The 144179-nt window shown below is 38.6% G+C and overlaps 1 protein-coding gene across 5 annotated transcripts; it reads left to right on the top strand.

The window, feature by feature from the left end:
- Window positions 1-840: 840 nt before the first annotated feature.
- Etv1 (ETS variant transcription factor 1) lies at window positions 841-86959 on the top strand. 5 transcript variants are annotated; one of them, XM_036206366.1, is made up of 13 exons: window positions 844-1548; window positions 1973-2104; window positions 2910-2997; window positions 4331-4378; window positions 14342-14395; window positions 48190-48319; window positions 51115-51303; window positions 55111-55358; window positions 71934-72002; window positions 74008-74076; window positions 77779-77948; window positions 82348-82449; window positions 86194-86959. In XM_036206366.1, exons 2-13 carry the CDS (start codon window positions 2060-2062, stop codon window positions 86413-86415), a joined length of 1434 nt encoding a protein of 477 aa, XP_036062259.1. In that variant the 5' UTR covers window positions 844-1548; window positions 1973-2059; the 3' UTR covers window positions 86416-86959. The 5 variants fall into 5 exon arrangements, with proteins under 5 accessions (XP_036062264.1, XP_036062262.1, XP_036062259.1 ...); XM_036206368.1 differs by lacking the exon at window positions 844-1548 and adding an exon at window positions 1788-1843; XM_036206369.1 differs by lacking the exon at window positions 14342-14395 and having other exon boundaries at window positions 843-1548.
- The last annotated feature ends 57220 nt before the right edge of the window (window positions 86960-144179 follow it).

The following is a 144179-nucleotide window of genomic DNA, read 5'->3' on the forward strand; positions in this document are numbered from 1 at the left end:
TTGCACCCCCACAAAGCACTCCAGAGCTTCCCGACTCCAGCTTCGCGGCGCCCCTAACGCAGTGGTCGCCCAGGCTCTGATGCAGCTCTCCAAGAGGACGCGCGCGGTGCTCGGACTGGTCTCAGGACAAGTATTGTGTGTGCCCTCAAAAACGACACTTTCCCCCAAGATGAAACGCAGAGTATTTTGTCATAGACCTCGCTCTTCCTCGGCGAGTCTGGAGTGCCAGGCGCGCACGCTCCCGTTTGAATGTCTCCATCATGTTCCATTTAAGGAAAGAAACTTTCAGATAGAAATAGAGAACTGCAGCACGTTGTCAGCGGGCGAAACAGCTGCTGGAAAAGTCCTCTAGTCACCAGCCTAGGTCGCCGCTGGGGTCTCAAGTGACTTTCAGCACCCCGAGGCTCCGGGTCCCCTCCTCCCTTTCTCCTATCCCGGGTGGGACAGCAGCTGGGGGGGGGGGGGGCGGCATCTGAGCTAAGCCCCGTGGGCAGGCAGCTTCAGAGGTGTCCTTGCTTCCAAACGTCCCATCATTGTCCTTGTAACCCGAGCTCTCCCCGCTCTGCCCTCCCCTCCTTGGTGGAGGAAGTGAAATCCTCAAGTACAGTAAGTGACACTCTCCGCCTCTCTGTATACATAACAAAAGCTCCGGAAACGGCGGGTCGGGGGTGGGTGGGGGACACATCTGAACTACCCAGTCCTCCCCCACCTCTCTGTGGCCTGCAGGAGCTTTCTTTTTTCCTCAGCACCCGCCAGAGTGAATCTGATTTTTATACTTTCCTCGCCTTCGCTGCTCCGTATTCCTCCGGATCCTCCCTCCCGATACCACTTCTCCTAAGAAGCAGCTTCTCTCGCTTGCTTTCCTTACAGTATTTTTAAATCCTACGGACAAAAGGAGGTCTTTTTAGTTGAGAATGTATTTCTTTTAAAGGTCCAACAATCCCTATAGTGTTGGTTAGTGTTGAAAATGAGAAAATAGCTTGGGCCGAAAGGTGGTAGAGAGCGCGACTGGAGCGTGCGGTGGGCTCCGGGTCAGAGGTAGAGAAGAAGGATTAGGGACACATGCTTTGTAGATCTGTACCTGAACCTCACGACAGGGCTTTAAGGACCTCTGCCTAATCATGGATCAAACATGCTAGGAAAGAGAACTGGTGGGCTCGGTACACTAGGTTTCAGTATCCCCCGGGTCTTGAGCAAACAGCGAGTTAGAAAGGTTTCCTTGGTGGCTTTTCTGGGTGCGGACCCTGCGCCTCCCCGCAGAGCAGTCGCGTAGGCAAGAGGGGCGCAGGAGACCCAAGGGAAGGGGCCGAAAGCCGCCTGATTGACAGCCCGAAATCTGATCTTGTGAAAGAGACGTGGAGCCAATGGGAGGCAGCGATCCATCAGTTTGGATTGGAGGCCCCTGGAGGAGAAGTAGAGGAAAAACCACCGAATTGAGATCGGTCAGAGGCGCTTTCGGCTTCCAAGGGGAAGTGCTGGGCAATAATTAATGTTTTTATTAAATTTGGAGGGAATTTTTTGCAGCCGTTCGCCTAGCGTGGCCTTCAGGTGGGTCTTTCCAACAACTTTTTATGTCTCTCCACATAATTGCATGGTTGTGGGTTGCAAAAACTATCCTTATGAAAGAGGTGTCTCCTTCTCTTTAGTCCCGTTAGGTGAAAAGCAAGTCTCGTTGATCGCCATTGCTAGTTTTGCACACGTTTGCGAATCAGAGCTGCCTGGGATACACTGACTGAGCAGGGAACGTCCAGAGTGTAAATAAATACACTGCCTCTTGTTAGGATTTTTTGATACGACTGAAAATATGTAAATTGTGAACTCTCTTAGCTCTCTTTGGATCCAGGTGAAAAAGGCGGCGTAGGGGAGGGTTATTTTTGTGAATGAGACTGTCGAGGGCAATTAGCTATGCAAATGCAAGAGCTTCATTCATGATTTTTTTTTTAAGCCTAAAAGCCATCTTGTTCCCCTCTAGGTTGATAGAAGTCCAGATCCCGACGAAATCTCCAGCTAAATGCTCAGAATATAAAACACTGAGCTAATATTTGCGAAGAGCGGCAAAATGGATGGATTTTATGACCAGCAAGTGCCTTACGTGGTCACCAACGTGAGTGATCAGTTCGAAAGTTGCTGTTTATAAACTTGACTCGGACGGGGGTGGGGAGAGCGAGAGATGCGAAGGGAGGGGGCAGGGGGTTGGGACTGCAGACACTTTATCTGCTTTGTTGCCACTGTTGGGCGACTCTGCTTCTTGAAGATCCATCTACAAAATGAGCTCACCTTTGAGTGATTTGGATAAGGCATAGTTTTGTTTTAAGACCCCTTCTGGTCAAAGTGCCACTATGAGTGGGAGAGGAGACGGAGGGCAGATGCAGCTATACTCAAAGTTTGTGGCTGGGTTTGTCTGCCACATTGAAAAGGATGAAGTTGAGACAAACGCGGACACTTTGTGTTTACATGGGGTGTCGGGGGTGGGGGGTTGCTTTTTTCCCCTCTCCTTTTCTCGATTTTTCAGTTTTCCACTCTTTGGGCTTCTCTTACTGCGGGTGGGGTTGTTGTCTAAGAGAAAATGGAATCACTGTTTTAATCTAGAGTTGATTTACCAAAAAACATTGAGTGTTCTAGCTTAATGTTTCGATAGTGAGATTACATGTAACTATGACGAGAATGTGCAGGAGTGTTAGAGCTGATCTGGGAGGCCATTCTCCTTTGCTGATGAACTCTCAGCCTGAGCTCTCACTGGCAGAGTCAGACAATACTTACTGGCCTTCTCCTTGAACGCCAATATTTTTTTTTCTACTCAGAGAGAGGATCCAGTAGGCTTATGTTATGTATGCATGTTTTTTTTTTTTTTTTCTCATGTGTGACATCTGAGGTTTATATTTTAAAGGATTTTATCTTTCCCTTTGTAGAGTCAGCGTGGGAGAAATTGTAACGAGAAACCAACAAATGTCAGGAAAAGAAAATTCATTAACAGAGATCTGGCTCATGATTCAGAAGGTGAGGTTTGACTCTGAGCTGAACCCCTCTCTTACTGACACCCTCCAAAGAAGAGGCCCATTTCAGTCTCATCTAAAAAATAATAAACATTGAAACTCCTGAATTTAACATGGACTTTACACAAAATCATTCCCACACTGAGTTTGCCTTGGAGACTATTTTATGGTCTGGTCACAAACTAATGAAAGAAGGAAATTAACACCTAACAGTGACCTTTTTTTAAACATTATTTTGTGTTTGTTCTTGTCCATATGGCATATAACTGTTAATCCCCTACACTGAGGTAACAATTGAAAACTATCTAACAGCCTGGGACAAAATAAGCAGCTATGCACACTGCTTACATTTTTCTTTCAACTTTATTACAAGTTAAACAATATAAATTTAAAGCCATATACTACTGTTGAAATTTTATGAGTGGTTTGATGACTATATTGTAAAGTCATAACATCTTGTTAATAGGCCTTGAAGTGTTCATTAGATCAAACTTCAGGCTTAATGAGTAGTTATTATATTATTTGGTAAATGAGGCTTCAGATTCTTCTATAAACTGTTAGTAAAAGGTCAATATATTAGGAATTATTTCAACTCTGTGGGACATTCATACGGGGACTGAAGAAACTTAGACTCAGTTACCAAAGTTCAGTTTGAATTTAAATTAAGTGTACTGAATTCTAAAACTTCATCAAATTTTCATTCTTATTAGATACCTCTCTCCCTCCAAGCCCACCCCATGCCTCAAATGCCAGAATAGAGTTTGGAATTGATAATAAAGCAAAGCCAGGGCACTGTCTGTCTTCGACTGGTGTAAGTCTGCTAATGCAGAAGTTTTTCTTTAAGTGCCTGGATGTGAAGTTGCCCCGTAAGTGTCCAGGCATTGGGCTGGAAACTATAACTTGGGAGGTGACTCAATCTCTGCTGGGACTTTGTTTATAAACTTAGAAGATGTTTTGTCTTTCTAATCTTTACCCTGGTCTTATTTTAGCAAGAGTTAAGTGTACTTGGAAAAGGTTTCTGTATGCAGATAATCTTTAGTTCAACACCTGGGTGAATTTTAATGCATGTGTGCTTTTCATTCTCTCTGAGCTTACTTCTTAATTACTTGCTAAGAGAAAAAGAAGATAATTGATATTATTTAGTTGTCTAAAGAGATCTCCTAACATGTCACCTAATCGATGTCATAAGTAAGCAGTATTATTCAGATACCGCAGCAGCGATGAATCCTGTGTTCATTTGATGGTGTACTGAATGCCAGCATCATGACAAACATTTTCAGTTCATGAAGACTGCAGACTGTTGAGTCTTATGTTTGTGTCTTTTCCTTGCTTTTTAGAACTCTTTCAGGATCTGAGTCAGTTACAAGAAACATGGCTTGCTGAAGGTAAGACAAAAAAAATGGTTTTAGGGGGAAAAGCAGCTCCAGAAGGGGATGGAGGGAGTCCTGAACTTGCTGTCTTAATGTTCAACCCAATTAATTGAGCTCTAAAAGAGCCACCTCATGTGTCATGCATACATTAGAGCCTCTGATGAGCTTGTCTTTGGGGACTCTGGGGCTGCACTACCCAGTGTCATCACAAATTACCAGGAGAAATTGCTTCCAGCTCACAATCACATCTGCTTTTGGCAAGAACTAATGCACCAAGACTTCAGGTTCTAAGTCTCTGTTCAGATTTTAATTGCAATTGATCAGGTTTGTATTATTGTACCTCGAGAGACCTCGAGCCAGAACTGGCTGGCTTGCTGTTTCCTTTAGAGCAGCGCATATGATTATTTGGTGTTCTGGTGGAGGACTTCTCTGATGGCAGAAATTAGTTTCTCTCGGCTCATCAGGACGGGATGCTTCAAGATTTAAGTGCAGGTGTCTTCTTTCCTCCGTGTTCACAGCACAGAACATTAGGTGTGTATCTCACAGTTAGGAAATCTGTGTGTTTAAAGCCAATCTTTTAGTGGGAGTTGAAGATTTTAAAATTGTTTTGTGTGTTACGATGCATGTAATATTTGTCAAAGTTTGACTTTTGATATCTTGTCTCTTTAAAATATTAGGATTTAATTTGGAGACTTTTAATGGCATTTTGGATTTTTTAAAAAATTCCATGCTACAACCTATTATATCTTTTATTGTGTGCAACTTTGTTTATAGGGACAACGAGATGGGACTTAGTTAAGCTTGACATATGTTCAGATATGCTAAAGGTAGAAGGATTTTGTTGGTATCTACAATTTTAATTTTTTCTTTTAGAATTGCCATGTTTGTGAGATGTTATTTTACAATTTTGTGTGTATGTGTGTGTGTGTGTGTGTGTGTGTGTAATGAGAAAGTTGCTGATATTTAAATATTTAGTATATTTTGTTAAATATTTAGTATATTATGATACATATATATGTATAAATACTTTCTGTGGGGAATCTGATTCTGGCAACCAGTTTTCAAGATGGTTTAAAGTGAAAGGAGAGTCTCCACTTGGAACCCAGGATTGCTGTAGCTGCTTGAGGTAGACAGATGAGCTTTTAGCTATGGTCTTGTATGCTGTTGATCAAGTTGCTCTTAGCATGTAAACAAGTTTCTTTGTCTTGCTGATAATTCTAGTTCTTCAAAAGGCTTTTACAATCTTAAATGATTAAAAATCATTTGAGTTAAATAGCTCTTAATTATCCTTTGAAAGGGGGATTGTATTTATATGTTAATGAATGGTAAGTATTAGTGAAAGTTTTCTTTTTTAAATTTAAGGTCATCTTTGCCTGTCTCTAAATGAAACTTACTGCAATAGATTACTCATTATTGCAACATAAACCATATATTCAAACAGCTAATTCATGAAAAATTGCAGAGGCTCTTGCATTCACTTTTATATGTCGGGTTTCCCAAGTTGAAAGTTATGTAGAATTTTGTTTATTTAAGAATTTACTTGCTTATCCAAAATAAGTTATCATACTTACCTTAATTGTTGTGCAAGGTTTATTGGTTCTTAAGATATTTAGATTTGAAAACTGAATCCAAGTCAGTGCACTGGCTGGCAGATTTTGAATGTGCATAGCAGCTGTTTCTGGAAGTTTAAAATGTGGATCTGTGGCAGACGTTTTCATTTTCAGTACATTTTCTTTCTTTCATTCTTTACTTATCCCTTGTTTTATTTGTGTCTTAAGGCTTCAGATAAGAGAGTTGAATAATTTATCCGAGTTTGTCTTTTAAAACTGTATGGAATATTCTTATCTCTTCATTACCTGCAAATCAGCTCTGAAGACTTATCTTTACATAAAGTAAACCTAGATAAGGACTAATGTATTTGGAGAAACCCATGCTTTTACTTAGCAAAGAATTCATAAGCTTAATTAAATTCAGAAATTAAGTTGGAGTTTTTTATTGGCTACCCAGGTGTGCTACTATTTACAATCTGCATTTTAGAATAATATAAACATTTTCAAAGCAGTTACATTAATTTATCCAGTTATGATGTAAGCAAAATTTATTAAGATAATTTTTAAAAATCTAATAATAAGGAGGTTTCTTCAGTGTTAATAGAATACACATTTAGTTTTTGTTCCTAGCAGTTAAATGTAATTATTGTGCACATATATTTTAATTTGGCTTATCTTATGACTTCAACAACAAGAGACTTCCAAAATTAGACCATTTAATTTGTTACTTGTTTTGTTTATTTCTGCTCTGCTGGACAGGCAGAAATTAATAAATTACCTAACTGGCAAACTATAAACTTATTTCTTTTCTTAACATTCCATAGCTAAGGAAATGATCATAGAATTTTAAGGCATTTTGATCTCTTAAAAAGACATCATTGACAATTTACCAAGTTTCTCCCAGCAGTTGGAATCCCTCTGAGAAGTCTAACAGGACTCTAAAAAAATCTTTTTAGACATGAGAATCCAGTTTGTACAAAGTGTCATATGATAATCACATTAAAAAAAAAAAAAACAACCCTCAAAGTCCCTAGATAGAAATAATACATCTTGGAATTTTGAATTTTTTCCTGTAAGAATTTTATAAATTATACACAGTACAACATATTGATTAGTCATGAGTAAATTATTGTGGATTATAAAATATGTTTGATCTCTGAAGAGCAGTGTAGGTAGATAAGATAGGACTCTTGGAGGATAAGGACAGTTTGTGTATTCAAGCTACTAAGGTCCTCTCTAAAACTATAATTGCACTCTTCCCTGTAGCTTCATCCACATACAGAGATCTAAAACATGTTTATAGGATGCAGCTTCACATTAGAAGCACTTTCCAAGCACTAATGATGCAAGTGAAGGGTTTATAACAAACATACCACCACAACGTAAAATAATGTTTTCAATGACCGCAGTACCAGATAAAGGAACAGAGACTACACTTATTTTAAATGTTACCGTAGCTGCTTTATATTGGACTTCACTATGGACAATTCTTTATTGATTCTCAGTCCTTTAAATTAGATTGCTACTGATAGGGAATTGGAATTATTTGATCCCTTGAAATAACTAGTTCAAATATCACTTCTATTAGCATTGTAGCAACTTTTTGTTCTGAGCTTGTTTTGAGAGCTATATATAATTATGTGCTGTCCAAAACTTTCTATTGGGAACAGAAGTAGAAGGGAGTAAGAGGCAAGTCAAGGAAGCATTGCATATTTCTAAAAGTATTCTGTCAGCATTTACCTACTAATACAACTTATAGGAAAATAATGTATTTCAGCATACATCACAAGTGAAACATGACTGCTTTTGTTCTATTTTGTTGTGTGGTCTTTGTGTTTTGAGATTCTCTGTGATGAAGGAGCTTGAGGATAAAGTCAGCAGTGGTGATTCATCACCACCAGGGTGAAAGGCTTTCAGAGACACAGTGAAGCCAAGATTCAGGGTGCAGTTACAGCTACACCTTAGAGTTTTATCACCAAAAACAATGGTCCACACCAAACTTCATTGTTATCTCATACAAATAAGGAGATCGCCTTTTGGTTTATGAAATTATCAAATAATGGTCATGTTGGCCTGGAAATAGAAATGGAACTACATTTTCCTCAGTTTGCTTCTTATACAAAATTTATGTCTAAACTATGTCTTTATGATACTTACTGGGCAGATGAGTTGCTGTTATTCTCTACATGTGACCTCACTATACACAACACTCTTGAGGCACTCATTTCAATTGTTCAAACACTCTACTTTAAAAAGAAAGTAGAACACAACATTGGCATTAGATATGCTCGTATTTCTTTTTCTTATTTGGTGCAGTTTTTATAGCTTTAGTATTTTATATGGTTATCTAAAATAGAATCTGATAGTTCAGCATTAAGGATCCATACAGGTTCCTAGAATTGGATGGGAGATGATTCTTGTGTGTGTGTGTGTGTGTGTGTGTGTGTGTGTGTGTGTGTGTGTATTGTGTTGTATATTAGAGTAGTGGCTGCTACCATGACCTTTTTTTGTTGTACCAGTACGCTCTATAAGATGTGAAAGAACTCTCAGTGGGAGTAAAGGGAGCAGGTAGAACAGATGCATTGTACTTTGAAATATCCACTGGAAGAATGGAAATGTGGCTCCTCTATGATCTACTTCAAAAGAAGAGAACTTGGTTTTAAATAGAAAAATTTGATTTGGTGGAGCACAGCATAGGTTTTTTAGAAAGTGCTGACATGTGAAATGGTGCTGACCTTTTCCGGTTGAGTTTCAGAGAATGTGTAATACCTTGCATGTTGCAGAGCAACTTTATTTCTTTGATTTATGTACACTTTTGTAATTAAAATAATAAGAATAATGATAGGGCCAGGCCTGTGTAGAAGTAGAGGGAGAAAGTCTGGCTGCAGCATGCTGCTGCCTGGCTCTGAGCTTCCCTTTTAAGTTTTTAAGCCATTGCAGGTCAGTTTAGTTAGAAACTGAAGCCGACTTGAGACCTTCCTGTTTTCTTGCATATATAAAGAGTGTGTCCAGCATTAAAGGCCTTTCTGTCTAGGGAAGTCCCCTCCCCTTTCTACTTAAAGATGTTTATATTTCTGCACTAATTAATGCTTTTACTTTGCAATCATTTTAATGTTAAAACCGGATGTGGTATAAGACTAGGCTTAGTGGATGCATGATTATTTTCTTCCATGTACTGAAGCCTCATTTTAGGATTAGAAGGAGTAGTACCACAGTGCAAATGCTGATTTTCTTGTTTTACTGAAAATAAAATTTAAATTTCTTCAGATAAATTTGCTCCTAAACTCTTGATCCCAATGCTACAAACCTCATCAATAATATGTTACATTCTTATGACTCCAAGCTTGAATGACAGACAAGTCAAAAAAACAGTCCATGTGTTTATTTTATCACTGGTATTATTTTGCTACTGAGAATCAAACTTAGGGCTTCCCACATGCTCAGCAAGTGTCTTATCACTTCTGGTACACCGACCCTTTGAGTGCCCCTTCCTTCTCCCCCCTCCTCCCCTCCTCCTTTCTCTTTCCTCCTTCCTTTGTCACCTTTCCTTATTGTCCACTTTCTTTCCTAAGTTTTGTACATGCATGGTTTAGGACCAAGGTATCCCATAAAATACGATGGATGAAATATGTGTGTGTATGTCTAGTGTTCTCCTTCGCCTTGTCTCCCTCCCATTCTCTCTCTCTCTCTCTCTCTCTCTCTCTCTCTCTCTCTCTCTCTCTCTCTCTCTCTCTCTCCCCGTCACTTATTTTAATGTGTTTCTTAATGGATCTGTTTGAGACAGAGCAATAAAATTGGTGTGTTTACTTAGCAGCAAGTTCAGCTTAGTTGCTTTAGTTCTCTGGAAGGGTGTGACATGAAAAGATTGCGGTTGGGCCACATGGTTCATGCTGGACTATGTTTTTGTGAATGGAGGCAGAAATCCAGTTCTGCCTGCTTGTCTTGAGGAAATGCTGAGGAGATCAGCTGTCTCATTCACGGGTAGAAAGAATGAGTCATACATCTTCCGCCTTGTTTGGCTCCAGGTCATTGTTACAGTGGATAGAACTGGTTTTAATTAAATATTAACCCCTTTAATACTTGACATTTGTTTCATTTGTAATTTTCCCAACTCCCTCCGCCCCCGTTGGCTTTAAAAGAAAACTCATCAGACAGCTGTTTGTAGGAAAAAGAGAGTTTTTACTTGCCTGAAGCTAAATCTGAAAAAATTTTAACGTTCACCATTTCTTAAGTAATGAACATTGTTTTATTTAAAAGTTGGAAGTCGGCATAAAGTAACAGCAAGCTGTATTTAAAACTGCTCTTCCCCAGGGCACTGATGCTTAAGAGCCGATAGTCAAGTCTGGAAGTAGGGCATTGATTCTGTGACATTTGGGTTGCGATTAATACTTTTATGAATTTCTTTCCTACAGTGCTGCTGTGTCCTAGCAGGAAAGAGTATTAAAGAGCAGCATTGGATAGGAAGCTAGATAAAGGCAAAAGCTCAGAGTGCGGCTACTATCCCTTTAAAGCAAAGATTCAAAGACTCAGTTGCAACTGGTCCATTAATGTGCAATGAACTGATAGAGTTGCTTCAGCTATTACCAACGAAATCTACGTGCTCAGTGCTCATGAAAGCCTTTTACTGCTCTTTGCGATACATTCTCTCCCTTCTCCACTCTTCTTCTTCTCCTTCCTCTTTTATTATGTTGTGTACCGAAACATTTTCATTCCCCAAAGACAATCACTTCGAGCATAGCTTAGACTAGACAGTAATGTAATAAAAAACATTTAAAAATAATTAGATTGGCTTATATTGTTAATTTTCAACTTTGGGTTTGGTATGGCCTGCAACACTATTTCAGGCAGCTCTATTCTGCTCCTTCATAGACTTTTTGTGAATTAAAGAAGAAAATGCATGATACAAGTGTGATGATACTGTGTCATGGTTTCCTTGCCCAAATCCAAGTTGTGTTTTTAGTTAAATGCTTTCCTTCTACTCCAGCTTGAAGTTGGAGGTAGACTGAAGCCTTTGTCTGTTTAAGTAGCATGCTGCTTCGTTCAGTCTATTCAGTTCCTTAAGATTAGCTTCTGTGAAAATGTGAGTCATATGTTTTTTGTTAAAATTCTGTAATATGTTCAAGCATAAGTGTGAAGTACTTATTCAGTATGCTAAGGAGTTAGAACAGAAATAGCATCCTTCATCCTTACTCTTTTTACAAATTGTTAGTATGGAGCTATTTTCTCTGTGTTGTGAGGTACACCTTCTAGATTCTTCTGTCCCTTGAGTGTTTCCCCCAGCCCCATACATAGGCCAACACCCAGCACATATCACACACCCACTGGGGCCTTTCATGCTGCTCCTCATATGATCTGTTCTATGGAGCTGCAGCTCTGTCCTGCAAAACTAAGGAAAAGGTCTGGCTGAGCATATCTGTGCAAGCATATTAAATTGCAAATAACTCACTACCTGTTTTCAACCATTCTTATAAACAAGCATTAGATTTTCATTGGATTATTCTAAATGATACTTTATTCTATTTTATTTTATTTGTCTGCTTTATGCCACTACACTGGAATGAGGGTTGACTTTAAATAAAAAATTATGTCATTATTTTATGTTTATGAATACTGTGGCTGCAAGTATGTCTGTGCATCATGTGTGTGCCTGGTTCCCATGGAGATCAGATCCCCTGGAACTGAAATTGCAGATGGTGTGAGCCACCATGTGGGGTGCTAGGTGCTGGGAATCAAACATGGGTCCTCTGAAAAGGCAGCAAGAGGTCTTAACCACTGAGCCATCTCTCTGGCCCCAAATGTTAGCTTTTTAAAAGCATATTTTGTACCTCAACTGTTATATCTGTTTAGCTTTTTGTTTTTTGGTTTTGGTTACTCTGGGTAGCCCTGGGTGTCCTGGAACTCACTCTGTAGACCAAGATGGCCTCAAACTCAGAAATCCACCTGCCTTTGCTTCTCATGTGCTGGGACTGAAGGTGTGTGTTACCACACCTTAGCTATTAATTTAGAGGAAAAATTAAAATATGGATATATTTTCTAAAAGGTCATGATTTGATTATTTATTTGCTATTACTAAATATATTAAAACATTTGTCATTATTTTATATGTAAAAGCACATTATAAAGTACATTTCTTTCAATCTGAGGAGAAAGTAAAAAACCATGTTGTCAGTAACAAAAATACTTTGTCCACAGCTAAAAGGATGCTAATTCAACCCCTTTTTTTCTCCTCTTGCCAGTTTTTTTTTTTTTTTTTTAATTTTTAATTGTTTTGAGACAGGGTTTCTCTGTGTTGCCCTGGGTGTCCTGAAACTTGCTGTGTAGACCAGGCTGGCCTTGAACTCACAAAGCTCTTTCTGCCTCTGTCTCTTGAGTGCTGGGATTAAAGGCGTGTGCCACCACCACCCATCTTGTCCAGTCACGTTTGTTAGACATAAAAACACTAAACCGGCCATGGTAATGCTTGTGAGTGCATTTGTGAGTGTAACTTTTTGTGGGGTGGTGGTAGAGATTGTAAAGGAGAATATATCTAATATCCAATCATCTGGGGTCATGCTTAACTACTCCATTTATTGGTTTCAAAAATCCCCTTATTGTTACATCAGGTTGCAGTGTTGGGGTGGCAAGTCATCAGTCTGTGAGGTGAAATTTGTCTGACTTGAAAGTTGTTAAACATAGCATTAATTACTGGAGAAATAAGAAGCAATACTTGCTTCTAGCGTGGGCTGATCAAGTTGATACCAGTTGTGACTTGAAATTACTGTTGGTTATTATTATTATTATTATTATTATTATAATATTTTTATTATTGGCAGTAGGTATTGTGTGTCTTCCATAAAGAACAGGTATGAGGGAAAAATGGTGTGTCTTCCATAAAATATTGGTATTAGAGAACAACTCTGTGGTATATACATTTTAATATTAGGCAAAACTATCCTGGGATATTATACTCTTGACTAAGGTAACATATGCTTTATTCATCAAAATGTTTCCATTTACAAAGATAAACATATAAAAGAAAAACCTATTGAGACTGTCTTCTGTTTTTACATGGAATTATATCATGAAATTCCTTTTTTTAAATATGGATTTTTTTCTTAAGTAACTTATCAGCCTGAAACATTTCAAAAGAGAGTGATTATTACTATTGTTGTTGTTTTTGATATTTGATTTTTTAAGACAGAGTCCCAACTTGCAGCCTAGGCTAGCCTGGAGCTCACTATGTGCCTCATGCTAGCCTCAGACTATATTGATGAGCCTCAGGCTTCCAAATGCTGGAATTACATGCCTGGCTAAGACTGATTATTTTAATTAACATTCCCCACAAAGAATAAGTTCATTAAAAAAAATTGATTGACATCTGTTTTAATATGACTTGATCGGATAAAAATTTACAGTATTATACAATATTAGTAAAGTAATACTAGCTAATGAGGTCACATTGAGAGCTAATAAGGATGACAGTTCATTACATGTTCACCAAGTTATAAGTAACCTGGTTTCTGTTCTGTGTAGTTTGTTTCTGTAAAAGTATGCATATTTGTGTGTGTTTGAAAACTCAGTAATATCCTCCAAGATTGAATAGGTTATTTCACTGTCCACATCTAAGGCAATAAACATTTCACGGTGAAAGACTGGACTGGCACTTTCATTGCAGCCAAACATGTGACATTTGCCCAATTAGTGCTTTTCCTTTAATAACACCAAAGTCAACTGACCGTAGGGGCTGACAAATGGTGAGATTCCTCAGTGCTGACTAGCATAGCCAGGAAAATAGTTTGCATGAAAAGATGACATTTGTTTTATTGTTTGTTATTTTTATTGTGAATACAATTGTTAAAATATATTGCTTTGTTATATGTGGCCCAAGTCAATGACGGTTCTTCCATTTTTAAAGCTTTATAGCTTGCTTTGAACAAATTTAGGGCAAATGTGTTTAATTATGGTAGTTATTTGCAGGAAACAGAACTTACCCAAGAAGTCATTTCAAAGCGTGGGGGATTTGTATGATTGCTGCACATCACTTAAAAGAAAGTCCTCAAAGTTCACTGCCATGGTCTGCTTAAGCACCAGCAGTGGCTGAATGCACATGCCTTTAGTACAACTTCTGTAAGATGCATCCGTGCAGGATACAGGAATCCTGCACCTTTTATTTGCCATCTCTTTAATTCCATCTGGAAGGTGAACTTCAGAGGGAATCACACCTGCCAGCACGCTATTTCTGACACACACATGTTTTCTGTTGCATCCATGGTCCTTTGAGTTTCCTTTCCCTATGCTGTCAAGACTGCTTTAAAGAGGAGATTATCGGCAAATAATCACAGGCCTGAGCTCCATCAAAACAGGCCTTGCTTGACACATCTGACTTGACATTCCTTATGTCTTGGCAGTTCCTCTCTTAATTTTTAAACACTTTTTTTGTCTTCTTCAGCTCAGGTACCTGACAATGATGAGCAGTTTGTGCCAGACTATCAGGCTGAAAGTTGTAAGTACAGCATGACTCATCTCTTGTGTTTCCATTTGTCTGTCTTGTTTCTTTCGTTCATTCTCTGTGGTCGGGTTCCACTTCTCGTGTCTGTCTTTGCACTGTGCCAGAGTTGTGTCTGGCTTCCAGTGGTGAGGTGTTTTTATTTGTCAGGTTGTGACATCAGCAGACTCTGCACGATCTGAGCAAAGCTTCCAGGGGTGGGCACGGAAGGCAGAACTGTTGGGATGCTGGCCTCATGCTCCATACTGAGTACATTTCTTTGGAGAGGAAACAGGGTGTGTTATGCGAACGTGAAAGTGCTTACTTCAGTTTAGCCAATGTGTTCACAAGGAAAAGTCTGGATGCTGATGGGAGGCAGAGTAAAAACCCACGTGAAATTAGTTATCCTATAAATTGTAAAAAGACCTTGGCTTGACATCCTTGGTTAATTGTAGTACTCTATATCCACAAACTTTCACCTGCTTTGATGTACTTTTTAGCCTGAAGTTTTCAGCTTCCAGGTTGCAGCAGCACAAACAGAAGTATCCATTGGCTTCTTACAGAATCTCTTGGTGTTCCTATCCCTGAGCCTTACTCCAGGGCCTGTCAGAATGCAGGAAGAGTGATTCCTGGATACTTGCCCTCCCTTAATTGCAGAGTGAGCATTTTGCCTCACAAACATAGTTGCCCCAGGGTTTACTGCTGATATTTATACTTTGCAATTCTAGCACTAACTGAAGCTACTGACCCGTGAAGTAAATCCAAAGGAGAAGCATAGTTACTCCTCATCCCCCAGGGACATGTTCCAATAGTGCTGCTGAATTCATGTCTCCATGGATAGGTAGCTTTGGACCTTGTATTCTAGAGACTGTTTTCTCACTGTGTATACACCTCTATGAGAAAGCTTAATTTATAAATTAGTTACAGCCAGAAAATAACACTGGTAATAATAAACTAGAACAATCATAACAAAGCTCTGTCATTAAATCTATTTAAAATTGTAAATTATTTCTAGAACTTTCCTTTTAATATCTGGCCTGTGGCAGGCCACAGAAAACTAAGCTTGTAGAAAGTGAAACTGACTGTGAGTGAGAACATTATGCCATAGTATGAAACTTGTCTGATGTATTCTTTTTCTTTTCAGTGCTGTTTAAAGCTCTAACACATTTTGTGTGTTCAGACTGTTGACAGTATCAGATGAGTAGATGTCAATGGGTACAAGAGATTATTACTAGCTTACACCTCCTGAAACCTATATTGTAGACCTTGATCTCCTAAGCACCTATATTTCTTTAAGGAACAGATGTTTGCTGGGAATGTTTGTTTTCCATGTCTGTTATCTGTTTGGCATAGAGCGTAGTGAGAGGTTTCTCAAAAATACAAGCCACTTAAGAGGTCAAAAGAAGAAAAAGTCTAAAAACATGACCCCTAGGTGGTCTGTTTGCTCTCACAGCTGCCAGTGTACTAGGAGCTTCATTTATGAAGTGACTGATTTTGCTTGTAGGAAAAAAATAATTCAGATTCCTCATATTATAGCCTGGGTTTTAAAAGCATTGTAGTAAAATGTACATAAAACAAATTCTATCATTTTAAATGATCTTAAATGTAGAGTTCAATGGCATTAAGTACATTCTGATTGCCAGACTATCATCAAGACAGTTCAGAATTTTCAATTAGCCCTGAAACCCTATACTCACAAGGCAAGAGCTCTGTCTCCCCAGCCCCTGCAAACGTTCTTCTGTCTCCTTTATTTTGATCAAAGAAGAGAATTTGTTGTGCTGTTTGGTATCTGGGTACAAGTATTTCCCATATCTCTGAAACATATCCCTGAGACTTCAGCCTTAAAAACTAGAGACCTTCCAAACTCTCAGGAGGTTAATGGCCAAGGACAGCAGTGATGCGAGGCCACACTTCCTGGGGGAAAGCATGGGAAGGGGATGGACATGTTTCCACTCCCTTTCCTGTGAAGGTTCTTTAATTTTTTTTTCTACAAGCTCAACCTGTCCTCTGAGTGAATGAATGAAGTCTCATTGGATCATTTTGTATCCTAACAAGTTGGTGAGGCTTTCAGTACTGCATCAGCTGTCAGAATAGAACACAATACCCAGAGGTGATTCTTATTCCCGTTCTTATTCTCTGTCTCCTTTCTTGCTCCCTGTTGGTCCCCTCCTTCCTCCATCCACTGTCCATCTTTTAAGCTGATGATGGGGGCTAGTGGGACCACAGAAATGAATTTTTACTTTCCGTTAAATTACTTACTTTCATTTGAGACTCATATGAGTGTTGGTTAGTGTTCTGATCAGCAAGGCTCTGAGCAGCCACACCCACCATGCTGTGATTTCCATCGTCTGTCTCTTCTCTGCTGTCTCCTCCATCTTCTCCCCTAATGCCCCACAAGGATCCTCCGGAGGATACCTCTGGAATCTCCCCTCGCCTTCTACTGTGTATTGGTGAAAAACACTGTTTAAGTCAACATGAAACTCTATAGAGAGTTCACATTGGAAAGACCAATGTTTTACAGATTCGCACTTTTATTTTTATTTATATTTTTGAGATGAGTCTTACAAGTTTCCAAGCTGAGCTCAAACTCAATATTATGGATGATCATGGAGGATCTCAAACTTCTGATTTTTTTCCTCCATCTCACAAATGCTGGAATTACAGGCATGTGCCAGGCTGAAACAAATGTGTTTCTGTAGTTCTGCTGTCTTTCTAAATGAAGAGACATTGCTGTCCAAGCTGGAAATTCTTGGTTTGCACTGTCCTTTCAGTTTTTTGCAAAGCCCTGCAGTTACTGAGTTGTTCATTCTCTCTCTCAGAAACATCTCAAATCTCTGACCTGTGTCGCCCCTGTCCCCCTGTGCTCCTGGCCCCTCAGGCGGCTGCCACAGAAGTTGAGAACAGGTTTGGAGGTTGGTTTTCTTGCCCGTGCTCCTTCCTTCCTTTCTTCCAGCCTGCCCTTTGCATCCACACACACTTGTCTGGCCTTGTTAATTTTCTCCTTGCCCCTCTTGCTGGACAAAGTCCTGAGGCTTGAGCTCTGCAGAAAATTGTTCTATAACCCAGGCCTCGACCTTCTTTTCAATGAGACTTTCAGACTTACAAGTCAAACACTCTTGACTCTTGTGCCTTCGCTCCTCTGTCCCTCCAGCTGTCTCTGCACCTTAGTCGTTTTCACTTTTCAAGTCTTCAAGCGTGACACAGTTTTTATGTATCATAGTGCTTGAAAAGATTTCCCTGTGAGCTTTCAGTGGTCTTAGTTCCCACTGAATTCAGGCTACAGCTTCTCCATCTTGCTTGGCTTTTTCTTGCTGCTCTGTCTCACGGCGTTACCCTCCAACATCGTGTGTCTCATATCTACTGGATTAGAGAATTACAGGTTTCTTTCTTTCTTTCTTTCTTTCTTTGTTTCTTTCTTTCTTTGTTTCTTTCTTTCTTTGTTTGTTTGTTTCTTTCTTTCTTTCTTCCTTTCTTTCTTCCTTTCTTTCTTTCTTCCTCCCTTCCTTCCTTCCTTCCTTCCTTTCTTCTTCCTTCCTTCCTTCCTTCCTTCCTTCCTTCCTTCCTTTCTTTCTTTCTTTCTTTCTTTCTTTCTTTTTTCTTTTTTCTTTTTTTAGGAGACATGGTTTCACTACTTACTATTCAGCCTGTGCTTGCCGGGAACTCAGTATGTAGACCAGACTATTTTCAAACTCAGACTCAGTATGTAGACCAAACTATTTTTAAATTCATAGAGTTTGCCTCTGTCTGATTCTGCCTTCCTTGTGCTGGAATTAAAGGGGTGAATCCTCATACCTGGCCCAGGGATTGTGAGTTTCTTAAGAGTGAGGGTCACGTCATATTCAATATGACTGGCATGTTACAGATGCACTAGAAGTAAAGAAAGTTATCCTAATCTTCTTAATGTTTCTTTAACCACTGAATATTGGCAGGTTAATGAGACTTTCAGACTTACAAGTCAAACACCTTTCTTTATAAAAGAAATGTAAACAAAGGGTAAACATGAGTTTAATAAAAATCAAGGCATAGTTTATTTCAAGTTTTAACTGATGTAACAAACTATTTGTTTAGCTAATTCTGTCCAGCTAATTTCACTTGCTGCTGAGAAGAGAACAAGACAATGAATTGCAGAGAGGAGTAGGGTATTTGGGCTTGGAGTGAAGGAAGGATTTCTTCATAAAGAAGCTCTCAGGAACTAGACTGGAGAGCTCATATGGTCTCTGAAGAGCGTTCTGTCTGGGGATGCTTAGTGGGCCAGGCTTTTACTTCTAGGAACAGGAAGAAACTGTTCACCCCAAATGTGACCAGGCATTTCTACATTTGCCGAAGATGAACATAGATAGTTGTGTTTCCTTACAGACCTCCATGAAATAAGACATTTCTGCTTTTGTCTTTATTGCTACAGTCCTTTGGTAAAGCAAGGCTAGCCAAGTTAACAGCAAAATTTTACTCTTTAGTCACACCTCAGGGCATCCATAGGACTATGCCCTACTTAAGTACAGACAGAAGGTAAGAGGAGAGAAATTTCAAAATTGTGAACACATATAAAACTATAACCCTTGGGACTTTCTAAAAATATTTTCTGAACATTCCTTATTTTTATTGACAAAATATTTGAATTAGAAATCTGGAACCCAATGTTATGCTGTTGCTTGCTAAGTTTTGAGAATTTCCAAATTTTGAAGCAAGGATAGGCATTAAAACAAATAAAAGCAAATAACTTTTAATTAATTCATTTCAAGAAAAAAATGGTTTGAATACATTATTTGTTTTGCACCAATATAATTCCATAATTTAGACAAGTGTAGAAACACATGCTCACTTTATGATAAACATTAACTTTAGCTACTATTTATTTATTATTACTGTTTAGGAACTATTAGTGTACCTCTGTAGAAAACAGACTTCGACAGGCATTTTAAAATGTAATGAATGTACAGTTAGCAACATGTCTCAGTGGGTGAAGACACTTGCTTCCCAGTCTGATGACCTGAGTTCTATTCCTGGGATACACATAGCGGAAGGACAGAACTGACTCCCAAAAGGATGAAAAGGATGTCCACCTGTGCGCATGCACACATGCACACACACACACACACACACACACACACACACACACACACACAGAGAATATCATTTGAAAAATAAAAACTTCATAGTTGATTCTTTCTGTAGTACATACAGGTGTGCATATGAACTGAATTTTAAATTATATCAGTCACATATCAACTCGCATTTTAAATGCTGTCATATCACAGTAGTCTTTTAAAATCTACCTTTCATTTTGTTCATCATACAGCTATGCATTATCTTTGTAGCTTGTTTTTTCTTTATGTTACATTAGTCAGTTCAGTATTTCTCAGTAGGGATTTGCAGGATGGTCAATGCTCAGGGTTAGGTTTCACGTTCTCCCAGGATGTTCTCAGGAGTTCTGCAGTGTTCCTGGCAGGGCACACCTTGTAGCTCTGCCCTGTCATCTTACTCTCAAAGGGACAGTGGAATGCAAAGCCATTAGAATGATGACATTGGAGGAACAACCTAATATGTTTATGAAGCTAATTCTTTTCAGCCACTGCACTTTATCTGATATGTGTAATAGAGTACTTACTAGTGGAGCTTCTACAGTTAGTCAAGGCAGACCAGTGTGTAGGCAATCGGTGATTTCAAAGCATTTTCTACATGGTGACAACTTCGAGTAAATAACAACCATAAGGAAATTTTTCCCAAGTTTTTTATTTTATTTTTTAATTTTATTTATTGATTTATTTATTTTAACAACACCCACCTTGAGTTTTGGGGCAGTAGAGGAGGTGCACTTATAAGTTCCTGTTAGCAATCTGCTTCTTTTCCAGTCTTTTCTTGAAGGACAGATACTGGGGACTACTTTGCATTAGCTGAACACACACTTCCTAACAGAGCTGTGTTGTGTGCCTGTAGATCTATTTTCTAATAGTCTAATAGACTCTCTCACTGACTAATTTGCTTGGGAAAATTCCGCTTATGATTTGTGTTTCTGAACTTTTTGCCTTTCTAGTAATCTACAACTCTCTGTACCTGTTTCTTTCTATGCACACAGTGAGACCTTTGTAAAAGCTTGCTTCTTAGCGCTAGTCTCCACAACTTTCTCCTTTGACTAAATGTGGGGGTTTGACTGGCCAAGAGGATTTTGTGGTCTCCTTTCACTGCCTTTGGCCAAAGAGAGAGGGTGTTCTCAGAGGAGTTCCATTGCTACAATTGTAGACCGGGAGTTTGTTAGTGTACTGTTGGCTCTTTCTCTTCTTTCTTTCTCCCTCTCCTCCTTCTCTCCCTCCTTCCTTTCTCTAAACGTTTTTGTTGGGGAGGGATCGGATCTCACAGTGTAGCTCTGGCTGGACTAGAACTTTCTGTGTTAGCAGCACGGTTTTGAACTCCAAGAGACCTTCCCACCTCTGCATTTCTCTGATTTTTGAGGCAGCATTAAGCATATTGCCTCCGTCAGACTCATTCCACAGTCCTGTCTTTCTTCAGCTGAGGTTCCCTGTCTAAGGTCTGACATGGGCTTTCTGGAGGCGTCTGTCTCTCCGTCATCAAAGGTCTGTTGCTGTTGTTTCTCCTTTTTCACAATTCAAGTGTTACACTAAGGCAACAGGCAACAAATACACAGTGCTGGGGTACATAAAGTCATTCCCTGTCCCTGTAGTTCCTTATCTCAGAGTCCTTCTTAGAGATAAACATGTATTTCTCCCCTCTCTGGTTGTCTTGAGTGTCAGATACTGAGCAGATATTGCAGTCTCCATTTAACCGTATGAGACTGGAGTTCTCACTTTCTTTTCTTCCTTTTAAAATGTTATGTGTCTAGGTGGTCCACCGGCATGTCTGTCTATGCACCCATGTGGGTGCAGTGCCTGCCCTGGTCAGAAGAGGGCAGTGGATCCCCTGGGATTGGAGTTACAGATGGTTGTGAGGAGCCACGTGGGTGCTGGGAATTGAATCTGGGTCCTTTGGAAAACCAGTGAGTGCTGGCAACTGTCTAGCCATGGCTTTGGCTCCCCTTTCAATTTTCTTTTTTGACGGGAAGGGTGTTTTGTGCTGGTTTATGTTTTTGACATGGCGTAGTTGGTTATGATAGAGAAGGTATGAAGGAAGGAGCATGGAGCTGCTTGTCAGCTCAGGGCATATTGAGAGCCAGAGGTGAATGCTCACTCTCATCTAGCTCTTTCCTCTTTCCCTTTTTCTTTTTTCCTCTTTTAAGAGTTTGAGATAGGATCTTATGTAGCCCATGCTGGACTTAAACTTGGTATATAGTCAAAGATGACCTTAAAATCATAAACCCATGCTGCGATTAGAGACATTAACTGCCATGCCCAATTCTAGATTTCATCTCTTACCTGTTAAGATAGATACAGACAAAGAAAGTTTTGGCTAAATTTTAATTACTTTATCTTATAAAAGATAAGGAATTCTAGAACATGGCCTCCAAATCCCTGAGGGGTTGGTAGGTGATTCCCTTGTAGAGTATAAGCATGGAGTATAAGGTTGGACATTTTGCCTACCCTGTCATGTGCTCACCCAGAGCAAAGACAGCAGCGTTGGTCTTCAGCAATGAGCTGATGGTCCCTGATTCGAGATTACATGTGTGTCTAGATGTTATTATGAAGCCAACATGGCCAGTTTCTAACAATACCATCTAAATAATGTATCATCCTTTTATTCCTTAATCTTACTCGGGAATTACAAAATGTAGTTTGTATAAAGTATTTTAAAAAGTTTCTCTTTTGAAAGCTTTGCTATAGTAATTGAAAGATTTGCTGTAGTAGATGTATACTTTGCAATCCCAAAGCCTATTTCTATTTATTTTTTCTTTCCGTTTTGAGTCATTGCTGACTCCAGTAGAGAACCATGAGTGGTTGAACAGTGAATGTTCTGTGTTACTTAGAGAGAAGCTGCTGGCCTCATCCGACTGTGAGTTTTTCTAGCCAGGATTCTAATCCATGACAGTTCTGTCTGCTGTCGGTGCAGGTGTGACCCATGTCTATCTCCACAGGCAGCCCACCTGACACTCTTGGAAGAAGGCAGAAATCTTTGTTTGGTTTACAGTGATTTCACAAGAAATGCATTTTCTAATCAAGGTAGAAAGCTAATGACAAGTCTCCAGATACAGCATCATGGTTGTATCGTGTCTCCTCCTCTCTCAGAAGCTAAGCTAGGCTGGGTCTAATATTAGATGGGGGAGATCCACACAAACTCTGCCTTGCAAGCATTTTTGTTTTAAGTAATATCAGAATCCACTAAGTCAAAGAGAAGAAATAAGACTAAACTCCCCACCTTGGGCATGTCACTCAAACTTGGCTTAACCGTGGGATGGGAAAGAGTAGACTGATTTCTTAGGCACAGGCCAAATTTTGGTCCTATGATAGTTTTTCCACACAAGAGAAAGGGTAACATCTAAATGTGGAAAAATGCATGCCTGAATTTAAAGATGGATTTCAGAAAAAAAAAAGACATGAGATTAATGTAGAAGTAGAAATTACTATATTTATAATTGGAAATTTTCTTTAGTCTTGATTTTAATGCACTCTCTAGAATTAAACAAAAACATTTCATTTTTCCTAGTTTCTTCTTACTAAGGTAGATAAGTCAGATATGATCCCAAGAGAAAAGCCAAAAAGCAAGACTATGAGGCTACCAGCCCTGAGGTTTGCTGTTCCGTTGTAGCGAAGATTGAAGGTACTGGCTTCAGTCCAAGTCATTAGCTTTGCCTTTCCTCGTCTCCCTTTCCTTTCCTTTCCCCTGGATGCAGCAGCATGCTCTGGAAACTTCCCTCTTCAATGTGGTCAAAGGAAGTATGGTAACCAGTACTTTCCACTCTTCCTGCCTATAATTAGTAACAAGTTCTTTTAAGACGAGTGATCGGTGACATCCATCTTTGCTTGAAGTTCACTCGATATTAAATAGACATGTTGTTATGCCAGGACTGGATTACTAGGGATGAAACAATCTGAGTAGAGGTGGAAGGTAGAAACTGATTGGTGTCCTGGTTCCAGAGTTTTGTCATATGTTCACAGTATCTGCTCCTGTCTTGAATACTGTTTGATCTAGTATATGACATTTATTTGTTCTTGAAAATATCTTTCACAAAATACATAAATATCAACAAATCTGATGTAATCTGGGAGCAATCTGTGCTAAATGAGTGAGTGCAGGGTACATTTATGTAGTTTTGTGTATTGGTTGTTTCTTAAGGATTTTTATTTCTGTATTTCTCCCCCTTATTTCTATTTACCACAAGCAATACCATTTAGACTAATGGCGCATGTTTGTATTAGTCTATTATTGGTTTCTCTTTCTCTCTTTCCCTTCCTTCCTTCCTTCCTTCCTTCCTTCCTTCCTTTCTTCCTTCCTTTCTTCCTCCCTCCCTCTCCCCTCTCTTTCTCTTTCTTTCTTTCTCTCTTTCTTTCTATTTCTCTCTCTCTCTCTCTCTCTCTCTCTCTCTCTCTCTCTCTCTCTTTCTTTCTTTTTTCTTTCTTACCTGAGGCTTTGTGCTGTGTCTCAAAGTAAGAATGTGGGTTTGATATTGTTGCTTTTTTAAAATCTAATGAGTTATAGTCTTAAAATACTATTTGCATTTGACAATAGCTTAGGGGTATTATTAGTTATTGATTTGATTACTCATAAAATATTGTAAATGACTAGAGGAAAAATTCTGTTTATAGAATGCCTAGTGACACTTTAAACAGAAATAAATGTTTAGGTGAAATGGTTTTTGTAGTTAGAGTTTTTCTGCCTGGCCCACAGTCAGGACAAATCTCTCTTACCCGCCAGTCCCACAGTCGCTCAGACCCAACCAAGAAAGCACACAGAAACTTACATTGTTTACAAACTGTATGGCCATGGCAGGCTGCTTGTTATCTACCTTTTCTATCTTAAATTAACCCATTTCTGTTAATCTATACTTTGCCACATGGCGTGTGGCTTACCAGTGTCTTTACATGTTGCTTCTCATGGCGGCTGCTGGCGGTGTCTCTCCCCAGCCTTCTACATCCCAGAATTCTCTTCTCTCTTGTCCCGCCTATACTTCCTGCCTGACCACTGGCCAATCAGAACTTTATTTACACAGAGCGATATCCACAGCAGGTTTTGTATGCAAGCTTTCAAATATTGTTTTATTTTATTGATACCAAGTCTCACTCAGTAGTCCTGGCTATCCTAGAACTCAATCTATAGACAAGGCTGGCCTGACACTCACAGAAATTCTCCTGCCTCTGCCTCCCAAGTGCTGGCATTAAAAGCATTAATAAAGGATGAGATAAGTGGATTGATGCCACAAAAAATGATTCCTTTTTCCTTATCTCCTGCTTTTCAGGGGAATTTTGTATTTATATTTTCCTGTTTTCTTATTGAGGATTGAACTTGGGGTCTTGTGCATGCTAGGCAAATGGGACCAGAATCTGTACCTATATTTCTGCTGGTAATATTGAGATAATTGTGTTCTTACAAGTGCAGCCTGTATTCATAGTATGTCAACCTGTGACTTTAAAATATGAATAATATGTTTTAACAGTGAAACAATTCTTAAATTCCTTGTTAGACAGGGTGTTGTGCAGCCAGTCTGGCTGTGAATTTGTTATGAGCTGAGGATGACCTTGATCATCTGGTCTTGTTACCTTCATCTGTCAAATGTTAGTTCTGGCATTAAAGGCACACACCAGTATGTCCAGTTTACTTCTTTTGGCAAGATTTGGGGATGCTTTAAAATGTGCGATAAGTACTCTACCAACTGAGCTCAGCCTTTAGTCTTACTTGTATTGAGGACATGATATACAATAGGTTTATAAGATTGCAAGCTTATTTATTCAGCAAATGTGATTTGCAGCCCTGTTTTGTGCCTGGCACGTGGTGAACAACCAGACAAAACATTTCTGCAATGGTAACACATCTGATCTTATTGCATCTTGTACATAAATATGTATCCACCCCATTCCCATTTATGTTAAATTGTATGAGGGCAACTGTCTATGCACAGTAATTATTATGTATTTGAATTTGGATCTATTACTGTATGCAGAAAAAAGTGGCCAAGTCATGTCTCTTTAATTTTCTACTTATTTCCACAAAGTATATCTTGCACACAGGAGTAATCCCTGGGTCTCCCAGCCAACAGCTCAGTGTTTGTAATCCAACCTCTTTGTGATACACCAATAACTATCCTGTGTAAGATTATATACTATAACTTGTAGTTTCTGGCTTTTTATTTTGGGTTTGTTTTGTTTTTGTGCTTCAGAGCTGGAGATCAGACTGGGAGCTTGTGCATGCTGTGTGCTTGGCAAATATATTTATTACCACTGAGCTACATCTGAGCTAATGTTAATTAAAATTCACAATTTCAGTGTTCATTATTGCTGAGTACAGAATTCTGTTCTCTATGCTTCAAGGCTATAGTTGTTCTTTTTGATCCATTTCAGATAGCACTTATTCTTCAATGTCTTAGTAGCTTCTCTATGTCAGTATGTGTTCATCTACATCTTTATTTGACTCCTCTTTGGATTGGCTTCTAGTGGATGGGTTATGCCCCATCCATCTTTGTCTGAATCACACACTGTAGGTCTTCACTGGGTATTGATTGATTGAATGACTAAAGTCTTGGGTAGTTAGAATTTTTCATTTTTAAACATTCAAGTATAGGTGGCTTTGTCAGAAATCTAATGTAAATATCTGCTTTATTTTTCTGTTTCATTTTCTTATGAGGAATTATGGAGACTGAATGTATGCAATAGTAGAACTAGACACTAGTTAACAGATTAGAGCCCTCTAATAAATATTAATTTATACTTCTATCTTGAAATACATTTCCAAGTAATCTCTATTTAGTACCAATTACTGAGAATTTATTTGGTATTGTTCTTGTTTTATTTAAAGAGAAATTCAGAGAGCATAACATCATCAAATGTGTAAAGCATGTGATGAATGATGTCATGCATCTTGGCTCTCAGCTCCCAGTTTCTTAGTTTGTGTTAATCTTCCTTCTTGGACAACCAACCCTTAGACCACCTACAAATATCAAAACTATTACTACCTTGAGAACCAAACAAAACAAAATATACATGTCGAAGGCTATGAAAATTGCTCAATGTGAGAGTAACATGTGTGAGTCCTTGAGTTGGAGTCCTGGCAACACACACACATACACACACACACACACACACACACACACACACACACACACACAAAACACACACACCAAGACATTTATCGTTAACAATGATTGCTTGTACAGGGCATTGATTATTTTGAAAATTTTTCTCATTAAGATCTGAAGAATTAGAAGAGACATACATAAGACAGAAGAAATCTTCTAACAGGTGATAGGCCCTGGGAAGATACCCTGGGAACTCATTTGATTTCGTTGTGCAAACAAGATGGTAAGCTTGGTGTTTGCAAACTTCAGCTGTTATCTGGGAAGTTGTGCTTAGCTTTCACTGTCTTGAAGATTGTTTTTCTTGTTTATTCAAAATGTGAAGGATGTTTTTGAAGGTACTGTGTATTTGCATGCTACTAATGCAGAGGGGTTGGTTTCTGAAATTAAGGAGATAGGTGTGGGCCTTGGAAGTGGCAGCCACAGCAGCAGAGGCATTGAAGGGAATGCTAGAGGGCACTGGCATGTGAGCCTAGTACTGTGGAAGCTGAGGCAGGAGGACCACAAGTTCAAGACTAGTCTGGGTTTCATGGCAAGAACCTGAATCAGAAGCAAGATGCAACAGAATCCAAAACAGGAACTGAGGGAAAGAGAAGGGGAGAGAGGAGGAAGGGAGAGAAAAATCAGCAAGCCTGTTGGGAGGACTGGAACACTCATGAGTTCCCAGTATCTAGTAAATCAGTTTTCACTGGAGCTCAGAGCTTTGGTTTCAGATGATACTACAAGTTAATGATGTCAACATTTGAAGTTTAAAGATGAAATACTGAAGTCCAAAAGAGTTATTGGGGGTCTCTCTGGTTTTAAAAGTTTGCATGCCTTTAGTTATATTCTAGGGAAATAGAAAATAAAAAAACATACAACTTTTTTATCAAAATTGTCTGTTTGTAATATTGGAATATGATAGTGCACATTTTCTTGTTTAAAAATTATTTTTATATTCTACTGCCTTATAAGTTCAAAAGTAAAATATATGAAAAGATGAATCAATGCAGTTTATTTCTATGCCCAGCTTTTTTGTCTACTTCAAATATTCAATTATATATATTATATATATATATATATATATATATATATATATATTCTTAGTTAACTGTTATTTAGATTGTTTACATTAGCTATGATCAAAATCTATAAGCCCATGTTAGGTTTGGATAAATTCAGATTAGAAGCATGCATCCACTTTTTTTTTTAGCTGAGGATCGAACCCAGGGCCTTGTGCTTGCTAGGCAAGCACTCTACCATTGAGCTAAATCCCCAACCCGCATGCATCCACTTTTTGCACCAAACTTTTCAACACTGACATTTAGTGCTGAAGCTTAAGAGAATGTTTTGTGAGTTTCCTCTAGCTGCAGCATTGCCAGCCAAAGTTCTGTCAAACACTGTCAAGACCACAGGCCTCACTCTAGTGACCCCTTCCTAGAAGATGTATGGATAGCATTGACTGCGACTCTGCATGGTGTTCGCTTTCCCTTTGAAAGGGTGGTCATGCTGTGGAGTGAACTTTCATCCCTGGTTGAGGTTGTGTCCTCTTGGACACAAGAGCCTTACTCTGTTGATTGGATTTGACTTTCTGTTCCTTGGCACCGGGCCAGACTGTCAGGTGATGCAGTTGTCACAGGCCTGTCGAGACAGCCACGTAACTGGAGGACATTGCTCTGTTTTTTTCTGGATGTTTCTGCCAGTCTTAGATTTCTCCTGTTGTATTTTCTTCCAGGATAATCAGTGTTTTCCTTTCTGAAAGCCCTACTTTCATTCACTGTTTTATTACAGATTAAAGGCTGGTACATTAGAAGGTTATCAGTTAATCAATAAGCTTCAGTCATGCCATTTTGTGATGAAGATGTCCATTGATCAAAGTGCAGATTTAGGTCCTGGGCTTTTAGATGCAATTTCAGAAGGTTAAGAGAGAGTTCTTATGGAATGTATAGGCCTATCCCAGGATTTATATTTAGAAGGTGGGCATGAATTTATGCATATATGTAACATATAGAAACCCATATATAAATGCTTCTTCTTATGTGTAACATAAAATTACACTCACATCTCTTAGGTTTTTGTTAAATCTTAATCATCAGCAACTCTTTCTACATATAAGTGTGTCTGTCTGTCTGTCTGTCTGTCTAGAGCAAGAGGAGAAGGAAAAGGAGAAGGAGGGGGAGAGGGAAAGGGAGAGTGAGGCGGGGGGAGAAGAAAAAACCCTTCACATTTCACATACCTATGGACAGATAGTAACTTTTTTTGTATTTAAGTACAGTATTGTATTATCTTCTAAACCTCTTGTGATTACAGATCTTGTAAATATGCTTTTATTTATATGAATTATATAGTTAAATGAACGTGAACATAGATTTTAATAAGGTTTATCATCTTTATTTTGACCAAATTCAGTTTGTCCTTTAAATTATATCTGTACTGTGGCTTTTGTGGAAAGAGAAACAACTTAAGCAAATGTCCCTTCACAGTGCCAGGCATTGAGCTAGGTGCTGGGAACTAAATACTGTCCACGTAATTAACACTGATCCTTGGCATGTGCTTGACATTTTAGAGTTCGAGGACCATTTTACATTTCACACCTGATTTACTTAGCAACGTGACTCTGGTAGGCAGGCATACTTGTCAAGACTCACACTAGTTCACTTGCTCTCTGCATCTCATGTAGGACAGCATCAAGACTCATAACCTTTTCTTTACTGTAAATTGCTAGCTTGGCATTCACTGAGTTGTTGTTACTGTTTAAGTGAGTGGGATATATGTAAGTAAGTGTTTCTGATACATCCATGTATGCATGCGTACATTTACATGCTCATAAAATGCAGTAAAGGCAACAGAAAATAAGAAATGCATTTTCTTATTTATAGGATCCTTCTAATTCATCCTGAATGGACAAAATAATGCATTCACAGGAAGCAAGGGTGGAGTAGACAGCATCCTGAGTTCCTTATTAACCTATGAAAATCTCTGTTCTTTGGCTTTGAATTGGAGAAATGTGGTTAAGTCCTGTGTATACACAGATTCAGCTTCAGGAAGCCTGAGTGTTTGCTTAATAAAATAATGATGCTCCCCAAAGAGAATTGGAAGTTTTAGTTTGGACACTGTTTATCTTTGGGCAATGTATAATTAGGACAAAACATTTGCTAATATTTGCTAAAATTAATTGAATGCCACATTTGTTATCATATTTTTTGTGATACTGCTTTTAATTTTTTTCTGCTACATGTAGTGTTGATGCTGTAGACACTGCATCGTGTACTATAATCATCATGGTTTTCACCTAGGAATCAGAATGCAGTGTCATGTCCCTGTACATTAAATCTCCATTGTTGACTGATAATGTGACCTGGTACAAGCAACTTAAGATAATTGTGACTTAATTATCTCATGCATGATGGGTGGCCCAGATATAACATGGGAGTATATTTGTGTGCTTTTGTAACATTGCATGTGTTTATATGAAATCTATACATGTTTGGGATATAGAAAACAAACCATCTAATCTTTTATCTTGTATAAAAATATAGTGCGTGAACTATCTCAAGCCTACTATTCATATTATTAAGTGAGTTCATTGTGATCAGCTGATCACTTGGCACTATATATTTTGTTTGTCCATGTGCTCAGGACTTGCATGTACAACTCGTAGCCTTTAGGCCGCACCTGCAAATACTGTAAAATGGCTGCCAGAACAGTGAGTGACCCCTTTGATTGATCACACTAAATAGCTCAGGTCTTGCTAAGTTACTACTAAATGACCCTGAGAAGAAACTCAGAAATATTGTTTCAGACCTGCTGACACACTGATCATGGGAATGCATAAATAGAAAGTTCAGCTAGACCATTCTGATTCTTGTGATACAGACAGTTATAGGATCTGCTAGCATCTTATGTTTCAGGTTATGAATTCTGATAGATCAAGTACATACTGATTTATGGGTCTACTAAAACTGCCCACATCTTCAGTGTTTTTGTTGATTTTGAAGTTGACATATTCGTTGAGGGAAAGAAGTGTTAATTTTTCAATTAAGATGCAACCTTTTCAATGCAATGAATAATAATTATAGCTTTCACTCAACCTGAAGAAAAACATTTTTACCAGTTAAATAGTAATAATCAAGATGAGAACTATATCAGAAGGGTGTTAATTTTATGATCATCTCTACTTAAATAATAAAACCTCCACAAGACCTTTTCTGGGGTACTGTTCCTTTAGGTGGTACTGCACTTTACATGCAGTCTCCATGAAATCCACTTAAAAGCAATTAGCTGCTGACATTGTGGGTGGCCAAAGATCACCCTTGTAAAATAGATACTTTCCAGCTGCTGAAGAGTCACTTGCTTCAACAGGACTAGATGATGAGTATCAGTGATGGCTCTTAACAGCCTTAGGGAAGATCACCAATCACAGGAAAGCAACTTAGATTTGAAGTTCCAACAGCTGGCGTCTGCATGCTGAATATGTTTAAGAGTGCATGCTAGTTTTCCTGCCCGCCAAATGGAAAAGCTAGCATTCGAGGACTATTGAGCATTGAAGGATGATCTCAAAACAGCTACAAGCTTAGAAAGAGCAACACACCTGTCAGTGTAGCATGCACAGATACAAAATTAGCTCTGGACTTACCACTTCTTTCCATTTTTCTAAATAAAAGGTGAAAGTAACTGGGTGTATAGGAGGAGTGAAGGTGCTACATTTTGTCAAGATTTTAGCACCTAGTCTGGAAAACCTCACCAGCTCTGTGGAGGTTTGACAATACCAGTATCTATATAGATATTCAACATAAATTATTTTGAAGGTCAGAGAATTTTATAAGATACATTAATAGCAATGAAGAATTAGGTAGTGATGCCAATAGTACAGCTGAAAAAAAAATGTGAGGCGATTGTGTTTGATTGATGTAGCAATCAAAGGCTATTTTCCAATGTCATTCCTGATATACATGTGAGTAGCATACTTTCCTAGGTTGGTGTAATCCTTATTAGAGATCAGCTCCACTACCCGTGGAAAGGAGCAAGTACTACAGCTCTAATAGCAAGTAAATTCCAAATTTATGGAAGACCCTGTTCTCTGTTTGTGCTGCAGAGTTGTCTGAGCACAGTGTTCTAAGTGTTTTCTTTATTATATTCATGGTAGCCAATGGAATAATAGCAACAGTAACACAAACAAAATGGTTTCCTCAAGAACTCACCATTTTTAAGTCAGTTTGAAGTAATTTGGTTTTACTTGCATGATTAGAATGCCAAGATAATGGTTATTCATTCACATGAGAAATAGTTTTTACGTAAAAAAAAAAATCTTGATGAATGCCTTCAGAAAGCATTCTGCGAAGCTTGAAGAAAGAAGAGAGGCTTGTCCAAAATATTTAAATAACAGTAGGGTAGGATAAGTTCAGAGAATGATGAAGTCCTGCAAGTCAGACTCAATTCCCCCTTTTACTACTCTCTTTTTATTTTGTCTATTTGCATGTATGGGTAGATGTACGGGTGTGCCATGACTCACAAATGGAGTTCAGAGGGAGTTGTGAGAGTCAGTTCTCTCTCTCTATTATGCTAGTTATAGAAACTGAACTTGGTTTTTCAGATTTGGGAGCAAGCTAAGCCATCATGCCACTTCTACTACTATGATCTTGGTGAGTCACTAAACATTCCATTGCTCCCATCTCTGCATCTTCCAAAGGGTGAGAACAGGAAGGGTGGAATGAGGATAACTTTGTCCAGAAGCATTTATTATTACCACGATTACTATGATATTCACAATAAAACCCAAGGACAGGTTGGTGGTATAGACCCTAAGTTCTCTACTTTGTTGTTTTTTGTTTCTCCCTACTCAAGACATCAGTATAAATTGGAATAATTGAGAAAAGCCTCATGAAGAAATTAAAGCATGCTCTTCTACTATAAAGTAGGTTTATAGGCAATTAGAAATGACATGAACCTAGGGATTACATACCCATTATCTTCATACTTGCTGGACATTAATAGCTCTTGCCTAAGGCTCACTGGGTATTATGTCTTCTTCTAAGCACTGTATATATCTTAAGGCATCTGATTTTTCACAACCTAATTTAGTTAAACTATCATGTCCTGTTTTATGTTGATTTTTTTGAGGGAAAAATTATGTTAGAGAGAAGTTAAGTTTGGCTCACCATGACTAGCTATAGATAGATCTTCCTGGAGAATTACTCCATCAGATGGAATTGTGACTGAACTCAGATTTCTAAAGCAAAGCAGTTTGGTCAAGGTAATAAGTAGTACTAAATACTGACAGAAGTAGACTAAGATAGCTAAATAGTGACAGACCTCTTGGCAGATAATTTTCAATATATTTGTGCTTGCCACTCATTTTGTAATAAAGGGGAGGTCTTTGGAGTAGATGAAGACCAGATGTTACCATGCTGATAGGCAAGTATGTTTCCTGCATTTCAGAGAGGGTAGACGCAGGGTCTGAGTAGAGGGAAAGGATTTAGATGATGGGAAAAGGCAGATACAAGATTCATAGGTAGGAATAAGTCAAATCCTGTGGACTAGCAAAAGTATATCAGATGCATTTGGAATTTATTTGATGGACAAATGAACCTGGAAATTTCTCAGGATGGAGTGAGCTAATCACAGTATTGAAAAAAAGAGGAATGCTGAGACCAAAGTGTCTTTCAAGTGCATCTTAGCATGCCAGCACATTTGTACTCAATTAACCGTATTTTCCAAAATACGTATTAAATAATGAATAGACTTTGGGAATTTTATAATCTCTTTTGGAATATGATGTGATAATTCAAGTATGCACTGGCTGAAATTCATGCTTGTCTAGTAAGGGGAGAGGAGAAGCAGGCCCTTCCTCTGTACACCTTCAATTTACAAAGCTCCATTTACTTCAAAAGGGCCAGGAGGAGAATGCAAAACAGCCTGTTTTGTTTGGAATCTTATGATTGTTTTGCAGCTGGTATCCATGTGCTTTTTCAAAGCTTATCTTTTTTCTATCCTTTTTTTTTATTTGCACACTTGGAAGCAGAATAGAGTGCTCTCTCCTCTTCATATTTTTTAGTTTCTTAGAACTATCCATTATAAAAAAGACTGCCTCTCTCTCTCTCTCTCTCTCTCTCTCTCTCTCTCTCACTCACACACACACACACACACACACACACACACACACACACACACCTTTAAGTGCTAGTATAAACTTCTGAATCTGTCAACTGGCTCTAGCATTTCATGCCCCTCATGGCCCCTTACATCTGGGGACAGCAAATGATTCTCTAAAGAATGGGGTTATGATTTGGGGGGGGGAACCAAAAGGGAAATGTAGGAGGAAAAGCCATTCTGTCCACAATCTTCTTCACATATTGTGTTGGAAAAGCAGAAGGCTAGTTGTCATCTGTTTGATCACTAAGTCATAGGAAAATGATATGCCTGAGGTCATGGCCTATACTAGTCATTATACTATCTCATCTAGTATGTAAGAGTCTCAAAGGGCTAAATTTAAGTTAAGTAGGTTGACATAGCAATGAATATAATTTTGACAGTTTTAAAGAAGGCAGCTAAACATTAGAATACTTTAATGCTTAGACATGTCACTTAGGCCTTATCTAGTAACAAACACATCTTTGCATTTTGGAAATTCAGAAGCTGCTAGTAAGAAATATTTATCTGAGTGAACTTTTTGGGAAAATAAAAAGTTTTTTGCAGAAGTTATTTTCCAGTTAGTGCCCCTGTAGACACTGAAGAACAGAAAATCTGGCTTTGTGAAAGGATTACTACTGTGTATTTTGATATTTTCACAAAATGCGCCACTCAAGACAGAAGCAAACAGATCTGAAATATTCAAATATCATTGTGTCTGTGGTATGACTTTCCATTTCAGATAGTTCATGGACACTGTGGCTACATTGCTATGCTCTGTGCTCTACACTTTGTGTCTAATGCTGTGATTTAATTTATTCTGCTTTGTAGTTAGCAAGTCAAAGTAAAAACAAACAAACAAACAAAAAAACATACATTGGAGTGTTGCCATGACACTTTTGCTGGGGAGTTAACTGAGTGACAAGTGACATGCCTCTGTTCTCCTTAGATCTGGCTCTGTTCCTAATGGCGTTTACTATGTGGAGTAGCCCTGGACTGTAGCCTCGGGAGACTTGTGGGTATTGTGTCAGGAAGGCCCTAGAGCAGGACAGAAAGGGATAGGAGTCCTTTGAACTGGCCTCTGAGAAGTGACATCAGTCAAATACAATACAATTCTAAAAGTAATTTTCTATATATTTTGTAGAAGACTCTGATTCTATGAGCAGAGCAAGAATTAAGAACATCTCATATGTCAGAAGCATAGGCAATAGTTAGTATATAGGTAACTATTGGTTATACACTCCAGGTACTCCAATTGTTACACAAGATCATCTAAGTCAAGTATGATCATAATTTTGTGTAAATGTCTTGTTACATTGCTGTAAGATACTAAAATCTGATTTAATAAGCTAAATATCCATGACTAGAGTTCATTCTCAAGATTGTGAAGGTGGATGAGAGTTCTTCTTAATCCCTCTTAAAATACTATAATATGACCTGGTTACCTTTGTGATTTTAACTCTCAGCTGGATTTCACTGTAAATCGAGAGATTTGCTCTTGCAGGGAAAAAAAAAAGTAAAAAGAGTAGAATATGTCTAAGCAATTGCAAAACCTGTTTACAAAAATGTAGTAGAGTTCTGGAATTATTTATTCTAGTATCAGTGTTCTTGGAGTCTAATATGTCCTTGAGCTATGGAAATGTGAGACCTGTGTTTGCTGATTGTTTAGTTTGTTCTTACAATGCTTGCGAAGTCAGATTCTTATGTAAGCGTCTTACCATGGTGTCTGTCTGCTGTTGATGTAGTGGTTACGGCAAAGCCTGCTGAAGTTTTTCTCGTTTGTTTTCCTTTATCATTGTGTTTGATTTGTGTGCTTCTGGTTTCATTTGTAGAGGCTGGACCTGTCAGTAGAGACTTAAACTTATATCTTAGTGTCACTCTTGTGCAGTAGACGTTACTGTTTATAATTAAAAATGATAAAATGGGAGAACAGACTGACTACGGAATGTGGTATTCCCAGCTCTACTCTTTCTTACCTATCTCACATTTTGCCTATTTTGTGAGGCTATTCTCTAGTTGATTCTGAGGCCTGCTCTTCCTATGTCGCCATGTTGACCTTATGTTGACCTCAGACACTAAGTCCTGCTTCTTCAGCTTCCAGCAGGGCCGGCGAGAGCATGGCGGGGGGAGAACCTCCTGCCCAGATTGTTCAGTTTTGTTTCTTAAAGATTTATTATATTTAATGTGTATGAATGTTTTGCCTACATGCATGTTTGTGTCCACATGTTTGGTGTCTGTAGAGACCAAAAGTGGGGCATCAGAACCCCTGGAATTGAGGTTACGGACAGTTGTGAGCACCATCTGGGTGCTGGAAACCAAACCCAGGTCTCTCCTAGGGAAGCCAGTGCTTTGAAATGCTAAGCCATCTCTCCAGCCCTGTGGGGCAGCTCTCAGTCTGACAGAGTTCCAGGAAAATGTTTTGAGGTGGTAAATGCTTCATGTAAAAGCATTTCTATAAGAGTGGTGACACACAGACCCTCATGCAACAGTGACTTCAACAGTACATAGCCTTTTATTTTATTCATTCTAATTATGTATCTATTATTGAATGTGTGTGCATGTGCATGCGTCACATGTGTGGAGGTCAGAAGACAGCTTGTGGGAGACAGTTCTCTCCTTCCACTCCATGAGTCCTCTACAGAACTGAGACCATCAGCCTTAGTGGAAGGCACCCTTACCTGCCCAGCCATCTCACCCACCTGTTGTGAGACATTCTGAAGGACCTTTCTCAAATTTATTTTAGTATGTAAGTTACACTTATGTTGTATTAAGTTAATAGTTGTTTTAAATAAAATTCACTCAGAGTATTTACCTCAGTCAGAATTAACAGCTGTAATGTGGCCGGGTGACTGGTCATTTCTGAAGAAGCTGTTTCTTGTCAGGGAGATTGCCAGGTTTCCTTTGTGATCACTGTATCTTGTTATTTTGGCAGCCAGTAAAGTTTTATTGGTATTTACTGAAAAGTTTTTTTTTTTTTTTCTCTAACCAGCTGGCTTTCTTTTTTCCAGGCAGACTTTCTTAGCTCTGGTACTGAGAACATGTTTTCCGCTTTGATTGTCTACTGTTGGGGTCTTTTTGAACAAAGAGCCGAGTGACTAATAATGTTTGAATTGATGTCAATCATGTCCTTTGTAGGGTCATACAGAAATGCTGCAGGTGTGCTGTGCCCTCTGAGCTCTGCTCCGTACTTATTCTACATATTATTTTGGTGCTAAAATGGTCAATTTAAGACTATGAAAATTGCAGGCTTTATTTTCCCCCACACAGATGAAAAGAAAAGCATGTAAAATTATTAATCAAAGACAAGGATTCAGTAGCTTACAAAGAGGTGGAATTATACAAGTAGGAATGAGTTACCAAGTAACTAAAAGATGGTTTTGAAGAGGTACATAGGAAAACAGCCAGTGCAAAAAACATCTAAAGTAACAGAATAATAAAAAGTTTGTTAGACTCGAGTGTGTTATACATTATAGAAAGGAATGGCAGGTTCTCCCCCACCCGAGTCACCTTCCCCCTCCCTGAGCCATATACCCTGTCTCTTATTTCTGGGTTTATTTGAAGCCTTGTCCAAATCATGCTATATGTAAGATGGCTTCTAAAATTATAGTCATACGGCTCTACTTCTGAAGACTTCAGTGAGTGAATTCATTTAAACATGCATTTGTTTCCTACTAACATCATTGCATTTAAAATTGAAAAATAGCTTACATTTTCCTTCATAAAAATACTGGCTGCTTGTTAAACATTTTTGACACATGTTTATTCATTTGTGTTTGTGTGTGTGTGTGTGTGTGTGTGTGTGTGTGTGTGTGTGTGTGTGTTTATACACCCATGCCACTGCATGCATATCAGAGGACAACCTATGGGAGTTCTGTTCTCTGTGTGAGTCTTGAGGATTGAACTCAGGTCCTCAGGCTTTATAGTAAGTGCCTTTATGAGCTGAGCCATTTTGCTCTCCTGACTACTTGTTTTTTGTGAGTAAAACTTACAAGCCCTAAACTGTTGTTTGCTATGTATTCCACAGGGACAGGCATGTTAGGATTTGGCAGGCTTTTGGAGTAATGTAATATTATCTTAATTTTGTTTTGCATATTACTATGGTCCATAGTTAAAGTAATTACTGTGAAATTTTAGGTTAGATTTTCTGTGTTCATGAGTTAATTAAAAGGGAAAATTGAAGGTCACATTTATCACTTGTCACTTTTAAGCAATACAATGTTGATGCTATTGTTCGAATTTAGTGTTTTCTTTTGTGTATTATCTGCTTTCTTTTCTCTTTTCCTTCCTTCCTTCCTTCCTTCCTTCCTTCCTTCCTTCCTTCCTTCCTCCCTTTTTTTAATAGCAGTGTATTTTGAAGAACAGATTTATACACTTTTATCAAACTATTTGTTAAAAAACTGTCCTCATTACCTACGGAGGGCAGCACCCTAAGATTTTCTGTAGAAGATGGAGGAGGTTGGAGTGCCAGGTTCCTTCTGAAAGGAGGTGGTCTTCATGACTGCATAGTGGCAGGGGCAGAGCATCCCTCATGTCTAGTTTCACAGGTCCATGTGCTGTAACAATCCTCAGAGATTCTTTATACAGGATGGAGAGATACCAGGAGGTATTTGAATCTTCCAGGCTATGCTCAGCTAAGAATAATACCTTACTTCCCAGATACCTGCTACCTATCATTTGAAAGGAACCACAGATGAGGATGCAGAGAAGTCATCTTTCTTTAGGGGATTTTGAAGGTCTTCCACAGTATCTGTATTAAAGCCCAGTGGGGCAGATTCAATAGAAGAATACTTTCCAGGTTTAGAAAGGTTGGGAGTTAGGACTTCATTCAGCAGGAAGCTCTAAGGAGGTGGATTTGGATGGATTTTCTCACTTGGGAACTTCATCTCAATTGACTAGATCTGTTTCTCAAATAGCTCCATCTTGTTGGGTTAGTTCTGCCAATTGGATGTAGAGTATGTGTGTTTGGGCTCATGGCACAGAACTGCTTTCCAAAAAACAGTGTCATGCTGCTTTCCATCTACTGGACCAGTACGGGTGGGAAGATATGATCTGAAGCCAGTACAAAATGCAAAAATGTTTTGATGTGGATCATTCCTCCATTAGGACTTCCTTTCCCTGTTCCTACCCTTTTCCAGATAGAAGAACCCGTTCCTCCAGGGTACTCTTGCTAACAATTAGCCTGGGAAGGTGAGGATCATTTAGTACTATTGAGCTGAACAGCCATTATATGAAGTCTGGATTATAAACTTAGAGGAGTGAATCAACACATTGTGTATTCAGTCTCTTTATTTTTCAATTAATGATGCTTTTAAAATTAGGAAAACACCTTTCTGTTTTTGATATGGCTTTTTGTTTTATTAGTATAATAACATCTTACTTTCCCATATCAACCAGAAAGTAGGTGGTCCATGTAATCTAATTTAAAAGAGATTTAAAACACCTTTGAAAACAGTGAGTGCTTTAAAATGTCAACCATATTGCCTGCACAGCTTTCTTGTGTGCATTATGTACCTTCCTTGCTTAAATACAGTATTAACACCTGATTTGACTTTTCTATAGTTATTAAGGTTCATTGCAAATATGAGTTACTATTATTTCCACAGTGCAAAACACCTGGGGCAGAGTTCATTGCCCATTTTCATAATATGGCCCCAGAGAAACATATGCCCCAAAGTCTTGTATCAAATCTTTGCCATTTCTCTCAGCAGTAAGTCTGTTAATTTTCATTGCTGCCCGAGGAAGGCCTGACAGGTATAAGCCATTAATACAGCATTTATTATTAGGGCTGATATGTGTGCATGTGTATGACAGGTAGAAAGAGAGAAAGAAAGAAAGAAAGAAAGAAAGAAAGAAAGAAAGAAAGAAAGAAAGAAAGAAAGAAAGAAAGAAAGAAAAAAAGAAAGAGAAAGAAAGAAAGAAAGGTAGATAGATAGATAGATAGATAGATAGATAGATAGACAGAAAGTGAGCATGAACGTACATGCCAGCATGTGGACACATGATGACTTATGTGTTATATAAGGGACAAGGTGTTCACATGCCTAGCAGATGAGTAGGTGAAGTGAGCTCAATGCAGATGTTGCTGGAGATTGGGATGGGAGCAGAAGAGAGTGTGTCAAATATAATAACCCAGGTCTTGGCAGAAAGGGTCAGCTGATATGGCTCAGTCAACTATGATGGAATGTTGACCACTACCAGAGACATAGTTCTGTTGTTACTATTCCTTTCTGGAGAATTCTTAAGTTTGAATTTTTAAAGCACAAAAATAATTTGAGTCTGATATGTTCAAATTATCACAAGTAATAAAACAAGATGTAGCTGAAACCAATGAAATGTTGGGAACTGATTGAGATCATCAGAGCTGGTCGGAAAAGTCATTTTATTCAAGTGAGAGAAGTCCACTTTGCATCCCCACCATTCTCTGAGGAGAGGGGTGACACCTCTAAACCCAGAATACATTTCCATTTTATTCTTTAATGATATTTTAATGGTGCTTCGAAGTGCATAGAAAGTTGCATTAGTGAGTCTACTATGAGGAAGAGCTGCACCTGAAGGCTGAGCTCCACCAAGAGGTCCATTCTACAGACTGTGAGGATCCTGGGTTTCCAGTTGAACTTTGCTTTCAGGTCTTCAGTCTGTGGACATGTGATGCTGGATGGGGGTGTGAGTTCCAGGGTCACTGTTACTTCCACGACCTTTACATGTATGATCTCCTCTTTGTTCCAGTGTGCCTCCAACAGAATTATTCAGAGACCTGTGCAGCAGAGAGCACACTCACTGCTGCTGCTAGGAGTCACTGAAGGCGTAGGTCCCTCTCCTAAGAAATTCATGATTCCACTAAGATTTCCTGCTGACAGCAGGTGTCGGCTGTGCCCCAAGCTGACCTGCTTCCCTCTGGGGATCTTCTTCTTAGTGTCCTTGTATTCAGAGGGTTCTGAAGATTAAACCAACACTGTCTCAGCCTCGAAACTTTGACCATATGTAACATCATCTTGAATTTAAAAATTCTGAGGTTCAGAAAACAATGTTTCTCATGATTACTAAACAACTTTTAAGTTGTTAAAACGTCAAGGGGCCCACTACACAGTGGATTTCTATTGTGTCATCTTATAACTGTTTAAAGAATCTTATTTAAGAAAGAAATGGATATCATGTTGCCATGCAATGGCCCGAATTTCTGCCTCAGAGATATTATAGGTGAATATATTTCCAGATGCTGCAAGCAATGGAAAATCATGAAAGCTCAAATCAGGGTTCCTGCCCTTAAATGTGTTTCAGTTTGCATTTTGATAGCAGTTTAGAAATGTTATCGCTTGTTTTGTCACAGACATAATTCATATCTTTCTTCAGGCACTGTAAACAAGAGAGATGGTTTAATGGCCCCATAAAGGCACTCTGCTGATAGCTCAGATTAGGCTCTTTAGTAATGGATGTCAGAGGGTGTGTGTGTGTGTGTGTGTGTGTGTGTGTGTGTATGTGTGTGTGCTGTGAGGGTAGGGAGAGCCTGAAGAGGTAAATGTACTGAGAAAGAATCTTTTGAGAGGCTCAGATGGAGCTCGAGAACACAATGAGCGTCTCTACTTTGCAAGGTGTATTTACAGAACATGTGACATTATTGTCCTTACTTGTATAAGCCTTCTCCTTTGCTTCTGAAATTTAACGGAACACTAATTGAGGTCATTGCCATCCATTTATCACCTGAACTTGAAGTGATACCAACTTAAAGTGAATATTTCATCTACTGAGTGTACTCCTAACTACATATATTTGTGTAAAAGGCTGCATGCATTTTTCATGGTGTACTTGTATCTGGTCTTAAATAATCTAATTTATGTATACCATTTTTTCACCTTTTGCAGAGATTTTTCCTCTTCCAAACCACTTCCATAGCCAAGTAATTTTTTTCCATAAGCACTTTGATGTCTACACCATGATTTGTTTTTATTTTGACTTTTTCAGTTATATTTTCTAGGCAGGTATACAAAATTCTACATGTTATATGTCCCCCTGGTCTAAGTAAGTGCTCTGAAATTCCTGATGCCTCATAAATTTGTAGTGTTTTAGTCTCAATTGGGTGCCATTTTTCACAGTCTTGTTTGTACAGCACCTAGAATTGATTGTGAGAGGCCACACAAAGTGTTAACAGATTCCAGAGACCTTTGAGGACTAGGGTAGCAGTGGATATGAGCATACATCACTCTGCCAGCTTCCCCCATGTTTGCTTTCTCCCTTATCACTATAGACCATGCTCTGAAACAAGGGTCAGCAAGCTGTTCTCTGGAAAGAGTCAAAGGGTCAACGTTTAGGCTTCTAGATCCTTTGGTCCTGACTACTCAAGTTAGCCACATGGCTCAAACTAGACATAGACTGTTCACCAATGAATGGGATGGGAAAGAGTTGTTTTAGAAATGCATTTATAAAATCAGGTTGTAAGTTGTAGGTGACCTCAGCCTTTCATTTAAGAAGCCCTCAAGTATCATATAGTAAACTATCCCAAACATCAAGCTTTGGTTTTGGTTTTATTTTCTTAATAGGCCAGAAGTCTAAGTACCGGGGTGAGGAGACTCTTGTGGGGAAGCTGCAGTCCTGGCTTATAGCCCTTAAAAATTGTAGATTTGTTTCAAAGACCTGCTTCTCTTTTGAGAAGAACTAAAAAGAAATGTTTCTTCTCTTAGGATAATTGTTTTATATTCATAGAAATTATTATTCTGTTTCACTCTTAAAAGAATTAAGGGATTAAAAAAGGGAAAGGTCTGAGCCAAGCCCACTTACTGCTTATTTACATTTTCTGTCCATGTCTAGAAAGAGACTTGTATGTCATTTGTGACATTTGGTTATTCTGGGGTTGGGAAAGTTTTCAGTGTGAGAGAACACCATCTTTGCTTTAGTGTAATATGAGTAGTGTGATATTTTAAATGTCTTTGGTCTCAGGACTAAATTGAAAGAAGGCAGAATGCCTAAAACAAACACAAATGCTCTGAGAAGTTTTTGCATTTAGATTCAAGTGCCAAGAATATATTCGGAAGGTCATGAATACAGCTGTGTGTATCACACACACACATGAATTAATCAAACAGAAGGAATATAGAACAGCCTAAGATCTTTACTAGAGGAAATATTTTTTAGAAATCTAAATAAAACTCTGGTTGGACCCATATGTGCACTTGATGGTATGAAGTCATCTTGTTCAGCACCTGCACTCCATAGTTCTCTATTGCTTTCTCACTCTCAGCACCTACTATTGGAACTGGGACCCAGTAGATACAGTAATTACCTAAGGAAGGAAAGGCTCAGAGATACCTCATGTGATTTTACATAATGGTGGAGTGTGTTCACAAACAAAAAACATTATAAGTGCAAGTACAAACAAATTTGATTTTTTAAATTTATTATATTTGTGTTTTAATTTTACACAAATTTGAATTTTATTACAACCCAAATCCCAAGGTGCTTTCAAACAATTGTTTATTTGTTATTATTTTTAAAGCACGGTCTCTTGTAGCCCAGGCTGGCCATTAGACCTTAAACATCTGACCCTTTTGCTTCCACTCCCCAGTGCTGGGATTACAGACATGTAATAATACTTCAAGTTTTAAACTATGTGTGCTTTATGTGTGGAAGTTTTGCCTCCATGAATATCTTTGAACATATATGCTTGGTGCCTGGGAGCATCAGAAGAGGGCATCAAATCCACTGGAACTGGAGCAACAAATGGTCAGGAACCACCTTGTGTGTGATAGGAATCAAACCCAGGTCCTCTGCAGGAGCAATAGGTCCTCTCTCCAGCCCAAAACTAAGTCTTAACCTGCTGTAATATACTCTTAGATCTTTACCAAGACAGCATACTTACGCTTCTTTATGACTATGTTAGCATGCCATTTCTGTAACTAAATACCCAATAAAATAAAAAGTAGAAAGATTTATTTTGGCTAATGGCTTTGGAGATTTTAGGTGGCTGGCTATGCTTCTTTTATCTGCAGTACACAATGTATCATGTCACAGAGACTTCTTACATCTAGGAAGAAAAAGAGGCACCAGTGTTGCGAAGTCCACTCCAACAACCTTCCTCTATGTCTTACCTTCTGAAGGGTCCCTCTGTTCACCACAATGCCTCAAACTGGGGACCAAGACTTCAACATTTGAGCATTTGATTGACAGTCAAGTCCAACCTTAAAACCACAGCAGCAACAAAAGCTGCCAAACTGGAATGGTCCAAGAAGAATCTGCGGTGGTTCTTTGAAGATCATAAAATATCATGTAAATTTGAGTTTCTTTCTAATATGGTTGCTGTTTCCCATTAGGATTCTAAACAGAGCCATACACAGAAACTCCGTCTATTTGTGGATGAGGGTTTAGTGGGTAGCTATAACAAACATGGTCTGTTCTCAGCAGAAGGTTACAGAGAATGCCTTATTGTCATGATTATGAAAGTATTCTCCTGAGAGAATTTAATCCATTCTCTCTACTTACATGTTTCTTTATATTGTGTTTTTGCACAATCAGAAATGCACTTTTAAAGTAGCATCCTCACTCTTGGAATGCAAAGGGTGTCTCGGTACCTCTGTAGTGTTCTGACAGAACTATTTCCTTTTTTAAGATGTAGGTAGAAATAAAAAAAAGTATGCATGTCTCACAGATCACAGTTCTAAAATGAAAACAATCAAATTGCCAGTCACTTAACAATGAATACTTAGAGTAAACTCTCGGATTAAGAAGTGGTTAAATTTGTGGGGGGAAGTGTGTATTTTTAAATCCTGGCATTTTGGAACTCTTAAATTTAACCACTAGACAAACTTAAGTCATTAGTCAGACTTAAGACGTGGTTTCAAAGGTCAAGCTTCCATCAAAGCAAAGAATGCAAGGCACATCTTGAGTGTTCTAGCTGCCTCTCCCTAGAAATGTTGATTGCTAGAACTGTGGGTCTTCAAAGTTTGCACAGGAACTTTCTTTGAGGAATGCCTAGGGTGAACTGTGAATTTCATACATAGATCAATGATTCGAACTCTATGAAGTCAGGATTAAAGAATCATTTCAAAACATCATTTCTTGGTCAATGAAATGAAGAGGCTAACTCACTTGATTTAATTCACTTGAAAAAAGAAAGATTCACTTTAATTAAACTACAAACAATGCTGATGACTGCAAGTCTGTGTTCCAGACCCAGGGACGACCGCACTGCAAGCGGAATGTAAGCAGCCTCGGCAGCAGGCTGGAGCCATGTTCAGTGAAAGTAATTTAATTAGTGTTGATCATGACTCCAGATGATGGTGATTTGATAAGGAATAATTTAGTACTTAACAGCCTTTTACATGCACCAACTCCATGTGGGAAGGTACAGCAAATTGCACGAAATGAATGTGCTGCTTTCTCTTGCGCTGGTGCCAATGATCTGGAAAAACCTCCTATTAGCAGACGCTAAGCCTCGAGTCCTGTGATGAAATATACCTAGCCAGCTTCCAGCTCAGCCCTCTCTACTGGGAGTCTCTACATCCCCCATGCAAAGGTTAAAAAAAAAAAGTTGTTTACATGAAGTCATAGATAGGGTCCCCATTAGGCAAACAAGCTAAAATGAGTAACATAAGAGAAACCTCATGTTCTTGTGCTGATAATTGAATGCTTCAGTTTGGCTTTAAGTTTTACTCCTCACCTGCAGTAATTAAACAACAACAACAAACCTTAAAAAAACAAACAAACAAACAAAAATTCCTGGGCATCTTAGATCTATCCCAATAGTCATTTGGTTTCTGACTAGTAAAGACAAAATTAATCCCTGGCCCGTGATGATTAACATGCATAGACAGAAGCTGTAAGGATAGCTAACGCCCTCCACTGTTAGAGCTGGAGATCCTACAAGATGAAGAGCCTACAAGGGTTGGCACCTGGATGGAGTTTTCCAGTGCTGGATCTATATGAATGCAATGTACATTGGTGTTGCCAAGCCTCACATTGGAGTCAGCATTTGTCCAGTTATGATAATCCTCTAGAAATTTTTGCAACATAAAATCATTACACAGCCAGCTTGGTGACAAAAATTACTGAGAATGAGGCATTAATTTGATCAGGCTGCAATAATGAAGTGCCATGTACTGGGTGGCTCAAAAACAGGTATGGCTTGTTTTAATTTTCAGAGGTTACAGAGTCATGTGAAGATGGGAACAGGGGTCTGCAGAATAGGAGAGAGGATCTGCTCCACAATTCTTCCCTCAATCTCTGTCACTTTCTTGTCAATCTTTAGCATTTCTTGGTTTGCAGACTCCTCAAACTTGATATCTTCCTTCAGCTTCATGGGATGTTCTCTCAAGTCCATATCTCGTCCACGTCTCCCCTTTATGTGAAGATGCTAGCCATGAAGTTACAGCTTAACTTAGAGACTTAATTTAACTGAGCCTCTGAACAAAACCACATACTTACCACAGAAGGAAAGCTTTACACTCCCAGTTATCTTTGTTTTGGAAATTGCAGGGCTTAATCAACTCCATAGCTGTGAGAGCATCTGTGTTTGTGGACCCGTTGGAAGGTACTTTATTCCCTGCTATTTCTGAATGTTCTTTGCCTGCAGATGCCATACTTTACTGATTTACCTCCACCAATGAATACTTAAAACATTTTTAGTTTTCTTTTCATGAATAAACTCTCACAAACATTTCTACATATGTCTTTTGGAGGAAAATATGCACTCCTTTCTCATATATGCATACACATATACATGAGAATACATATTAGAGTAATTACTAGATCATAAGGCACATTCATGTTGAACCTTAGCAGGTAGCCACACCCTTTTTAGAGTTGCTTATACCAACCCATCCTCTTAGCAGTGTAAATGAGAGTTCCAATTATTTTTTCTTCAGTATCAGTATTGTCAGATCTTACACTTTATTTTTCTAATGAGTATTTGGTGATAATTCATGCTTTTATTGGCAATTTCCTGATGAGCAAAATTTGATTACATTTTTACTTGTTTTGTTATCACTCTATTTTGCTATTTGGGTCTTTTCTTTTATGAGCCACTTGCCCAAGTCTTTTGTCCATTCCAGTTGGTCATTTGTATTGCTATACAACAATTCCTTCTGTGTTAAGTAAGAATTATTTAGCAGATCTTTCCGTTGTAAACATCGTGGAACTTATGGCTTCTCCTTCATTCTTCTAATGGTACAATTAAAGAGACAATTTTAATTTTAAGTAAAGCTTAATTTGCTAATTTTTTTCTTTTGGTTTAAGTGTAGTTTGCAAGCTGTATTTTATTAATCTTTTCATACCCTTTGTACAGAACATATCTTAGGTCTTCACAAATTTTTATTCATGGAAATTAAATCTGAGTTCCCAGATCTTTAAGTTTCTTCTCTGAGGACAAATTGATTTAATAAAATGTAAACCTAGATTTTAATTCAAGATGCTAGAAATTGAGTACATGTATTTTGTTGTCTGTGTTCACAGAGCTAGTAAATAATTAAGAAGTTTGGCCAAAGATACCAATAAATATGTTGCAACATACATGTTTGTTATTCTAAGAATTACTGAAAGAGTGCACACACATGTATTACATGTATACAGGAGGAGAAAGTTTTCTTAGTGGATACTGTGAATGCTTTTGTGGTTTTCTTTTCCATGGATAAGATTTTTTATCATGGACATTTAATAGTGAAATAAATCTAAAGAGAATATAGTGAGCTCTTGAGTGATCATCAGACCTTTAAAAAATACAGTGGAATTTATTAGTTGGTTTTATTGTCATAAAATATGCACATTTATGTGAATATATGTATATAGATTTCCTGAAATGTATATTTTATGACATAATCTATATTAAATTAAGCACAAATGAATGTACACAAACTATAACTGTGCTTGAAACACAGCTACACACTAAATTATATGGAAAAGGAGAACACCATTTGATACAGAATAATTTTATTACAGATTTCATATGATGAAAAACTTTCATGTATCATTTTATCTTCATAATTTTGGTAAATAGATAGGCAGGTAGTTTAGTTTCTGTTTGAAAAATAACTATTGGCCTTAAAGATGTCGATACTTCTCCTTACTGCAGGCTTTCCTTTGGACTTACACCTAGAAGTTCTTTGTCGTGAGCCGTGAAATCGTTGCTACTGAAGCATTACTACTGAATAACACCTAAAGCTGTACTCCAGCCTTGACTCACAGTGGCATCTTTTTTCTCTGTTTTAGTCACTGGAAATCTTTATGACATGTTTTCAAAACTTCTTTTCTGAAAACGGAGCTTCTAGAATTGTTAATATCAGCAAAGCAAATTACTACTGATTTGATTTACTTTAGCAGAGAAACATTTCAGGCTTGCATTTTGTTACACACTATAAGCAGAAAAGAGGGGTGCAGAGCACAGAACATTTCCAGAATCCTTTCAGCCTCATGGATTACCAAATTCTATTGTTCTTACAAGCATAAGTTACTATGAAATGTTAATGATACTTTAAATAAAAGAATAAAACAAACTAATACACTTAATTCCTAATTGAATTGAATCTTTATATGGATTTTTTTGTTCTGTTTTTAGTGGCTTTTCATGGCCTACCACTGAAAATCAAGAAAGAACCCCACAGCCCATGTTCAGAACTCGGGTCTGCCTGCAGTCAAGAGCAGCCCTTTAAATTCAGCTATGGAGAAAAGTGCCTGTACAGTGTCAGGTAAGCAGCTCAGTGATTGTACAGAGAGCAGCATTGCTTTCTGAAACAGAAAGCACAGAATGATATAACAATCTCAAGTCAATTTTATGGGTTACATCTTCATTCTATAATACGCTAATTAGGTAATGTATTCAGCAGAGCTCTAAAGACCCATTTGCCATACAATCACACACTTTAGCGTCATTTTAAAGTAATAATTCTCATCTCAATCATCCGTTGTTTTTCTGCCGTACTGAAGCATCAGGGGTTTGAAAAGAGGGTCTTTTTTGGCACAAGCACCCTTTGAAGGTTCCCATTGGAATGAATGCATTATTTACTTTAGGTAAAGAGTGTGTCGGGGAAAAAAAATAGAACATTTGGCTCGCAAAAGCAGTACATTAGTTATCCAATAGACTTTACAGATGATCTATAAGATGCATTCATGGACAATTGCAATAAAACTAGAATTTTATAAGGCCTCGCCAAGGCTATTATCTATTAAAAAGCTGGTTGTTCTTGAGAGATAATAAAGGGTGGTGCATTGGAAGAACATTGTTCATTTGCTAGAAAATTTGATAACACCTATGTTCATTAAAAACCCTTTGTGGTGAATTGCATGCTTTTACTTTTCATCTTGGCCTCTAATTGCATTTAAAAAAAGTTGGCTCTACCCATTGACTATTACTCTTGATTCCAATAGAAACTTCGTTCTTAAAGGGAGGTGGTTTGAGAACTTCTAAAAATGATTTCAAATATTTGCACTGCTTTATAAGATGTATCAGTTCAAGCTCATAATGCATTAGGATGCCGAGGAATCTTGTGTTGTTGCCAATACATCTCCTGTATGCATTTTTTCACATCTGTGAGATGTAAGACTCAGGAAAATTAAATTGTACCATCTCATTGCAACTGACCAATGTTGAGATCTTTTGTTCCTCTTTGTTCTTGGAATTTATTGTTTGATATTTGACTTCCAAAGAGGCTCACTAAACTTATGGGGCAGCTTAGGTGAACTACAAAGTATTATAAAACATATCTATCGTAAAAGTGAACTATGGAAGCATATTGAGTTAACGTAAGATATTAATACATGTTTGAAGATTCAGTTTTGTTGTTCGCATTTTCCCCTTAAGGCATGTATTCACATCATAGTTATTTGAACATTGGAGAATTTCCAGTGGTTGAACAGGTTAGATATAGGATTCTCTTTCCAATTCAGCACTTATCATTATGGTGGCAATAAAAACACTATTTGATCCAATAATATATCTCTGATCCGTAAATTAACAGTTGAGGAATTCACTGACAATTTGGAGGGTGTTTGTGGAAACCAACATCTCTCTCAGCATATATGGTAGATACAACATATTCTGGTATTTCCATCTCTCTCTAAATAATAAGATTTAATATAACACCTTCTTGGGTAAGAGAGTAATATCTTAGGATAATTAGTCATTTGTTTCTTCTTTATGGGAAAGACTCAACCAAGCCACTTTATGAAAAGTACATGTTTTTGTTTAGATTTATCAGTAAATAACATATGTAGAACTAAACAAAAGAGAATTTCACACTGCATATAATGTGTTTTGATTAAATCTATTCCTCTATTCCCTCCCTTCCAGTTCCTCTTTCTCCTCCATGAATTTCCCTTCCCAGTATTCTGTATATGGGTACAGATTACTTTAAATCTGGAGTGGATGTATGTAGCACATGCCCCTGCACTTCTGGAAAGCATACATAAAGTTGGATATAATTCTGTTGTAGTAATAGAGAACCTGTAAGTTATTACACATTAACCTGACAGAAACCGCTATTTTAAAATGTCTATCACTGTATGTATATGAGATGGGATCTCACTGGGTAGCATTGGCTGGGGTGTAGAGCTCAGTCTATAAACACAATCGACTCACAGAGAACTGCCTGTCTCTACTATGTTTAAAGGCACGCACCACCTTACCCAGTTCACATTAATATTTTTATTAAAAGAGTTCATCTAAATATTTTGCACAGAAATATTTCTTGTTGTTGTTCATAAAGTAAAATCTGATTTTAGTAAGATATTTTTCTAGATTGGAGACTTCAGTTCAATCATATTCCAGAGAGCCACACATTGGGAAGCAATTTAAATTCATAATATAAAACGAACAGCTTACTTTTTTTTTTTATTTTGTAATTGAGAGTGGAAGTTAGTCTAAGCTAATAGGATTTTGTTCTTAATGATATTATTGTACTCATAATCAAAGAAAGTTTAAATATATCTGAGACATTTTAATTTGCCTCATTAATCTTTATTATGCCATGTGAGGAATTCAAGGCCAAACATCATTTATTTAATATAAAACATCCACAAAGGCAACGGCATTGCCTTACAGTTCTACCACAAATAAAGGCAAATCAAATATGGTCTCTCTTATTAAGCTAATATTAGGTCTTGTTTTAAAATGTAATATAGAGGGAGAATTATGATCAGGTACTTAATGGTTTAGGAAGGATCTGTCCAGCTTACTGAAAGGTGTATGTGGAGAATAGACAGAGCTGATGGAGACCCCTCAGCTGCAGGGGTCTTCCTTCACTAAGTTGTGTATACACTAAAAATTTGTGTTACAAATAAATATTCATGTTGTTATATGATTTTATATTCTATTTTCCATCTTAGGGACTTTGAAGTTTTTAAGTTCTAGAATTAAAAAACAAAAACAAAATCCAAAGGTTTTAGCTTCCTTATCACTTATGCCTAAGATATATTTTCTTTCCGAGGATGGGAATCTTTAAAAATTACTCCAGTGCAACCTGTTCTCTCTTTTTTCTCTGGGTAGTGCCTATGATCAGAAGCCACACGTGGGAATGAGGCCCTCCAACCCCCCGACGCCATCCAGTACTCCAGTGTCCCCACTACATCATGCATCTCCAAACACAGCTCATACTCCAAAACCTGACCGGGCCTTCCCAGCTCACCTCTCTTCTTCTCAGTCCATACCAGACAGCACCTACCCCATGGACCACAGGTAAGTGGCAGATGCCAGTTCAGCCAAATCAACCCCAAACTCCCACCGGTGTCAGCTTTCACGGAGGACATTACACTTAGCTGTTGGAAAGGTCTATAGTGTTTTAAGGTAAACACATTTATTTGACACATCTGTACAAAATAGTTCTAGTAGAGCGTGCCCTGTCTATCTAGAAGAGATTTTGTGGAGAAGATTTCTTTTATAAACAATTAAATTGGCTGCTAACATGGAAAATCAATCTGTAGACTAACAGTTGAACATTTCTCCTTCATTTCTTAAATGACTTCACTAAATCTTTCCATCAGATCATGATTCTCCATGAACATATGCACTTGCTCTTCAAAATCAGTAGACTGATTTTAGTAAGTGGCTTATGAAATTAGATTCATTACCTTTCGTTGAATTATGTGGATCTACATAGTCCTAGAGAGTATAACTCACTGGATCAATCTGTTTGTTTTCCTTTTCAATGGCTGTTTAATGTCAGTAGACCCATGACTGTGGACCCCAAGAATGTGCTTCAGAGACCAACTGCCAAACGCACGTTACTTTGAAATGAAGACAGAAAGGAGTGTGGAACTAGTGAGAGGGTGGTGGGAGGAAACTGTTGACCTGTAGAGATGAAGAGATCCAAGTATAATACAATACTGGAGGAAGTACTGCCTCAGTGTGTGTGTTAGAACACAGGGTCCCTCTACCCAGCTAAGTTCCTCCTACATTTTCCCCTATAACCAGTTCTGTCCTGGAAAATCTTTAACAGTAGTCTCCATGGGAGAAAAAGACCTTATCTAAAGTGTGTACTGAGTTGATGACAAAATACGACGTCATGTGTGACTACCTTTTTGAGAGCCCTGAATACTAACTGAAAAGAAAAGTGTGTCACACTCCACTAGGTAGTATCAGTAGCCTGCACTCAATTCTAAGAGCACAATTAGGAGTGAAATCATTAGGAAATTCAGACCTTAGAGTTTCTATTGCCTTTCTGTTTTCAATCTGCCTTTTAATTGAAAAGTTGTATAATTAGATTCTTAATATAGGATTACATTAGCAATTGGTCCTCCCAAATCCCAAACATTTATCCATGAGCTGCAACCATAACTAACTGAGATACATTACTGTAAAAATAGATGATTGAAAGGACTCCTCCTAGTCCACAGAGGAAGCAGGTGTACCACAGGCTAATCTGGATATATAAAAGGACACTTTATATCTCAGTCTCAAATACAGCCCCTCCTTGCTATAAAGGAACAGGATGAAATCGAACTTTCCCAAGCCGAGGCATGCCTTCTACCTTTGCCCTGGGACCCAGGGCCCCATGCTGCACTTACTAAATGCCTCCTGTTGTCTTTCCCTTTGTACCCGGTAGACTTGAGATGTATTTAGAGTGAAGTGCTGGGTGCATCTGTGTAAACAGCTTTGTAAATACAGATGAAAGAATGCCTATTGCAGGATGGGCCATTAAATAGAAGCACATTGTGCAGGACCAGAAAGAAATAGCAGGAGACATAAAACACTATCAAAGTTGCTTTTGTCCGCTTCTGAAGACATCCCCGAATTTGTCAGCACCAAGCCCCCACAGTTCAAATGGGTACTGGATTATAGGTTATATCGTCTGCCCTCTGCGCAGGCTGGTGATTTCTAAGGCAAGGTGACTGCTGAGTAAGTAGTGCGCTTGTTTTTAGACGACCTAACTGGAAATGCTTCAGCCAAATCCATTTTGGTATCTCAACTTGAAGTCAAGTACTTGAGACTGAGAACAGCTGGCCCGGAACTACCCGAGGGAAGCTCGGGGTCTTTTCCCAGTGCCCCCCCACTGAGTTTTGAAGACCGCACCACCTGGCCAGTCCCAGGAAAATCTCGGAAACCTTATGTTTCTGATGAGGATTTCTTAGAGGGCTCTGGCCAACAAATGGCAGTCTCTTGGTTATAAATGGCAAATTTGCTCTGGGAACAGATCCCTTCCCCAGATAGCCACCTCCAGCCCCGGCACCCCACCTTACTCTGGGAACGGTTTATAGCCAGCTGGCCTGCAATCCGCTTCCTCCCCTCAGCCTCCCTGCACACCTTAGGCCAGCCCTTTGGCACTTTTTCTTGTACCTACTGTGCAAGAGTCCTGCCCGTGTTCCTCAGTGGTGCCCCCAGTGCATTAGCTTATTGTCCTCGACCACCAAACTTTTCTCTCGATCTCTTTCTCTTTCCCGTTCGTTGGTCAATGGCTCGTCAGAATGGCACACAGACCATACATCTTGCTGAAAAGTGTGTCACTGACACAAATGTGGCCTCTAGCTAAGAACAAGTACAAATCAGGTTGCCTCGTAAAAGCAAGTGGCTGGCTTCCTTACAAAGCGTTCAGTGCAGGCATTATTAGCTTCCTTTTAAGGCTTCCCAAGTGAGCCGGCTTCTTATTTTATCTTCAAGTTACAATTTTCTGATTCACTCCTTGACAGTTCTTAATGATAATTTCTGTTTCTTTTTTTGGCTAATGAAATAAGCAAGAGAAGGAAAATGAATGCAGTGCCAGCCAGCCTTGCTGCTTCACAATATCTGAGTTTCTAAGTTTATTTTGTGCAGGTGTAAGTGGAATTTCCACACTTTCCATGGCAGCCGGTATACCTAGAGTTAAGCCCTGGCATGGATCATGCTTTGAAATGCTAAAGCAATTGCTTTGCCATTCTTTGGCTTTTACCTTATTTTCATTTAACATTACTGAAATTAAATGCTAACTTTCAAAATTAAAGTCTCAGGAATGCTTTTAGTGTGTGTGTGTGTGGGGGGGGGTTAATAGGCTGATATTTGCTTATGGATATGTTTTAGAGGTTATTTTTTAAGCACTCTGAGGCATTTTTAGAGTACTTTTAAATCTTTAATTAGTCCACATCTTTGTGGTGGGTCAATGATATGGCTGAGATACACAGCACAGAACAATTGTGTGATGAGCCAATCGTTACCAAGAACGAAGGAGTTTGGGCCTCACTTCTAACTGTCAGCCTAGGCCTCAGAGCTCCCTCATGCCCTCAGAGCCCGGCTAACCCCAGACCTGCACAGCCTCTGTGTATTATTATCTTCATCTTTGGTGGTCGGCGCTGTACATATGCTTAGTTGTTAACCAACTCAATAGTTTGGAACTTGTGGAAGCCAGTATGTCCTGCGCTTTGGTTTGACAGGGCAGAGATAGTCTTTAAAAAAAAGAAACATAAGCCCTATAATCCCAAAATGTATTTGTTACAAGAATACATTGTTAATTTGGATGCTGTTGAAGAATTTAAGGGCCTGCTGATTTGAGAAGAGATTCGGTTCTCTCATGCTCCCGCATTAGTGACGGTTATGGAAGAAAGCCAGGAAGTAGGTTTTTGTCTGGCTGCTGATTAGTTTGGTGGCAAAATCTAAAGAGAGGGAATGCGTTGGAGATCAGCCCCTGTTGCTCCTGCTTTTCCTTATGTGTAATTATTTGAGAACCCTTTCTTCCAGAAGTTATGTAAATGATCCAATTAGTTTAAAATTGGCCATTTTAGCTGTTAGGGTTCATATTTCTTCAAAACAGTTCATTGTTCTACAGTTACTGGCAGTACACCTTTAAGTGTATGATCTGCTGAAGTGTTTGCAATGGAAGGATTAAAAGGGGAGCACATGTCATCGTGTAATTTAAAAAATCATAGCACTACTGTTCTAAAAAACAACTCTAAGGTTTATTAAATCGGTTCCTGTTGGACCGTTTGGTATTAAACTGCTCCCTAGTAGTTAGGCATTCTATCAGTCCATTCAAGACAGTTTTGTGTTATCTCATCTGAAACACTCTCTCTTCTCCAGATTTCGTCGCCAGCTTTCTGAACCCTGTAATTCTTTCCCTCCTTTGCCGACATTGCCAAGGGAAGGGCGTCCTATGTACCAACGCCAGATGTCTGAGCCAAACATCCCCTTCCCACCTCAAGGCTTTAAGCAGGAGTATCACGACCCAGTCTATGAACATAACACTATGGTTGGAGGTGCAGCCAGCCAAAGCTTCCCCACTCCTCTGATGATCAAACAGGAACCCAGAGACTTTGCATATGATTCAGGTAGGCTTGACTCTTGATGGAGTTCTATGTAAATCATCCTTTCTCCTCCTCTGTCCATTCGATTACTGTTGTCAGACTGGGTGGCCTCTGACCACTGCTTTGTAAATGGCATCTTCTGGTTTTATCCCATATGGTTATCAAATTACTTGGCCATGTGATAGGTGATCAAAATAGTGTCTGAAAATGAAACCTGTTCAAAGAAAGTGCGAAGTATAATTTTACACACACTCAACCTAGAGCAGCAAATTGTAATTCCTTTCTTGATCCTGTGTTTTCTTTGTTTTTATTTTGCTATGGTGATGTTATTTAGAACTAATGCTTGCAAAATGATAGTCTTTTATGTTAGATATTTACACTTGATGACTTAAAATTATTATTGTGGTCAAATATTCCAACGGCCCTAAAGTAGGAATTCTTAAACATCAGAAAGGGAACAGAAACAGAAAAAAAAAATACAGGTTTCAGCTTCTTTCATAGGGTTCATCTTTGTCTCAGAGAGCTAGAAAATTCTACTACATATTTTCCATTAGAGGAAGGAGGTCTTCCTGAAGGTAAAAGGATGCTTAAAATTAACTTCAAGTGTTACTGCCAAATTTGACCACCATTTAATTTTGAAACTCAAAAACTTACTAACTCATATCTATTGAGTTTTTCCTGCTATAAATCTGTGGTGTTAGGACACACGCTTTTTACACTTGTAGGTATTTTGAGAAGATGTGTGAAATAAAGGGTAATTTTTATAAGGAGGGCACCGTACACCTGTACACTTTTATTACTAACATTATTGTAGCTATTAGATGTGGAGATATGTGAGTCCGTCACAGTTCCTTCCATCTGGATTCAAGTGTATGGACATCCTTCATGGAAGACCTTTGTGCCCACGCTAGTACCTGCCAAGTGCTGCTTGAGGGGCAGAAAGCTGCTTCCAGGTTCTAAGTTGAGTAAAACAACCTGTTTTATTATGAATGTCCCTTAGAGTTCAACACAAGATGGCCCTGTGACTCAGAGGCTCTCCCTCAGCCTCCGTAAAGGACTGAGGACATTGACCACTCCAAAGCGTGCCTCAACATCCTGAAAACACAGTAATTTCCCAACAATACTGGGTTTCCTATCCAGCTGATACTCCTAGGGCCTGAGTACATTTCACCTCAGGTTTGGTTTCTTGAGGGCAGAGCCTCTGTTTGTAACCCTACCTAGGTCCAGAGGCCTACCAGGATCAACCGTTTAAGAGAGCATAGGGGCAGAACTGGAACTGCCCTTTAAGTTTTTGTCAGATCTTGCTAGGTCTGGAGAAGCATTAGGTTGAGGGATAGGAAGATTGGTGGCCTAGTCTCTACAGAAACATTGGTTCTATCCTGTTCCAGGGCTAACTTTAAGAGTTTTTGTTTGTTTGTTTGTTTTTTTTTTTTAAGCTATATTTATTTGGACTTTGGGTTGTTTTTAAGGAAGAAGAAAAAAAAGAATAAATTTTGTAGATGGTTTACAATTAGAAAAATAAGCCCATTGAATGAGGGCAGGCATCTTGGAATCCTGAAATTCTTCCTAGGGATTTGAGTTTAGAGACTTTTCCTATCTGCCATTGGATCTCTAATTAAATACCTTGTAAGCCAATGGACTTTACTGTAGGTAGGAAACATTTCTCTCTTTGAATTTCAAATTCTGTTAGCTGCTATTATGCTTATCTCTAACTGTATTTTCATTTGCAGCAGTACAGTTCATTGATGATTTTTAAAAAGTATAGAAATTATATAAATTAATACAAATAATCAAAGGGACTTGTATAATATATTGAAAATTTTGTGGTTTTGCTATGTATAGTGCCAAAAAAGTAATATCAAACCTTTTTGTGATTCTGTGATTTGCTCCACATGTGTCTCCTCATGTTTATATTGCAAACACAGATGTGCATAGTGTGGAATAGAGCATTTATACTGTGTGATCCAAGCAGGGAGGGATTTAAGGAGTCTAATGAGGCAAAACTTTAAGGGGTGGGTCTGTAAGAGAGAATTGCATTTCCTGTGGCTCAAATACAGTGTGGATGTTAGAGTCGGCCACTCTATGTGCCTCAGGAGCACAGTGCTGCCCCCCCCCCCCAAGTTCCAAGTAATGCTCCAGCATCCTGCCTGAAGTGTGGATATCTCTCCTAAGTGTACCATGTATCTTGGAGCTGGCCTGTAAAATCCTACTTAACTTCTGAGAAGCAATTAATTTTATGCTACCACCCAATTATATTTTAAATTGACACAGTTATAAATTTCTTAATTCTAATTTCAGTTTTGCCTGTAGGTTTCAGCTTTATTTGAATAGTTAACTAGTAAAGATTGATTTTTTTGGGTATGATTTAAAAGGAAGCACTTTGGGATATGCTGTAGAAGAAAATCATTCATCTGTCGGAATCAAAATGTATTTTGCTGCTCTGAAGTTGATCCTTTGTATGGGTCCCTATTGCACCCAGCAAGGATGATCTCTGGGTATTTTATTTGTTGTCATTAGCTCATTTGTCGTTCCCAAGAGCACATTAAACGACCTTCAAGGAACTCTAATGTATTTATCACTGAGTCACCACTCTCTTTCCTATTGGTTTTGAAACAGTAGAACATTAGGAAATGCTTTATATGTGATTTTAAAACAACACAAAAATGTGTTTTTCTAAGCAAATAATCTAGAATCTGTGACATAAATTATCACTTCAGAAGGATTCTAGGATACTTTATTGGTTTATTCAATGTACTATAAATGTTGTGACAATAAAAGATGTCTTAAAAGAGAAAAGACAGCATGATTGTGCTCTAATAAAACCTGACGTTAATTATGACATGGGAAATGGAAGGTCTATTAGATATAATTATAATTACAGGAATGCAATTCCAACTGCCGAATATTTAAGATAAAAAATTTAAAATATTATGTTATTAAAGTAGAAATCTTTATTCAAGAGATGAGGTGCGGGGAACTTGGATCAGAAGACAGAGAAGAGCAACAACTAGATATTCAGGGAGCCAATGTGTTAGCTATACAGTGTAGCAGTTATATCATGGTACTACGCTGGAAAGTTTTTCCTTTTCATTAGCCAGGTAGTGCCATGTAAAGCACCACATAGGTTTTTGTTTACTAGTTAGTTGCCTTCTAGAATTCAATGTATGTACAACACTCATTGCCCAAGTGGCCACATATAGTTAAGATGTGTCAAGTGCCTCATTTGGAGTGTATAAAACAGTTACTTTAGGCAGCATCCCATTTATAATTGCTCTTTTGCCCACGTCTTTAACTATCTATATCACTTTAGAATGCCAATAATAGAGATGTTTCATTATTCACCTTATATGTATATTTTTGTGACATATATGTATATTTTGCTATGTAACCCTACTTGAGCTAGTTCTCTCCATGTTGACCAAGTTAGCCTTAAATTTGTCACAATCCTTCCTTCAGCCTTTGGACTGCAGCTAGCCTTGGTACATGACCACCATCCCTACATATGTAGCAGATATAAATAGTCTCTGGAGAAATATTGGTTCCATCCTATTCCAGGGCATATGTATGAATTTTATTTATAGTTCTTAGCTTATTGCTCAGTTCATTGTCTTTCGTTGCATTTGTTCACAATAAAGGGGAGTGTGCCACAGATTTTTGCATGTGCTATTGTTGTTTACCTTAATCTGGATTAACAACATCTGTATGGGCAGAAGGCTCTCTATGATATCTGGCGCTAGAATAGCATCAACTGCTTTCAGATCTGGTGATAAGCTTACCTAATTTAGGAAAGAACTATTTCACATGGGCCAGTGGTCAAATTTTCCTCTAATTTTAGGTGCTCACTGCTTTGATATAACAAATTATCAGACCTCAAACTCTAAAAGACTAGGTTGTACTGTCTTCTTTCCTTGCTTTCATACTTTTTTTTCCTAACAAGTTTATCTTGAACTTTCTTTTTCCTTTTGATACAGGGCCTCACTGTGTGTAGCTCTGCCTGGTTTGGAATTCACTGTGTGGACCTGGCAGGCAGATAGCTGTCCCCCAATTGCTGGGATTAAAATCATATCCCACCTTGTCTAGCTCCTCCAACATTTTTAAGAATCAAGATTATCAGCGGCTAGAGAGATGGCTCAGCTTGTCACAGTTCTCACTGCTCTTGGAGAGGACCTGGATTTGGTTCCCAGCACCTTCATGGCAGTTCACAATTGCCTATAGCTCCAGTTCTAGGGGATCCAAAGTTGTATTCTGACCTCTGTTAACACTAGGAACACATGTGATGAAGGTACATACACATAAAATAAAAACAATCATGAAGAAATACAGTTGAGTTTATCAAAGAGGTGGCTCTCTCTAAAGTTATTCTGACAAAAGCTCAATAATAATTAGAAGGAAAGCCAATTAATGGCTCACTAGCTTCAAGTCCTTTGTATGAAATTTGATTTTGTCTCAGTTCTTTACCAGACTTCACACTTTTATTTGAATATCCTGATATGTGAGGCATACAGTTAAACCAGAACAGAAGACTTGAGACTTACTGTCAGCTGTGTTCACTTTAGTGAGCAAGCATCGAGGTACTGCAGAATCTAAACAGATATAAGGAAACTCCTAGAAGGAAAGCATGTTCCTCTTCTCATTCTTCATTGCAATCCATTCTTTCCATCCATTTTTACCTGGGCAACCTCTCTCATATTCCACATATATTTATCACCTTAGAAAAATGCAAAGACTTATTTTCTGTCATTAGATAGTGAAAATATGATATGCAGGCAGAGGAATGGGAAAATAAATACTTCCAAAATATTTACCTCATGTTAAATATGTTAAAACTAAAATATGTTTTAAGTTTCTACTGTCAGACCTGATGTATATGTCTAATATTCCCATAGGCCTTGGTTGACACTTTCACAAAGAGTTCTGAGTCCTCTTCAGTTTCAGAAATGGGGCTAGTGGAGGATTCTTGTGTAGTGAATTCTGTTCTGTGTTTTTCTGTGTTGGTGGATCATCATCCCAAGCTTCTAAATCAGTGATTCTTAACCTTTCCAATGCTTCAACCCTTTAATACAGTTCCTCATGTTGCAGTGACCCCCAACCATTGTGTTATTTTTGTTGCTACTTCAAAGCATGATAGTTTGTTACTGTTATGAATTGGAATGTAGCTATCTGTGTTGCCTGATGGTCTTGGGTTGTTCAACTCCCAAGAGGGTTGAGTCCCACAGGTTGAGAACCACAGATTTTGATGGACAGTGGTGAAGTAAATCCTAACTGCATTGAGTGAGTGTAGCTTGGACTTCCAGTGGAAGGGTTTAGAAGATGGTTTTAAGTTAAGGTGAAGTTACTGAGAAAGGCAGTAAGAACAATGCCATTATTTTTTTCATTTGTCTAATGTACAGAAGCCTTTATGTGTTTGGAAGTGATTTGTCAGAAACTTAATTCACTGGCTAACCTTCTAAAACATTTTTAAAAAATAATAAAATTAAGAAGGCTGAAACTACTCACAGTGCATCTGCAGATTATGACTTCTACTGTTGTTACTTCCCCCTTTAACAATATCCCAGAGCTCTTTTCTCAGCAACAGCAAGCCTAACACAAACAGCTGAAGAGGTGGGAGCATTTATTTTGGATCAAGCTTTTGATATATCAATCCATAGTCTGTGGCAGCATTGGTTCTTGGTGTATGGCAAAACAAAGCATCCTCAAAGTGGGGACATATAGGAGAGGAGGAAGAGGAGGCTGTCCTGGTGTGCACAACCAGAGATGGGGAGGGGAGGGAGACTAAGTAGAACCTTCAAAGTTTCCTGTCTGGAGACTGGTTTCTTCCAACTCCTAATTTCCATCCCTTCCAAATAGCACTAAAAGTGGGAGTCCAAGTCTTCTGTACTGGAGCCCACAGGCGATGTGCATACTTCAACCATAAGGTGAAGATATGCTTGCTTTAAAGAACAACTTACTATTAGCTCACAGAAATAGACATACATCCTAGCAAATCAACTTCAAACATACCTTCTAACAATTCTCTAACATATCTCAATAATTAGGTATTTTCAGGAAGAAAAAAATGTTGTCCAGTAAATGCAAGGAATGTAATGATCACAAAAGAAAGTTGTAGAAAAGTTCTAATAAAGTCAAGTATAATACAGGATATAGCAAGCAAAGGTTCTTGGTATTTGTTGGAATATTCCAAGACATCATAAAATATCTGCCTTTATTATTTTTAAAATGCAAGAAATGTGTAGTTTCTATCTGGTGAACATTTTTATACCATTGGTAATTCAGTGATTTCATACTGGAGAAACCATTTTTCCATTTTTAGTTATTTTAAATATCTAATCAGAATTGGGTTCTACTTAGATAGTTAAGTGGGCAAAGAAGTGGAATATGTTTTTCTGCTTGAAATCCCCATCTATGAGAGTCACTACATCCTTCCTAATGTACACCTTCTCTGATAAGCCACATGTCATCTCAGTTCACCTCATTGTAGGTAGAATGGAACACCTAAAATAGGAAAAACACAGAATCTAGACCTGTTTAACTCTTCAAAGAATTACAGAGGTCCTTTGTGTATGATGAAATTATATATTTGAACAGATTTAGAAAGAAAAAATAAGTAAAATCTGTTTAATATGTTTAACTTACATAGCAGTGTACGTAAGAATACTGTGTTATAGTTTTTAGTTACAGTGTTATAGTTTGCCTATCTTTGTGGTCATGTGACTGATAAGGAACTGCAGTTCACTGCCACCGCCCAGCATCACCAGAAAGAATTCAACTATTTATCTCTAACTCTGGAAATGACCAGAATTCAAAATTTGAATTAGAGCTCCTACTGAGTGCATATTGTTCTTGCACCATCACAAAGTTAAAGTTAAGTAGGAGGTTGTCTGCATTTCTGAGTCTAAATCACCAATCAACAAGTAAATAATTTAATATCCATCCCCAAGTAGTTGTTAGGCTATAATCCATAGACTGTTGCAATGAGGTTTTAAAGGAATTGAGTCTTAGAGGTTATGCAACACATTCAATTTTCAAAAATATGAAATAATGTTGGGTCTGGTGGCACATGCCTTTAGTCCCAGCACTGTGGAGGCAAAGGCAAGCAGAACTTCATATGTTTGAGTTCAACCTGGTCTATGAAGGAAGCCTCAGGCCATCCAGTGATACATAATGAGACCCTGCCTTTCAAAACAAACAAACAAAAAACAAACACCACATAAAATGATGTATATTTATTCATCAGTATGGTGGGTTACCACTCATCTTTCCATGTGAGTTCTTCAATTATTTAAATTTGGAGCCTGCAAGATATAGCTGTAATGTTTTCTAGCATTGATGTGCTGATGTTGAAGGTTGTTAGTTAAATGCTGAACTGAATGCTGAACTGCCATAACTCCCTAGTATAAACCAATTTCAAACAGGCTGCACTTTTCTGCTTCTGACTTTCTCCTTTGCCCTCTCAGGCATGACATGCTTCCCTAGCAAACTGCTCAGATGTAAACATGGGGCCTGTTGATTGCAACTATGTTCCCACATGGCTTCAAGTCACCAGGAGACAGATGTGCTTTCTTCCCTCAACAGGCAAAGGCCAAGTTACAGACTGCATGTCAAACCCATGTAACACTGCTTGGGTTAGCATCAGCCCCACCAATTCATCCCTGTGACTGCTTAGATTAGATAAGTTTGAACATTGCCATTTTTGGTCATTTCCAATGCAATGATGATTATGGTTCTATGAACTCTGGCTTTTTGTACCTGAGATGTGACACTCCTACAGGCTGAGCTCTGGCCCTGTTCCATATGAAACATGCTTACTTAAGGCCACATTTTATTTCATGGAATGATGCAGCTTGTTTTCCCCTAACTTTTAATACTGTTGCCTGAAGAAATTCAAGTTGGCAATCACTTGGGAATTTTAAAGAATGACCTATTGATTCCGGGCAAGATGTTAACCTCCTATCTGTCATTCTAGCATCCAAAGATAATTTTCTTTTACCCAACTAGGGATTTGTGGACAAGTAAGATGATGTTTTAGGTGCTCCAACTGTGAGAAGTGACAGTGGTATTTACCTTATTGATCTCATGATTATAATAGTTGTCATGGGTCAACCTCACAATTTGACTACTTTTAATTGCCTTCCATGCTTTATGTGGGTTTCTGGTTAAAATAGCAACTCTTCTAAACCAGGATACTGGTCTATGCTCTCAGTTTTTCTAAGAAATGCTTCAATATACTCTAAATCTACAGTTACTGTAAGTGGCCCTGGCGAGTGATTTGATTTGAGAATTGAGACTACAGTCTGGATTTACTCTTTATACATTAACACAGGTCAAATGGACAGGGACTGCATTTTAAGTCAGTAATGGAAGGCTGAAGGCTGTCTTAAACCAATCATATCAGTTTTGCCCATGACTGATTGATCCCTGGGGGCAGAGCCTTGTAAGCATTTCTCTTCCATGAATGGACTCCATAAAGCCTGGAGTTTCATTCATAAAATGGAGCCTGAAAGGAAACGCACGCACATGCACAGGCACACACACAGCCTGGCTCTCTGGAATGTCATTTATACAGAGCTGGAGGGTGTAGTGTTCCATCAGCGGCTGCTTCAGCCAGTTGACTGGAAGTAATGATTAATGCTCATTGGCCCTGCTTGCTTGTAACCTGACACCGTTCATGGCCTTCCAGATTCCTAATGTATGGTGAATGAGAAGACAACATTCTCAAATCAGAAACATAAACAGGAACTGGTGGGTCTGAATTTTATTCAAATATGTCATCTCAGCTCCACTGTGTTTGTCTAACTTGGATTTTACAGGCAGGAAGGGGGAGGGAGGGATACTGCGCTTGTTAGTTGTACTAGCTTGGAAAAGGGAGTTTGAAGTGGGTGGAGTACACTTTTATAGTGTGTAATTTATGGTTTCTTTTCTAACAAAACAACCAGACACAGGCTTCAAGTTGCTTACCCCCAGTGGGTGAAATGAGCGTATAACTGTTTTTATAAGTGGAGCTGAGATTTGAAATTAAGGGAAACAGTTTAAAGACTGTTGGCTATCTCTCTGTGTCTAGTGAATATGAACAAAAGAGGCAAAAAATGATTACCTTCTTTTCAAAACTCTCTCTGTCCCTCTCTTTCTCTGTGTGCATGCTTATTGGAGTGTATGTTTTTAGATTTTAAATATTCTTATAAAACATTTTGGTACTCAAGGACTTCCATACTCAAATGCTAGTATAGAAAATAAGAGGTAAGAGCTAGGTAAGAGGAAGAATTGGTTTCATAAATACTTTCATCTAGGTAGTATGCAAATAACTTGAAATAATTGTCAAACAATTTGTGTTGGGTTGAATAGATGCATATCATTTTTTTGTGTGTATGTTTTTATTTAATTGATTTTAATAGTTCCTTGTACATTCTATAAGGACAAGTATTTCAAATAAATAGAAAAATAATCACAAAGCAAAACAAACTGAAAAACTAGCAGTCCTATGGCTGTGATTATTTAACAGGCCTTTGTAACTCTGGTTTAGAACTCTGCCTCCTCTTTGTGTGTGAGTTTTGAAAATTTATTGCCTTATCTACATGATCTGATTTTTGTTTATGCTCAGCATTAAAAAATAAAACCACCTAGTTGCTGTGACATTCAAAAAATACCAACTTTTGTGTCTGATATGGCTTACCATTTGTATGATATGGAGCAAGCTTTGTAATTTTTTTTTGGCCCGCAATTTACTTATTCCCAAAGTTCTTGTAACGATTAAATATGGTTATAGTTGTGAGTGCCAAACTCAGTGTCTGCCACATAGGAAGGGCCCCGACAATAATGCAGGGCATTCATTGGCATGGTTTTTAATCATGATTTCTGTAGGTTGCCTCAATGTTAAATACGTCCTCTAACAAGGTGCCAAACTAACACTTGGGCTAGAGGACAAGATGAACTCTCAGAGATGGACCACTGAAATCAACATTTATAAACCAAGCCTTCTGTGTCTGACACAGTTCTTGCTAAACTTCGTTAGTAGTTTCATTTTTGTTGGAAGTGAACAGAACAAATTATAAGCATATTATATTATAGCCAAATAAGGTAGGAGTCCCAGGAGATGAACAAACCCAGGAGGAACCCTCTGCCTCAGATACTTTTCTTTCAAATCATACAGATTCCAACAGAAAACCAATTAGGGCATACTGGGTACTCAGCATCAAATCCTCCACTGCAGGATGCTGTTGTGAATCATTTGGTCAGCGAGTGACACTGGTTCTCATATTTACTTTTAAAGCCCATCTTAACTGCTAGAGTGTGGCAATATCTAATAAATACCCCAAGTCACAATAATGCTTGTGCCTTTTGCCACCTGAGCTCTATTTGTATTCTAGTTTAATAACAGTTACCAGCCTGTAAAACTTACAATATCCTGAGTTCATAATGTCCATATCCTGTTTGGGCCTGCTCAGGTTTGGTGCGTGATACTGTCCAAAAAGTATCTTGGAAGCTTATGAGAGATTTTGATTTCACAGGGAAAGTTTTGTGCTACTGTTTGTCACTATGCTGCCTTTCTCTCCAAAATCCTGAATTCTCTCATTGCCTCACTTCCTCCTTCCTTCCTTGGTTCAGGGTTCTCTTGATTTAGTGTTTTTGTTTTCTGGGTTTTGTTTGTTTGTTTGTTTTGCCTTTAGTTTGTTGAGAAATATCCCAAGTGAGGATGAAGCAATATTAAACTCATCCCTCCTTTCTTAAAACTTGAGCCATGTCCATATCCATCCCTTTCTTTTTTTATTATATGTCTGTGAGTGTTTTGCTTTCATGTATGTGAATGCATCCTGTGTGTGCCTGGTTCCCAGGGAGATCAAAAGACAGTGTTGGATCCCCTGACATTAGAATTATCGATGCTTGTGAGCCGCCACGTGCATGCTGGAATCGAACCTAGATCCTCCAAAAGAATGAAAAAATAGTCTTACCCATGGAGCCATCTCCCCAGCCCTTCCACCTCATCTTCAGACTATTAGTTCAGAACTTCATGACAGAGAACTAGCTGGTCCATAAAGCTTCTCTGTTTCAACTTCTTTGTCATTTTTCTCATGTGAATCTAACATACTACTGCTGGAACTTATTTTGAACTTAATAACTTGCAGATTTCACCAATATAGAGCACATTATGGGTGCAAAACCATCTTTTACATGACTGTGTCTTTCAGGAAACTATAAAATATAGTTTTCTTGATTAACTATACCAAGTTCATTCATGCTTCAATTGTAAAAGCAGAGTTAAAGTAACATGGTGTTTCTGCATTTGCATTTATACGTATCTCCTTGAAGCTTGTGTTATTTATGCCCTAGGGGTTTTGACACCCTGGGGGTTTTGAACATAATATGTGATGTTAATAGGAGTGAGAAGAGTAAATAAACCTAAACTAGTGAAGGAAGGACTTGAAAAGCTGAAGGGAATGAAAACAATAATGTCCTAATGTTCATCTTGAGACAAGTTGGTGTCATCAGCTGTTGCTACAGCTTATGTCAGGATTTTTTTCTTTAGTGCTTGGACTTGAACCGAGTACTTCCTGCATGCTAGGCAAGCACTCTTCCACTGTGGCTATCCCCACCAACATCAGGGTTTATTACATTGATTTTCAGAAATTTGTTGACTAGTGATACTAACAAATTGGGTAAATCTTCAGGGTTTGTATTGAAGTGCACACACACACACACACACACACACACACACACACACCTACACCTTTTACAGATTTGCATTGTTTTACAGGATATATCATTTTGACTATATATAATTAACATTTTAAATTTTCTTCCATTATCCGAATGTGTTGAATGGAGCTTAGCATAGTGGTTCATGCTTGTGATCCCAGTACTGGGTAGATTCATTCAGGAAGAGAGAATGAGACCCCATCTTAAAAGTGAATGAATGAATGAATAGTTCCATATGGACTCTACACAGACACATCACTCCCACAAGGAGTTAAAGTGTACAGTCAGTCAACTTCTGCGTTCTAATTTAAAGGAAAGCCAAGACAGAGTTGTAGGCTACTTTTACTTTCCTGGGATTTCTCATTTACCTTAAGACATTTGGAAGCTGGATTAAGGTGTACATTGATTATAGGGATCCAGCCAGAAGCATCAAATGAAGGAGACTCCCTTCCCAGCCTCCTTGTTCAGTTTGTTATATGAGATAATCCCAAGTTTATACACTGCTTGGTAACAAAGCAGATTCAGCAACCACTGAAACTGCCCTAGCCAATCATGACTAATCTTTCCTCTCTGGGTCTGGCAAGGCTTTTGGAAGCTTACACAAATGATTCCCTAAAGGGGAATTTTCATTTTGTACAACTGAGCAGCAAATATGTAAATCAAAGGAGTGCCTGGCATATTACATGTGCAAAATTCAAAACTGCATTTTGTGGTAAAACTTTTGGTAAAGCTTCCCACATCAGTATTGTGTTTTCCAGTACAACTTTACTTTGTAAGGCAAAGAGGGAGAAAGCAGCTTTTTTTTTTTTTTAAAGTTTCTTACACATGTATCTTGATATGAAGTGATATTTTCTATATCATTTCAAATCTGATGCCTTTCATAGTGATACTACATGAAGCCTAACAAGCGGGCAGTTTGGAGACTTCCAGTGCTTTTTCCTGATTCCACCTTCATGCACCGAAGCCTGGGGATGCCAGCAGCACTTCACTGCTTTGAATTTTTACAGCATATTAGATCAGCTTTCATCATGACAAGAGCTCATCTGAAACAAATTACAGGCGCTGTGATTTGTAAGAGCTGATTTGGACAGCACTAATATCGAGTTTTAGAATGCTTTGATCCACAAGTTTCTACATCAATGAAAATCCTTTGTCCTAAATTCAATTTACATAATCCAATTTATAGACTGACTTTTAAACTTCTTAAGCCAGTGTTGTTTAAGAACAAACAACAAGGGTTAATACTGCAAAAATATGAAGTTCAAAGATGGATTCTTGAGTATTTAAAATCTCTGGTGGAAATTCTGACTTAATCATAAAGTTATGACTGTTCAATCAATATATTTTTAGATATCATAGATTAAGAGATAGATTTACAGAGTCTATTCAAGAATAACTACACTAGTTACCAACAAATCAACCAGCGCATGGAATTTAAGAACATGAAATTAAGATATCCAAGTATATTATTGAAATATGGAATTCTATACTAAATCCTTTGCTAGTGGAAATATTGCAACCCTTTAGTATCACTAGCACTCTCACTTTACAGATGGGAAGGTTGAGGAAAGATCTGTTAACTAACCTGCCAAGAGCTATACTCCCTTGAAACAAGGCACCTTAGACTTGAATTTGTGCCTAATAGGTGACAAAGTGGTTGCTGGCCATCACTGTGCTGTGCTGGTCATCCTAAAATTATAACCCGAGGATGACAGATAGAACAGTGTAAATGTCCTGCCATCCTAGCTGTTCGTGTAGGTCAGGCCTCACTAGTTTGTAGCTCTTGCATTGTCTTTGCTTTCACAGGAAAGTAGACGGCCCTGCCCAGCGACACCTCCATTCTCTGTCACCAAACATTGGCCTTTGAAGTCACCACTTAGCCCAGCTTGGATCTTCATTGAACATTTAACAAAAGTTCAGATGGAATGCCAAATCTCACCAGTTGGACTTTTTTTATTAGATAAGGTAGAAATGAAAGCAGCAGGCAATTTAATTAGCAGTAATTTTTCTGGGCAAGTCATTACTTTGATGAACTTCAGAGCAATGTTTACGGCCCCTAATTAACCATGTTAGTCATTTGATTGAATAATCACTTTGGAAATGTTTCTACAATTTGATTAGAGTCTGACCCACTCTGATAGTCATAAATTAACTGATATCACTTTAGAATAACATGACTTTAGTTATTCTAGTGGATAAACCTCCTAGCCCTTTCTTTTATTTAATTTTTTTCCTGGATTTTCTGGACTATATAAATGGCATCCACTTTAAGGGCAGGCTGGATTTAAAAATGATAGCCAAGGCCTTGCCTTTAAAAACTAGTTACTAATTTCATGTAATAAATGGCAGGAATTGGAAAAGCACAATTCTCTCCATAAATTGTTACCCATTGTCTTCTTAAGAATGAAAATCACACACTGGTCTTTTGTAAACTGTAATGAAAGTTCTACCTGAACCTTATTATGTGTCACTGATTTTTTTAAAAATAAACTTTAGGACAATCTATTTTAAATATCTAGATAGACCTAGAATTTTTGAAGAACAGTACAGTATAAGAGCAGCTGTTTTTCTAGCTGCAGGAGAACTAGACAAATTGTGCATAAAATATCTCTGATGCTGTGTCTAGATTTCCAGGATTACGCTAATTTTACACCATGTTAGAACACTCTCCATAAGTGTCCTTCAGCCTTGAATACTAGGTTCTTCAGAAATAGTGGTGTTTCCTCTTTCTCCTGCTCTGGGAAGGAAAGCACATTTAGTCACACTTACATGTAATAAGACTTCAGCCTCTGTCTTTTCCTCTAGCTGCCTCAGAACTCGCCAGCTGTTCTTACAGCCGTACTCCAGGTGTGTAGCAGTCAGTAAGAGTATTTTTGTGGCATGGTGTCAACATCAGTACAGCAAAAAGCTTGCCTTTGAGCAGCTGCTGCACCGACTGTAGTCATTAACACTGTCCCTTCCAGGCCCAGCTGTTTTGAGGGACCTTATGCCTGGCAATAAATCAGAATAATGTTAAAAATTAATTTCAAGGTTCCTCATTAGTTTAAAGTTGGAACAAAGTGGATTGCTATTTGGCCTATTATCAGTGCTGTCAGGAAAAGAGTCACTTTTCCTTCATAGACTCAGAATTATGCATGATAAAATAAATTGTATAAACTGTGTTATAGAAAAATGTGTGTTTGCAAGTTTACCACTGTCCGCACTAGGCTTTCTCATGTACTTTTATTTCATGTAAGTATCAGATTTTGTTTTTCTGGTGCTGCGGACTGTGCTTAGGGCCAGTGCATGTTGTGCGAGAGTTCTACTGCTGAACTCTGTGCCCAGCCTCTTTCCTCCTTGGCTTGTTTTGGTTTTGTTGTTTTTGTTTTGAGAGAATCCCTCTGTGTAACTCAGAATGGTCTCAAATTCACAGTCTTTATTCCTCAGCCTCTTGAATATTGGGATTATGGCGTGTACCACCAAAACCATATTTTTAAAATGTCGTTAGAATTATGGCTTACTGGTGAAATGTTTTAGATTAAAACCGTGTGGGCTAAAATATTTTTATGTTAAAAATTTCTCATATTTTTGTTGACATTAAACCAAAAAAATGATCACTTGTCATCAGACCGAACAAACAAAAATACTGACTTTGAAAATGGGAAATTCTAGACCAAGGGAAAAACCAAGCCAAATAAAGGGTATTGATTATATATTGTTACAACAAGTGTATAGATGGATAGATCTGAAGAGACTGGGCTTTGAGATTCATTCTTTAAGTATGGTATATTTGAATTATAGGCAGTGGAAAGGAGGGAATTTTCTTTTTGTATTGAGTATTGCATTTGTGGTACACATTTAGATTTCCATTTTTATGTTGCTAAAAATAACCTAGTAAACCATACATATGTTCAATTTGACTTGATTAAGTGTTTACACATTCAAGGGTAGGACTCAGTCTGGGAGATCTGAAACTTGTGTTTTGAGGAACTAGATTTAAGAAAAATAAATAAAAATGAAGTACAAAAATAGTATTAGGTAGAGCTCAGAAGAAACTCCTAAAATACGGGAAGACCCATAATTTGGGGGGCTGCCATGCATCTGTCTACCGTCAGCACCATGGAATTGGAGAACTGTAATAGGTGTTAGGGAATATGTCTCAACCCTTTATTTTATAGAAATACAGTTAAAGAAAAGTTCATGATAATAAGGACTTGAGTTTAAATCATATATCTCCGGAGTCATATTTATTTCTTTTTCCATGTCTAAATCAGTGAACGTGTTCAGTTCTGAGTTAGCACTGTGAATCAGGCTTCACGGTTAGCCATGCTTGTTTTTCCTTCCAGACCCCTTAGCCCTGTAAGGCGGGGGCGGGGCTTTTTCTTACCGCAGGCATTGTGAAACTGTTTATTGTGTGCTGTTTCTTTATTAGCTTTGAACATGATCTATATTCTTAATAAAAATGAAAAGCCAGATAGGCTGTTATCTAGTAAAAACAATTAAAAACCTTAAAAGTCTCGAGATTACTCGTGAGATTTAGTTACCCTGTCTTTTCTTAGTCATTTCTGTCTAGTATTTGTGAAGTCATCCATAACTGAGCCTTGGAGTTTTGCAGTGTGCATAGATAGAATAATGTAGGGTATATAAATGAATTCCACTTGCCCTTAAACAGAGTAGTGTGACGTAGTGTGGTGTTGCTGAGCTTCCATAGAGTTGAGTTGGTAAAAGTGTGTTCACCTGCTTATTGAAGAGGGTCAAGCTTCACTGTGATACCTTAAGCTGTAAGTTCTTGGAGGCCCCCTGAAAATGTTCCCCGGGTGCTGACAGGCTCACTCTTCTGGACTCTTGATGTGTCTATTCATTTCTCTCTACCTTTCACTGTCCTGCCCTTCTAACCTACCTCTCTCTGACAAATTTCGTTTCTTCTTTCAGAAGTGCCTAGCTGCCACTCCATTTATATGAGGCAAGAAGGCTTCCTGGCTCATTCAAGCAGAACAGAAGTTAAGTTCTCCATGTTTTAAATTTTCTTATTAGTGACATTAAAAATTATCACCCGTTCCAAATTTGGATCGACTTACTCATTCGTTGTGTGCTTTGGGAAAATGTATTTATGATCCTAAAACATTATTTTAAAAATTATCCTTTGGGGTCTGGGGATGATCAGTGGCAGAGTACTTGGCCGATAGACCCCAGGCCTTGGTTTCAGTCCCTAGTAAGGCAAAAACAAACAAACAAAAAAAACAAAAACAAAACAAACAAACAGGAATAAAACAACAACAAAATCCCACACTCTGTCTTTGGAAAATGAAAGGATAGTCTTTGATATCTTGTAGCTGGTACTTGGTTATTAGCCTGAGTCTTTTCCACACAAATAACTGTGTTCTTTCCTGCCAGCACCTGGCAATCTTTTAAACTAGAAATTGCTCCTTACAGATTACACACCTTCCTCCACTCTGCCGACATGTATCCTGGAGAATATTCAGCTATGACCTTATAAACCAAAGTCACAGTTTTGGAGTAAAACATGGTAGATTGATTTCACCTTTCTATGTCCTGGATTCTGTACCTTTTGGAAAAGTAATTGTTAAGAATAGATTCACATAAACTGTATACAGAAGGAGTTATTGTTTCAGGTAGCCACAGTGGAACTCTCTGCTCTAATAGATTTTGACATCTGCAAAGTAATAGACAAGAAATTATTTAATCTGGATATTATGTCCACTTAGGAATTCCTGGAACTATGACTTAAACAACATGTTTGTTCTGAAAATTGCCTTAGACACAACCTTTTTGGTTAGGATTAATATCCATGATTTTATGTGAATGATATTAATCAATGTTTAAGTGACAGTAGATGACAATAAATTTTAAAATACTTGAAAGCAAAAGCTTTGCACCAATGCATGTAGTTACTTTTGCTGATGTTGTTAATATTAGAAACCTACCATAGAGAACATTGTATTTGATGAATAAAGCTATGTTTAAATTATACGAAATTTCTTCCTATAATTAAAGCTGACAATTAGGTGAAGTCAAGTATGTGTGAGAGAGAAAATGATTATTAAAAGATACCAGTTTATTTTTACTTTTTTCTGTGAGCTGAGGTATTGTGCAGCACAAAACAAAAACAATAATAAAACCCCCTTTCTTACTCTCTTGGATATTAATGAAGAGAAGGGTTTGGTGAGTCACATGACTAAGTGAATGAATGTGCTTGCTACCCAGCCTAGCAGCAGAGTTCAATGCACAAACCCACATGGTGGAAGGAGAGAGCTCACTGCAGGCCCAGGCTGTGGTGTGTGCACAACAAACACACATGAAGTATAATGAAAAGGATTTTGAAGTGGAAGCTTAGCTTCCCAACATATTTCCACAAGGAAGGAAAGGGTAAACTAAATCAGTTTCAGAGCACCAGGGTCAATATGAGAAATCAAGGACAATCCCAGAAATTCACTTTGTGGTTCCTCTCTTGAATAATGAAACAAAGAAGCCAGAAAACAAAATGATGCATTATAAAGCCTAGGTCTGCCAATATTTTGGTTAGGTCAGCAGTTACAAATCTCTGATGGTTACACATCACTGAGTTTCGGCACCCTTCTAAATTAGGGTGCACAAAAGTCATCAGTCCTTACAAAAGCACTATTAGTCTCATCCCCATTTGATAGATGGAGAAACTGAGGCAAAGAGCCAAACTAATGTGTCCAATATCAAACAGCTGGGAAGTGACAGAATCATTTTCAAAGTATGTTTTTGTGTTAGTGATTAAAGAATTTAGGAGGGTGGGGCGGTTGTGGCACACACTGTTAATTCCTGCACTTCGGAGGCAGAGGCAGGTGGATCTCAATGAGTTAGAGGCCAGCCTGGTCTACAAAGCAAGTTCCAGGACAACCAGGACTGTTATACAGATAAACCCTGTCTCGAAACTCCACCCCCCCAAAAAAAGAACTTTGGAGTTTAATTTCATAGTCTATCATTAATAACCATTTCCTGCTCTCCCCCCCCACAGGCTGCATGTTTGAGAAGGGCCCCAGGCAGTTCTATGATGACACCTGTGTTGTTCCAGAGAAGTTTGATGGTGGGTGTCTCTCAGTTTTGTCATTTGATTTTTATGAGTACAGCTCACACTTTCCTTTTCTGAAAAAAGGTTAACATTTGCTCTTAGAGGTTTCTATGCATGTCCTTTATCACGCACTAAGGACTAGTGAGCAAACTGAACGTTCCCTCTGCTCCCCTCCCTTTATTCTTCTCTTTAGTTCCATGAGAGCCCTTTTTTTTTGGGAGATGGGACAGAAGAACGTCATTGTTGCTGCGCTTTGTGCAGAGCAAGGCATCTTTCCATTGCCCTGCTGAGCGTATGCAGCTTGTTATTTGAGATTTACTGAAAGCTGATCCTGTGATTAACAAAGCAGAACAGAAAGCATGCGACTGTGGATGCACTGATGACTAATGCAGCCTCCTTTCTTTTTATTGTTCATGAAAAGATGCATTATGGAGCACAAGGACGACATAACTGCCCATTGAGTTTCCTGATTGCTTGCCCCCACACTCCCACCAAGGAAGATGTACATTACTAATGTAGCATTATGTTGTAATTGCTTAAAAGGAAGTTAGGAAAGCATTACCTTTTAAATATCTCTCAATAGTGCAATGAAAGGGTCCCAGATATTAGAAAAGAACATCAAACTAGATAGAGTCTTCTTTTCTTGACAAGCGTGGTGGCAAAAGCCGACATTTACAAGGAAGGCTGGAGGAAAACAGAACAGTTAATTCACTTACTGGTTCTTCGGAGTGGTCTCCATATTTCCTGCTTTGATTGTCAAACAGGAAATGAGCAGGGACCCTCTGATTAGCTGATTGCAAAAACTTTGGGGATCTCGAATGTAATGACTTGGGCGCTCTCAGAGTTTTTAATTGTCATTATTTAAACAGCAGAGTGCATGCTCAGATTGCTATTTGGTCTCACATAATTATTTGAGGGCTTAACCACCAAGCTTGTTGCTGCTCTTGTAGTTTTTGGAAAGGATGGCGAGTTTTAGGAAAATCTATTTCCTTGGCCTCTCTTAAGATGGCGAAATTTTTTAAAGGTCATGGACTTGAAACACTCAAGGGAAGCACCATGTTGGCTTTCTTCTATAATAGTTATGTACACTTCTATTTTAGAAATGTGAGTTGTGGTAACTACTGCAATTAGCATGCCATCACAGTCTTAAAATTCTGCTTTTCTGTTGACACGGAGCCTCAGACTTGCTTTTGCAATGTTCATTGTTTCTTCTTCTCAGTTATTGTGAGTTTCATGTGTTAAATAATTGCAAACTCAGTATGGGCATATAAGGAGGGAAATTATCTTAAAACTATGGGCAAAAGAGACTTTAAATGCTGCAATTTCATCTTATATATATACATAGAGATAGCATATGTCTTACATTTTTAAATATTAGAGAACAAAAAAGAAGAGCAAAGGGGATTTTGTTTTGCATGTAGCTAATGGAGTAAGTCACATTGATGCACAGCAACACCATTGAAACTACATTTCACAAGGTTTCACTCTGCATGATTGTCCACTTGCCTCCATGGGGGGAAAAATGTAAATAATAGCAGGGAAAATCTCAGATAAATAAAACTGACTTTTTTTCTGAAGATTCACTCCTATATTGCCTGGTTAAGATGAGAGGGTGTCATGATTTTTAGTGGCCATTGACTGGGCGATTGCGTGTGTCTGTGTCACTGTGTAAGTATTGCTTTTCTTCTCGGCTCATGTGATGAGGTGTATTCCTGCTTACTAACTACTGGAAATTCTTAGAAAGCTTATGATAGGGTTTATTTTGTTGTCACATTTAGTGTAAATAGAGCTCCTTGACTATAATCTGCCTGAACTGTTTCTTCTGATCTATCTGCCGGCATCAGCCAGGCAGTCGGAATTGCAGGCAGGGCCACTTGGTTTTGAGATCACGGGTAGAGTTAGAAGGAAGTGGCTAGTGGCCACAGCACAAAATGTTCTGGTTTGCATGTTTGCTTTGAAAAGCCAAGACAGTTGTGTAGCAAAAGCATTGTTAACATCTTTATTCATATTAGATTTTTATGCTTTTCTACACCAGGCAAATAGAGCTCACATTTTTTTTTTCTTTAAAAATGTATTTTACAGAATGTCCTTTTTTGTATTATTAATTCTTCGCCCACACAATGCTTTCTAACTGCAGCCTCTCCTCCTTCTACTCCTAGTCCTCCCCACCCAGTTCAACTGTTCCTCCATTTCCCTTCCTTTCTGAAAAGGGTAGACAGTAAGATGATATCAAGGATGACAGCAACCCAGTAGGAAGGAGGAAAAGGGTCCCAAGAGCAGGCAAAAGAGTCAGACACACTCCCACTCCCACTGTTCGGAGTCCCACAGAAGCTAAACATCCACAGCATTTATGTAGAGGACCTACTGCAGGCACAAACAGGCCCCATGGTTGCCTCTTCAGCCTCTGTGAGCCCCAATAAACTCTGCTTAGCTGATTCTGTGGACTGTGTTCTCTGGGTGTCCTGTAGGAACCCCCTGGCTCCTACAGTTATTCCTCCCCCTCTTCTGCCCTGAGCTAGGTCTAATGGGTGTAAGTCTCTGTATCTGTTCCTATCAGCTCCAAGAGGAAGCCTTTATGATGTTGATTGGGCTAGACACCAATTTATGCTTATAGCAGAATATCTTTAAAAATAGTTTCTCTCTCCCTCCCTTTCTTCAGTAGTGTTTCGTTCTACCCTAGGTCTCTGGGCCAAACTTTTTTGTTTTTGTTGTTTTGTGACAGGGTTTCTCTGTGTATTTTTTGGTGCCTGTCCTGGATCTCGCTCTGTAGAATAAGCTAGCCTCGAACTCACAGAGATCCCCCTGGCTCTGCCTCCCGAGTGCTGGGATTAAAGGCATGCAATCTTAAACTGACCTTTTAAAAGAAATATCAACAAGCCTGCATGGTAGAGACTGCCTTAAATCCTAGCGCTGAGACACCATTGGCAGGTAGATCTTTAGTTCTAGGCCAGCCTGGTTTACAGAGCAAGTTCCAGGATAGCCAGGGCTACACAGAGAAACTCTGTTTCAAACACCACAACAAAACAAAAGACCAAGAAACTAAGTTAAATGAGCCAAATGCAGGTAAGATTCCTCAAGAATGTTGTTTCCCTTGTTGGCCAGTGAAAAGCAGTGGATTCCAGAGGAAGGCGTTTTAGGTGGGATGGTGATGCTGCTGACGCCCCATGAGTGTCCCAATTCATAGAAAGTACAGGCCACTCAGACTTTATGATATTGCCAAATTTACTTTGAATTATGTGCTCTGAGATTTTCAGTAGTTTGTCATGTATGGGTCAGTAGATATTTGCAAATTACAGTTTGTAGAAATTAATTTATACAAGTAAAATACCCAGAAATTAAAGCTGATTACATCTTCCAAGATAGGCAAACGGCGGTAGTGAAGCAAAGGAGTGTGATTAGGTATGCTGGTTTGTAAAGATGTGAATGAAAGACCAACAATTATGCTAGGTTTTTATAAATAGATGGTGCTTATGAATCTAACTCCTTAGTGGTGCACTTATATTAATAAGAATACACATTGTTATGCTGTCTGCAAGTTTCTAAGTTTCTGTAGATTGCTGGCTTGCATTTAGTCATTTGATTATTTTAAATCTGTATTTATGGATTGTTACAAAATCCATGAAGTGATTGTGTTTAACCATTCCCATGGTTGATTTGGTGTAAATTTTATATGAATCACATAATGTTGCTGATAATAGTTGATTTTTTTAAATTTAGGGGACATTAAGCAAGAACCAGGAATGTACCGGGAAGGACCCACATACCAGAGGCGAGGATCCCTTCAGCTTTGGCAGTTTTTGGTAGCTCTTCTGGACGACCCTTCAAACTCTCATTTCATTGCCTGGACTGGACGAGGCATGGAATTCAAACTGATTGAGCCTGAAGAGGTTAGTCTAGTAGATTTTGAATAGGAAGCCAAAATTTCCTATTTCCTATAATATAAACAGACTTGATTGATATGTCAGAAAGGTATATATAAAGTTTGAAAACGATATAGACATATTTTAAATTTGAAAGTAGGTCAAAACAATATATATATATATTGGTTTTTCGAGACAGGGTTTCTCTGTGTAGCTTTGCGCCTTCCCTGGATCTCGCTCTGTAGACCAGGCTGGCCTCGAACTCACAAAGATCCGCCTGCCTCTGCCTCCCGAGTGCTGGGATTAAAGGCGTGCACCACCACCGCCTGGCACAATGTAAAATTATTAATTTCATGGTTTTTACCATTGAATGCAATAGTCTCTCCTAGTTTGCAAGAGTTTGCATCTGTTCAGAGGGCTGGTTTTGCAGCAGAGTCCTGGCTTCACACCAAACACACACAGAGGACTCAAAAGTGGAAATACCATTGCTAAATGTTTGGGTGTTTAAATTTTATAGGGTATTTAAAGCTCCATTTGGCTGTAAAGAAACTTTGATTTTCTGTAGATGTACTTAATTGATGTAAGTGAAGAACCACAAAAATATGGTGCGGGCAACAGAGACTAAAGATGCCTAACAAAATAATCTCAGAGTCCTTTACCATAATGGGAATGTGTCCTCCCCCTCATGGAAGATTTTAATAATCAAAGCAAGACTTGGACTAGGGAAGTTCAACAGGGATTTATGTCAGTTAAACAGCCATTTCCCACCACCTGTGATTAAAATAAACTGAGCAGAAACAGAACATTTTATTTTTGTCATATTTGTTAGGACAGGAGGCATTACTGAATGATGTCAGTAACATTTGAGCCCCTCAGAAGAGCCTACATTCTATGAGGGATTAAGTTCTTCATACAACCACCCATGTCATTTAGATATTTGAGTCTGGATAGAAGAATGGAAGATCTGACTAGCTGGCCAGTTCATGGCATCATTCTGAGTTTTTGTAATCATTTAAATGTGAGAAAGATATGCAATCAGGTCTGTTTCACACAGCTGATATTTCAACAACTCTGCTGTCACAGGTGCATAAAGTCAAAAGGAAGACCCAGTAATTCAGTCAGTTGACTGTTTCCAAATGGTAACTAGCTCAGTGGGAATTGTGCAATAGGTACTCCATGTCTCCAAAACTCTTGTTCAACATCCTTTTCTAGGGGCCTGGGAAGACAGCTCAGTAAATAATGTGCTTCTGCACAAGCATAAAGATTTGATTTCTGTTCTCAGCAGCCGTGCTAAAAGCCAGGTGTGACAGGATATACCTTTAATCCCAGTGCTCTGGAGGCAGATACAGCAAGATCCTAGGGACACTCTGGCTAGCTTAGTCTAGCTGAATCAGCATGATCCAGGTTTAGTGAGAGAACTCTGTCTCAAAAGGTAAGGTCAACAGTGATTGAGGAAGACACTATCATCAGTGTCTGACCCCCCCCACACACAAATAAAAAATTGAAGAATGAAGTATCTTCTTTCTGATTGCTGCCTAACTCACACTTATCACCAGACAATGACTGTGTTGTCTTTTCCAATTTTTTCTTTGGAAAGGATCTGTGAATTATTTTCTTCTGAGTGGACCACAGTCCCTCTCTTATCCTCTGCTACATAACAGATCTTTCAGTGTTGACTCCCACAATCTATGAATGATGTCTTGGAAGCCGCCATATTGTACTTCTCCCAGGTTTTATTTTCTCATGTTTCATCTCTTAGTTTAAAATGATAATGAATGAACTTCCCAATATGTCCTGCTTATCTGCTCAGTGAGCTTGGATGACATTAGCAAACTCTTTCAGATATTTGAGATAATGGTATATTATTTCCAAATTAATCAGTGGTCCTAGGGAGTTGTTTCTAGAAATATTCCTTAACATAGAAAGATACCTCCTGAATTTCATGCCACAATCTTGATGAATACCAGGAAGTTAGATTGCCAGACCCCAAATGCTAGGTTCACTGTCCCATGATGTAGGTTACTGATACAGTGATTGGCTGGCACACACAGGGCCCTGAATTCAAACACCAACACCAAAAAGATACATTTACTAATAAAATAAAAAGGATGGAGTTGTACTTAAATGACTACATTGACTCACTTAATTACTTAACAAGGGTGAGTGCCATGCTGCTATACTCTTTATGCTCCTTCCTAACAGGGTAAGCTCTTATTTGAAAGTACTTCATGAAAAAATCATTGGAAGAATTGGCTCAGCGTTGAGACTTCATGTTGAAAATATACCTTAGTTTTAAGCAATGACATTGGTGTTTATGGGGATCAAGTGTACTTCATTCAGTTTTGGGTGGTCTCAAAGCTTTATGCTTCTTCCTGTTAATTTTAGACCCATTTGTCTACAACATATAGGCATATTGTTGTCTTTTTTTCCCTTTACTTTGTGTCAGTTATGATGCATGATAAGTCGAAGTAGATACTTTTTAAAGCCTGGGCTAATAATCTATAGTGCTGAGAATTAGTTGGCTTTATAGGAACCAAAATCTTACAACTCCCTTCTTCCAGTACTTGCAAATATCTCATGACTCACTCCAGAAACTTCTATGGTGACTTAAAATTTGTTGCATTTTAACTTTGAAGTGAACTCTGCTAAAACTCTAGTCAAGTCTCATTTGTAAACAAATGTTTTTTGGGAGTTGTTGCTTAGCAACATTTTTCACATTCCTCAAGATTTGCATGTTGTGTAGTAGGTTGTGTCTCTACTGAGCCACTGACATCACTGTTAGACTTTTGAAAGATTTTATTTAAAAAACAAAACCAAAACACACTCCTCCTGTCCTTACTTCCTCCCTCCCTCCCTCCTTCCCTCTCTCCTTCCCTCCCTGCCTCCATGCCTCCATCCCTCCTTCCCTCCCTCTCTTCCTCCCTTCTTTCTTTCCTCACCCTCTTCCTTTGTGTTTCCCCCTCCTTTCCTTTCTCATCGGTATCTCAGGGTTTCATAGTAGCCCAGGGTAGTCTGGAACCCTTGATTCTCCTGCCATCACCCCAGGCTCATACTCAGCTCCCTGGTGTTTGACAGTTATTTTGTATTACCACTTTTCCTTGCTCTATTCACTGTTCTTAGAATATTTATGGTAAAGTTCATGGAAAATTAAGATGTATCTGCCCCACCACTATGACTTTTGTCTAGAATGGGTAGTCTTGTCCCTGCTCCATCATGTCACTTCACTCTCAAAATAGTACACCATCCTGTGTGATTAAAGACCATTGCATGTTCATTCCAAGAACATAAATTAGTGACAGGAAAACAAAGGATCAATGTTTTTGAAGGGTGCGGGGAACAACAGAAAGGTTGATGCTAATGAAGAGGAGAGGAACAGAGATGGTTTGAGGTGTTCTTTCATGGTATGGACACAACAACTAGGAATTTCATGGAAACAAAGGATCGTGTTGGGTTAGAGAATGCTCTCCTGGCTTTGCTTAGGCAGTGCATGGTTTCTCCTCAGCCTACCAAAGAGTATGGATTAGTGAGATCATGACATCAACTGGAGTCAGAGAAGCAGGGACCTCTCTCTCTATGCCTCCATCAGCTCCGTGTGATGGTGGAATGGCACCATGGGAGGGAGTGCTTCCCTAGCTCTGCTGGAGAGCTGTGCATGAGCCAGACTCAGAGCCCCACCATGGCCACATATTAATCACTTCTGAGACCTTTACTAAACCACACTGGACATTCCGCTTTAAAAAAAAAATCTCATATACATAGTGAATTTTCCACTTCCATCTTATTTTTAGCATCCAATTAATGTTTCCTAAATGAGCTTAATTTTCCAGTTTGGTGATGGCTCTAGTTTTCTTCAGAGGCCACTTTCAGCAACAACAATTATTTGTAGTTCAGCTTCTTAATCGGCATACTGTTTCCTTGGCTGACACACTGCCAGTTCTTTCTTTTGCACAATCTGAACAGGGTCTTTTTTTTCTCCTCTGATTTGTCACAAATGCAATAAAACACCTTTACAACAGGATCATTAAGCAAGCAGTTCTTAAGTTGGAATTTTTGTCTGAAAGTTCAGGAAGGAAAAGACTGATGGTGTATTGCAGAAGGGAAATTCTGCCTTGTTTTGGTCAATTGTAGCCTGTTCTTTCCTGATGTAAACACATTCCCTTATTTCCATTTAATTTCTACCCAAAACAATGGTGACAAAGGATTCTATTGTGACATTTAAGAAAGAGCACTGCAAGCCTAGTCTAAGCCAAGACACAGGAAACTCAGATCACGAAGACTGTCCTGCTTTACTTATGCCTTGGATTTGGACATATATTTAGGAGTTTAGAAGTCAAACACTGATGAACTCTGTGTGTGTGCCACTAACACTGAACAATGTGATTGATGAAGACTGCACACTAACACTGTGGTTCTGTTTTGGTGGCAGGTGGCCCGGCGTTGGGGCATTCAAAAGAACAGGCCAGCTATGAACTATGACAAACTTAGCCGTTCTCTTCGCTATTATTATGAGAAGGGGATCATGCAAAAGGTGAGGTGATATTACATTCAAACTCACTGTGATGTGCCCACCACTTGTCTCTGAGTCAGACCTTAAAATCACATTATCACTACTTTGGTCCAGCCAGGCTTTCACCCGTGTTTGTCAATGCTCCTGCTTGGAGTATCACAAGTTTGTTTAAAAGTCATGGACACTGGCGATAAATGTGTATTGTTATCTCCTAAGTGAAAAGCTTTCGGGAAGTTTCCACTTTACTGCACATGGCAAACAAAAATTATTTCAGTATCAATACTAGATCTCTATGTCTCTAGAAGCTGTAATTTTGCTGCACACCACAGTCACACATTTCTTGTTCTGATTCTGAAAACACTCAGGCATCACTTGTATTTATTAGAAAAAAAACAAACAAACCCTTTTTTTCCTGCTCCATATCTTGCCTGATTTCATCACTTGACAGTTTAATATCCCAACCACTTACTTGAAATAAATGTTTCATCTTATGTGGTTATAGAACAAAGTTCAATATATTTTAATTCAAATGAGCTTCTTTTAATATTTAAAAGTTGTTTTTTGTAAAACACAAAAACATGGATAAAGATAAAATGTACTTAAAATATAACATTTATAAAGGAGGCCATGAATAAATGAATATATAAAGATAAAACATTTGGATATTTGTTATTATTTCCTTCAGGCTTGGGTGGTTTACTGCTTATCTAGGCACTGCAGTTTGATGTGAATATAGCAGAGAACAGACTTTTGGGATGCCACTGTTTGGCACAAGGAAGGCAGGTTCTTACCATGTAAGCATGCAGAGCTTGGACTGTGCATGTAGCTGGTAACCAACCAGGGTCCCTTACCGTGATAGCAAGTACCTTTAACCTTTGTACATGTATAGTCATTTCCCTTCTGTTCTAAGACCACTCATGACTCCTGTGGGAGTTCTTTCTAGAATGTTATGCCTTTTTTCATTGTATCTATTACTGTATGGACCCTTATAATGGTTAAGTAAATTGTAGCATAGTTTATTCTGAAGACCTCTATGTCTTACTACTTCCCCTTCTTACTACATAAAATATATATAATGGGGAATTACATTCCAAGTTTGAATGATGACATTTGATCATTGTCTTAAAACTTTAATTAGGCATTTGTGATGTATGTAAAGAACAATTAAATTAGAAACCTGGAAAATAAAATACAAATAACCAAATGGGTTAATATAAGTAAAATCTTTTAAATGGTAATTAATTTCAATAATTCTGAAATAGAAATAAGAAGTATTGGAAAAATCTTGTTCTTTGTAGATAAAATATCTGCACATCTAGTTAAAAATTTAGCAATACTCATAAAAATGTGTAATGTTTGTTTTTTTTTTTACTTTTACATTTGGGATTTTATTTATTTTATTTAATATTCATACACAGATATACTTTATCCTGGTCAAATATGCCCCCATTCCCTCTCCTCCAAATTAAAAAATATATATTTTATTTATTTAGTGTGTATTTATGTACCATCAGTATGTGTATGCAAGTCACAGGACAACCTGCAGTGATCAGGTCTGGCTTTCCACTATGTCGGTCCCAGGGATTGAACTCAGCTTGTCAGGCTTGGAGACAAGTGTCTTTATCTGCTGAGCAATCTTGAAAATTTAAAAGTTGAATTTCAATTTAAATACGTGTCTAGGCTTTGACAACACACTCCCCTCCCTGTTTACATCTGATAGAAACCTCCACAAAATTCTTGCGTTTTTTCATCTCACTGGTGTATTTAGGTTTTACCTAATATGCAGGATTTTTCACACTGTGATTGTATCCCTAACAAAGAAAGCTATCATTTACTTTGTCTGGCTGTCAGCTCCTATTCTAAACTCAGCAATATCTAACAGTGGGATAAATACAGTAGTAGCACTAAAACTGTTTATACAGAGAAAACTAGAAGGAAGCAGAAGGCAGAAATCCCTAGGAGATTTTGTAATTTCGATTGCATCTTGTGCATTTAAATTCCTCATGATGAAATGTTTTTCATTTATTACATTGCTTCCAAGTAAAGACAACCTCAACACATCAGACAAAATGACATGTCCAATACCTAAAGCAAACAATTCTTTTTTGCAGCCCCAAACTAAACACAGTGGGCTATAAAACACTCAGAGGCATGCAGAATAAAGCATTTATTTTACTTTCATTTCCTGAAAATACCTTGAAAAATAAAGAAAAAAAGAAACAAAACTAACATTTATTATCTTTCAGCTTTTGTTTGATAATGCCTGGTTTTCAGTTTTGTAGTCATTTCATTAGATCACCTTTTTTTTTTTTTTTTTTTTTTTTTAATGAGGACCAAAGGAAGAAAAATATGCTAGATGCCTCTATTTGCTTTGTATTGTGCTAGAGACTTCCCTCTATATCACAGCTGGCTTTCCAAGGAGCCCTTCCTGTCTCCATTTCACAAGACAAGGAACTGAAGGGCAGTTTAAGAAACATGTCCAGATTCCTAAACATTGCTCAGTGTTGGCTCTTTCAAAACTCTGCATATCCAGGTTATTTGGACTCTAATGTGGTTCCTTTTACTTCAATTCAGGGCAACAAATATTCTAAATCTGAGTCCAGAGTAGCAGAGATCCTTGGCAGTCATTCCCTCTCTCCCAAACATGTACAGAGAGTTTATAAACTGTGAGCACACTGTTTCCCCATGTCACAAATCAACTAGCAAGACCTTTTGACACAGAAACATGAGACATTCAGTCCTTTTCAGCTTTCTGGAACTGTGAGACACACACACACACACACACACACACACACACACACACACACACACACACCAAAGTTTAACACAAGGAACTGCCTTTGTTCCCCATCGCACCCCCGAGTCTTGAGTCCCTCAGCATTGTCTATTAATGGCAGGCACATTTGTCTCCTTCAGTTGTTTATCATTTTCTACAGAAGCATTACTCTTCAAAACTTAAGTTTGGGGCATGTCTTTCCCTACAAATTGTGCTGCATCTCCTTTATTTCAGGCAGTTGTCACATTTCCTTTTCTCATTTCCTCCCTTCCCAGTGTGTATTTTAGATTCCTTTCACTTTTTTTTACGCCTCTTACTTCAATTTGACACTTTACACACATCCTAAGCTTCATCTAATGTATCTTGCCTTCATTTTAAAAAGTGATGTGCTCAGGATAATGTCCTCTTGCTCCATCCTTCATTTAAATAAGGCTATGTATCTTTGGGGTTTTCTTAGATGAGAATACACAGTGCCAGGGGAAAGATGAAGGGGAAGGGAGCAGTGCATCTTGGGAATTAGTGATCACTAGTCTAGTCTTATTAAGAATAAAGCATATTTTCCTTTTAAAACTTACAAGCTGTAGAAATATAATATAGGGAGGTAAACCTTGAAGACATTTTCAAAACATAGATGTTACCTTTAAAATAAAAACTTCAATGTGAATTGGTTGCATTACATCGTTAATTTTTCTCCCCCAAATGACAGTATAAGTACACCTTTATGTTAAAAAGGAAAAATAAAACTGCTGAGTTTCCTAGCTATTTGTGGAATAAACTAATTATTACTCTAGTTCAACATTTTGTGTTTCCCTTGATTGAACCGTGGCTTATTTCACAAAGTAAAGACTTTCCCCCACGGGATGTATCTGTTATTTAATCAAATGTTCTCTTTTGCCCTCCATCCCTGCTGGTGTATTAATCCATGTTTGTTTCTCTCTTCCCTACCCATGTGGGGACGGTGACCCTGGGGTTTTCCATGATATTCCCAGGTGGCTGGAGAGAGATATGTCTACAAATTTGTGTGTGACCCGGAAGCCCTTTTCTCAATGGCCTTTCCGGATAACCAGCGCCCACTGCTGAAGACGGACATGGAACGTCACATCAATGAGGAGGACACGGTGCCTCTGTCTCACTTTGATGAGAGCATGGCCTACATGCCAGAAGGGGGTTGCTGCAACCCCCACCCCTACAACGAAGGCTACGTGTACTAAAATGAGTGACAGTCAAGCAGAGCACCTCACGCTTCTCATCTTTTTTTCAAGATAGAGAGAATCAACAAATTCTCTTCAATCTTTGTTTTATTTTTGTTGTTTATATTTTATTTTTTAAATAATAATACAAAAGGGGGCTTTTCTTGTTGCATTATTCTATGGTCTGCCATGGACTGCGCACTTTATTTGAGGGTGGGTGGGAGTTATCTGGACATTGATTCTTTGTAAGAGGAAGATGGTGGGTGAATGGGCAGAGGGAACTGGGGAATTCCTTTTTACTTAGGCTTGGGATGGGGTCCTACGGGTTTTCTGTATGATGAAGCTATATCATGTTTGGTCAATTTCATTATAACATAAGATAATTTTCTCGGTATCTATGGTACATTTGATTTCACATTGTGTAAATATCTACTTGGAGACTATTTGCCTTGGGCATTTCCCCATCATTACTGAAGTCTTTTCAGGTGTACAAAAGTCTACTGTAAATGGCAGTTTAATGTTAGAAATGACTCTTTTTGCACCTCTTGTAAAAAAAAAAAAAAAAGGTACTTAGCAATTGCATTAGTTGTTCTTTCTGTTCCATTTTGCTTTACAGATGACTTGTAAAAGTTAAGCATAAATGTGGGCAATTCTCTCTGAAATTGAGTAATTGTCTTGACTGTAAATGAGGGGCACAATTTTGGACTCTGGCTCTAGTTGAGTCATAGGCCAGTAGCATTATATGTATCTGGTGCCATCTTGCTGTTTCAGTACAAATACTGTCTTTTAAATATGTTGATGCCCATTTCAGTTAAATAATGACATGTCATGATCCTTTGTAATCTTCACTTAAGTGTTAAATCTGGGATCACAATGAAACAAAAAAAGAAAAAAAAAATACCTGTCTCCTTTCACTATCTTCAGTACATGAGTACATTATTTAATCAATAAGAATTAACTGTACTAAATCACATATTATGCTGTTCTAGTTACAGCAAGCACTCTTTAAGAAAAATATCCACTACACTAAATAGGTACTATAGTAATTTTTAGACATGGTACCCATTGATATGCATTTAAATGTTTCACTGCTGTGTTCTGTTGATAACATATATAAATATTAGATAATGCTAATGCTTCTGCTGCTGTCTTTTCTGTAATACTCTCTTTCATGCTGAATTTACTAAGACCATTTATAAGCAATGCAGTTAACTACAGATAGCATTTCAGGACAAAATAGATGACTCAAACCATTTATTGCTTAAGAAATAGCTTACACCATGCTATGCTATAAGCAGCTTTTATGCACATTGACAAATGAAGAGTGAGCGTCAGCTTGCTAAGGGAAACTGTGGAAACTTTTGTAACTTTTGGTGAAATGGAATATTGTTTATGAGCTGTTAAAGAATACGAGGAGGTTTTGTGACATAGAGCTGGTACTGATGTTGTCCATCATCTCCTTCTAGACACACCTGTAAATGTGATCAGATTGTATGAAAGAAGATTCAAAGTTCTAAAGTTTCAAAGTTTTGCCTTTGTTTTTGTTTTGTTTTGTTTTACATTTAAAAACAACAGCATTGAATGTATGGTCCATTCAATCTGAAAACCATAAGGAAATGGTGTCTTAATAACCCTGAGTAGCAGCTTTCAAGATCCAAGCAAAGGAAATGAATTGTGTTCAATCTGTTACTGTTCTGGAGAACAACTTTGTAAAGAATCTATAGGAAAATATTTATTTTTTAGAAAATCCTCAAACACAAAGCCCAAATAAGCATAGGAAAGCATTTCTGAGCACAAGAAAGACCTTGTGGAGATAAGCCCTCAGTACGCATTTTCCCATGCTCAACAGATCACAGCTGTTTCTCTAAATCCACAGTTCCTTCACTCTGCACGCCCAAACCAGTACTAGCTACATCCTCCAGAAACGTTTGATGCCGATGTATGTCTGTGAGTGATCTCACTGACTGTGCTGTATGTGTGTCACTTGGCCTTTCACGGGCTGATAAGTTTGCCTTAACAATCAGGACACTCACCATCATCGTGGAGCTCTTTACAGCGCTTAGAATAAAAACTGACTTTGTAAATAACCAGTGAAATAGTTCCTGGACAGACAACGGAGATGTATGATTGGGCTATTTGGTAAAACAGAAGGAAATTCTAAGTACATCTTTAAATCTTTAAATGTAAATCGTATTGAGGAGTCTTTTCTTTTTCTATTGTTCTTTTTTTTTTTTTTTCCTTTTTAATAGTTCTAGTCAGTCAGGGAGGAAGAACTGGACCCTGAGCTGTATTAAAGGACCACAATAATAAAGGTATTAATTCTCATATCTAAAGATAATTACAAGTTTTGTTGTCATAGGTAGTGACTTAATGAACTAAATAAATCATCACCAACATTGAGTGTATTCCTAATATGGAAAAATTCAAAATAGAGCATCGTAATTTTAACAAAATGAAAAAATTTTACTTTGATTCTGTGTTTTTTTTCTGTTTCTTTTTCTTTCAAGTAGATTAATAAATATAGCAGCTGATTTCTGCAAGATTCTTGCATTTTGTAATTTCAACAGCATTGGCTATCAAACATACAAATTAGTAAAGCAATGTTTTTCTTCAACTTAGTAAAAGAAATGAAAAGATATATCCACTAATGTTTGATGTCTTTCATTGAAGATGTGCACATATCCAACAATTTCTTAAAACGAAAAATATTACCTTCCAAATAATCAGTGAGAAAATATTTTATTAGGGTTGTTTTAAAATGAAACTCTACAAACCTGAGAGTGTGTAGTATTTCTTCAAATCACAGAAGCCTTGCTTCCTGTAGATGTTGTAACAAGTGACTTACTTTAGTATCAACACAAATTTATCTTCTTACAGTTTTGGAGGTTAAAATTTTTTCTTTTCTTTTTTTATTTTTCTATTTAAAAAAATTTTTAAATTCATTTTACATACCAAGCCCAGATCCTCCTCTCCTTCCTCCTCCCACTTCTTCCCCCCATCCCCTCCTCCAAAAGGGCAAGTCCTCCCATGAGGAAAGCCTGGTACATTCAGTTGAGGCAGGACCAAGCTCCTTTCTCCTGCATCAAGGGTGAGCAAGGTGTCCGACCATAGTTAATGGGATCCAGAAAGCCAGCTCATGCCCCAGGGATAGATCCTGACCACACTGCCAGGGGCCCCTCAAAAAGACCCAGCTACACAACTGTCTACCACATGCAGAGGGTCTAGTCCAGTCCCACACAGGTTCCACAGAGGTCAAAATTTCAAAGTCCACCTTAAAGGGCTAAAACCAAGATGTTGGCAAAGCCACTTCATTTTGGAGGCTCTAAGGGGGCTTTTTTTTTTTTTTTCCAGTTTCTGGGCTGCCAGCATTTCTTGACTACTAGTTATAAAGTTTCAATGTTGCCTCCCAGGTTACATCCCTTCCTCTCTGCTGTCACATCTCCTGACTTCCTTCAAGGACACTTGTGATTGTCTTTTAGGGTTTATCTAGAAAATCCAGGTTGATTTGGTCCTCTCAGCTTCCTCAATCACATGTCATGTCCCTTTTGACAGATAAACACTTCATAGGTTTCTGGGATTATGATGTGGTTGTGGGGCAGTGCTGGTGAAGGCTGTTTATTCAACTTTGTTCAGCTTCCCACACAGATAAAGACCCCAGGCAGCAAAATCCTAATTGATTTATTCATGAACAAGAAGTTCTTTTAAGATAGCTAGGATTACTATAACTCATTTTTGTCATTTACCATTCAGATTATCTCCCCTTATTTTGCATAAATAATTTTGAAAAAAAATTTCTGGGTTAAAAATTCACCTGTTCTAGTAAATGGTCTGGGTTACACATCAAGACTAAGATTTAAAAATTCTTCCTATCCTGGTCAAGCACACTATGATAGGAAAAATAACTAAGCTGTGAAAATAACAATAATAATGGCAGTAGCACAGTTACATCTGATGCTCATGCCATATTATGTTTTCAAAAAGAATTTTTTAGTATCAGTAATCAGTTGATTCCTTATGATTTTTACATCTGCAAATGATAACTGCTTTTGCAATAGGAACGATAAACAAAATTTCTCTTATTAATTAGAGGAACAATTCTAAAAACTGAGTCGACTTCTCTCTATACAACAATGAAGGACATTTCTTGCCCGATGTCACAGTATTTGGACTAGGTAACAGCATTCTAAAATGAATCACATTTTTGATCATGCAGTGTTTCCCAGATTGTAGGATGAAACATCATGGAAAAATCAGTTGAATTACCTTACAATTTTTTTTTAAGTCAGAAACAGATAGGCTATTTTCAGGCTGTTTGGGATGGAAAAGAAAGATTAAAAGTTGGCAGTATAAGAGCAAGAATCAATTTAATAATAGCACAAATGTAGGCTTGACAATTGCAACAAGAATCATGTAGAAGCTAAGTTTCATAAAGGTGTTTGTGTCCCATTTGATATGAAAGAGTCGGGCAGGTGCTGCTCTAGCAGAATGGAGACACGGCAGCTGCTACCTGGGTTCTTTGGAAAGCTGACCAAATTTAGTGAGGACTCGGCTAGTACTTTCAGGTCCTGATTTTTTCTTAAAGTGAGACTGACTTAGACACTTTATTTAAAAAAGCAGTTTACGGGAAAGTATAGTTTAAGAACAAACTGCACTTAGACTAGCGGGTGCCTTTATGAAATATTGATGGTTTGGGAATGTTCAATGAAATGTATATACTATATAATAGCTGTGGTTTAAGAATCCATATATAAGATAGGTTTTCTTTTTGCGTATAAACTCCAATATTCTTAGTTCCATTCAAAAATTATGTTTCTATGGGGGAGATTTTTAGTTTAATTTGCTTGGTTGTATTAAGATTATAATTATGGTTTGAGGAAACATTATGAAATTCATGTGGTGATAGCAAATTAAATATGCTCAAAATTTAAGTCTAAAATAAAAGCCCAGAAATTGAAATTTTTGAATTGTTGTGGTCACTTGGAATGGTGGCACATCCAGATCCTATGAATGTCCTCTTAGTTGTTGATGACTGTCTCTTAATTAGCTACAGTTTGAATAATTTATGACCAAACTGTAATCTTCCTGCATGGGTATCATCTCTCCTTCCATTTCTGAAGGACTTAGATACCATGACACTCAACACACTTTTCCAGTTGGGTCCAATTTCTTTAGTTACATTTGACTAAATCCCAGTAAACACTGAGGAGAAAAAAGCAGGACTTGGGAATCAACAAGGATCCGAGACTTGTCTGTACTGCCTCTGTTGTGACTTGGTTTGTCTAAAGAGCTGACAAAGAAACATCACTGCGTTGAGATGTCGGGAGATGACAAGCAAATCCATCACTTGGACTTAGCTATGTTCTTGTTTTAACTTCTCACGGTGTGGATGTCTGTTACAATTACGTTTGGCTGGAACAGTGTTAGGGACTGGTTGCTCGGCCTTACCTTTTGAACGCTCCTTGTTGAAAAGCTAGAAAGTAAATCAAACACCATTTAACACAGCAGCAAAGACAAATGAAGATGATCACAGTTCCCTTTGATTCTTTGCCATTGAAGAAGATTCCAGACTAATGTTTGCCAAGGAAGCATATCTACACACTCTACTCGTCAGAGAGAGCCCTACATAGCGCAGTTAGTAGGAGGGGAAAAGAGTCTTCAGGACACTTCTGAAGCACGAAAGGACCAATCACATGATTGAGAAGAAACAAATGTGGTTTCAGAGCAGCACTGAACAAAATAGGCAGTATTATAGAAGCCAGACTCAGCTGTTACAACCTGTTTTTACAACGGAGATAGCAACAGTATCGTAAGTTCCAAGTCACTAGTAAAACCATCTCAGAGAAAGCTGAAAGTAAGGATTTAATTTGCAAAGATAGTGGAAACAAGAGACAATGTGTGCTAAGGGACTTTTCAATCTGCAAAATGCCATATTTTGTTCAAGAATCAAGCTCAGGCCTGGCACACGCAAGGCAAGGCTCTGATGCTGAGCCCCACCACATAACACTGTTCTTCTTTTGGTAATGGACCACAGAAATTTCTTCTTTGTTTTTAAAATAGTTTTAAAACTTAATTTAAGCAAAATTTTCCATACTTTGGGAGAAAATTTTAAGACCCAATCGAGTTTAAATGTGCTTGCTGAGCAGGCAGTGTTGGTACACGCCTTTAATCCCAGCAGTTGAGAGGCAGAGGCAGGTGGATCTCTGTGAGTTCGAGGCCAGCCTGGTCTACAGAGTGAGTTCCAGGAAAGCCAGGGCTACACAGAGAAATCCTGTCTAGAAACTCTATGCCCCATTAAAAAAAAAAAAAAAAAAAGGAAAACTAATCTGCTTGTTGGATAGTATCAGCACTCAGTGTCATTAATAATATTCAGAGGATGGCTCACGCCTTCAATCCCAGCACTCAGGAGGCAGAGGCAGGCACATCTCTGTGAGTTCAAGGCCAGCATGGTCTACACAAAGGCACAAAGCTACAAAGGATCACCCTGTCTCGAAAAAAACAAACTACTACTACTACTACTACTACTACTAATAATAATAATATTCACAGGAGTGTATATTCAAATGTTTTTATTTTTCTTAGCTAAAACATTATTTAAAATACTCCAGTGGATACTTGGTTGTGATTCATTTACTCATAAATTGGCTTAAATTTTATTTTATAAGATAGTTTGATATCACTATTACAAACAATAAAAATGTCTAAATAGTCCAATAGTTGTATCAGGGAAAACAAATCATACCTAAATTGTCAGCTAATTGAGTATTTTTAAACAGCTTAACCTGTTGAATGCATGCTAACAAATGCAAACAGATTTTCAAACAAACCTTATCAGGGCTAGTAGGATGGCTCAGAGGTAAAGGCACCTGCTGTCAAGACAGACGACCTCAGTTCAATCCTCAAGACTTGGGCCTGACCCCTTCAAACTGTACTCCGACCTCCACACACGCGCTGTGGAAACCACTCACCCCAACAATTTATATTTTGAAAATCCCTACCAAAAAATGAAGTGACCTTTTGCTTTCAGCTTTCTTTAGTTTAAACAGAAAGATTTTTATTAATAAACAAATTCTAGAGTGGGATAAAGCTCTCTAAGATACCTGTAATTTAGATAACTTTTTTTTTAAAAGAAACAATTTCAAAGCATATCATATTTGTACTGGCATGTAATTCATTTGAAGTTTGGCTGCTGGGTAAAGTGGGTAAGCCTTTTCTGCCCTTCACTATGTTTTTGTTGAAACTTTAAGAACTTCCTAATTTAAATCACTATGACTATTTTCTTACCCCGAAGTTCCCAATTGTCTTCTTTAACTCTTTCTTAATGTGTTATAGTATAGAACTTAGTAGAAGCTAAAGTGATTTAAGAACGATATGGTGCAGACTTTAGATTCATTAGTTAAAAGACATTACCTAAAGATATAAAATTCTTATATCTTGTTTATCTTCTCCTTAAATACCTTTAAAAGGTCTTTTTTCTGTGTTAATTTATTTTTTTGAGAATTTCACACAGTATACTTAAATCACATTGCTTCCTGTTCTCCAAACTACCCCACATCCTCTCCACCCAACTCATAGTCTTTCTTTCTTACAAACAAAAATAAAAAAAGAGCCACTAAAAACATGGAGTCTAATTTGTGTTTGCCGTTTACTGCTGAGATGGCCATTTGCTCCTGCCCTGGAGTGTGCCTGATATACCCAGTGAGAAGCCACTGAAGAAAACTGATGTCCCCTCTCTCAGCAGCTATCAATTGCAAATATCTTCTTAGCAGAGGTTGGACTGTGTGCCCACTTCCCCTTCTTCATGCTGAAATTTTGTCTGTCTGATGTTTCTCTTGTCCTGTGCATGCTGTCACAGTCTCTGTGAGTTCATGTGCCTATTTGCTCTGTTGTGTCTGGAAATGTTTCCTTAAAATCGTTCACCACATGTGGCTTTTACAATCTCTCAGTGTGCCCTCACACCCCTAATCTTTGAAGGGACAGATGAGATAAAGGTACCCCATCCAGGAATGAGCACTCCAAAGTGTTTCCCTCTCTGCTCATTGTCCAGTTGTGGGTCTTATGCACATCTGCATTTGCACCTAAAGTAAACGGTACAAGTGATCTGAATATTGCCATTCAAATTCATTTACATGCTTGAAATTCACTGTCAAGAACACCATGAAAAACAAACAAATGATAAAAAGATTTTCTTCCAGAATTTCCAGTGTACTTACTTTCAAAAGAATTCATGATTATGGAGAACACCTGAAGCAATATTTCTACAACCAAAACAATGAGAAATATAAAAATAAATGGTTCAGTCCTTTACCTGAATGGATCATATACAGAAAGGATATTACTTCACTCATACTAGGATGGATTCTAGATTACTTGTTTCAATTTTTTTCTGTACTGGAAATCCACGTATTCAAGTATTCAAACCCTCTATATCACCACATATGAATCTTTTAAGAATTAACATTGAACAGTGACATAAAATCATTTATTTGCATATTTTGTCCAAATTGTCTCCCATGTAAGATAAATTTATAGAAAATTATCCTTGTCCTCAACTAAATAATATAGATCTAAAACACAGATGAGTATAAATTGAAGTATATCATTGAGTGCTGACTGTGTTTGAGGCTTTACACAAAAGTAGTTTTTATGGTATCTAGTAATAGAAGCACAAAGATATCTTTACTCAAATTAATTTGGAAGTTTAATAATGTCCATTGCTATAACATAAAGCAGTTAATCACTAACTATAAATGCACATGGATCATAATGTGCAGGATATGAAGATTTAACAATCAAAGCAGTGCAGGCTTACTTATTAACTCCTAGATTTGCCAAATGCCTACTCTGAGCATGGGCACATCCTGGGACTTCTCACTGTGCAGTGAGAGCACTGTTGTGTTATTCTGTGTTGCTAGCTCTAAGCAACAGTAACCAAATGGTGTGCAGTGTCGAGCCAAAGGTCCCTTTTGTAGACGGAGCGGCTATTTTTGGTATATCACTTTACAACTGGCCTCCTACCCTGAGCCTGTCTACCACTGATGCCCACAAAGGGCTATAGAGATGAGTCACAAGAGCATCCCCACAGTGGGTGATTTCATTCCCTTATCTCTCTGCCCATTGACCTGACTCATAGCAGGAAACTCAAGTTGGTATCTGACTGTTCGCACCTCGTGTGGAACACTGTCCTTCTGCCTGACGCCATCTCAGTTCACACCTACTGCCCCTGTCTAACTTTAATAGTGTGTAGTCTTACTCTCAATGTAGCTGGCCGGAGTCAAAAAGCATATGTGAAATGATCTGCTTGAAGTTGCCTTGAGTATTTTCACACTACTGCTCTAGCCCTGAAAGTGACTTTTTCTAAATCTGATACACATAATCTATTTCCCTGTCTATATAAGGTAACCACAATGAATACCATGGATTTAACATTTTTATATTCCAAGATATTATGCTATCAGTCAAAGGAATGGTGAAATGTAGCAATTAAAGACATCAGCATTTTGAGGCGTGGCTGCTTACTCATCCACTTTATCCTGATTACCTGTCGAAGAATGTTTATCACCTCTTGCCAGATATCCTCATTAAAGTGACATGGTCTTTAAATCTTGCATGGCAATCCATGATGCCCAGGGACAACAAGGCAACCTGGAAGTCCAACTACTTCCTTAAGATCATCCAACTTTTGGAAGGCTATGGTGATGACAGCTGAGAATACTATGATCTGTGAGGCCATCATGGGACTTATTAATAACAATCCAGTTCTGGAGAACCTGTTGCCTCATATCCGAGATTAGAAGCATGCTGTTGGCCTACAATGTACTGGCTGACACCTGTACTGGTACCATTACACCATTTGAGGTCACTGTACCAGCCCAGAACACTGGTCTGTGGCCTGAGAAGACCTCTTTCTTTATAGCTTTAAGCATCAATACTAAAGTCTCCAGGGATACCATTGAAAATCTGAGTAATGTGCAGCTGATAAAAGTTGGAAGCAAAGCAAGAGCCAGGGAAGCCACACTGCTGAATATTGTGATGAAGACGAGGGAGAAGGAGAAAGAGAAGGAGGAGGAGGAGAAGAAGAAGAAGGAGAAGAAGAGGAAAAAGGATGTACTAAGTGCTAAACTGAATGTAATAAACTGAATACAAGTTAAGGCTTATGAACCCTGGATATGTTCCCATGAAATGAGGAACATCCTTTTGTTTGTTTTTTTGTTTTTTGTTTTTTTTTTTTTTTTTTTTTTGAGACAAGGTTTTGCAGTGTAACAGCCCTAATTGTCCTGGAACTTGCTCTGTAGCCCAGGAGCCTAGAATTTACAGAGATCCACTTGTTTCTGTCTTCCAAGCGCTGGGATTAAAGGCATGAGCCACCACCTCTCAGCTACAAAGGGCAATTCTTCCTCACCTCTTTTAGGTGGAAAAAAGAACCTGACTAGAACAGCAGCAAGTAGGGGACACAACTTTCAAAAATCTTAAGAATTTAGCTTGGCCGGGTGGTGGTGGCACACGCTTGTAATCTTAGCACTCAGGAGGCCGAGGCACGTGGATCTCCATGAGTATGAAGCCAGCCTGATCTACAGAGCTCCAAAGCTACAGAGAAACCCTGTCTCGAAAAAAAAAAATTAGCTTAAAAAGCTCTGACTTCAAGAAATAATAATGTCTATTTAGTACTTAGGTTCCTAGTACTGAAGTCAATGACCACTAACTCTCTTTTTGTTCCTGTATTACTTAGATCAAGATTTGGAACCTAGAAAGAGAACTCCAGAGCTTTTTCTTGATTTGTGCCAATACCCCTTGCCTCCTAAAACATGGAACTTTTTTTATAGTGCCAGCAAGCCTTGCCATAGCTTCCCCCGACCCCGAATCCTCCCTCCCAGTTCCTCTCCCCCATTCTCCCCTCCCAGCCACCATCCCTCTCCTATCCTGTCTCCATCCAGAAAAGGGCAGGTCTCCTATGAGTATCAACAAAACATAGCATATTTACTTTTAACTAGCATAGACTAAAGAGAAAGTGAAGAAATCCCTATGTACAATTAAGACTTCAATCACAGTGCTTTCTGGTATGAGGAGTGTAGGGAAAGTCATGTAATATGACAAAGCCATTTCCTTTATTCCCAAGGGAATCAAATTTATTTTCATACTTGTTGTCTTTTCACAAATCAATGCCTTTTTTCTTAAAACTATGTTATAAGGAAATTAGAATAAAGTAGTCAATACATTAAATCAAAGTCTACTAAGAAAATATAGAGATAAAAAATGGACAACAGAATGATATAAAAGCAAAACAGAGATAAGAAAAAAAAAGGCATTGAAAAAGAATACTGTTCTTTAGGCTTTAGGACCCAGAAGCTAGGTAGAAAACATGAACAACATCATCAGTTTCCTGAACTTAAATCAAAAGGTAGATGAAGAATTTGATTTGAACACTGTTTATCATTTAAGCACCATTGAGCAATGAGCTGCGTGGGTTGATACAGAACAAATCACGCCAAATAAATTTGATTGCTTTTTTTCATTGAATTACAATATTAGTAGATGAATACAATGTGGGAGATGTAATACATTTGAAGTTCAGATATACATTTGATACAGCATTCCATGAACTTTGAAATGCATTCAAATAGTCAGGAATATTAACACCAGTGTAGTGAATGAATATTAAAGAAAAGAGTGTAAAAGAAAAAAGTAATAATGGACCATTGATATGGCAGCTTGGGAACACATCATTATAAGGTGCTACAGTGTGTTACTGTGATCACAGGATTTATTCAGTACATGTTAACAGTCACACTGTTTTCTTGGGCTTGATAAAAAGAAGTGGAAGAAAAGACTAAGAATGCACCCCATGACTTCAGACAATATACACAATCAATCCAGACTTGGGGAAAGAAGAAAATAGATTTGGCCTCCTGGATTTTTTCTGCTTTTGACAGCAGTAGTTACTTATATCGCTGGATCATTTTAGTCTCTACATGCTCTGAAAGTCTGCTATGGATGCGCTGATTTTGACTTTCTGTGACTCAGAATGAGCCATTTCTTTAAGTCACTCAATTGGCCTGGCATTATATAAAGGTTCACAGAAAAAACAATACAATCTGTCTTGATTTCCTGACTCTGCAGTGGTCAGGTTTGATCAGGTGTCTTGATTCTACTGCACCATGTGAGTACTTGGTGTTAGACACTTCATTTTAGGTGCAAGTTGAATATAAGATGGAATTAAATAAATAGGAGGGAGTAGAAGCAATGAAATTCACAGTTGATTCTAAATTAGATGCTGCTAAAAGCAACAAGGCCAGTAACATCACAGCAGTGCCCTGGCACAAGTGAGAAATGCATGTATTAAATACAAAGCATTGGAATAACTAGGAAGGGGAGAAATGTGTAGCATTCACTCCTTGGATGCAAGGAGGTGACAGCAAACAGAAATTTACTTATGAGTTTATGGCATCAGGTATCACCCAAGAGATGCAATGTGATATTTGATCTATTAGAGGAGGTTCAAGATGATTCATCAACTTCTGAATATATTACTAAAATTACTTCTAGAGGATAGGATTTATGCTGTCTAGAAACATTTCTTTTTGGAATAACAAAGAGGTACAGAGGGAAATCAGAGCACACATGAGAATGGTTATGAAGTGTCAGGACCAGCATGTGATGAAAGATTGAAATGCTCACACAATTATGAGACAAAAGGTAGAGAGTCATCCTATAGATGTATAGTATCTATTTGGCAAGTGGCAAAGGAAAGTCAGTGTTTCCTAAAAGGAAAGCAGGAATACTGTGAATGAATACACTTATTCTTACATTAATAACAATTAAAATCTTAGTTGGAAAACACTGTATGTCTGATGAATCTGAGGAAATGGCTTGAGAATGTGCAATGAAATACAGAAAGGTAATGCGTTTCTGAGCAACACATTGGCAAGAATATGAACAAATTCCTCACAAATTGATAGTTTAAGTAACATATTTAAAAATTACGGTATATATTCTTCATAAATTCACTATACACATAGCTGTTGAATTTACTTTTCCACTGGTTTTTCCAAGCTAGTCTCCTTACCAATGCCTCATTATTTGGGCTCATGATTTCTCATAAAAAGAACCCATTGTAGAAGGTATCCCATCGGTAGACCTTGGCTACTAGATGCCAATAGGTCTCTCAGTAACTGGCAGCCAAGTCCTGAATGCATACATGCACACATGTACACAAGTATGCACGTGTTTGTCAGTGTCCTACAGTCACTCACTATAGAAAGCTTTACAAAGCTTGCATACAGTTACCACTTGAAAGCCATGGCTAAGGCTTTCATACTCGAGTTCATTGCCATATTTCCTTTTTTTAAATGGATTTTCAAGTCTCTGATGTTTCAGGAGCCCTTATCACTTAAGGTATACCAATCACGCAACAGGGTTTGCAGATCTTAAGTTTATTTTCTTCTATCTTTACACGTTCATTGTGGGTCAATTTCAGACTTAATTTTACCTTTCTGGTAGTGCACTCTCAAGTCAGAAGAGGTGGTTATGGTATGAGAAAGAAAACTTGCTTGTCTGCCTTAGTTAGGGTTTCAAATGCAATTATAAAATACCATAAGCAAAAGTAACATGCAGAGGAAGGGTACTATTTCACGTACCCCACATCACAGTCCATTATCAAATGAAAGTTCTATAGGAACTCAGGCAGTGCAGGAACCTGGAGGCACAAATGGATGCAGAGGCCATGGAGAAGTGCTGCTTTTTGGCTTACTCCTCATGGCTTGCTCAGCCTGATTTCCTATAGCACCCAGGAACACTAGCTCACATATGGCACTACCACAGTAGGCTCGGCCCTCCAATGCCAATCACAAAGATGCACACAGGCCTGCCTACTGATCAGTGTGATGGGGGCATTTTTCTCAACTGAGATTCCCTTTTCCAATACAGTTCTGGGTTTTGTCAAGGTGACATAAAACTTGCCATCTCAGCACCCATCCTCTGGCACAGAGTGTCTCCTCTGAGGTTTTGCTGGGCACTTCTGTACATAATGATGTCACATAAATAAATTGTGTGAGGAAGGATAGAACATCTTGTTTTCAAGAAGAGGTAATTAAAATGTATGAATTGTGTGCTTTTTACTATATATTTTTTATGTCAAGGAAAATATTATTATTAATATTATAATTATTATAATATTATAACATTGTCCTAGTGGAGATGGTGCCTTTTAATGAGATCGTGGTCACTACAGTGATTTTCCTATTCCAACTGCTCTGTAACAGACCACATAGTATTTTAGTGATACAAAAGGCAATATCGCACAAAGCCTTGGGCTATGTCCTACTTCCTTGTTGCTGTTCCTGAGGGGTTTTCTTTACTGTGACTGCAAAGGGTGTAGCTCTTCCTTATTTCAATACAATGTATTAAATGTGCTCTGGGTATAAGAAGGATAACAGTATCCAGGTGTAATGGCATTCAGCTCATAACCCAGAGTTCAGGTGCTGAGGTAGGGTCATAGCAATCTGAGGCCGGCCCAGGCTCTATAGCAGGACCCTAGTTCCGAATCCAAGACTTGCCTGTTCTCTATAATAAGACCTTAGCTCCAAAATAGTATGTGAGAGAAAAAAAAAACAAAAAAACAAAAAACAAAGATGAAGATGCACAGAAAATTCTCAGACTAGTAAGACAAGTAAGATACAGAGGCCCTGATTATAATTCAATGTGGCAAACTTTGTATTATAAATATCTAATAAGTATTTGAGTACAGTTATGAGAGCAGTTAATCTTCTCAAAGGTGGATATGGAGACATCTTTATAGAATAGCTGATATATGATCTGGATGTTTAAATTTGATAGACAATTTCGGGAAGATAATGGACACTGGCAGCGAAGAGAAATAGTGGAAAAGGAAGAAAGCCCAGATATTAAAAGCTTCTGCAAAGTGTTCTGAACCCTTGCTCTCAGCCCCCACCTCTAATCACAACAAAAAGCTGGAGGCATGCTGAGTCTGGTCAAGCTCCCAGAACCATGCCAGCACAATGCCAGTCTGTTCTCAAAGCCAGCACCACCCCACAGTTAAACAACCAGCACCCACTCTGTAACTACCATTAGAACCACTTGGGGATTTTCCTCTAAAACATACATTCCTGAATTTCATGTTCAGCATTGGAATATGCTGCAGGAAACTGAACTCACATTACCACAGACTTCATAGATGAGAGGGCAGATACTGGAGAGTCAAGCCTGATTACTGCAAGTTGTGATCTGACTTGCACACATATACTGATGGTACACACACACACACACACACACACACACACACACGGACACACATACACACTCACACATACACACACACTGACATGCACACACACACACATGCACACATACATACACTCACACATACACACACTGATATGCACACACTCACACACATATACACATGCACACAAACACTCACATGCACACATACTCACATGCACACATTCACACACACACACACACACACACACACAGACACACACACTCCTTTCTTTTCATCAGTTGTATAGAAGAAGGAGCTTTGGCTTTTGGAATATGCACCAGTGCCACTATTGCCTTCACATTTTTGTTCACACTCTTCCTTCTTCTACTTCCATTTCGAATTTCTGCTCATATTTCAAGACTTTTTCAAATACCTTTGACTGTCTATCTTCACAGGATAGGTATTTTGTCTTTAATAATAATATTTTGGTCACATTTATAATACATTGTAACAACTATGATCATGAAGTGAAATATTTTATCTTGTTCATATACATCCTCTTAAATGCACAAGGAATTTTAGATATTTTTTAAATGGACAAATTGAAGACCGAGTGAATAGATATTTATTTTAGATTACAGCAAAATACATTTGGTTTGAGAGCAGTTTGGCACAGGAAATGGCTTCTTCTCTGGGAGGGATCCACAATTACTCAGTATCTAGAGGACAAGTACTGTAAACCTAAATTATTCCCTGTGGTAAATGAGGTGAAAGGAAAGCAAGTAGAGTCAGGGGAGAGCCTAGGAGAACCAGGAAGCAGCAGAAATGAGTTGCTTGGTCATCCAAACACCAGTGTGCTGTCTAAATTATTTTGAAATTTATGACATAGTGATTCTTTTTATTTCTGTTTGTGGTAGTTTGAATGTAACTGGTCCTCATAATCATAAGGAGTGGCACTATTAGAAGGTGTGGCTTTGTTGGAGTGGGTATGGCCTTGTTGGAGGAAGTGTGTCAATGCGGGGGTGGACTTTGAGGTTTCCTATACTCAGGATACCACTCAGTGTCTCAGATGACTTTCTGTTGCCCGCAAGATGTAGGGCTCCCAGCTTCAGCTCCAGTACCACATCTAGGTGCATGCTGCCATGCTCCTCACCATGATCATAATGGACTGAACCTCTGAAAGTGTAGCCCAGCTCCCTCAATTAAATGTTTTCCTTAAAATAATTGCTGAGATCATGCCATATCTTCATAGCAATAAAACCGTAACTAAGACAATGGTGAAATTTCTTTGGGGGGGGGGCATCACAAATTACTTTAAGGGGAAAAATGTTAAATTGAAAACATTTGATGCTCAACATTTCTTTGGGTTGGATAAGTATGATAGATTGCTGCCAGGAAAGTGATTTCTTTCTTTATTCATATGATAGGTGATATATTCGTTGGAATACATCAATGAAATAAGAGACAAAAATGCATGCCTTGTGGACTGCATTGTAACAGTGAGATGGAATACATGTTACAGGATAGTTGTGTCAGAGAGTACTGTATTCTGTATAAAAAGCTACAACTCAGAAAGGGGTTTGGGGAATAAATGTGTGTTAGTAAAAATTCAAATAGGGGTAATAGAGAAAACTCCATGAAAATGATAACAGTTGAATAAACAGAAACAACTGATACAGGCATGAAGGTGGAAGTTCTATCGCATAAAAGGCTTAGTCAATGCAAAGATACCAAGTGTGTAAGTGCCCACACTATTCAAAGACAGAAGGAGGCCAGTGTAACTGAATACTGCTGGTGAGAGACCTAGGTTGTAAGCATTGGAAGAGAATAGTTAACTAACAGTGGACACGCTGAGGGGAAGAACAGCAGTTTTGCTTCCAAGAAACTCAGTGTGAGATATCAGTAGAGGTAAAGCACTGCACAGGCAGTTTGATATCTGCATGTGGCCCATTCAGGGGTTCCCAGATGGACCTGATTATTTCTTGAAAAAGTTCAAATGAAACTTGTCTATATAAACTTTACATCACATTGTGGGATATAAACTGTATTCCTTTCATGGCACTTATCTCAGTTCTCAGACAGCAGGCAGACTCATCTAAAACTTAATTATCTGTAAAACCTTGGGTACAGTGGGATGTGTTACACACATTATAGAGGTGACAATGGCTACTACTTTATGCAGAACTTTTAATTGTGGATATATGTTTATAAATATGGACCTGGGCATAGGAACACGTCTAGCTCCACCAGAGACAGTCCTCTGCTTTCTGCAGTTTGAACATAAGTATAGGATCACCACTATGAGTCAGTTTTATGTCTTCCAGCCCTGTCTTCCCAAGAGTAGTAAGAGTGCCTTTCTACACTGTAAGACATTCCCACAGTACACCTTGGCCATAACATGTTCTAGAATAATATTGACACCTCTCCTACTCTCCACAGCTTGACATCATTTGATCCCTGCCCTGTTTGTTCACTACTGAATAATGATTCCAAGCCTAGGTCTGAACTCAGCTGATCTACATCAGAATGTGCTTCTAACCTCTAGCTTGTAAATGGACTTGAATCCCTCACTTTCTCCTGAACTTCAGCATTTTTCAATTTGTAAAAAACAACGAACAATTGCTTATTCTGTAAAGGAAAATAAAAATTAATATTATCCAGGAGTAGTTTTTAATAGAGGCCAATAAAAAATTAAAACACCCCGGGAATAAAAAATACTCAGTTTCTTATATAACTGACTCACAGAAGAAAGGCCCATTGTTGTCCTTCTTTTGTAAAACAGATACTTTAAAACAACATAGATTATTTGGTAGCAATGTTGTAGTTTAGATAGAATCTAAAGTATGGTTTAGATAGAACCCACTTCTGTCTGTTATTTTGCTCTCTAGCTATTTGCAGTATATCAAGCACTGTCAATTGTATTCCTATAGGGAATATAATTACACTGTCAAATATTTATTCAGGTTTCATTCTGTGCCAGATTGTTGCAAGAAATTAGGGTCTCTGTATTTGATTGTCTTATTCTCTTTTGCAACCTATATCCTTGAGTCCTCCTGGGTTAAGAAAATCTTTCCACATAGAACTTAGACAGTAGTTGAACAGGGCAGTTTAACATTAGCTGAGCATGCGTATTTGTCTCAGGATGAAATTTGGGAAACTCAGTGCTGACTGACCCTTCATCCTCTTTCTCCATGATTTGGAAACACATTCTCCAGCCAGGTGTTCTTCCAAATGAAGGCGCCAGAATAAAGCATCAATCATTTTTAAACGAGCATTTATGCATTTTCATATCTGTGCCATATGCTGTACTAAAGGTTCAAAATACAGAATTGATAAACTGGAGTTTCTTGCTCTTAGAGATTATACAGCATAAGGAGATGCATTTTACCCATCTTGTTATGTGACTGAAATGACTATTAATTATTTAGGATAAATGAAAGGTAGGAAACTGACTGAGTAGCATTGGGTTGGCAGTTGCTGGGGAGGGAAGACTCTAAGTTGGTCACTCAGTCACAAAAGAGACTTCTTGCCTTAAAAATAAAGTAGGGTACAATTAAAATCATGGAAGTGTGAAAAAATGAAAACAAGCTCCTTTGCTAACTAAGTTCTAGGATTTAAGAAAGGTACTGAGGTTGCCTAAGCTAAACTGGTACACTTAGATATAAAGTTTTGAAAGGAGAAACGTATGGACGATGCATTCTAAAAAATACAGTGGAAGTTCAGATAACTGGTATCGTTGAAGAAAGTGTCAATAAGTAGCATAGCTGGCCAGATGGACTACTGATTTTAATTTTATTCAGAGTCATGGGAGTCTGCAATGAGTTATAAATACCATTCTGAATGAAATTTTTAAGATGAAAGGTGGCTGTACTTCTATAGAGAAAAATATCATACTAAATGGAATTCTCCAATAGGTGGTGACTATAGGACAGGCCACTGGGTAGCCTTGACTTACCCATTATATGCCTTTCAATTGATGGTTTCAAAGCCTTACTACAGAATACCCTGAGAATGTATCATCTGGAGATGGGAATGGACCAACTGAATTCCTGGGACTCTCTCACGTCTCTCCTTTCTAAAGCAGGCCTTTGGTAAGAGAGCGCAGCAATTCCCATGATCCTGAATTGTAAAGACCCTGCATAGGCTACCTTCTGTGTTTCATTGACTACATAGATAAGACTCCATCCTCTAAGGCAGCTTTGAAGAATGGGCATAAGGTGAACCCAAGGCCCTTTGTCTCTTGCTGCTGGTCTTGAGGAAACTCTTCATGTAGCCATTGGAGACAGACATTTGGAGTCATTATATCAGATTAGCCAAGAACCAGTACACAGTGAACCTACTTCAATTCACAGTGGTGTTTGGAACTTGAAAGGTGAGATGTGATTAAAGAGCAACATCTGTGTGTAGAGGAGCAGTATGCACAAGCTGGGTAGTCTATAGCAAGGTTTTCCTGAGCTCAGCAGAGGACAGGCACTGAATTGCCTGTTACTGTCATCTGTCTCTGAGGCTAAGAGGAAAGCCATAAAGGTCATTGCAGAATCAGTCTGGAGTGTGTTTTCTTGGCTTTTCAGATCTGGTCTGCTCGCCTTTGTCTAATGTGGGTCCTTTTGGGACCAATCCAAAAGAACTCAACAATTTTGATTTGTGCACCATCCTGTATATTCAAGCTTTTCTTATGCACAGGAAAACTCTGTCCTTGGATTGGATAGCAAATATACTTAAAAGGATTGACCAACAGGAAAGGGTAGGTAAAAGGAAATGATCTGCACACTGCTGAAAGTGTCTTCTAGTCATCTACACAGCTTGGTAAGGACTGAAATTGACTCCTCAGTACAGCAAACAAAGGAGATGACTGGGGTGAACATTGGATTTGTTGATAGGCTGGAGGAAGAATGTTTTACAAAAGCATATGTTTACTGAGGGTTACTGATATGTAAGACACTATAATAGACTGGTTCTTAAAGACAGGAAACAAATAGTATTCTGGATTTTGTGCACTTTGTTGTAGCAGGCTTTCTTATCAAACTATCTTTGGATCGACAGCCTGCAACTAATGACCCAGAGACTGATTATTAATTATGAAAGCTTGACCTTAGTTTAGGCTTTTTCCTAATTAGCTCTCATAACTTAATTAACCAATATTTTTAAAATCTATGTTCTGCCACTTGGCTTGGTTAGTGCTTCTTAGTATGGCACATCTGTCCTGTTCCAAGTTTTCTGGCAAAATTGCACACCTAGATTTCTCCTTCCAGTTTCTCTGTCTCTGTCCGGAAGTCCCGCCTATTCCTCCTGCCTAGCTATTGGCCATTCATCTTTTTATTACATCATTCACAGCAATACATCTCCACAGTGTACAAATATCCTACAACACTTTGTGGTTTCTGTCAAGAATTTTTCTCACTTTTGAATTAATTTTCCTTTGAAGGAGAAATCCTAGTTAGGCACAGCTTTTCCTGACTACTCTCTGGAACATACCTATCTGCTTGGATGATGCTTTGTATTATAAGTACTCTTGTACAGGACAGTTTTTCAAGTTGTATAATATTAAAATTGATACATATTCTGTAATTTATTATACAATTTTTCCAATGTTAGACTTTTCGTTGTTTGTGGTTTTTGCTTCTATTTTGATTCACTTTTTGTACTATCATAAATCACATGATTTATCTATGCAGTTCTATGTTTGTGTTTAGTTAAATTCTTAGAAGTGGAGGTTCTGGGTCACAGGATGGACTGCTGTGCCCTTATTTTAACTTTCACTGGAGTTTAATCAACTAGCGGAAAATCCTGTCAAGGCCATTTTAGAGAACACAACAAAGCTATATCCTTGCATAAAAGGTAACCATGCAAAAACAAATCAATGAAATCTTTTCAGTTAAGGTTAGTGACTGGGGAAGTTCAGGGAGGCTTATTGAATATGAGAGTAATTGATTTATTTCTAGCTACAGAGAGATGTAAATATGTTCTGAGCTTATGAGGAACATTGGTAAAGGCCTCAGAACATTGTCTTTTCACTACTTCTAAAGGAAAAAAAACAATTTATTTTCTTAGAATGAATAACATCTCATATCCAGAGAATCAGGGAATCCAAAAGTACATGCAGACCTAGGAGTAATTGCTCATATAGAGAGGAAGAGTTTACAATGGTGTAGCCATACCAGGAGAAAAAGCAGTTTCTAGTCTGATCAGAAGTGATGGCTGCAGCACAGAGAAGTCCCCAGCACAGGGAAAAGCAGGAGGTGACATGAGCTCAGGCTGTTTGACAAAGATGCAGGAAGCACTTAGCCTGGCAGAAAGCTTCTGAAACTTCCCATTTCGGGCCTTTTGTGCTTAAGAAATTCTTGTGTGTCCTTAGGGACAGAGAAATATAAAATAGGTACATAAAACAAACATTTACTGACAACAAATCATAAGGAAATTTCTTTTAAAACAGTTAAAATGTTATTCTTTTGTTACTTATTAAAGATTAAGGCAAATCTGTGTAGCATGAATCTTAACAGGTCTTATTAATAAGAACAAACCTGAGACCAGTTATTGGGGTGAATGCTGGAAGATCAGAGACACAGAACAAGCCACAGCTTCCTCACCTCACCAGTTCCTCAGCTGGTCTTGTTTCCTCAGACTGCAAGCTTCTGAGTCCTCATCCAAATGGGTCTCAGCTGAACTACTGCTAGAAGCCTAAAAGCTTAACCAGCCAAATGCTTCTAGTTTCTGGTTTTCACGCCTTATATAATCATTTTCTTTCTGCCCCCACTCCCTGAGATTAAAGGCGTGTTCATCATGCCTAGCTGTTTCCAATGTGGCCTTGAACTCACAGAGATCCCCGCCTGGTTCTGCCTTCAGAGTGCTGGGATTAAAGGTGTGTGTGCCACCACTGCCTATCCTATTGTTTAATATTGTTCTATGACCCCAGATAACTTTATTTCGGGGAACACACAGTATTTCGGGGAACACAATACCACCACAAATCTGCATATTAATATGGTATACATTTTAATTTTTACATAAGGAATTAAATTTTGGCTGAATATTTGATCATGCAAAACTTCTAGTATCTTTAGCATTTATCAGATTTGATGGATATTTTAGTTTTATGATTGTAAATGCAGAGAACACTGCAGTGCCTAAATATATATTACAAAGTGACAGAAATGTGTTTAAGGCCTTTTCAGAAATTGTTGAAATTATATCCTAATTGTAAACTAAAATTCACATATGATTCTATATGAAACAAATTCATAGTGTTATTTTGTTAAATGCTGATATTGTCAAGTTGCATTTTGTCTTAGAGTTTCTGTAGCTGTAATGAAAATAATGTGACCAAAAGCAACTTGGAAAGATATAAGATTTACTCTCCCTATACTTCCACATCACAGTGCATAATTGAAGAAAGTCAGGGCAGAAATTCAGGCTAGGAACTAAGAGACAGGGAACAATGCAAAGGCCATGGAGGAGTTCTGCTCACTGGTTTGCTCCCTGTGGCTTGCTCACACTGCTTTCTTATAGAACCCAGGACCAGTAACCCAGTAGTGGCCCCACCCACAATGGCCTTGGCTTCCCACATCAATCACTAATTAAGAAAACATCCTACAGGCTTGCCTACATCCTGATCTTATGGAGGAATTTTCTCAACTAAGGTCCCTTCCTTTCAGATTACTCTGGCCTTGTCAAGTTGGCATTAAACTGGCCAACATTCCCTTTAAACATTTATCTTTATACCTTTTTTCCTGAGCTGCTCACAACCTGGGTCACAAACACTTCTTTTTTGACGGGGTTTGAGTCAGTGCTGAAAGATCTAACCAGCCAAAGTGCCGAGAGTAAGAGTTTAGTGCTCAGTGCTAAGTGGGACATCTTTCTCCTCCCCACTCTGTCTTAGCTGGGGTTTCTATTGCTGTGAAGAGACACCACAACCACAGAAACTCTTATAAAGGAAGACATCTAACTGGGGCTGGCTTACAGTTTTAGAAGTTTAGTCTATTATTGTGGTGCTGGAGACGGAACTGAGAATTCCACATCTTGATTCACAGGCAGCAGAAGTAGCATGTGTGCCACACTGAGTGTAGCTTGAGCATATGTCATCTCAAAGCCTGCCTCCACAGTGACACACTTCCTCCAACAAGGCCACACCTACTCCAACAAGGGTACACCTTCTAATTGTACCACTCCCTATGGACCAAGCAATCAAACACATGACTCTATGAGGGCTGTTATTATTCAAATCACAGCATTTCACTCCCTAACCCCAATAAGCTTGTAGTTATAATATAATGTAAAGAGGCATTCAGTCCAACTTTAAAAGTCCCTATAGTCTATAACAGTCTCAAATTTATTTAACGTTCAAAGTTCAAATTCTCTTATGAGATTCATGACAATGTCTTAACTGTAATCAGCTGCAAAATCAAAATCAAAAAGCGATGACACACTTCCAACATATAATGATATACATGTATGCTACCATTCCAAAAAGGAGGGAAGGGAGCCTAGTGAGGAAATAATGGATCAAAGCAAGACCAAAACCAGGTGGGCAAACTCTAAACTCTTCATTTCCATGTCTGATTTCAAAGTGTTCTTCAGATCTCCAACTCCTTTTTGCTTTGTTGACTGCAACACACTTCTTTCTTTTGGGCTGATTCTACTCTCTGTTAGCAGCTGTCTTTAGCAAGTATCCCATGATTCTAGAATCTCCAAAGTTTTGGAGTCTCCAAGGCAATCCAGGTTTCACCTTCACAGCTTTACACAATGGACTTTTTGGGCCTCTGTGCAGGGATGCTTCTCTGTATATCTGGCCTCAGTGGCTCTCCTAAGTTAGGGAGGGAGATTCCCTAACCCCTTTCTGCTATCATTGACTCTATAGCCAGAATCATATGACTAAAGCTGCTAGGTTCTACTGCTTGCTGGGGCTAAAACAAGGCTCCCTTGTTCAATTATATTTTCACCAGCTTTCTGGTTTTGATGGTTTCCCTTACTCTTTAAGCTTGCCTGTCCTGAAACTCAATATATAGACCAGGCTGGCCTCAAACTCAGAGATCTTCTTGCCTCTGCCATCTGAGAATTAGGATTAAAGGTGTGTACCACCATACCTGAATGTATGTTGTGGAGCTTTGAATAGTTATGGCCCCCATAGACTCATGTATTTGAATGCTTGGCCCATAAGGAGTAGTATTATTAGTAGGTGTGAGTTTGTTGGAGTAGATCTGTCCTTGAAGAGGGAGTGTGTCATTGGGGAGGTGGGCTTTGAAGTCTCATATATGTTCAAGCCATGAACAGTGTGATAGTCTCCTTCTGATGCCTATGGATCAAGATGTAGAATTCTCAGTTCCTTTTTCTAGCACTATGTTTACCTGAATGCCACCATGCTTCCACCATGATGATAATATACTAAGTCTCTGAAACTGTAAGCCCACCCCAATGAGATGTTTTCCTTTATAAGAGTTGCTGTGGTCATGGTCTCTCTTCACAGCAAAAGAAACCCTAACTAAGATACCAATTGTTCTTTAATGCCTTTTCCCAAGTTAGAAGCTTAGCTGGGTAGAATCTTGCCCTGAAGTCACTATTCCCTTCATCCCATTTAATATCAGGCTTTACATTAATCTGTTTATCTTCTTGAACACAGAACTTAGCTCTATTCTACTTCCTTGTAATCCCCTCATCCTCAAATTGTAAATTTTGTATTTTTCCTTTCCCAGCCTTCTCCTTTTCATTATACATCTAATAACCATGTGAAAGAGTTAATAATAGGCTGTTTTGAGATTTCCTCCAAAATTCTTCACTTTAGCCTCAGGCAGAATTTTCAGACAAGGGCAAAAAGCAGCTACTTTCTTCACCAAAATATCACAAGAAGACTCTCTAGCCAACATACTAAAATTCTGCTCTGAAGCCTCTTGAGCCAGGCTCCCACAGTTTAAATCATCCTTAGCTCTACTGTCTACCATGTTCTTACTAGCATTGCCCATTAAAACATTCCACCAATGCTTTCCTAATCCAAAGTTCCAAATCCCACATTTCTCCAAACAAAAACATGGTCCATCCTATCACAGCAATACCCTAGTCCCTGGTACCAACTTCTGTTTAAGGGTTTCTATTGCTATGAAGAGACACCATGACCATGGCAAAATTTATGAAGAAAAACATTTAATTGTAGCTTGCTTACATTTTCAGAGGTTTTGTTCATTATTGTGAGGGCCAGAAGCATAATGGCATTCAGGCAGACACAGTACTGGAGACGGAGCTGAGAGTTCTACATCTTGATCCACAGGCAGCAGAAGGAGAATGTGTGCCACACTGGGCATAGCTTGAACATATGAAACTTCAAACAAGCTCATTTTCACAGTGACACACTTCCTCCAACAAGGCCACATCTACTCAAACAAAGCCACACCTCCTTATAGTACCACTCAATATGGGCCAAGCATTCAAACACATGAGGCTCATAAGTGCCATTCCTATTCAAAGCACCACACTCTCCCAACCAAGGCTCAGGGAACATTGAAGAGGAAGAGGCAGAAATGTAAGAGTCAGATGATGATGAGGAATGCTATGAAATGAAATTTCTATACATGGTGTGGATAACACATTCATGAACTCAGACAAACTGTGGTTACCTGTATAAAAACAGCACATGATTAGTTCAGCTAAATTTCTGGTATATATGGAGGGTCTCATTCCTTACAAAAGAGTTGTTTTCAGCTAACAGTGGCTGGGGTGGGAAGATGAATTGTTTTTGGAATGTGTAGCCACTGGTTTTACCATGTTCCACTGCATGGTCCAACCCCAAATACAAGACTGTGTGCTTTTCAAAACAAACAATATGAACTAGGGACTGGGATGCTTGGAGAGGGGATTGGGGAGAGAATGGAGGAGTAACTGGAGTTGGGTTATGTTTTCATTTATACATGTATAAAATTCTCAAGCAAAAACTAATAAGAATTAAATATTCTAGCACAACACCATCCAAAGACATACTAAGTTAGTGGTGTTATAGTCACAATAGTGATAGGGTTATTTTTTTCCTGTTATTAAACTATTATATTAGGTTAGAAAGCTTCACATGTTCAATGAAAACTACTGTAATTCCTAAAAGATGGCTGTCACATATCTGTGCCTCAATGTTTTATGTAGCATTTGTTGCCTTTGAGTAGCATGGTGCCATACACACTACAAAGCGCACATGTGCTAAGAACCACAGTTCCAAAAAAGGTACATGTCACAGCACAATTGAATGTTGTCCAAATCACCTCAAATTTATTATACATTTGTTTTTAAATTGCTTTTGATGTGTATTACAAAAGAGTTTTTACTTTTGCCAAGTTTTTAGTGAACCCTACATTCAGTTATGTAAAGCCATGTGTGGTCACAAATCATAGTTTAAAAGGCTAGGTCCTACTACAGCAGGGGTCTGTATTGATATTCATGGCCCATGTTGACACCAAAGGTCACATGGATGCTCAGGGTCTAAGCTACAACCTGTGGCTGTAGATGAATTTCTAAGTGGTCTTATTGAATAAAGAACATGGAGCCAAATATAGGGGTGAAAGCATTAGAGAGATCAGGGAAATAGTGAGAGCCACCAAGCACCTTACCTCACCAGCTCTGTAGCTTCCAAAATGTGAGCTACTTCCTGTCTTAGAGCCATACTGCCACCTGAGCCATGATGATCTGAGTGGCCTGTACTGCCACACACAGGGCCATGGTGTCATCTGGGCCCAGAATGATGTCAAGGGCCATTTGTGTGTCTGTGTCTCTATGACAGACAGGTCTGAATTGATGTCCAGGGCTCCTGTTACCTCATGGGAGGGCTAATTCTCCACTCAGTAGAGATGGGCCCACCCCTCACCATAGGTATTAGAGAGCTGCCCCTAATGGCATGGGTTCTTTTGTTTTTAACTAATTCTGGCGGTTTTCTTCTGGGGAGATGCTTCAGGGGTAAGGGATGGATATGGAGAGACTGGGAGGTGAGCAGGATTGGGGTATATGATCTGAAATTCCCAAGGAATCAATTAAGAATTATGTTATAAAAATAAATAGGGTTGGAGATTTAGCTCAGTGGTAGAGCGCTTGCCTAGCAAGCATAAGGCCCTGGGTTCAATCCTCAGCTCCAATAAATAAATAAACAAACAAACAAACAAACAAACAAACAAACAAATAAACCCAGCGTTCAATCAGTTGTCTCCAGACTTGCACAACCATAGATGAAACAAAAAACACATGAAAATTGGTCCAAAACAAACCATTTTGATATTAAAGGAAATACATGTTAAATTAAAAAAATAGAAGAAGATATATATCAAAAAAAGGAAGCTAAGTTACATGCAAGTGCAAAAAGTATAGGGTAGTGGCCAATAAAAAGAAGAGAAAAACTTAAATATCCAAAACTAGGAGATGAGTTAAACTCCTGACAGGATAACTATACTGTCTGAGTCTTTCTAATGCGTGCTTGGTGGAAATCCATTGCAAAGATCTGAATAGTGCTTAACCATCACCTTGAAACCAAGGATCATGTGTCTGTAAGTTGTCCTGCCATTACATTTTAATCAGTGTGGTGGTTTGAATAAGAATGGACACCAAAGGTTCATATATTTAAAAACTTAAAAAACAAGCACTATTTGAAAGGATTAGGTGGTGGAACCTTGTGGGAGGAAGTGTGCCACTGGAAGTGAGCTTTGATGTTTCAATGCCCAAGACAAGGCCAGTTTTTTCCTCTTCCTGCTGCCTGCCTATCCAGACATAGAACTCTCAGCTCCTTCTCTAGCACCATGTCTGCCTTCATGCTGCCATGCTTCCCACCATGATTATAGTGGACTAAACCTCTGAAACTTTAAGCCCTAAATAAATACTTTCCTTTATAACAGCTTTCATGGTCATGGTCTCTTTTCACAGTAAAAACAGAAACAAAGACAGAAGATGGTACCAGGAAGTGGGGTATTCCTGTGACAGGCCTGACCATGCTGTTTGTTAGTGGAATGTGAACTTTGTGACTTTAGATTAGGAAGGCAGTTGAACACTTTAAAGGGCTATACCAGCAGGAGCATGGAAGACAGTTGTGCTGAGGTCAGTGTAGATGATGACAGCCTAACTCAAGGGGTTTCAGAGAAGAAATAGCATAGAGACCATTTGTAAGATATTTTGATGAGGAATGTGGCTACTTTCTGCTCTTGTCCAAAAAAATCTGCCTGAGGCTAAACTGAAAAGTTTGGATTAATGATGTTGGCAGAGGAGATTTCAAGACCCAGTATTGACTGTATCACATAGTTATTAGTGGTCACTCTTATGAAGATCTATATTGAAAAAGAGTAAATTGAGAAATGAAAAATGCACAGAGTGAGGATAAACAGAGCATGAGTAAGTGTAATGGAGCTAAGTACAGGTTTCAAAGAGACTAAATGTTTAAAGAAAAGCCTGATGCTAAATGGAATAAAATGAGTGGTGACCTCAGGTCAAGACCTCACCCAGCTAAGCTTCTAACTTGTGAAAAGGGGTTAAAGAAAAGCTTAGTAGTGAAGGAAACCATTGAAAATAGAAAACTGATGGGGATGTAATTGAAGGAAGGAAACATTTTTCAGCTCCATCAAGTACTTGGTAGCTTCAGCTGAATAGTTTTGCCTTTAGAATCAAGGATACAAGAAAGAGGTTGGGGAATCTCCCCCTGTGATTAAGGAAAGCCACTGAGGCCAGATGTGTGTCAGGGGTGTTCCTGTATGGAGGCTCAGAGAAACCATTGTATGAGGCTGTGAAGGTGAAACCTGGATTACCTTGGAGAACCCAAGATGTTGGAGATGCCAGAGTCATGGGATACCTGCTAAGGGGAGCTGCTAGCTGGGTGTGGAGTCAGCCCAATACAGAGAAGTGTGTTGCAGTCAACAAAGCTGAAAGGAGTTGGGGATATGAAGAGTGTTTTGACATCAGATGTGGAGTTGAAGAGTTGGAGCTTGGCCAGCCAGGTTTAGGTCTTGTTTTGGATCAGAATTTCTTCACCATGGTCCCTTCCCTACATTTTAGAATGGTAATGTATATCCTCTGCCATTATATGTTGTATGTATGTGATCTTTTTTAGTTTAATTTTAGAGAGGGTTACATATTTTTGTTTGTTTGTTTTTCAAGACAGAGTTTCTCTGTGTAGCTTTGTGCCTTTCCTAGAACTCATTTGGTAGCCCAGGCTGGCCTCGATGCGCCACCACCACCCAGTGAGAGGGTTACATTTAAGAGATTGTCATGAGTATCAGAAGAGACTTTGAACTTTAAAAAATGTTAAGGCTATGATAGACTACAGGGATTTTTCAAGTTGAACTGAATGCATTTTTGCATCACAAAATGTCTATAAGCCTATGTGGGTTAGGGAGTAGAATTTGTGGTTTGAATAGGAATGGATATGTAAATGCCTAGAAAATAGCACTCTTAAAAGGATTAGGAAGTGTGGTCTTGTTGGAAGGAATGTCTCACTGGGGATGGTCTTTGAGGTTTCAAAAAGCCCACTCCAACCCCAGAGTCTCTCTCTTCTTGCTGCCTATAGATCTGGATGCAGAGCTCTCAGTTCCTTCTCTACTACCATGTCTTGCTGCCGCCATGCTGCCCACCATCCTGATAATAGACTAAAGCTCTGAACCTGTAAGCCAGCCCTAATTCAATGTTTTCCTTTATAAGAATTATCATAGTCATGTGTAGACGTGAGTTTCTCCAGTCCTGCCCAGCCTGGCAGTCCCATAGCTGCTTATAAAATAATTACACAGAGGCTTATATTAATTACCAATTCAATGGCCTATTGGTTCAGGCTTCTCACTAGCTAGCTCTTACAACTTAACTCAGTCCATTTCTATTAATCTATGTATTGTCACGTGGCTTTGTGGCTTACTGGTACTTTCACATCTTGCTTCTTCTGGCGGCGGCTCACAGTGGCTCTCCAGACTCTGCTTTTCTCTTTCCTATCTCTCTCCTTGGATTTCCCACTTGCCTCTAAGCTGCCTTGCCATAGGCCAAAGCAACTTATTTATTAACCAATGGGAACAACATATATTCACCAGAAAAACATCCCCCAGCAATCATGTTGTCTCTTCATAGCAATAAAACACTGACTAAAACAATTATTCTTTGTGTTACAGTTTGGAGGGATGCTTGTTTCCTCCACTTAGCCCCAAACATATCTCCTATCTTTCCCCAGAAGAATTTGTCTTACTTTGAAATCCAGTTTATCTGATTGTCTTTCAATCCTCACTCACTGCTAAGTTAAAGAACATGCAATTTTTATACTGTTTTTCCTATCATTCTTTTATATGCCTGTGTTTGAGGTCTGTCCGTGTGAAGATCAGACACAGCCTCAGTTTTTGGCTCTTGCCACCTTGCTTCAGAGAGGCTCTCTTTGCTGTTTCGGGTTAGCTGGCCCTGCACCTCATGGATTTCTCCTGTCTACATTAATTGTCTTACCACATGAGCATTGGGATGGCAGTTTTAAGTGGATACTGGTCATCTGAACTCAGGTCTTCACATTCGCATGGCAGACAGGTACTTCATTCACATTAAGCCATCTCCCTAGCCTGATATTTAATTATATGTTTTATCTTTTCTTTTTTTTAATGTTGTTTGGAATAATGTTCTAGTGTAAATTTCTTCATTTTCAACAAAAGCAGTGTGTGTGTGTGTGTGTTTGTGTATGTGTGTGTGTGTGATGCTGAGGCTAGAACTCAGGGTATTATTCATGTAAGATGTATTACTGAGGTACATCTCCAGGCCCTAAAGTCTGAGATTTAAGAAAATGACTTGTAATTTCCTAATGTAATGTACAGTAAGCTTGAAAATAATGTTTTTAGTAATAATTTCACTAATTTGAAAATACTGTGTTGAAAGTGATGTAAAGAAAATAAGTAATTCTGTGATCTTGTATTTCCCCCATTATCTTTGAGGACTGAGGAACTTACCACTTGACAAAGGAGATGAAAGATGAAATAAGAATATTAAATAAAGTCCCAGTAGTTCTCATGGGCAATATCTATTTTATTTCAAATGAAAAACAACAAACAAATCAGTTTTGTCTGTTAGAAATTCCTCAGCACAATACTAAACTGATGACTGTAGTCATCATTTTCTATGAAAAGAAACCAGAGCAACTTAGACACATGGACTGCATCTCTTTAGAGGACCCGCAAAGCTTGCTGGTAGACCATCTCTACATAAAACAATGGAGAGAACTGTCAGAAATGCGATATGCCAATGAGACTTAGCACTCAATTTTGAGACCACTTGAACCTCAACCACAGTAACTAAACTGAGATGAATGTGTGATACATATGTTGTAATTGATTAGTAAGCTTTAAACACACATATTGAGATGTTATTCACAAATGATAGACTCATGCACTGGAAATGTACTGCAAGTAGTTTCTAGTGTATTCATAGGTTTCAATGATCTTATCAGTCAATGTGACATTCAAAACAACACCTGTATCATGTATCTATTCTCCTCCTCATTCCATCCCTCTAGTCTTCAGTAATCACTATTCTGCTTTTACTCTCCATAGATTTCCTTCTCTGTACATTTATTGCATATGCATTGCTTTGTAGCTGGATCCTTTCATTTATTATAATATTTTCATCCATCTTGTGTTATTATTTACTCCTATGTGTGGACCAGGCTTATTTCTGTTAATGAAATATTGATTAGAACAGGGGATAGGAACTGGTCAGATAGGGCAGAAACTCTAAAGTAGCATCAAAGAATGTCTTTAGTGGAGAACAGAGATAACAAAAGAGCTCTGGTTCCTGACTCTTTACTACCTGTTATTCTTTCTGGAATTCTTATGTGAGGATGTGACTGAATTGGAGAGGAGGTGTCAGGACATGTTTTGGTGGTGGTGACTCTGTGATCAGCTCATCCCTCTCCCTGCAGCTCATCCAGTTGGTGCTATACATTTTTTTCATAAGCCCCCAGACTAGCAACAGCTTTGTGATACCCTGCTTCCTGGGACCAGGGTCAGCTAACAGGACCTCTACTCTCTTGCCTACCCATGAATCTATAATAAACTTTCCTCTAAACACTCTCTGTGCCCCATGAGTTTCCTTCTTTGAATTGAAGAGATAACAAACTAAAAGCCAGACTCAGTATGTGTGTCTTTAGTGGCTTTCCCATTTTCTAGGACCTTAAGCTAAGGCCCTTTGAAACAAAAGGTATCTATCAAATTCAAAGACACTCAAGATTTTCCTGTGTCAATGTCTGTGTAGACCATTTTTAAATAATGCATTTTGTCTTCCTATTATTGAACTATAAGAACCACTTATAATTGTACATGTTTGGGGAAAAGGTCCTCACCAGAGATATAATTACAGATGTTTTGTCTAATGCTATAGGTCTTCTTTTACTGGTGATGTTCTTTCAAGCATGAACATTTTCACTTTTGATGGTCCAATACTTCTGTTTTTTTTTTTTTTTTTGGTGTTTTTTTCCCTGTTATATATAAGGATCCAAGTCATGAAGACTAATCTCAATGATTTCTTATGATTTTAGAGTTTTAGTTCTTATACTAATGTCTTGGATCCATTTTGAAGTAATTTGTGTCTATAGTGGAGAGCAAAGTGCCAATTATAGTCTTTTATTCTTTTGTACATGGATGCCAATTGTCCCTTTTCCATTTGATGAAAAAGCTGTTTCTCTCCCATTGGATGCTGTCAGTGCCTTTGCTGTAAATCAACTGACCATAGATGTAAGGGTCTGTCAGTTCTTAAGTCTATAAATAAACATAAAGGGAAACATACAAACCATAGAAAAGGAAATTGGTCAATATAAAAATGAGTGCAGACAGAATTTGTAATTTAAAAAAAAATGTTTACTAGACAAAATCAATTAATCAATTTTTTTTCTCTTCTTACTGACTAATTAAAGAGAAGATACTTTACAAAAATATTCCAGATTGTAGATAAAGAATGATATAATCAGAGCATGATGATTTTTCAATTCATACTACTGAATAGATATATATCATGTTAAATAAGATAAACTTGATTAAGAAGGACAACTATATATTTTCTTTTACATGCAGAATCTAGAAAATGTACATGTATTTATGACATGGAAATAGGAAGGCAACAACTTGGGGGAAAGAAGGGGACCACCAAGAGAGAGGGAGGATGCAGAAAAAAGAGTAGTTGGGGGAGAACATGAGAAAAGTTCAGGACATTCACGTGTGCTGAGATAGCTAAAGCCGTTATTTTGCATGCTAATAAAATTTTTTTCAAAGCAAAAGTTCAGATAATAGACCCAAGTATTGAGTATTAATAGCATATTCACTCATACCTCATTCTAGCTGATAATATATGGGAAAAATGAAAACTGGCATCCAACTGAAGATCACCTGATTAAGAAGGAAGAAGTTAGAAAGGAGAATTCTTTGACATAGTAGGTAAAGAAGGTCGGATTCTCTGGCAAAAGTGATGGCAATTTAAAGATGCAACTAAGTGTTATTTGGTATTCCATTCTTTATATTGAGAACTGGGGGGTAAAGTTCTGTTTTTGTTATGACTGAATTCTATGTTGGAATGAATGTGTTAAAGTGATGTCATGTGACACTTGAGTCAGGAGAGGAAATACTCTGCTGGTTTCCTTGAAACACTGTGAGGAATCTCTTGCAGCATGGAAAGACAGTTTTCTTCCTGATATACCAATAACATCAGTGACACATGGGATAATTCTGGCTTCAACAAACCAGTTGTTCTAAAAAGAAGGAACCCTGAGCAAGCTGAATGGCCCCAAAGTGCCACTCAACTCTTAGAATAAAGAAAAATTAGAAAAAAAAACAAAAACAAAAACAAAGTCACACTAATTTCGAATGATTTACTTTCTAGTTACAGATGACTGGACAAGAAGGAATCTTGTCGGAGGAGATCCAAGAATTTGATCTTGGTTGACATCTTGATGAGACCTGGAATCAACCAAGACACACACCTCTGGGTGGGTCAGTGAGGTTGTCTGGGAAGGACTAACTGAGGAGGGGAATCCCCTCTTCCATAGTGGACAGAATCTTCTGACAGCTACCCAAATATAGAGACCTAAGGGGGAAGCAGTATTGTATGTTCTTTTTATTTCTTTCTCTCACTCCAAAATCCTGAAACCAAAACAAAACAAAACAAAAAAAAAACCCCACAAAAGTCAAAACAAACAAACAAATACAAAGCATTGAGGAAAAAAAAACAAAACAAAAAGCCCACAAAAAAAGAATATGTGGCATTTGTTTCATGTTGGCATGAAGACATCCCAACTCCTGTGTGGGCCTTGCCCTGGGGAGCTCTTAGTTCTTGTTGAGATGTCTTCATTAACTCTTCTCCCTCAAGGCTCAGGAAGCTAGGTGGAAGAGGAGGTGGATTGTAAGACCCAGGGTGGTGAATGACTCCAAGGAAACAACATCTTCCAGAAACAAGAGGACTGATGCACGTATGAACTCACAGAAACTTTGGCAGCATGCATAGGGGCTGTGCAGATTCTAGACAGATTGGGTCCCAGCACTGAGAGGGCAAAGAGAACGCAGGGTTCTATCCCTAACTAAGAGCTATTTGCAATTGATGCCTTCTGGGAAAGGGAAAACAGTTTTCTCCAACGGAAAATCTAATTGTTGTTGTTGTTGTTGTTGTTGTTTATTTGGTGGTGAGTGCAGAAACTCCTCCTGGACCAAAGTGAAGGGATTAAGTGACTGCAGAGTGCTCAGCTGTAATTGGACATCTCATCACTGGAAAGATGTAAGAGCTGGATCATGACGAGGAATGCAATGAAATGCTGTCCTCTGGACTTGACATAGGAGCTGCATCTATGAACTCATAGCATCTCTCTGAGAAGCTACAGTCAACTAATGGTTGCTGGAAGAGGGAGAACTATACTCCTCCATATTTCTCCCACTGTTAAGTTGTTCAAATAAATAACTACAAGCTAGGCTTATGGAAGCCACCATACTCATTCAATGGGATTGTTCTCTCTCTCTCTCTCTCTCTCTCTCTCTCTCTCTCTCTCTCTCTCACACACACACACACACACACACACACACACACACACACACACACTCAAAGATATAAAATTAGAAATGGAACTTATGACTAAAAAAGGTTATTTTGGAAGGTATAAGATGTTGATCAGACAAGCTAATGTCTAATGGGGATAAAAATATGATCCAAGTCCTATATGTATATATTTGTGTGTGTATGTATGTATGTTTGTGTGTGTGTGTGTTCATGAAATTGTAAAAATACACAAAAATAAAAATACTTTATTTTAAAATTGTACTCTGATTACATAAAAAATAGCCACATAATTAGGAAAATAAAATTAATTTTGGTTAAAGACAATTATTTTTGCAATATTCCTAATTTGAGATGGTTTAAAATGCACACACACAATTGTAAAGAAAGCACAGAGAAGAGTTAAGTGCTAATGAATTGGAGTAAAGAAATAAGGACATTTTTATAACATCATTAGAATCTGTATAAAATTTGGGAATTTTATTCTCAAATTTGAAAACATGAACAGCACAAACACATGTGTGTGCATGCATGCATACACACACACACACACACACACACACACACACACACATATGTATATGCTAAAGTGACTCAAGGATACATTTTTTACTCAAAATGGACCAATCACTGAGGGGGTCCCTGCAAGTATCACAGCAGGCAGAGAAACAAACCCCAAAGAGGTGAGAATGCAAACCTGCTCAGTTCCATTTGACTTATTCAAACTGGACCACATTTCTAGAAAGTCTGATGCAGGTGGTTTATTGCCAGCATATTTAAACACAATGAAATTTGGAAAAAAAGTTCTCAGTCAACAATCATTCCAGTTCCAGGTTCACAAAAAAGCTAACTACATAGAAACTCCATGGCAAAGTTCATACACAGGTTGGGCTCTATAGTTAAACGGCCCAGAATCTCGTGTGGTCTCTGACCAAGATAGCATAATGCGTGTCACATCTCTCCTAAGAATGAGCTCTATTAACTGGGATATTAACTAAAGATAAAGGTCGAAGGAGGGAAGATAAAGATCTGGGATAAACATTCTGGGAAATTTGGGTGAAGTCTGCCTGTGTAGAATACAAAAGGTAGGTGAGGTCTGCCTTTATAGACAGCGAAAGGTCACCAGGTCATTAACAACATCTACTCCCAACTTCCTCCGTGGAATGCAAGTATTTATCTCTTCTGAGTGTTTAACATTTCTGGTTTCCCTAGTAAGCTGTGGGTGCAAAGACCTTTCTGCCCCAACAAATCACAACAATTGTTCTATCACGTAGCATCAAAGACTGACTTTGGAGGTCACAGCACTAGAAAATGTAACTTTAGAATCTGCAAAACATGTTTTCTTGACAAACACTTCTGGTTCCATGAGATTTTAACAGGCTTCCTACAGCATTAAGTTGATCCTTCTTTGTGTCTTCAGTTTTTAGTTAAGAGGTTTGCAGAAAATGAAAGCAGTTGGTCAGAACACCTAACAAACCTTGTAGGAGGTGCTACTGAGTGACGTGTACTTGTCTTTGGAATAATAAAGCTAGAATAATGTGAAGTTAGAAATATGAGGCTCCAGGCATCCAGGACTCAAAATAGGACAGCTTGCTTGCATAGGAGATAATAAGATAAAAATATATGAAACAAAGCAGAACTCGTTTTTAAAAAAATCCATATGACATTTAAAAATAGATATTAAGTTATTTGTCTAGTCCCTTCCTCTCTTCCTCCGTGTGTGTGTGTGTGTGTGTGTGTGTGTGTGTTTTCATGCACATGCCTTTGCCACAGCACATGGGTAGATATCAGTAGATAGCTTCCAGATGTCAGCTCTCCCTCTAACATGTATGTCTTAAGGAATTCAATCACACTTCTCAGGCTTTTGAGTATTTCTTCCTCTATTCTGGGTACCTTTTTATTCTTTCAAGTCTTCTTTTGTTTGCATATAATTACTAAATTTTATAGTCATTAACTTGTTACACATTTGTTTATTGCTTTTATTTTGTAACATTCCTTAACATATTAGCATTTATCCTAGACATTGTAATACTCTTTAATTGATAAACACTTACTATAAATTTCAACTTTCACCACATTCCAGACAATGTACCAACCTCAAAACTATGTATCAATCCTAAAACACTAGAGTTCTTAGACAATTTCATTATTTTACACTATCTGTATCCACATAATCTTGCATACTGCTTCTACCACATCTGTTGCTCAACCAAGAATTTTCTGTTATCTTTGCTTCCCTCTCATGAATTGTATCTGTCGAAAGAGAACCCGTGGAGTATTTACCTAGGGAGCACGTGGTCCGCAAGAGTTTCTGAAATGGAATGAGTAGAGCCCCTGGCAAGGCAGATCATGAGTATAGCAATGTCTGTGTTCTCCAATAGAAGCATGGGATGGAACAAGGGCAACAGGGAGAATAAACATCCTTAGAGATCTCTTTTGGATTCTGACTCCATACCCCTCTGCAAGCTTCAGATTTTGACTTTACAATCCTAACAGTACCTGTCAAATATGAAGGCTTTTATTTGAGGTACATCGACTAAGAATCACACTGCTTATTGTCCAGCAATTGATTGGGCTTACTTACAACCAAAACAGTCTTTCCAAGGTCAACACTTGGGTTAACTAGGTAAGTTCAAACTCAAGAGACTGGAAACTTTAAGCAATAATTCTTATGAAGTGATCTGTAATGAACAAAAATTATCTCCTAAATATTGTGTGTTTTCAAATACCTTGTAAATTGTAAGATCTCTACTTTTGTTTTATCTACCAATGCACAAAATTTTACACACCAATCCTGAATTATGTTGCTGGTTTTATGAAATCAAGAGCATTTGGCATTTTGAACACTGAATGTCAATTCAGTTCATACATACACATTAAAGCTAACTATGTAAGTTACTGACAATGGTTCAAGGCTTTTTGTCTACACTATTCAGCTGTAACATTCCTTTGAGCAAAAAAGCACTTCATGTTCTCAGCATAAAGTTCTTTGTTACCAAGAGTGTGCCCTGCCCCAGTCTGAACAGCTGGAATTGAGGTTTATTTCAAGTTTCATGCCTGCTTCAAAGATTGTTGGCATGCAAGCAAAGCTTTATGAAAATACATAGACATTATAAATGCCATGAAAATGTCATTTTTCTGCTCTTGAAACCTGTGCCTGTAAATGACAGTTCATTATTGATTTGTTGGTACAAAAATACACAAAAAGCTCCAAGACCTGTCTGACATCTTAATTCATATATGTCTTAGAGTTAGCGGGAGAAACAAATCACAAATAGCATATACTTTTCCTCCATAGCTCTTAACAATACCACTCCTATCCATCCCTCCAATTGAATCTGGAACTGCTTGCTTGAGTATGCCTCTTAGAACAACTCTAACTCTCTAACATAGTCTATGAACTGAAAACAGGTTAAATGATACTTTTCAAAATATTCTACTCAAATGGAAAAAATGGTGCTCTTAACAACTAAGGTCTACTGAAGGAAAAACAGACAGAACTTACAACATAATATATCTTTATCTGTCTGTTTTATCAGAGAGATGAAAACACCTTCCTTCTCTCCATACCTTTAATCTCATCAAAAGCTTAAGTCTGTCCACAGGCTTCCCAGTGTAGCATTATCTTATTGTATATTGATCGTGCTGGAGGGCACCTCCTTGTGGAGAACAATTGATTTTTCTTTGTTAGCAAAGTGATTTTAATAGTCTTTCTACAGGCTGTCAGGTCTCAAGGCCCCAGAAGCAAGATGCATCCGTTAACTAGAAGTTACTGATCAATGTATAACCCAGAGAAAATGTGCCTCTCTGCTGGGAGAAAACACCTCCACAGCAGTTACTCAGAAGGGGACTTTAACTCCTTTTGATAAATAGGTTGCTTAGGAGTCTCAGGTGGGTTGCTGAAGCATTGTTTTAGCTGAGCCGGAAATGAGGCATTTTGTTAAATTGTTATGAAGGTAGCAAAGTCCTATGGACATATTTTTGCCATTTAATGTTACTTTAGTCACTTTGTGACAAATGTCCTCACAAAAGAAACAAGCTCAAAGTAAAGGTCCCAGATCTGGAGAGCGAATGATGAAAATGATGTTTGTTTTGTCCTTGATATCTGAAAGTGGCATTTCTAGTTAATGGTGTGGCACACATAAATGTCATAGGTAGGGTCTGCAGCCCACTGTGGCACACTTGTCTGTTCTCTTTGACCAGTATTGACACTGCTTTCTTGATCTGACAGGAAGTGTCTCTTGCATTTTTTTTTTTTTTCTTGAATCTGACTCAAAGCTTTTTTTCCCTGTGTATGGAGAATTTCCTCTGACTTAAGGTCATGTCAAAATCCCAAAACACTTCCTGCAAGTCCTGAGCAAGCTTGTGAGTACTAATAATGATTTTTTTTTATCTGTTTCAAAGAATATTATCACAATGCTTAGGGGGCTGAATATGTGAGCTTCAGAAACTTCTAGTCCAATCCTTCAAGGTATTTTTTTGCCCATGTCATGTGAAGAAATTTATGAAAATTTTGTAAAAGCACAAACAGTTACATGTTATACCCCTAAGCAACTAGATCAAGTGGTCACTCAAATCTACTTCCTTAACCATGATATTGCAGGATTTCTAAGCACTTACTAAGATGTAAGCACTTGCTGGAAATGTTGAGGTCCCTGTTAGAGTTCAACTACATTAGAGTCCCTGATGTTTCTAGGGTATAGAAGGCCTCTTCTTTGACTCAGGAAACATTTTCCAGTGTCTACTGCATATCAAATAGTGTGATAGACTTCAGGATAAAGTGGAAAATGGAGAAAAACACAATCTGTTGAGTTCAAGAAATTTGTGATAATATGGAGAGGGAATTGTCTCTTTCTCTTGGAGGTCATGGAGTGTTTCTTGGCAAATACTACTTTTGTATCAAGTTTAGAAATACAAAGGTTTTTATATTCTTAACAATGGCTCCCTTCAAATTTCCATATTGAAGTAAGTCCATTACCCTAAAATGTGATCTTACCAGGAAATGGGGCCTTTGCATGCATTGTCAAGTCAAGATGAGGTTATTAAAGTAGGTTCTAATCTAAAAGACTTGACTCATTATGAAAAGGAAAAATCTGGATGCACATACAAAGGAAGAATGCCATAAAATGATTGAATGACTGAAGCTACAGACAGGTCAGCAGCCAGTTCCTAGGAGCTGGAAGAGATGAACGGATGGATTCTCTCTCACAGCTATCAAAAGGGAACAACCATTTCAAAAGGACTTCAGAACATTTATTAAACTTGTTCCTAACTTGTAGCCCCCCAAACTGCTCTTTAGCTGCTCATCTTGTGTAGCTACACCTTTGCTGTAGCAGTTCTACTGAATTAACAGTTGAGTTTGGGCCACAGAAGGAAGTGGTTTATCATAGGGAAGCAGCAAGGAGTCCTTGTATGCCTTGTATTTTCTGGAAGTGGCACAGTGGTGTTTTCAGAACTATGCTTGACTTGAGCAAATCTCATCCCCTGGGAAGAAGACTGATTAAAGAAGGTGCAGGTGATGAGGAGATACCTCTGTGGGTGGAAGGTAGCAGAAAGAAAGGATGGATGGTTGCTCTGAAGAAATTACAAAGCTCAATTTTCTTGGAAGGTAACAACCATGATCTTTACGTCTGTAAGAGAGGTGTAAGGAAGAAAGCAACTCTGGTTCTTCAACCTGATGAATCAGTAGCAGGAATAAGAATGTAAGAAAGTGAAGAGAAGGGAAAACATTCCAGACACTTCTCTTTGGCTTTTCCTGTGATCAGGAGAAAAGACTGAAAGACTCAAACTGAACATAGAGAATCAACAGATTAGGATTTCAGATTAGCCACGAACTGTGTAACAGCTCAGATTACTTCAGGCTTCAGGACTTCAGTATTTTTAATGAAAGGAAGTGATGCTGTCCGGTAGCTCCTTTCCTTGCCACTCAGATACAGTGTCTTTAGGGAATGTGTAGATCTAGTTTCATTTTAGAATGTTTGATGTCTCATCCATTTCTTGGTGTTTTATGCTGTTTCAACAAAATCAAACCTTTCAGTAAAATCAAAGCCTGAAGAGTTTGCCTACCCAATGCTATTCTAACTATCTATGGTACTTGTGGAATTTGTATAGGGCCCACAGTCACAGATGATGCAAGTTTGGATGAATATGTCGCAGTCACAGCTCTATGAAGGAGGAGGAACAGAAGTCACAGATCTAAAGGGAAAACAAGGAAAAGTTACAAAATCAAATGACAATTCAGGAAAATAGAAAGTAGCTAAGAAGAACCTGGGCAAAAAGCAAGGTAGGCTGGTGGAGGAGGAGGAAGAGCAGGGGGCAGATGCAGCAAGCAGCAGGCAGGTGACAAACAGGTGTGCCAACAAGGCATACAGTCATCTATCTGTTCTGGAAAATTCACATCCAGGCTCTGCTTCTGGCTCTGCCTCCCAAGGGACTGGCCTCACTCAGCGAGGCCAGTCGGCGGGGCTGGCTGAGATTCAGCTCCACAGAAAGCGTGGCAGCCGTGGACGGAAGAGGTGACGCAGGCTTAAGAGCTGTTTGTTTTCCGAAGACGGAGCAAATCATTTGCCACAGCAGCTAAAAGAGGCAAGGGTGCAGCATACTGTGGCCTGTTGGCCCCATCTTGCTGACTTCCGTTTTTAGAAATAAGCCTTGGTTGGAACACTGCCATGCCCATTTGTATACAGATGTCTTCGACTGTTTTTGCACCACAATGACAAAGTTAAGTTATTATGACAGAGACCATATGGCCCCCAAGCTGGAAATATTTACTATTTGGCCTTTTACAGAAAAAGATCTTTGGCCTCTGCTCTAGAGGCTTTCTAACATAAGTTCTAGAAAATTCTCAGCCCTTCCAATCTGATGACTTAAGTTTTTTATTGCTTTCTATGTGGTCTTGTGCTTGGTATGTGCCACTCTCCATTCATCCTACAGCTATCTTTATATACAAAACAGGGCAGTAACAATTTTCCTTCAAACACTGCAACCAAGCACTCCAGCTCCCACGTCCAGCATCCTGTTATGCTGTTTCTACACTGCTGCCTCCCAGAGACCACAACAGTGTCTGGCAACTCTGCTCATGCTTCGCTAGACACTTCTGTGACTTTTGCCTTACAAGGGTCTTTAAAGCATAAAGCTTCACAGATGGCCCCTGTCACTGAGAATGGAATGGCCAGTGCCACAGTTTAATGTGAGTGTGGACCAGTAGCCCTGCTTTTGTTTCAATGGCATTATTGTCTGGTTTTGCCCAGGATTGCTCCCTGTGCTAAACTCAGAAGCACTTGTGCCGGGCTGCAGTCAAATGCTCTGGAGTAAAGGTTGGCCACTGGCTGTTCTCTCCTCATGTAGGATTTTGTGTGCCTTTCCAACTTCGCTCTTGGAGTCTTCATGACTTTTTCAGTCATTGTCAGGACGTTCTGCATTCTAACAAATGACAGGATGTACACTAAAGCAGAAAACCTTCCATGTCTTCTTAACACTTCTCTCTCTCTCTCTCTCTCTCTCTCTCTCTCTCTCTCTCTCTCTCTTAGTTTTGTGGGTTATTTTGTTTGTTTTCCAGCCTCTTCATGAGACTAGTCTCACACTATAGCTCAGACTTAATATTCACCATGTAGGCCAGACAGGCCTTTAACTGTGGTAATTCCCCTGCCTTAGCCTCCCTAGTGCTGAGGATGTAGGCACGAGTCATAATGCCTCCCTCTCCTCATAGATTGTTAACTTTAATGGTATTTGAAAGAGTGATTCCACTTTACATTTAGACATAGTTCATATAATTACTAGTGATTGGTGACATTTGCTGGACATTTGCTGTATGCTGGCTACTGAGCAATCATTTTAGTCTACTCATCTTGGTCTATTATTTTATCTAACTTTCAATAATTATTAGCTACTCACCATTCTTACTCCATGATGAAAAACAAGGAATTAGTATGAAAGTAACACATGTCAAGGTCTTAGTTCCTAATGTAACAAGATCTCAACCTATCAGTCCTTTCAGGGCCTCTTAGTCCACAGTCCATGGGCTTGAGACTCACTTATTATTATCTCTCAACATGAGTAATTGCTGTGGGCTGACTGTATGCACCACACAGCAGGTATTTTAATGTGACCTGATTTAGAGAGAGAGTTGTTACAGACAACTGGGCTGTAGCCTTAGAAGAGCAGGGTGTGCTCCTAATGCAGCTGTCCTTCTAGCCTCATAGTAAAGGCAGAAATACTCAGGGAGACTGCCTGCAAAAAGCAAGGCAGAGGTCAGGTTGGTAGAGTTATCAGCTGAGCAACTACACTATGAAAATTGCTAGCGAACAATCCAGAAGATAAAAGGGGGCTGCAGAGGCTCCCCGACATGGCCCCTAAAATCATGAAGACAATAAATTTCTGTTGTTCAAAACTACCTGTCTTGTAGGATTTTATGATGGTATCCTCAGGAACCTAATACTGGCTATATAAATAGAGAAGCTATAACAAAAAAGAAACACTATATATGGACTAGAGATTCTAGAATGGAGCACGAACCAGAAGGGACTAGGGCCTCTAAGCAATTTTCTAGCCAGACGTGGCATTGGGTACTTGCAGTTGCAGCTGTTCTGGAAACTGAGGTTAAAAGATGGCCTCAGTCAAGTCACTGGAAGCCAGACTGGGTGATCCAGTGAGACTCTAACAGAAGTCAAATGATTGAAAAAACCCTACAGTTACTAAACCATGTATCCGATAATATCCGATTTTAATGAGATGTGTGAGAAAGAAGAGTCACAGCACAAGGAAAGGCAAGTGCAGAGAGCTTATTACCACCAGGTTCTATTTGGGGATTTGGCTCTAGAGACCTGGGATGACATGTTTACAAGTAACCAAAAACCCAAATGAAACAATATAAGAATTGGATTATTATCTTTCTGACACATTCTGTCATATAGCCCAGGCTAGTCACTAGGGAGCTAAGACTGGCCTTGAACTCATGATCTCCTGCCTCTCCTTCTCAGACATTGGAATTACAGGTGAACACCATCACATCCATCCCTACTAGATATAAAGTTTAAAGTTAAATGGTTGACATGTGTGTCACTGTAGAAAGTGGCTTACAAAAATTTGAACACTAAGCTCAAGCAATAGCTTATGCCATCAGCTATGAATTGCTAGATGTAAAATAGAAAAAAATGCTTTCTATTGAGATAACCTACAATCATTATTTACCTAAGTTGAACTCTATCTTTGTCCAATACGGGAATGAGGCATCACGGTTGCCTGCTCTGCAGGCGCTTAAGCCAATTATTACTGACTTCCAGGTGCTACAAGTCAAGGAACAGGTACATTCGTCTATGGAAGTGCTTTCAAAGAGCCTTAAAAATACAGTATACTCAAAGACGTGCTTTTGTAATTTTATTTGATGTGAAGAGGGTCAGTCTGCTTATGGTAATTAGAAGTATGCATTCAAGAGGCATGTGAAGTCCCAGATGTGAGAATGAATGGCCTGCATGTAAAGCTACACTTTCCCCCTTCTATTGGCCTCTGCAGCTGCTTGGATTTCTTGTCCTCTGATCTTGCATTTCTGAAAAATTTTATTCTTTCCTTGAGACAGAGTTTAGGAATCACTTCCCCAGGTTGCCTTTGAGGGTCGTGTGGATGCCCAGGGTCAAGTCAGCCACTTGAGTCCATATTGGTGGCCTAGGGACATGCTGCAGCTGGGGCCATGCAGATCTAAGTGGCTTGAGCTGTGACCTGATGCTATGGTGACATCTGGGACAGAGCTGCAGCTGAAGGCTTTGTCTGGGTCTGTTGCCCTACTGCAACTAGGGTCAGTTGATGTCCAATGTTCCTGTTACCATGAAAGGTCATGTGAATGGCCAAGATCTGGGGCCAAATTAGTGCTGGGGTTGATCTGAGTGGGCTCCACTGCCACCTGGGATAATGATGACATCCAGAGGGATGCTGCGGTGTAGTGGTATTTACTCTGCCCCTGACCTTTAGCTATATGGTCTAAAGGAGGTGGTGCTTCCTGTGGTTGTAGGTGGATTTACTGCCCCCTTCTCCCTGCTCCTGCTTATGAGGTGAATTCACTCCTGGTCAGATCAGAGGATAACTTCAGGTGTCTACTCCATTCTGTGTTCGGGAGTGAATTCACCTTGCAAAGCAGGAGCAGGGAGAAGGGGCATGTGACCCTCTCTACTGCCTCCTTTGGGCTGTATAGCCCAAGGTCATGGGTGAAGCAAATACCACTACATTGCTGAGGACCATATCTGTGTCCACTGTCCCACTGTAGCTGGTGTCTGTGTTGCCAACAAAGGTTACATGGAAGCCTGGGGTCTGTGTGTAACCTATGGCCTTGTTGGTGTCTGGGAGGTATGCCACCACCACAGCCATCCTGATCTGAGTGGCCTGTGCTTCCACCTGGAGCCAGGAGCTGCTGCAACAGGTCATGTCTGGTTCTGAGGTCTTGCTGCAGATGGGGTCTGTGGCCCGTGTTGCCTCATGGGGCCATGGGAATCATGCATGATTTCCATGGATGGCAAAGCCAGCCCTGGCCTTTGCTGGCTCAGGGATACCTGGTCCCGCCCTTGTTGGACACTGCATCAAGAGAGCTAGGCCTGATCCTCCTCATGGGAGAGCTGCCCCCATCTCCTGCACTCGGGAGAAATGGTGCCAGTCTTCACCACATGTGGGGAAGAGCTGACCCTGATGGCATGGCCACAGAGGAGCTGGATCTGCCTCTTGCCTTAGGGGTTTGGTCCCAGTGGCCTGGACTGACCAGATCAACTAGCACACAGGACCACAGCTGGGCCTGGAGTTGGTCTACCCTAACATCTACTCCATCTGAGGACTTGCTGGAGCTTGTGAGGGGACTGGTCCTCTAGAATGATAACTGCAGGGTCTCCATGGCTCTGGTGGCTGTGGGATATTGGAGAAGAGTTTTGGTGAGGAATCAGAGATGATGGTGTACCAGAAACCAGAGGCCTCAAAGCAGACCAGTGACTCATTGCAATGAAGACTTGCAAGTAAAGTTGTTTGGACAAAAGTGTAGACTATGTGATACACAGCAGCTCCAGGATGAATGAAGAGGTGTTGGAGAGGCAGGACCACTGCAGGGGAGAAAGTATGATATGGAGGGAATGGGACGTGAGCAGAACGGAGTGCATGATGTGAAATTCCCAAAGATTCAATAAAGAAATTATGTTGAAAAATAAAAAAAAAAAGAATCCCTTCCCCTGTGAAACCTTACAAAGTGCCCATTTTTGACCAAAGGCTGCAATTCTCTCCCTTGGTCCAGCAATATACTTTTCACTGTTACTTCTTACAATATCTGGAGATCTGTGTGCCAGCCTGAAGAGCATGAGTCCCTGGAGCAAGATTTCCACTTAAATATCTAGCATATAGCACACTATCTGACTCATGAAGCCACATATTAAGCTTAGTGGCTAGGACACCAGAAACATACTCAGCTAGAGTAAAAATAGACAAATGGACTGCAGAAGAAATACTAAAGACCTTCTGTACAATCAACAGAGTAGCAAAGCAACCTACCAAAAAGAGAGACAGTCTTCTTGACTGGGGTGATGTGGTATCTCAAAGTAACTATAATTTGCATTTCCCTGATGGCAAGTAATACTGTACATATTTTAAAATAGTTACTAGTCAATTGTGTTTCTGTTTTGGGAAACTGTCTTTGTGCTTCATTTGCCCATTTGTTGACTGACACTTTTACCTCTTTGGTATTTAATTTCTTGGTAAATTTTTGATCATTAGTCTCTTGTCTTAAGTGTAGTTGTTACACTTAAGATTTTCCGTGGGTCATCTGTTTGCTTTGCTGGCTGTTACTTCTGCAGTAGTGTAGAATGGCTTTCTTCAAAAATCTGACATCAAATATTAGAGGAGGTGGAGAGCAAGGAACCTTTACTTACTGTTGGTGTGGGTGCAAATTAATACAGCTATTGCTGAAATCAGCACGGAGATTTCTCATAAAATTAAAAATTAGAGCCACCATATGTCCTAGCTTTTTCACTCCTGGGCATATACCAGATAATTCCATGTCCTACCATAGAAATATTGGCAACTCTATGTTTACTGCTAATTTGTTTACTGTTACAAATAACTAGGATCAACTTTGTTGTCCATCAACAAAAGCATAAATAATGAAAAACTATATATAATAGTAATCTGTTCATTCTAAAGAAAAAAGCAATCACAAAATTTGCAAGGAAATGGATGGACTTAGAATGCATTAAGTGAGGCCACACAATCTCAGAATGAAAAAAAAAAACATTATGATTGCTCTCATATTCAGTACCTAGCCAATAATTATGCATACACACACACACACACACACACACACACACACACACACACACACACACGTGGGTACAATGTAACAAGAAGAAGAAGAAGTAAATATTAGAGATTCACAATGGACTGAATGCAGATAATAGATACAAATTTTGAAAGAGGGTATGAACTAATTGTTTCTCTAGTTCTAACTGTTACGGATTAGTTTTGGTGGTGAATAAGCACATAAATATATATTCAGCTGTGAAAGTGTAAAATCCAAGGTGAAGCTTCATAGAGTCAGAATGCCTACTCTAACTGTATAGAAGATCATTAAGATGTATAGACTTTTGGCTTGGTTAATTTTTGTGGGGGATATTTGTTTATTTACACATTTTTATAGATAAAGTTAATTTAAAAAATATTCACAAGGAAGACATTGTAAAATGGGATAATCTTCAAAATCTATCATGAACTACTATAATTTAACATCAAAAATTGTAATTAAATTAAAATAAAAATTAAATTAAAATTAAAACATAACAAAAATGGCCAGAAGGTACATGAAAAGATGTCACAGAAGTGTAAATCAAAACCACTACAAGATATGGTCTTACATCTATTAGCATGGTTATCATGAAAAATTTAAAGATAAAAGTTGGTGACAATGAGTAGAGATTGGAACTTTTGAAGATTATTGGCGGAAGTATACAACATGGCTGCTTCTGTGGAAGACAACAGGGAGGCTCATTAGAAAGTTAAAAGCCAGGGCTGGAGAAATGGCTGAAGGGTTAAAAGCCTATAAAACCCAAGTTCAGCCGGACAGTGGTGGTGCACGCCTTAATCCCAGCAGAGGCAGGTGGATCTCTGTGAGTTCGAGGCCAGCCTGGTGTCCAAAGCGAGTTCCAGGAAAGGCGCAAAGCTACACAGAGAAACCCTGTCTCAAAAAACCAAAAAAAAAAAAAAAAAAAAAAAAAAAAAGAAAGAAAAAAGAAAACCCAAGTTCAGTTCCCAACACCCACTTTCCGTCCTCCTAACCACCGGCAACCCCAGCTCCAGGGGATCCAATGCCCTCTTCTAGACTCTATTCACACCTCACTTGCAGTGTACACATCCAACATAGACACACATATATACACATGACTAAACATATAATAAAACATTTTAAAGGTTAAAAATCAAAGTACCGTATCAGTCAGTTATCGCTCTGCTGTATCAAAAAGGCTATAGTTGAGACGTTATCAAAGTGTTAGCATACCCATGTTCATTCCTAACAGCAATAATAACTATAGAAACTTAGAGAAACAACATCAGTGTTTGCAGACAGATGGATGAGCAGAGGAAAGAAGAGGTGCTGCTGTATGTTTACAGTAGAATATTCCTCAGCTTTGAAGAAAAACAAATCTTGCAATATGCAGCAACTGGTGAGGACATAACGCTCTGTTAAATAAGATCATCACAGAAGGACAATACCACGTGATTCCATTTATGTGAGGTATCTACAGTAGCCAAGCATTAGGTAAAAGAGTGTGTGGTGGTTGCCAGGAGTTGGAGGATAAGGAAATGAAGAGTTGCCCATCAACACTGAAGTATTCAAGGTGCATAAGCTTTAGAGGTTGTCCATACAGCACTGTGTCTATAGAAAACAATACTATACTGTGCATGTAAACATCTATGAGCTGGGTAGATTTTGTTAGTGCTTCCTACTGCATAAAAGTAATAAAATAAAAAAAAAATGAGTCAACAAGAAATTGAGGAAAATGTTAGAGAAATGTGAATTTGTCAGTGTTATCTAGATACGATCAAGGGTAACAGTGAGGATGAAGAAATGCTGAAAGCTGATTCTTTTTCTATCTTGTGTTTAAAGAAGGTCTTGTTAGGAAATGAAGCCAAGGCCAAGGTTTTTTTTTTTTAGTTTTTTTCCCTTTCTTTCTTTCTTTCTTTCTTTCTTTCTTTCTTTCTTTCTTTCTTTCTTTCTTTCTTTCTTCCTTTCTTTCTTTCGGTAGCCTTGGCTGTCCTGGAACTCTCTTTGTGGACCAGACTGGCATCAAACTCACCAAGATCCATCTGCCTCTATCTCCCAAGTGCTGGGACTAAAGGCACTCGGCCAAGATCAGGTCATGAATGAGTTTACTGAGGTGGGTACAAGAAGCACCAGGCAGCCTTCCATTACTCAACCCTCTAAAAGCCAATGAATGATATTTTGAATTCTGTTGATTCATGATATGGACTAAGAGTCCTTTTCCGTTGCTTTTCTTGGCATCATTACAATCAAACACAGGCCACCGTGCACTTTAGAGAATACAATGGCCTTATTTTCAGTTCATTTCCCTGCCCCAAGTATTTTCCCCCGTCATTCATTTCATACACTGCTTTTTTGTGCCATTCTTTTGTTCTCTGTTGGCCTACAGATGAAACTTTATTTTCCTTAACCAATACTTTAATTTTTAAAAAGTTGCTTTTATTTCTTGTGTATGTATTTGTGTGTATGTATGAACATGAATGTGTGTGTGTGTGTGTGTGTGTGTGTGTGAGAGAGAGAGAGAGAGAGAGAGAGAGAGAGAGAGAGAGAGAGAGAGAGAGAGAAGAGAGGTCAGAGGACAACCTGGTTGCTGCGGAAGTTAGCTCTTTCCTCCCCCCAAGCCTGTTTTGGGGACTGAACCTGCATTGTTAGGCTTGGCTGCAGGCCTCTATACCTGCTGATCCATCTTGCCATTCCTTTACATACACGCTAATGGATCCTTTAAATTCACTCACTAGACAAACCACGTTTCTTGTTACCTATCTTATCATTCCCAGGTAAGTCTTTTTCTTTTTATTTTATTCATTTGAATAGATATGATCCAGAAAACATATCATGAAATCTGATTGGAGTTTTTTTCTTTGAGGGAATATTTGGAGTACTTATCACCAACTACTAACAAAAGAGAGTTTGATCTGCAAACCTCAATTCTTTCTTCTAATTTTTTTCATTTTAATATTTTTAGGAGTTGCCTGTAAATCCTTGCAACTCTATAGCTCCATCAAGGTAACTTGCTATGCAGGTGTGCCAGTGCCAGCCTCCACTGAGCTGTGTCCACTAAGAGGTAGTGCAAAGTATATGAAATCTACTGTATCACTATCGCTATCAATGGCATGTTATTGATCTCATGACATTCACATGCATGTATTGTCACCTGCTTTCATGTTTAGCCATCCTGCTTGACTGGATTATCTGCTAGTAATACAGACTCATCATGTGTCCCTGTATTACCAGGAAAAGGATAGAATTACACATATACTGTAATTGTTTCTCTGCAAAGCTTAAAACCACAGTGTGTCAACTTGAAATACTTGTGTGAGATTTGTACTGTGAAGGAGATTCTCTGTTATTTATCTGGGATGGAGGAAGCTAGGCTTTCAAGATAGACAGCAAGTATGGGATGATTATCTTCTTGGTTCAGACTGTCCATACAAAATACTGGAATCTGGGAATCCTACATAACTTATACTTCTTTCTCTTAGTTCTGTAAGTCAAAAGGTTGCAGGTCAGCCTTCAGCATGGTCAGGCTTGGCTGAGGGATCCTCTTTCCTGGCTTGTAGATGGCTATCTTCTCACATGGCAGAAATATAAGAACAATATTTATAACACGAGAACCACCCTCTCTTGACTTCATTACATAGAATTATCTCCCAGGGACTCCAATACTATCAGGACAGTATTACATTTCAACCCCTTGAACTAGGAGTATGAATTGATTGATTAGTAGCTGAGATATGGGACTTATAATATTACAGAGATTCTTGAAGTCATATATTGGGGAGATTTTGCAAAGCTCCCCTTTGGTACCATAGGCTAGATTGAAGACAGTCATTTTCATGGCTTAATTCATCAGTCTCTTATTTCCTATATTGAAACTCTTTTGATTTTAGTTTTACTCAACTGACTTCTGATAGGTGCACCAAACATTAATAATTTACAATGAGAACACTCTGTTCAAGTAACCAGTTGTGTTACTCTCCATTTCTTAATTTCCAGGCCTATCAACTTATTCCCATACTTAATTATAAATATTCCCAAATAAACTGGTTGTTATCATCTATGCTGCTAAATAACAACTCAGAGTAGTTTAACCCTAAGAACACTTGGCACTTGGGCTGAGCTCTCCTTGCATAGACCCTAACATATGTTGACACTAACAGAAGGTGCCTTAAATGGATACACTATGCCTTGCATTGTGCCTTAAAAATCTCATTTCACAGCCTGGGACCTGATATATGACTATTGCCAGCTGGATTCTTCTCTGGCTCTGGAAAGAATCCGAATGTAAGGATATAGAAACTTCTAGATCTTTTTAAAGGAGATGGTCAGAAATTTGAAGGGAGATAGATTGGACTTCTGATTGCAGCCCACACATGACCTTTCCAGCACTGAATCTGAGTTTGTGATTGACATTGTGGAAATACCCTTCACAGGATACTGGATGGTCTGTGTGTCATACATGCCCAGGTTGCACAGTATGGTAAGTTCTTTCCCCGTGCAGTGTTCACAGACTCTGGTTTTAAAGGACTAAGAAATGTTTTCCTCCACGCCAAGAAGCAGGTAGCATGGCCATGTTTACTATTTCTCCAGTGTAGCACAGAGCTTCAGGCATCTGTGTGGCACTCCCGATCTCCCCATGAGTCTGGGAGGAGACAGCAAGAGAGGCTGACACAAACATGTTGATGCTTATGCTACTTGTACCATGCATGATTAATGACGTCCATTGTCTCTTCATCAGGATTTTCCTGTCTTTTGCCATCACCAGTGAAGTTAAAAAACAACAACAACAACAACAAAAAAAAACCCCTACCTGATTAGTTTAAAATAAAGTCAAATTCCACTTAACAAATATTTGACCCAATTTGTATCCCAACTACTGCAGAGAGGCACTCAGCATCATGTGTTTCTTCTGTTAGCTGAAGGGCTTCAGAAACACAAAAGCGTGCTACTTTATTCCATTCTTTTTATAGTCTAAGAAAATAGTCCATATATTTCGTGAAGGCATTAGCACTGTTTATTGACTGAATTAGTTAAAGTACCAATACTCCCAGATTTAAACATTCATTTGAAAACCTTAAGGACATATTTTGTGCCTGAAATTCTGAGTCATTAAGAATTGTATTGTCTTTACTGTGAGGATTAAATAAGTCATGTTGGGTGAGTCTCTACTTCTTAATTTCCAAATCACGTATTTCTTAAACCATATACAATCTCTGTCCTCTGGGCTATTTTTCTCATATGAAGAATAGTTGAAAAGAGTTGCAGTTTTCTTAAACCATTTTGCCTTGATAATGGGTAGAATAAAATAAAACACTCATGCCCACCAAGTTTAAAGCACCCATCCCTCTTCTGCTTTTGTGTTTGCTGTGTTATTTGGTGGTACTTGGGACCTAGTATCTAACATTCAGCAAGTGCTCTACTACTGAGCTATAGTCCAGCCCTTCTCTTGCTATCTGAAATACATGTGCCATTGCTAACATTTGTAATTGGCAGGGAACGTTGTGCAGGAAATGGCTTTGATGGATCCTCTCCTCAACTTTGTTTCTGCCTTTCTGGAACAACTATGTTTAACTTTATTATTAGTGATTCTTAAAACAGTGAAGGTAGTAAGTTTTCAGATTAATAGCTGTTTCCAAACAATAAAAAGGTCTCTTATAGTTATATGGAGACATTCAGCAATTCAATTGTCTGTTTCTATCCAGGAGATATTAATTCTGTGACACCAACGAATATCCAATCCCATCAATGCTGAAGTCCCTTATATACATTAATATAACATTGCACACAACCTATGTGTTCCCACTACTCACTTCAAGTCACCTCTAGATGACTTAGAAAAATGAGCACATTGATGGTGCTATGGAAGTAGTTTTTACACTGTGTTATATAGGGAACAATTCAGACACAATGTCTGTACATGTTCAATACAAACATATGTTGTTTTCAGTTGACAGTTGCTCAACAAGGAATACTTGCAGGAATACCCCCTGCAAAGCTGAAGCACTGATCCTTCATGTCCTTGTAAACTCCCTGCTGTCTCTTCAAGCCTTGCTGCCGCGCAGTCTCTGTTCTCAGAGCAGGCACGCATGCTTTGCTGGCTCTGCCCTAGCACGGCTTGGGACAGACCATTAAAGTAAACCAGTGGGTGGGAACCAAGAGAAATGATCCAGAGTGACGGGTTTGCCAGCCTCTGAAGGAAGAGCTCAGCTCCTTGGTTTTGGAAGGACAGAATACGTTTTGGTTTCAATTTTCTAATTTGTGGTACAAAATACCTCAAGATTTAGTCAAGGATTAAGCCTGTGGTTTAACTTCCTTCTTCCTAAGAGCATGAAGAGTTTGAGACAAGCCACCAACCCATATCCCTGTAAATGAAACCTATTTGTATTTCTCATGTGTGTAAGCCCAGTAGATGCTGATTGCTTCCAGCTCACTGACACAGAACCATTCTGCTTCCATCCTGTTACCGAATAAAGAAGTCTCAAACAGAGGCCGTCTGTGGGCTTAACAGGAAGCATGACTCACGCCTGGAACCCAGAGAGCCTCAAAAACTGCAGCCCTGCTCCTAACTGCTGAAAACGTCTGTTCCCATCAGCTTTGTAACACACTCTCCGAGTGGTGGTCTTCCCCGCAGGCTTTTCTAGGGACCAAGGTTAAGGGCTAAGCAGAAATCTAATAGTTCCTACCACAGTGTCCAACTGGTCCCAGAGGAAGCATGCTCACAGAACTTTGTATTTATTTTTCAGCAACCCTGCTTATGTATTACAGTTTTTTTTTCCTGGTTTTTAAAAATAATGTCAACAACCAACCAACAAAAATTACACTAAAAATTCGCTTCACATTGGTTTAAACACTCTACTCATATATGTTAGTGGACTTCAGGTGAAGTTTGATGAGCTGGCTTCAGCTTTTGTGTCTAGTGAACTTTTCTCCCCTTGCCTGTGAGTTAGTTCATTTGTTTTGTGATAGAAAAATGGCATCAGCTATTCCAAAATGCCCATCTCTAGCTTCTGCATTTATGCAACTATGGAAGAAAAATGTCACACTTTACAGATTGAACAACATTGCATCACATGCCTGTCTCTTCAATAGTCATAAATAACCAGGCATTACTTGGATCTGTGCAAAGTACAGGCAGACTGGACTAAGCCACTTAGCCCTTTCAACTCATTCCTTGCAGTCCCAGGGTCCCATGGCACGGCTCTTACATGATATAAACACGGAACAAAAACACAGGGCCACAGCCATAGAAAATCTAATTTTGCCCCCAAACTGAGCCTTGTGTTTGTGACTCCAAATTCAGAAAAAGTTTCTTGTAATTTCTTCAGTTCTTTTAGACTGTCTGTTCATTTCTGTTTCACAGAAGCTCTTTGCTCCTGGGCTTCCACTTTGTGTATATTTTTCCCCTCAAAAGTTCTAATCTAGTTTCTGCAACATCAGGACCAAAAATAATTCAGTTGCTTTAAATGCCATATGGAATAAATAAATGTTTTAAAACAGATCAAATTTAATTTCTTGTAAAAATTCTCAGCATTGGTTACTCTGATTAAATATGTAAGGGCAGCAAAGGCCACAGCATTGGCAGGCCTATAAAGGAGAAAAGAAAGGAATTAGAAAGCAAAAGACTAAAGTCACTTTGTGAATTAGAAAGTGATGTAGAATTGTTATTTTTATAGCTTCCCAGAATAAAAAACAAACAAACAAACAATACAAAAAAAAAAAAACAAAACAAAAAAAAAAAACCCCTATGGGCTTGCAGCTGAAAATTGGCTGGTGATCACAGCCTGGCGGGATAGAAGGGCGCATGCGCTGTGGATGGAGCAAGCGTGGGCTCTCAAGAATACCACAGTACACATTGAAAACAGCTACATTTGGAAGAAAATGATACCAAACATTTCAATAATACTCAAGGAACAAATGCCTAGCCAGCCAGCACTGTGTCCCAGGTGTTGAAAGGGCATCAGAAAAACAGGAGGAAGAGGTGGCGCTTATCAGACTGGAGCTCCTTCTGTGAAGTAAAATATTTTTTTTGTTTTGCGCCTTTCCTGGATCTCGCTCTGTAGAACAGGCTGGCCTCGAACTCACAGAGATCTACCTGCCTCTGCCTCAAAATACACAAGCCTGATCATAGTGGAGGAAGAGCAACCACACTTGGGAGAGGGGCTTGTCAGCAATGATATCTACCATGTGCGGAGAAACCGTGACTGACGATAGTGTCTATGACTTTTCTGTTACCGAGCACAAAAGCCAAAAACAAGTTGCTAATTAAACATTAATTTATAGATAGTGTACAGGAGGAACGGGAAGATATGCATCTCAGGAAGAGTCAGTATGCCAGGTGTGCTTTTGCATCAGCCTTCCTCTTGTGTGCCGTGTGGTCTCCTCTGCATTAAGATTTTTAATATCTTTGTCAAGCATCATCGAGTTAAGTGGAAGGGCAGAGCATCCATGGTTGTCACTGTCAGGGCCACACTCTTGTGGATTCGGATTCCAGTTTGATTAGTAACTCGGGAAGAAGGGCTTTGTATTTGATACCTATAAGCACAGCAGATCTCCCTCCCTCTCTCTCTCTCTCTCTCTCTCTCTCTCTCTCTCTCTCTCTATATATATATATATATATATATATATATATATATATAGTTTTTCCTCTACTATCCACGAGCAAAAGAAATTGTTCTATTTTTCGATAGATATAGAAAGGAAGTTCTTTACTTCTTATCTGCCAGCTTCCTGATAGTCACCAGAGAGATGAAGATACAGGGTTTCTTGTGTGTGTGTGTGTGTGTGTGTGTGTGTGTGTGTGTGTGTGTGTGTGTGTGTTGTCTTAAAAAATTTATAATAAAGCAGTACCAAATTCGTGGTCAGTTATAATACACTGAGATAGTCATTATAAACCACAGTTACAGCTTCTATGAGAGGAGGGAAGTGGGAGCAGGGACTGTGGAGCTGGGGAGGTCGGCGGATGGTTTCACTGAGGTTTGGGCGACTCACTCAGCTGAAGAGAGGACATGAGAGAGATTTCCAGGCAGGAGACCTACTTACAAAGACAGAGGCTTTGACAGAGGCCATGGATGCTGATGGGGCTGAATGGAGACACACACTGGTCTAAATGATATAAGTTAGTCTTTTTCAAGTTTATTTTCTATAGAAATGGCCTCCAGAAACTTGATTGTGAACTGAATCAGTACATATTTTTGAAAAAGAATATCCAAAATATGTGCAATTTCCTGATGTTATTACTGTCATCAAATATTGTAAATGCAGATAAAGCTTAACTTGTAACTAATTAAAAGCCCAATGTCATCTTAATGATAATTGCTACCAGTTATAGATTGTAGTAGTTTGAATGTAATTGGCTATAAGCTCATAGAGCATGGCATTACTAGGAGGTGTGGCTTTGTTGGGGTAGGTGTGGCCTTGTTGGAGAAAGCATGTCACTGTGGGGGTGGGCTTTAAGGTCTCCTTTGCTCAATTTTTTCTCAGTATGATACTCAGTTCACTTTCTGTTGCCTATGGGTCAAGATGTAAAACTCTCAGCTGTGGTGGTATTGTGTTCCTCAAAATATTGTACACCCTAATAAACTTATCTGGGGTCAAAGAACAGAACAGCCCCTAGATATAGAGGCCAGAAAATAGTGGCACACATGCCTTTAATCCTAGCATTCCAGAGGCAGGGATCTGCCTGGACTCTGAGTTCAAAACCACACTGGAAACAGCGAGGCATGGTGACTCACACTTTTAATCCCAGGAAGTAATGGCAGGAAGCAGAAAGGTATATAAGGCATGAGGATGAGGAACTAGAGCCAGGTTAATCTTTTAGGCTTTTAGCAGCAGTTCAGCTGAGATTCATTCTGGATAAGGACTCAGAGACTTCTGGTCTGAGGAAGCAGGATCAGCTGAGGAATTGGCAAGGTGAGGAAGCTGTGGCTTGTTGTTTCTCTGATCTTCCAGCATTCACTCCAATACCTGGCTCCCGGTTTGCTTTGATTAATACGAACTTTTAAGATTCATTATACACTCAGCTCCTTCTCCTGCACCATGTTTGCCTGCATCATACCATGTTGAATCATGATGATAATGGACTAAACCTCTGAAAATGGAAGCCACTCCAGTTACATGTTTTTCGTTTATAAGAGTTGCCTTGGTCATGGTATCTTTTCACAGTAATAGAAACCCTAAGACACTGTTCAAGAAGTTTTTTCACAAATGGTCCAGTGACTTACTTCTTTCTTTCTTTCTTTCTTTCTTTCTTTCTTTCTTTCTTTCTTTCTTTCTTTCTTTCTTTCTTCCTTCCTTCCTTCTTTCCTTCCTTCC

The sequence above is a fragment of the Onychomys torridus genome, chromosome 14 (assembly GCF_903995425.1).
Source record: "Onychomys torridus chromosome 14, mOncTor1.1, whole genome shotgun sequence".
In the NCBI taxonomy this organism is placed as follows: Eukaryota; Metazoa; Chordata; class Mammalia; order Rodentia; family Cricetidae; genus Onychomys; species Onychomys torridus.

Coding starts and splice junctions, on each gene's coding strand:
- Etv1 (XM_036206366.1), top strand. CDS start 2,060: ATGGATGGATTTTATGACCAGCAAGTGCCTTACGTGGTCACCAAC. Junction 4,379..14,341: donor AGAAACATGGCTTGCTGAAG/GTAAGACAAAAA, acceptor TGTCTTCTTCAG/CTCAGGTACCTGACAATGAT. Junction 48,320..51,114: donor AAGTGCCTGTACAGTGTCAG/GTAAGCAGCTCA, acceptor TTCTCTGGGTAG/TGCCTATGATCAGAAGCCAC.